At 49.1% G+C, this 132878-nt stretch overlaps 9 protein-coding genes and 2 non-coding genes across 34 annotated transcripts; 6 read left to right on the top strand and 5 right to left on the bottom strand.

Moving 5' to 3' along the window:
* Positions 1-12890: 12890 nt before the first annotated feature.
* On the top strand, positions 12891-34134 carry CHD4 (chromodomain helicase DNA binding protein 4). Of its 14 annotated transcripts, none has more exons than XM_056494347.1 (40): positions 12891-12996; positions 13836-13997; positions 15916-16043; positions 16220-16411; positions 16695-16813; positions 17229-17470; positions 17555-17682; positions 17798-17933; positions 18374-18555; positions 18679-18918; positions 19656-19859; positions 19942-20147; positions 20380-20511; positions 20813-20909; positions 21299-21490; positions 21578-21778; positions 22746-22883; positions 25420-25541; positions 25653-25826; positions 26137-26278; positions 26749-26880; positions 26993-27110; positions 27334-27458; positions 27749-27986; positions 28157-28329; positions 28494-28674; positions 28751-28861; positions 29027-29115; positions 29197-29330; positions 29815-29959; positions 30142-30307; positions 30669-30778; positions 31001-31136; positions 31275-31352; positions 31465-31602; positions 31697-31805; positions 32127-32259; positions 33105-33300; positions 33403-33594; positions 33694-34134. In XM_056494347.1, exons 2-40 carry the CDS (start codon positions 13901-13903, stop codon positions 33753-33755), a joined length of 5838 nt encoding a protein of 1945 aa, XP_056350322.1. In that variant the 5' UTR covers positions 12891-12996; positions 13836-13900; the 3' UTR covers positions 33756-34134. The 14 variants fall into 14 exon arrangements, with proteins under 14 accessions (XP_056350322.1, XP_056345259.1, XP_056340289.1 ...); XM_056489284.1 differs by having other exon boundaries at positions 12899-12996; positions 28775-28861; positions 29030-29115; positions 31004-31136; positions 33403-33578; XM_056484314.1 differs by having other exon boundaries at positions 12899-12996; positions 28775-28861; positions 29030-29115; positions 31004-31136.
* On the top strand, positions 30335-30473 carry LOC130260935 (small Cajal body-specific RNA 11). Its single transcript, XR_008841883.1, has one exon. It is a non-coding gene; the product is annotated as a small Cajal body-specific RNA 11 (non-coding RNA).
* Positions 34135-34844: 710 nt separating the features above from the next.
* On the top strand, positions 34845-40846 carry NOP2 (NOP2 nucleolar protein). Its single transcript, XM_056499031.1, has 16 exons — positions 34845-35022; positions 35099-35144; positions 35218-35306; positions 36377-36648; positions 36935-36978; positions 37098-37270; positions 38027-38226; positions 38329-38418; positions 38498-38585; positions 38681-38821; positions 38994-39133; positions 39389-39478; positions 39750-39872; positions 39959-40056; positions 40155-40285; positions 40394-40846. Exons 1-16 carry the CDS (start codon positions 34917-34919, stop codon positions 40651-40653), a joined length of 2091 nt encoding a protein of 696 aa, XP_056355006.1. The 5' UTR covers positions 34845-34916; the 3' UTR covers positions 40654-40846.
* A 6741-nt stretch (positions 40847-47587) lies between these two features.
* Positions 47588-57973, top strand: IFFO1 (intermediate filament family orphan 1). Of its 6 annotated transcripts, none has more exons than XM_056508635.1 (9): positions 47588-48404; positions 53210-53270; positions 53355-53450; positions 53689-53829; positions 54759-54919; positions 55389-55509; positions 56195-56287; positions 56482-56612; positions 57208-57973. In XM_056508635.1, exons 1-9 carry the CDS (start codon positions 47710-47712, stop codon positions 57308-57310), a joined length of 1602 nt encoding a protein of 533 aa, XP_056364610.1. In that variant the 5' UTR covers positions 47588-47709; the 3' UTR covers positions 57311-57973. The 6 variants fall into 6 exon arrangements, with proteins under 6 accessions (XP_056364610.1, XP_056362928.1, XP_056362130.1 ...); XM_056506953.1 differs by having other exon boundaries at positions 54735-54919; positions 55389-55497; XM_056506155.1 differs by having other exon boundaries at positions 54735-54919; positions 55389-55497; positions 56192-56287.
* A 12175-nt stretch (positions 57974-70148) lies between these two features.
* GAPDH (glyceraldehyde-3-phosphate dehydrogenase) lies at positions 70149-75709 on the bottom strand. Of its 2 annotated transcripts, XM_056481778.1 has the most exons (13): positions 75429-75709; positions 73811-74358; positions 73254-73297; positions 72599-72698; positions 72359-72465; positions 72183-72273; positions 71941-72056; positions 71743-71824; positions 71459-71610; positions 71282-71360; positions 70968-71051; positions 70720-70817; positions 70149-70452 (listed from the first exon to the last, which is right to left on the bottom strand). In XM_056481778.1, exons 1-13 carry the CDS (start codon positions 75448-75450, stop codon positions 70383-70385), a joined length of 1593 nt encoding a protein of 530 aa, XP_056337753.1. In that variant the 5' UTR covers positions 75451-75709; the 3' UTR covers positions 70149-70382. The 2 variants fall into 2 exon arrangements, with proteins under 2 accessions (XP_056337753.1, XP_056337837.1); XM_056481862.1 differs by lacking the exons at positions 73811-74358; positions 75429-75709 and adding an exon at positions 73622-73796.
* A 93-nt stretch (positions 75710-75802) lies between these two features.
* Positions 75803-78111, bottom strand: LOC130249641 (C-type natriuretic peptide-like). Its single transcript, XM_056484644.1, has 3 exons — positions 78013-78111; positions 76356-76646; positions 75803-76109 (listed from the first exon to the last, which is right to left on the bottom strand). The coding sequence occupies exons 1-2, from the start codon at positions 78109-78111 to the stop codon at positions 76374-76376; spliced, it is 372 nt and encodes a 123-aa protein (XP_056340619.1). The 3' UTR covers positions 75803-76109; positions 76356-76373.
* Positions 78112-83171: 5060 nt separating this feature from the next.
* Positions 83172-107861, bottom strand: NCAPD2 (non-SMC condensin I complex subunit D2). 3 transcript variants are annotated; one of them, XM_056490566.1, is made up of 31 exons: positions 107704-107861; positions 107534-107609; positions 107399-107457; positions 106759-106940; positions 106085-106224; positions 105737-105864; positions 105529-105652; positions 105300-105447; positions 103569-103766; positions 102923-103057; positions 102285-102369; positions 101503-101680; positions 101180-101301; positions 100064-100273; positions 97960-98134; positions 96371-96455; positions 96102-96235; positions 94977-95109; positions 93339-93423; positions 93073-93234; positions 92622-92836; positions 90873-90984; positions 90445-90568; positions 90067-90222; positions 89683-89860; positions 88518-88612; positions 86410-86490; positions 84125-84311; positions 83763-83889; positions 83473-83631; positions 83172-83308 (listed from the first exon to the last, which is right to left on the bottom strand). In XM_056490566.1, exons 1-31 carry the CDS (start codon positions 107825-107827, stop codon positions 83226-83228), a joined length of 4200 nt encoding a protein of 1399 aa, XP_056346541.1. In that variant the 5' UTR covers positions 107828-107861; the 3' UTR covers positions 83172-83225. The 3 variants fall into 3 exon arrangements, with proteins under 3 accessions (XP_056346541.1, XP_056347392.1, XP_056348224.1); XM_056491417.1 differs by having other exon boundaries at positions 101503-101677; positions 107704-107827; XM_056492249.1 differs by lacking the exons at positions 107399-107457; positions 107534-107609; positions 107704-107861 and adding an exon at positions 107047-107322.
* On the bottom strand, positions 107016-107338 carry LOC130260950 (small nucleolar RNA U85). Its single transcript, XR_008841887.1, has one exon. It is a non-coding gene; the product is annotated as a small nucleolar RNA U85 (small nucleolar RNA).
* Positions 107826-108836, top strand: MRPL51 (mitochondrial ribosomal protein L51). Its single transcript, XM_056483923.1, has 2 exons — positions 107826-108375; positions 108558-108836. Exons 1-2 carry the CDS (start codon positions 107826-107828, stop codon positions 108752-108754), a joined length of 747 nt encoding a protein of 248 aa, XP_056339898.1. The 3' UTR covers positions 108755-108836.
* A 2264-nt stretch (positions 108837-111100) lies between these two features.
* Positions 111101-121224, top strand: VAMP1 (vesicle associated membrane protein 1). Of its 2 annotated transcripts, XM_056482522.1 has the most exons (5): positions 111101-111171; positions 111893-112052; positions 112935-113093; positions 113339-113390; positions 113779-121224. In XM_056482522.1, coding segments are annotated over exons 1-5 (390 nt in total). In that variant the 5' UTR covers positions 111101-111169; the 3' UTR covers positions 113796-121224. The 2 variants fall into 2 exon arrangements, with proteins under 2 accessions (XP_056338497.1, XP_056338489.1); XM_056482514.1 differs by having other exon boundaries at positions 113339-121224.
* Positions 117736-128945, bottom strand: SCNN1A (sodium channel epithelial 1 subunit alpha). 2 transcript variants are annotated; one of them, XM_056482500.1, is made up of 13 exons: positions 128771-128945; positions 127815-128191; positions 127152-127407; positions 126133-126317; positions 125267-125367; positions 124416-124579; positions 124013-124111; positions 123726-123843; positions 123403-123481; positions 123019-123076; positions 122836-122891; positions 122225-122300; positions 117736-122003 (listed from the first exon to the last, which is right to left on the bottom strand). In XM_056482500.1, exons 2-13 carry the CDS (start codon positions 128165-128167, stop codon positions 121677-121679), a joined length of 1872 nt encoding a protein of 623 aa, XP_056338475.1. In that variant the 5' UTR covers positions 128168-128191; positions 128771-128945; the 3' UTR covers positions 117736-121676. The 2 variants fall into 2 exon arrangements, with proteins under 2 accessions (XP_056338475.1, XP_056338467.1); XM_056482492.1 differs by lacking the exon at positions 128771-128945 and adding an exon at positions 128426-128606.
* Positions 128946-132878: the final 3933 nt, after the last annotated feature.

Genomic DNA, 132878 nt, shown 5'->3' with positions numbered 1-132878 from the left:
CCACAGTGATGGATGCTTTTGGAAGCTGATGAGGCCTTGCTTGTATCTAAACCTGCAGCCATTTGGAGCTTACAGCCTGCTGATCTTGTGTAGCTCCTGAGTGCAGCTGATACTCCTTGTCCTGCACCAAGCCTGCATCAAATCCATCTCAAGTTCTTTTATCAGATAGATTAGGTAATTATTTCCAGAGTATAATTTTGAAGAGAAAGCTGGTCAAGGCAAGTCAGCATCTCTTATGTTTTGTTGCTCCCACAACTTCTCCAGGGGGAGAGGAGGTGGGGGAGAGGGGAGTGGCAGGGAAAGGGGAAGAAAAAAGCTTGAGCATCCATAAAAGGGATCAAATTACATAAAGAGAGATTCCACTTGCCTGTACATGCAACTACGGCAGGGTAAACTGGAACTTTGTTGGTAAGGTGCAATGTCCTTGTTTTGGGTATCTGGTGGAGTATATTTGGCTGTTGATTAAACAATTGTTTTTTAAAATATGGTAACACAAGGCTTGAAGACCAACAGCTGGCAATGTTCCTGTGTGCTGCCCTGGGAAGTTTTTTAATGTCATTCTTGTTTCTGCTTCAAGTCTAGGTGACTGCATCTGCCAGCAAACACACCAGGTGTTGTAGAGACAGACAAACATCTAGGAATGGCACACATCATAGGGCTCAGTCACTCTCAGCCTGTCCAACTTCACCCTCTGTGGCTTTGCAGATTTTGGAAAAGATGGGTAAAGGAATCACACAGCCTTCAACAAATTTTGGATGGACCACATCCAGATCTGGTGCTCCTGCCTCCTGCCCATCAGCAGCTCTGGTGAAATCCCCTACAGCCTGGGTAGCAAGCAAGTGTGAAGGGCAGGTATGGAAACCTTAGGTGGAAGTAAGCAGAGCACATAGGAATTAGGAAGAGGTAGAGCACAGATATTGGGAGCACCTTATCCCTTTCATATATAAAGAGCTTATAAAGGTATGCTTATTCAACTCCTCCAAAAAAGGGAAAAAGAAAAAATAAACAAACAAAAACCCAAACAAACAAACAAACGACAGAATTTGTTAGCCACAGACTTGAAAATAGACAGTCCTCATTCATTTGGTCCAGTCTCTGTGACATTACCAAGGAGTCTAGAAAGGGATGAGGATGTAGGGACCAGGAGGGATGCTCTTTTGTCCCTAAGATGGTCTCAGGATGTCATGTATGAGCTGGTGAAGGAATCAGATCTTTTTTAGGACTAACTGATTCGTGGCTTTTTTCATGTGGAGAATTACAGCTCAGAAGCTGTTGTAGAATCACCTCTGTCTTACTTTTTATTCTTTTTCTTTCTCTCCTTTAAGAAAGAAGTGCTGCCAACCCCAATCATGGTTCCTGGATCATGACTCAACAATGATGAGATGCAGAAATCTAAAGGTTTGCTTTTGCCCCTAGAACAAGACAGACACTGGTGCTTGCCTGGCCAGCTCCTTGCCCACCCTCTTGCCTCAAGTCTCCTTGCTTGGTTATCTGAATGCTCTTCCTGCTCTTTGATTCCTTAATGAGTCTAGCACAGCTTGTTCTTTCCTATCTCCACATCCAGTGCTGTTACACCCCTCCTACCACTCTTAGCTCCTCTTTTGCTCCTCATTTCACTGGCCCCAACAGTACTTCTCTCTCCATAGCTCCCAAGACTAGCGGCTTGCTTTTTCAAATACTCCTCCCTCTCTCTAGGCCTTGCTTCCACTACAGCAGTCACTCTTGACTTTTACAATCCCATGTACTCTGATTTTCCATCTAGCCACATTACACAGCCAGGCAAGTTTCTTTTCTCCCACTTCCATCCCTTTGTTTTCCAGTAACTCCTTCTGCCTTCATCCTCACAACAGATTCAGTATCATAAAGTTCCTGGCCCTCATCTATTCTCCATGTTTCCCTTTCCCAAGGGACTTTTCTCCTTTCACTCAGCTGCTCCTCCTTCCTCCTGCCTGGCCCAGAGCAGCCACCAGCGGTTGGGTCCTTACAGAAGATGGCTGGTGTTCACACAACCTTATCCCACCTTTGTCAGACTGTGTTAACAGTGCATCTTGGAAGAACTACATAGGGAAAACTTCAAATGTCCCTACAGAGCATATGTGAAATGGCTTTTTTTTTTTTTTTAATCAAAATTTGGCATGGATTTTTATGGGGATAATGAGTAGTGTAGCTCTGATACAAGGACAGCTCTCTTCCATAGGCTTCAGCTTCCTCCTCCAAAGCAGTTGGGCAAAAGATTGTTCTTTTTAACATACACTTTAACACTCAAAACCAAAATGTTTTGCTCTGCCTTTTTTTTTTCTCTGTGTAGATTTAATGTACAGGCTGAAACCATATTTAAAAAGAAAACAAAAATTATAAAAAAATCAGATGTAGGCAGAGAGCCAGAATGGAAAATTTCATCTCCAATCATAAAAATTACAAGCAACTGAATGGTTTACAGTGGGAATGCCCAGTCAGTCAAATTCCATCTCTGCTGGTAAATTTCTCCTTGCAAAAACCTGCAGTTTGAACTTGCCACTCTAGGATCAATCACATTGCTGCCCCTAGCAGCTTTAGAATAAGGCAGGAATACTGGACTTGCTTTGCCACAGATCAGGGCTTCTCAGAAGCTTTGTCTGAATTGTGAGGCAGATGGGGAAATGAAGCCTGATAGCTGGAAACAAATTCACACACAAAGCCTACAATATTTCTGTGGAAAGAGAGAAGGTCAAACTCAAAAGCTGGAGCTTTTCATAACGTGGTTGGTCTGTTAGCAATGTCACCAGTGTAAATCAATCCATTTAAAAACAGTCTTGTCACACCTCTATAAACAGCTAAGGTGGACATGTTCAAAGCCTCACCTAAGACAGAACATCTTGAAGTGGTATAATTAAATCTGGTGTATTCTTAAAGGATGAGGCACCTGTTCACTGAGTGCAATCAAACTAAGAGCCTGCAGGCTGGCATGGCTCACTGCCCAGGACGCTAATGTCGTTCCTGTGCCTGCTTGCAGCTCACAGACGCTGGGTGGCAACTCTCACTCCTGCAGAAATATGGCTCCTGCTCCCTGGGGCAGCAGCCTGGCTGCAGCAGTCACCCTGCTCGCCTGTGAGAGGTGCAAGGCAAGAAAGGCTGCACGCTACAGGACCTGACATGGTGGCTGAGGAGAGCAGGAGGAGAGGAGGAAATGGATGCTGGCAGGGCAGGCAGGCCCTGATGAGGGATGCTCCAGCAGGGTCTGTACACAGTCACTGCAGTCAGACAGCTCTCGTAGCTCAGCCCTCCTCCTGCAGCTGTTGTGCCATGAAAAGCTGGACTTCCCACTGGAGCAGGCACTGAGCAGGCACATCTGCTCTGTTGCCAGAGCCAAGAGAGAAGCAACATCTACTGCAGAGGTCAGTAGTAAACAGCCAGGGGACAGGAGCACCCAAACTATGACAGATTTCCACTAAGCAAGCGTGTGCCCAAACCACAGATTTATCCAATTAAAGCCAGACTTGGAGCAGTTTAAGTTCGTCCTCTGCATTAGGCATTCTTGATGTTTTACTAAACAGATGTAACGTTGCTTTAAACACATTGCATGCAAGGTATGGTATGGTATGGTATGGTATGGTATGGTATGGTATGGTATGGTATGGTATGGTATGGTATGGTATGGTATGGTATATACATTGCAAACTAGTATTTAGCTCAAACTGGCACGACCTCGCTTGGCCCTTCAGCTACTCTCTAGATAAAAGAAGAAAAAGACAGGTATCTTCTCAAGGAGGCAGGCTGGAGACCGACTTAGTAGGTGCCCAAGTGCACAGAAACCTTAAAATCAGCAAGTGGGAAGAATTGTCAGAAGGACTCAGGGCTTCCATTCTCTGAGTCCAGAGCTCCCTCTCCAAGACAGCAGAGTGCTGCATGTGTTTGCTCGCTTGTTTCTCACTGATGTCAGAGGATCATCTGCAAACAAAACGTATGACAGGCAGAATTAAACAGGTAGCAATTTGCAGACTCCATCGTTGATCGCCTCATGCTCCCCTGCAGACGCTTTCCCTGTAAAACAGATCTGCCACAGGGGGACTCCCTGTAAAACACAGAGTTTGCAAAGGGGGCTCCTGCGTTTGCTGCCGGGAAGCCAACAGACAAAGGGACCACACCTCACCAGTGCTGCCGGCGCCGGCGGCCACTGCTGGGGCTGCCGGTGGGCACACAGCCGCGGGCATGCTCCTGGCAGACCCCTTCTCCTGTTTCACCAGGGTGAGGCCCAATGGACAGCCTTCCCCACCAGAAGTAGCAGCAGCCGTGGGTTTCCTCACAGGGAAAAAGAGAATACTTCCCGCCTTTCCTTGCAGCAGTATCCGAACTTGCTGCTGCTGCTCTAAAACCTCATCCCTTTAAATGTTCTGCCAGGATCTGACTGAACGGATGCAGGCATCTTTACTGCATCTCATCCAACAAAGAAATACCTCACCCTCTTGTCACTGTGTATTACTATTTCCCAGCCCACCTTTTAATCCACAAAGTCTATGGTTTTGAAGCTTCCATTCAGAGTAGATGGAATTACAGTTTTTTGGTTCTTTTCTGCGTATCAGCCTTTTACACGTCATTATTTCGGCTTCTGGGGCTTACACTTCCTATTCCTCTCTTAGCTATCAGGACACATTTGCTGGCTTTAACAAGAAGTAAATGTTGCAAGTGCTGAGCTGTACTTTTAACGGAAGGTAGTGAAAGAACCCAGGAAAACAACGGAGCAGCTCAGAAACACTCCCTGCAGCCCTTAACACTAAATCCAGTTGGGGCACAAAAGCAAGGATGGGGATGAAAGTAAAACCCAAAGACAGTGGTAAAAACGGCCTTCAGAAGTAAAATAAATATGCTCAATATGAGTGGATGACAAGAAGTGGAGTTATCTTCCACACCAGATGCATGACAACGCGGATGTGAGTGGATAGCGAGCCGACCCCAAAGCGGCACACAGCGGCCGTGGGCAAGGAGCAGGAGGTCTTTCCAATGGCAGCACAGCACCTGGCAAACTAGGTCACGGCTCAGTGGTCACAAAGGCCATGCCAGCGCGGCCGCGGGCACCCTGCAGCAGGGGCTCGGTCCGAACCAGACACGCACCCATGGTGTCATGGGCGTCACGGCACGGCCCTCGCTGCAGCTTTATGCTTTTCTGCTGACCATGGTGGCCGGGCAGTGCCCGGGCTGGGGGTGGACGCTGAGGCTGAGCGGTGACGGCACCAGGGCGAGGGGCCCAGCACGGGCTGCGGGCACCCAGGAAAAGGCTCCAGGAAGGTGCGCGGCCACGGCGGCAGCTGGTGCAGCAGCGCAGCTGGGCTGCCAGGTGAGGGTGAAGCCGAAGCGGAGCTCACGGCGCGGCTGGGGCGAGGCAGCCCGGTGGCGGCAGGGGAACACACGAGGGGAGCTGCAGGGGCGCGGGGGCCGGGCCGGGCCGGGCCGGGCCGGGCCGAGCTGGGCAGGGAAGTCCGGCCCTCGGGTCAGGCCTCAGCCGCGGCGGCACGGCATGGCGAGCGGCGACTATTATGGGATGGCGAGCCCTTCTGCGGGGGGGAAGGGCGAGCCGCGACTATTATGGGATAGCGAGGCCTCCCGCGACCGGAGGGGGGCAGGTGGGTGGCAGGGCATATTATGGGATGGCGGGCGCTCGTGCCGCCAGGGGGAGTATTATGGGATGAGGAGGATGCCCCACAAGGAGCGGGGGGGGGAGGGGGAAGCGGGCGGCTATTATGGGATGGCAGGGCCCGCCGCAGCCGGCGTGGGGCGAGAGTATTATGGGATGGCACCATTCCCAGCGCGGTGTGACCCGGCCACTATTATGGGATGGCTGTACCTTACAGCGGGGCTGCCTGCCTGGGAAGTATTATTGGATGCAGCAGGAAGGAGGAGGGGGTGCTGCGGGATGCCGGGGGGAGGCTGCAGCCCCAGCCAGGCTTCCTGGCGGTGCCCGCCGGGACCCCCCCCGCGGTGCCCCCGTCCGGCCCCGGCCCCCCCTGCCCTCCCCAGTCGGGACCAATAAAGCCGGCAGGGTATTATGGGATGGCGCGGGGGTGGGGTGGGGGGGTGGTTGCCATGGTGTGTTTCCCGTGGGTGGTTATTATGGGATGGAGTCGCCTTTGTGAACTATTATGGGATGCGGGGTGGTGCCGCGCGGGCCCCGCCGCCCCCCGGGGCAGAGCGGCGGGAGGATGGGAGCGGGGATGCGCCCGGCACGGGGCACCAGTCGGGGCGGTCTCCTGGCCGCCAACTGCACGTGGGCTCCAGAGGAACCCTCGGCCACGTCCCCGGCATGGCGGGGCTGCGCGGTCCTGCCTGCCCTCGCAAGCAAATTCTGACCCCAGCGTAGCTGAGATAGGGAAAAAACTCGCCGCCATTCAGACTGGGGCTGTGGAGCATCTCAGCATCTCACCTGTACACTAGTCCCAAGCGTATCGTTCTTAGGAATAAACTTGCCGTCTAAGTCTAAGTGTCACAAAGCTCTGACTTTTAAGTTCAAGAAACATGCACAAGGATGGCACAAAGCAAGACATGTCCCTGCGCGGTCCATTCCAGAGCTGAGTCTGATATGGGATCCTTGCATTCTGCGCCGGGGCCACAGCCCCAAGGCACCTGGCCTGGTTCTTGCCCGAGATGAGAGAAAACCTCCTCCTGACTTGTGTGGCTGTGGCAGCTCTGCAAACCCCTGCCCAGATTTGAGCCCATGGTGACTTAGTAGGTATCACCATCGAGATTTGACTCTCCTCTCCAGCCAACCCGAGTCCATCAGCTCTGCTCAGCAGCAGTGGCGTTCTCACCCAGCCAAATGGGGAATGCAACCTCCGGGCTCATTAGCACTGTTCCCTGGAGCATAGTTGTTGCTGGGTGCAGCGCTGGAAACACCTCTCCCAGATCCAGCTGGAGGTAGGAGATGAAGGAGAGCTCTGTCCCAGCCTGTTTTTTCAGTATTTCTGCTAAGTGAGCTCAAGAGATGTGTGTCGGTGTTAGTGATTTTTGCCAGCATGCACCAGCTTTGACACCAGGGGTAAAAATAGGTATGGCAGAACGGCAGTCCAGGCAGCTCAAACCAGTGGGTTGTTGTTGCAGCCCCTTTTGGGGGCTCCTTCTCTGGATCTCAGGATCACTGGCTCCTTCTCTGGCTGGATCCAACTATTTGTTTCATGAGGAGGGGATCAGGGCATCTCTAAGGCACTTTAGGGAAATGGGAACCTAAAAATGGTAACTAATGAGGATTCTTAACTTTCATGTATTGCTTGCAGCTTTTGTTATTCGTTATATACATAATTCTATGTTAAAAGACTGGTGTCAAAGTCAAATTTTTATAATTGCAAAATAGCATTTGTTTTTTACGCCTTACTAAGTGCCTCCATCTTCAGAAAGAAAAGTGAAAATAAACATGGAAAATTCGAATCTGACTATCTGATGTCTAGCAAAGTTCTGAGTAACTGAAAACAGACTTGTGATGGAAAATATCGAGTAACCTTAGCTATAGGTGTCAGTACCAAGTATGTGATGTTTTTTAAAGCAAACAAACCAGCGAAGCACGCAGAGATAGAGATCAGCCGTTCTGATTTCCAGGGGGCTGAGCAACCCCCAATCTTCTCTATCTCTCCCCCACCTCAGTTCTGTGCCGCCAGCACTGCCTTCTGCACCGTGCACGTCTGGCTGACACGGTGCAGCTCCGGCTGCACGGCCACGCCGCTCTCCCTGCCCCCTCCTTCTCCTGCAAAACAGGAGACGAGGCTCATGACGAGTGCTGAGCGAAGTCTGAAATGCTCTTCCCCTAACGGGAAGTAGATGCAGAGTCACGCTGGCATATGGGCAGCCCTCACCTAGGTGGCTGTTAGAGAGAGACTCGATCCTCCATTGACAGTAGAATGTTCTCAAAAAAGAAGCACACGTGGTCTCGTGAGTGATTCTTGACCTTATTCTGGTTGTACGCTCCAAAATCCTCTGTGTGCAAGTCTCTTTCTGCCTCTTGTTCCAGGGGCATTTTTTTGCTGCAGGAGCAGCTTCTTGGACATGACAGGAGGGGCTCTTGTCTTTTCTCCATAAGACAAGGAGACTTTCCTGCGTCATTTTCTGCCATGTCTGACACCAAAGTAAAGATACTTCCATTTGGCTAAACGAATAAGCTCATGCTTTTCTTTGAAAAAAAGAAAAAAAAAACCAAAACCAAACAAAACAAAAAACAAAAAACAAAAAAAAAAAAAAAAAAAAAAAAAAAAAACAAAAAAAAAAAAAAAAAACAAAACACAACAAACAAACAAAAAAAACTAAACAAAAACAAAAAAGCACTCAAACTAAATAAGGAAAATAAGTAGAAGGGGGTGCACATGATGAAGAAAACAACAATGAAAATTGGTCATTTAGATTTCCTTAGCTTGCCATGGAGACTTTATAGAGAGCTGGGAGTGGTGTAACCTGGGCAGAGGAAAAATCTCTGGTGTTGAGGGAGACTTGCAGAATCCAGAACAGTTACTTTAGCTAGTGCTGGGGACACAGGATTCTCACAAGATAGTTTAAAATAGGGGCAGGGGAACTTGGGTGTTGAAGAGAGACAGACTCTGGGACAATAACCAGATATTGAGTAAAAGTTTGAACCATTTTCTTGCTAATTCCAAAGTAAATATTACCTATCTCAGAATTTGATACCCCCTCTCTGCTCAAAAAATGATCTAAGGCAAAATTCTCTGCTTTACCAAAGAAAAAACAAAAGGGCAGGGCTTCTCAGAAATCCTGGGATTTTCAGTGTTCCTTGGCAGAAGTGGTAAAACCTTAGTTCACTCATGGCAAGCATCAGTATGATCTGGAGAGCCTACAGGGCTGCTGAATGGCAAACACGAGGAGTAAGTCCATTGCATTAGTTACGAACGGTCAGAACCAGGTTAAAGGAAGAGGTAAAGCGTAGCTGCAGCCTTTGCAGAACAGCATCACATTCAGGGATACATCAGGAGCTGCCAGTTTTAGGCGGATACTGAAAGATATTTTTCATGTTACCCGTTGTATGTAACCTGACAGAACAAATATTGCAGACTGGCTGGAGCAATCCTCAGTCCGGGAAACAGCAAAAATGAGGAGAACATGAGAAGAAGTATGGCTGTGTCCCAGCACACAAATGAAGCAATACAGTGGCAGCATTGCAGTGCCCAGCGTCTAAACCCATCAGCCTCTCTGTATCATTACAGAATGCAAGAGGAGCTGACAAAAAATAGCCTGAAAGACCATAAACCAATCTTTCAGATCACATTGTCTGCAGCACCAGCATGTCAAGCCTGTAGTCTGTTATCTCTGCCCCACATATGAACGGTTCATGCTAGGCTGGAGAGTCTCCCCTCTTTCCAAAATGCTCTGGGGTTCCTTCCTCCCACCCTTGCCTCCCACACTGGGCAGCGCTGAAACACACAGGATGGAGGTTTCCAGTCCACGACCCTGAGGTCCAGGGTGAAACAATGTTAAAACAATGTTAAAAGCTTCGTTCTTCTTGTTACCTTGGGAAAATATGTTAAAAAGTGAACATAAATTAGAAGTGAAAGTGAGAAAGGGCTGTGGGCCTGAGAAAAGCCCGGACAGAGGCAGCTGCCCTCGAGGCAGCAGAAGCTGGGGCAGGACTCTCCTGAGTCCCACGCAGGGACCCGAACCCTGGCTAACTAAGACCATGCACAGAACTACAGAAGTTATTTAGAGGTCACCCCAGCTTGCAGAGCCCATTTCACCCAGTTGTTCTTGGAAGCAGAGCTGAGCCAGGGTGTATGGAAGGTCCTCTGGCCAGTTTGGATTTCCCAACGCGGGCGCAGCACCAAAGCAAGATGTTGCAGGCGTTTTCCCCATGGGTGCTGTGGGGTTGTTCACAGTGTTGACACCCATCAGCACAGGTAGGGAAGACTGTATTACACAGATCTTGCTGTAATTGTTTCCAAGCCAAGTGCTATAAACTCAAAAGATTAAATTAAACTGGGTAAGTAATTGAACCACATCTTCCAAGTTTAAAGCACCCAAATAACTGGAAATCTATTTCATGGAAATCTATCCTTTCCTCATCAAAGGAAAATATTTAGCTGCTTTTTTTTTTTTTTTTTTAAATCCATTTAATCTACTTGGCCCTCACAAACAGAAAAAACACCTTAATCATAATCACATATGAAGTTTTTGTTTTGAGGGAAAACTAAGATTTCTGCTGACTAAGAAACTTCAAGTTACAAAGGAAAAAATTAGTTGGAGCTGAGGTGGGGAATCTTGGGCACATTCATGATAAAAACTGTATTCAGTTCTCATGCAGAGAAAAATTTCAGGGAGGTGGTGGCTCATTGGGAAACTTTAGCATCGGAGGCACTGTGGCACACATTGCCTAACCTGAACCAAACAGGTGTCTTCAGACCATAACCATGCTGACAGGAGTGCTGGGAATCTCCTGCAGAGAGAGTCCCAGCACCTAACTCCCTTTCAGGATCTTCATCTGCATCTGCATCGCACCTCTCTCTGTGTGGCCAGGCCACTGGGGGAAAGAGGCAAACATGAAGTTGGCGGGCACTGGTTGGGGCTGGGCTGCTCAGCTCAGGAATTTGGTGTGGCTGCCTGCCTGACTTCTATTAAGAGGGGATTGCAGCTGTCAGCACACAAAAGAAGGAATGAGAAATCTTGCAGAGGTCCACGTAAGTTTGGTGGTGGCATCATCCACCACATGTTTCTGTGGTGCTTTCCTGCCACTTTTCCTGCATGGAGCTGAGATAAGTGAGAGCTTCAACATCGTGTGGGCAAAGGTATGTACAGGGATAGTACAGAGTTCATGCTGCTGATGGCTGGAGAGGTAGGTGGGATTTTTGTATGTGCAGGAACATGGATAACACAACAGCCTGTTGGGATGTATCGGTCTAGTCTTTGCTGGCAAGGCAGGAACGAGGGCACAGGAGACAACTCATGCTGCGGAGTGGTTGCACGTGCATTGCACTTTGTGGAACTCTGCGGGAGCACGCGATGGAGGTGGACACACGATGTGGTGGAGCCTGGTGGAATCTCAGCAGAGGTGCCAGTGCAAGGAGGCGGTCAGAGCCAGCACGCGCAGGTAAGGGAGATTTGCCATCAGCCAGAGCCACTTCGGCACACGGCCGAGGTGAAGGGATGGCACTATGGAACACCTGCGTGGCCACTGAGTGCGTGCACGTGTTTTTGGTGAGCTTTGGCAGACGGAGCCCGGCTTGTGTTACAGGATCTGTAAACGACTTGTTGCAGTCTGTAAACAGCCAATCCCCCACCTGTGTTGCGGCGCGTTTCACTATGGTGGGATGAAACGTGCACGTGCACCAGCAGGCATGGGACAGGGGAGGCAGGGAGCGCAGCTGGTGACACCCATACGTTTACTGGGAGACACGGACAGGACTGCGCCTCTTGGTTGAGATTAATAGCGTTATGAAAATGCTCAGCAGAGGATAAGGCAGCATTATGGGATGTGATTTTGTTTAATGGGAAATTAATGATACAGTTGCATGTGCATAATTGGAGTATACTTATACCTGCGGACCGTTCCCGTCTGTGTAAATCAATGTTGAGTTTCCTGGTGGAGGCTGTAGCAGGGTGCTGGGTGACAGGGAGGAATGGACTGGGTGGACACAGAATCACAGAATCAGCTAGGTTGGAAAAGACGTCTGAGATCATCAAGCCCAACCTTTGACCGAACACCACCATGGCAACTAGACCACGGCACCGAGTGCCACATCCAGCCTTTCCTTAAACAGCTCCGGGGATGGTGACTCCACCATTTCCCTGTCAGTCCATTCCAATGTTTGATCACACTTTCCATGAAGGAATTTCTCCTGATGTCCAACCCAAGTCTCCCTTGGCACTGCTTGAGACTGTCCTGTCGCTAGTTGCCTGGGAGAATGTGTATCCTGGGGTAGGTAGTTCTGCAGGTACCAGCAGCCAGGAAGCCTCGAGGTGCGGGGGAGGCACCGAAGTCACTGCGGGCTCCCCACGCACAGGCCGTCAGTGGCAGTGACCGCGACGGGCGTGGGCAGCCTTGGAGGGGTCCTGCGGCCCCGCGGGCGGAGCGGGCGGGATGGGGTACGGCAGGACGGGCAGGGAAGCGAGCGGGGCGCTCAGCCCCGAGGTGGCGGGCGGTCGGCGGTGGGAGGGCGGTGCCCGGAGCCTGTGCCCGGGGTCGGTGCCAGCGCGCAGGAGGGCGGGAGGTGCGCGGCGGCCGCTGCGGGCCGGAGCGGTACGGGCCCCGCGCCCCCGGGCAGGGCGGGCGGGGGCGGCGGCCAAACCCCGCGGGTGCGGGTGCGGGGCGGGCGGCCGCGAGTATTATGGGATGCCGGGCTGGCCGGTGGCTCCCGGCGACTATTATGGGATGCCTGCCTGGGCGCGAGGGGGGGTGGGGAGGTGTGACTATTATGGGATGTGCGCGCTCGGGGTGTGACTATTATGGGATGTTCCGGGGGGGGGGGTCCTCACAGTGCGCCCTCCCCCGCCCCACCGCGCTCTCCCCGCGGGAGAGGGACGTGCATATTATGGGATGGCAGCCCAGGGAGGCGCGGGGGGACGCCCTGCCCCGGCGCGCGGGGTCCCGCGCGGGGCGCGAGGAGGGGGGGGGGGGGCAGTATTATGGGATGTTTCTTGGTGGGGGTCAGTATTATGGGATGCCGGAGCGAAGGGGTGCGAGCGTGAGGGAGTATTATGGGATGTTTCTCGAGGTGAAGGTGCGGGGGGAGACAGTATTATGGGATGTTACCGGCGGGAGGGGTGGTTATTATTATGGGATGCCGGGCCGGGCAGTGAGTGGGAAGTTCTGAGGGGAGGGTGAGTATTATGGGATGTCGGGGGGGGGAAGGGGGTGTGTGCTTGCCGGGGAGATGGGGGCGGGGCCTGTTGCCGGGGTCCCGGGGTATATTATGGGATGTAGGCGGGAGGGGGCGGGGCCTAGCCGGGTTTTTTTTCCCCTTTAAGAGGCGGTGCCGCCACCGGAGCCATTTTCCCTTCAGCGGCGGCAGCGGCGAGAGAGGAGCTGGGGTCCGGAGCCGGGTGAGGAGCCGGGAGGGAACGAGGGCGGGCAAGGCCATCTGCCGCCTACCCGGGGCGTCGGGGCCAGCAGACGCGTCTCTCCGCCGGATGCCCTGTCGGCTCCGGCCGCCGCTCCTCCGGGGACGCGCCGTCCCCCTGTCCGGGCGGCCGCAGGACGGGTCCGGCCCCTCCTCCCCCGCCCCGCAACCGCCTCGCCGGTGCCCGCAGCCCGGGCCTGCGCCGGCCCCCGGGGAGCGGCGGCCCCTCGCCGCACGCCCGCCGGACTTCCCCGGCCCCGCCCCGCGCCCCCGCCCGGGAGACGGTGCCCCCCGCCCCCGCCCTGCGCCGCGCAGCCCCGCTCCGGGCGGGGGCGGCTGAGCGGGGCTGCCGAGCCGCCCGGCCTTTTGTGTGCGGCCGGGCAGGGGCAGGGCCGGCGCTGCAGTGCCAGCCCGGGGCGGGCTGGGGCTGCTGGCCAGGGCACCGTGCTGACAGCCGCCCGCTGGCCCCAGGGCTCCCTTGGAGCCCGGCTGCCTTGCTTGTCCCGCTGCCTTCTCCCGGCCCAAGGCAGAAATTACCGAGGGCACCCGGCTGCAGAGGACGAGAGAGTTTTCCTTTAGGACAGCTGTTTTGGCTTCCTCGGTAGAGATGAGTTGCTGACTCGGTTTAATATCTGGAGTCTTGGAAGCTTATTTTATCACAACTCTAAACTGATACTTGCTGCCAGTGTTTCTATTATCCAGAGGCTCCAAAGCCAGTAAAGTTGCTGTCTAAGCTTTCTCGCGGATCCTCTTAGTAGCACTATTGCTTGGGAGAACGAAGTTCAGGTCTGCTGTAACTTTCCCTTTTTCTTTTCATTGAAGTACTGGCCAGACTGGCAAGAAGGCGACAAGCTGTGTAAGCCCAGGCCTCCCCCAGTGTGGAGGACATGGCTTCGGGCATTGGGTCTCCATCACCATGCTCAGGAGGCAGTGATGATGATGAGATGGAGATCCTGTTGAATAACGCTATCCCCCAGCATCCAGGTATGCCGAGCCTGCAGGGCATGCATGTGAAGTGGGGATAACGTTGGACTCAAGCTGAATATGTGAAATGCATGATGTATTGAGGAATGTAATATTTATTTTTTTTTCTGTGCTGCAAGTCATGCGTGTGTTTTTGATATCTGAGTCCCAGGGTTGTTTTGAAGTGAGAGGCTCACAGCTTTGTGTCAGGTGGAGCTGACTTTGTTCCAAGCCACTGCAGGTTGTCAGGGCCTCTGCTTGGAGGAGGTGTGGAGGGTGGAGGCAGAGTGTCCAATTCTGACAGGTTACCGAAATTGTGAGTTTCAATTTTCCTGAAAATGAATGAACGGGGAAGGGGAAGAGGGGATAGTATGCGAAAGGACAGGTTGCTTGCTTTCATCTGGGAACTCAGACCGGCTGACGTCCAGAGAAAACTGCCCTGGGCTGTTGCGTGACCCACTTTCCTTCATCACCACACCCAATTATTGAGGTTTCTTGTGGTTCTTGCTCTGTGCTGCTTGCTCACCTTTGCTTTTTTTTTTAGTCCTTTTATCTTGCTTCTTGCCTTGTATTTGCATCCTCATCATCAACATGAGGCTTGAGTTAGAGCCCTGGGAATTCTTCTGGTGTCCTTTTTTTGTTGCTGCTGCTGTTGTTGACCTGCTCTGTGGACATGTATCTGGATTCTTCACTTCCTTGTGAAAAAGGAGTGATGTATATAGACAAGTGCAGGGTTTCCTATTAACTCGTGCTGGAGTGTTGTAGTGTCATATAGGAGAAATGTAACTGGAGAAGGGAAGATGGTGTTGTGGTGTTTTGGATTTTCATTTGTTTGGCATTTTTTCCTTAAGGCTTGTCTCTGGAGTTTTCTGGCACCTCTGAGATCTTGGGCAGAATGGGATTATCAGTAACAAATTTTTATGAAAAAACCTGGTAAAATCACTGCAAAATGGAGAGGTTTAGGCGATACCTTGAAAAGGGTGGGTTATTAGAAACTCTAAATCAGAACTTGGGGGAGAAGATGCATGGTGTTGCAGAACCACAGGAGCATTGGTTTTGGAATATGGCAAGGGCCAGGCATGGGACTCCAGGTTCTGAGACCTCTGTCTCTGCTGTTTCAGCCCCGGCTGCGGTAGCTCCTCTGACCTGTGGCTTCCTCCATCCTGCCCAGCTCGGGTGGTCAGGAGGCCATTTTCCCTTGGAGGGAGAAGGAGTGACTCTGGCTGCGTGCAGTGGGCGGGGCGGCAGGGGAGGGCGGGTGGCCGCGCTGCTCCCGCAGCCTGCCACAAAGAGAAGGAAGGGCTGTCTGGCTGCCCCTGCCCCTGGGGCCAAGGGCAGACAGGGAACCGGGGCACACTGATGGAAGTGTGCACTGGCGCTGGGGAACTCGTGTGTGTTCTGGCCAGGCAGTCAGCTTGCTAGCTGCTGGGGCTGGGGGAAGGTTCTGTCTAATCTGGATCAGAATAGAGTTGCTGAGTAACAACTTTCCTATGGAGGAGGAAAAGTAGCAGCTTACTGGCCTGTATTTTGCATGCAGCTGTAGGATGTTTTCAATACTGCTGAAGAGGCTAGATGTTTTTTTTCCTGGAGATCCATGGACTGAAACAGTATCCTGCACAGGTTCTCAAATGCATTCGCTGTTTTGCCCCCTTTAGATGCAGCCATCTGTTCTATGCTCTTTCCTCTTCTTGTTGGGTTATGGCAAGCTTCTTGCCCCCAAGTTCTGAGTGCAATTCTGCTTGGAGAAGCAAGATTGTGGAAATTGGTGTTGGGAGGGGGTAAACCATGTTTCATTGTATCTGTTGTGAACCATAATAGTTGTAACCGCTCTGTTTGTAAGTGTGTAGCAAGAAGCAGACAAGTTGATCTCTGTGAAGGGGGGCTATACTGTTGTGCACAGGTGGGGCTTGAATGAGACATGTCACCTCTTCATATCCAGAACCTGAAGAAGAGCCAGAAGAAGAGCTTCTCTCAGAGGCTGACACTCCCAAAATCAAGAAGAAGAAGAAGCCCAAGAAACTGAAGGAACCCAAAGTGCCCAAGCTCAGCAAACGTCAGAAGAAGGAGGTAAGAATAAGGATGCCTAAGGTCACACTCCAAAATATGGTTATGTAGGATGAGAGTGCTTACTGTTGTTAATGGCTGATATCAGCAATCTTTAGAATGAGTCCTGTAGAGCTTGGGGAGAGTGCAGTGTTTATCCAGGGTATTTTCTTATGCCTCATCTCTCCCTCTCTTCCCAGCTGGGGGACAGCTCTGGTGAAGGGAATGAGTTTGTGGAGGAAGAAGAAGAGGTTCTGCGCTCTGATAGTGAGGGCAGTGATTACACCCCTGGGAAGAAAAAAAAGAAGAAATTAGGACCCAAGAAGGAAAAGAAAAACAAAGCCAAGCGCAAAGAGGAGGAGGAAGAGGAGGAAGAAGATGATGACTCAAAGGTACCCTCCTGACTACTTGCTTCTGATTCCCATGTATCTGATTTGAGGGATCATTGTGCTCTCTTTTTGTGATTGCACAGGGAGTTGGGACTGTGTAGTCTCATCACTCTTGACTTACCCTCTCTACTGCTTTAAGCACACATGATATTTATATTGAATCCAAATACTTTTGCCTTTTCCACTGATCTGCTATTGCAGCTGTGTCCTGTGGTAGTGATAAGTGGATGTGGGGAAAAAAATTCTCTGGGTTCTGCTCAGAGTTGCCATGATTCTCTTTTCATAGGAACCAAAGTCATCTGCTCAGCTCCTGGAAGATTGGGGCATGGAGGATATTGATCACATTTTCACAGAGGAGGATTACCGCACACTCACCAACTACAAGGCTTTCAGCCAGTTTGTCAGGTGAGCTGCAAGTCTGCACTTGAAATTACTTGGAAACAAGAAAAGAGGTTGGACAAAAACTAGATTCCTTGATTTTGGAACCTCAATGCACTTGTGTAGTACCTAGAGTGAAAATTGAAGCAACAGTAAAATAATTGATTTCCAGCTTTTTTGTTTTCAGTCACTGAGATGATGCAAGTTCTCCCAGTCCCATTTCTTCCCTGTTCTGCTAAATTCTGTTTCTTTTTTCCAAGCCCCTGAATATTTCCATGTTTCACATAGAGTGAAGGATGAGAATGGGGAGATTCATTGGCTGTTGAGATCAGAAAGGAATGTAGTTTGAGATAGAGGTGCTGATAGGGGTGGCAGTGGGGAGGAATAATCTAGATTTCAGTGTGGTTCAGTAACCTTTCCTTCCTTTCTTAACTATGCACAGGCCACTTATTGCAGCCAAGAACCCTAAAATAGCAGTGTCGAAGATGATGATGGTTCTGGGAGCCAAATGGAGGGAGTTTAGCACAAACAACCCCTTCAAGGGAAGTTCAGGTGCATCTGTGGCAGCTGCTGCAGCTGCAGCTGTTGCAGTAGTCGAGAGTATGGTGACAAACGTGGATGCTGTCCTGCCGCAGCCGCCCGTAGATGTGCCACTCAGGAAAGCCAAGACAAAGGAGGGCAAAGGTGAGATGAAGAGTCTTGCAGGAGGATAGAACGTGAGTGGTGTCAAGGCAGTTGCCCTTCTGACTCTGCCTCCTGTGTTCCCAGGACCCAATGCCAGGCGGAAGCCAAAGGCCAGTCCTCGTATCCCTGATATCAAGAAACCTAAAACAAAGAAGGTGGCACCACTGAAAATCAAACTAGGAGGATTTGGTTCCAAACGTAAAAGATCATCAGTAAGTGTTGCTCCTTACTTGACCTTGTGAGGAGGAAGTCATGATATGATAGTAATGCTGGGATGTGTGTCTGCTGCTCAGCATGTGTTTGAGCCTTTTCTCTTACCTACCTCAGAGTGAAGATGATGATCTGGATGTGGAGTCAGACTTTGATGATGCCAGCATCAACAGCTACTCTGTTTCAGATGGATCTACAAGCCGTAGTAGCCGCAGTCGCAAAAAACTCAAGGCTGGGAAGAAGAAAAAGAAAGGTATAGATACTTGCCAGCAGCTGGAGACGAGCAGAACTAAGTATATAGAAAGATTAGAGAGATGTTTGTGTGGAGTTTTGATGTTTCATAGCATACTTAAGGGACAATTAATTGTGAAGGAAGAACCTGATATTATTTTGAGTGAGGAAAAGGTTCTCAGAAGTTCTTTCAGGAGTTCTTTGTTAGGGAAATAAGTGCAGTGCTGAGTTTTCCTGGCCTTAACTGTACCTTCTCTTTCATGGGTGGAAGGGGGCACAAAGGGACTTGTTTTGCTCCTGTTTCCAGATCTTCCTTCTCGCCCTGTTTCCTTATATAGAGTAAGAGTTTTGTATTCTGGATCTCTGGATGGCTATGGAAGCTGTTGGGAGAATACCCTCCCTGGCTGACAGAAACCTGTGTCTATGGCTTGTACTACAGTAACTCTTCATCACCCTCTGCAGGTGAGGAGGACTCCACAGTGGCTGTGGATGGCTATGAGACTGATCATCAGGACTACTGTGAGGTGTGCCAGCAGGGAGGAGAAATTATATTGTGTGATACCTGCCCTCGTGCCTACCACATGGTTTGCCTGGACCCAGATATGGAGAAAGCTCCAGAGGGCAAATGGAGCTGCCCACACTGTGTGAGTATTGGATTCCCCAAATGGTGCAAAAGATCATGTATGAGGGGTCATATCAAGTGACTTGGGGCTGTTTCTGTAGTAATGAAATAATAATTTTGTTTTTCCAATTTCCCTCTCCCATAGGAAAAAGAGGGCATTCAGTGGGAAGCAAAGGAGGATAACTCTGAAGGTGAGGAAATCCTGGAGGATGTAGTGGGGGATGCTGAGGAAGAGGATGACCACCATATGGAGTTCTGTAGAGTCTGCAAGGATGGAGGAGAGCTGCTGTGCTGTGATGCCTGTCCTTCATCCTATCACATCCACTGTCTGAATCCCCCACTGCCTGAGATTCCCAATGGAGAATGGCTGTGTCCTCGGTGCACTGTGAGTTTCTGCTCTACCACTGTACTATTGCTGCAAGAGGTGATTGATCTAATCCCTTTGGATCGTCATATTTCTATGGAAGTACATGCTTCTTTGAAGACTGTCTCCTCATACACTTTTGTCATAAAGTTTAAAGGCCTGACTTTTTGTAGTTGTATTGTGCCTTGATTGATTGCTTTCTCCAGACAGTGGGAAGCACCAGGCTGCAGCCTTTGGGTCTTATGAGACTTGTCTACATACAGGGTAGTTGGGCAGTTTTTGGTCTAGCATGCTGAGGAGCACTTTTTTGGGTTCCTCTATGTAGATGCAGGAGAACAAGCAAGCTAATTCAATGCTTAAAGTAATTTAAACTGATGCTGAGGTAAACTGATTTTGCACTGTTGTAAGCTTTGTAATACTAAGACCTTTCTTAGTAGATGGTTAGAAGAAATGCCATGCTTTTCCAGAAAGTTCTTGAAATAGGTAGTATAAATGGTGTTAATTGCTTTCATTAGGTGATAAAAACCTAAAGGTGATGGACAAAAAAAGCTGCTTATGTTGGACCCTTAATTCTACAGCAAAATATTTTCTGCACAAACTTTCAATGGAGTTGTAGTTGGGCAGACTACTGGGCTTGTCAAGCCTAGCTAATTCTGTCTGTGTAGCGAAACCATGAAGGTGACTCTGTTTCTGCTCCTCAGTACTTCCTTGTTAGAGTACATACACTGTGATGCATCAAGCTCTGTTTAACTTCCCAGTGCCCAGCTTTGAAAGGAAAGGTGCAGAAGATCTTGATCTGGAAATGGGGTCAGCCTCCAGTTGGGCCCGCACCACCACGTCCACCTGATGCGGACCCTAATGCTCCACCCCCAAAGCCTCTGGAGGGTCGGCCTGAAAGGCAGTTCTTTGTCAAATGGCAGGGCATGTCCTACTGGCACTGCTCCTGGGTGTCAGAGTTGCAGGTGAGTGGAGGAAGCTAACTATGGCCTAAGGATGGACAGTTGAGGCTAAAACACCTACTGACTGCTTGTGTCCTGACTGCAGCTGGAGTTGCACTGCCAGGTGATGTTTCGTAACTACCAACGCAAAAATGATATGGACGAGCCACCCTCGGGAGACTTTGGAGGGGAAGAGGAGAAAAGCCGAAAGAGAAAAAACAAGGACCCCAAATATGCTGAGATGGAGGAGCGTTTCTATCGATATGGGATCAAGCCAGAGTGGATGATGATCCATAGGATCCTTAATCATAGGTAGGGGGTGTAACAAAGAGGATTTTCAACAAAGACCTTAAGCAGGGCTAAGGGAGAGGGGCTGAGCTAAACTGCAGTATGACTGGGAGAAATAGTGGGAGTTCTTTGTTGGTATGACAGACATTGTTGTTCTGTTTCTGCTGCTTCACTAAGAGTCCTTCCCATCCATTTGAATGGATTGGGGGAATACTGCTATCTCACTGTGCTTGAGGCTTACTGGTTTCTTCTGCAGTGTGGATAAGAAGGGGAATGTCCACTATTTGATTAAATGGAGAGACCTACCCTATGACCAGGCATCCTGGGAAAGTGAAGATGTGGATATTCAAGATTATGACCTCTACAAACAAGCCTACTGGAATCACAGGTAGGAGAAGTATATAGAGGTTGTTTGCCTTTACATTCCCTCAAAAAAAAGTACTGCAGTATGTCAGCCTCTAGCATTGGCTGGATTAATAGATGGAAATGGACAAGAAGCATCTTCTTGTTGCTGACTCCTTATGCCTTTGGGCAGGGACCTTGTGCCTCTCTAGCACTTCATGAAGGTTCCAGCCCTATTTTCTTGTGTCTGAGTTGGGTGATTGCCCTCCTATCCTCTGCAATAGTTTTCTCTCAATCTGTTAATAAAAAGCCATTAAACTTATGTACTTGGGACCGTGTCTACATAGGGAGCTGATGCGAGGTGAAGAGGGCAGGCCTGGTAAGAAGTTAAAGAAAGTGAAGATGCGGAAACTGGAAAGACCACCTGAGACTCCCACAGTGGATGTAAGTTACTTTTTTTTGTTTTGGAGCCATCTGATAGAGGTGCTTATTTTGGGGTGCCTGTAGGTAGATAGCAAACTGAAGAGTGACCACTGTATGGTTTAGAGCTCTCTCATAGCCCAAATAATAAATGGCATTAGATCAGACAAGTGTCCACTGTGTCCATTGGGTCAGACTCCCTACCTCCTGGTGAAAGGATTTCGCAAAAAAAAAAAAAAAAAAAAGGGCTTCTTGTTCAATGCCTTTGGCTATTTGGAAATTGAGTTTGGTGCTCATTGTCATCTGTGAAGCCTCATCTGTACTTGTGAATATAAGGGTGGTTAAGAAAGGACTCTTGTCAGTTATCTCTAGGTGAGTAAAAGGATTCCAACTCTCCCTCCTTTCCTCTATAGCCAACAGTGAAGTATGACCGGCAGCCAGAGTACCTCGATGTAACAGGAGGGACCTTGCATCCCTACCAACTGGAAGGGCTGAATTGGCTGCGCTTCTCTTGGGCCCAGGGCACAGATACAATCTTGGCTGATGAAATGGGTCTGGGAAAGACTGTGCAGACAGCAGTGTTCCTGTATTCCTTATACAAAGAGGTGAGAGCTGGGAGGTAGCTTCCTGGGGAGATTCTGCCTGTATTAGTGATTGCAGTCATCTGATGCTCTTACTGACCCTATTTGTAGGGCCACTCAAAGGGTCCCTTCTTGGTGAGTGCACCACTGTCCACGATCATCAACTGGGAACGAGAATTTGAGATGTGGGCCCCAGATATGTATGTAGTGACGTACGTCGGGGACAAGGACAGCCGGGCCATCATCCGTGAGAATGAGTTCACTTTTGAGGATAATGCCATACGTGGAGGCAAAAAAGCATCCAGAATGAAGGTACAGAACTCTGCTGTGACACAAGCCTGAATTGAGATGCACTCGATTGACTTTCAGGAGCTGAGATTCAGATACTCTGCTGTCCCTGGGAACTGATTATGCTTGTAGTTTCCAAGGGGAAATAAGTGCAAATTGATGACAAGTGAGCGTTTAGACTCTTGCTGTACACTGTTTAAATACTCCTGCTAATCTGAAGTCTTTCAGTACTGGAGAAAGATAGTTGACTAAGGTCAAACTTGACTCTAGGCAAGTCCCTCTGTCTTCCCAGCTTAACCTGTGAAGTTGTGCTAACCTGTGAAGTTCTGTGTTTCTACAGATCTAAGTTAATGTCTGAATTGCCACTGTGTGTAAAAGACAAATATACAAAAAAAGTATGAACTTTTTTTATCCTGAGGAATTGGCTGACAGGCTGTACCCAGACATGTCAGAAATTGCATTTTGTGCCCAGACAGGAAGGAAGAGCCTGACCTAGGTGGCAGCTTTTTGTAGAACATAAGTCTTCCTAGTAAAACTGAGATGGAAGCTAAAGCATTTTCAGTGGCAGAGACAGATTAATTTCCTTTAATTGAAATGGGACAGTCTTAAATACTAAGTAGTACTAGTAATTCAAAATTCCATGGTAAACTATTTATCTCTTGAAGTCTTAGCTTTCTGATGAGCAACTCTTCTCCACATGTCAAAACCTCAATTCTCTAATTGAGTGAGTCTCTACTCACTACATACTTGTTAAACTCTGTTAAAGTATTTGGCATCATGTCCAAATGTAGCAGGTATTGAGGGGGTTGAGGAGACTTACATGTGTTGGGAGCAATAGGGAATTAAAAGGCTAAAATGGTTTGGGCAGCATTTCAAATCTTGTGACAGGAGAAAGTTTTTGATGTGCTGTTGACCAGGGCTTATCAGGATAACTTGATGGAGGAACACTGCATCCTCTATCCCATTACATGTTCATCCTTTTCCTTTGCAGAAGGAGGCTGCTGTCAAGTTCCATGTGCTTCTCACTTCCTATGAATTGATCACAATTGATATGGCCATACTAGGCTCTATTGACTGGGCCTGTCTCATTGTGGATGAAGCTCACAGACTGAAGAACAATCAGTCTAAGGTACAGAGAAGCATAGGTGGTTCATGGACATGGCATATGTTGCAGGGGAGAGAGAGACAGCTCTTAGTCATTTGTTCAGTAGTAAATATGATGTGTTATTAAAAAGAAAAATCAACAGCCTGCATTTGGAGATCAGTCATCATGGGAAACAGCTAATACAGATCACTGATACTAAAACAGCTTTCTTTCCAGGTTGTCTTGGTTTGAAAGACAACCTGGTCTGCTAAGGCAGGAGCCCCTCGAAATAGAAAATGTAAACGCCCTCCCTCCAAATTATTACAATTTTGAAATTAAGGGGCTCTGAGGCAAAGATATGGAAATAGGATGAACAGTTCTTTATTAGGAAAAATTAAAATAAAAGTACAGTAATACAAAAGAAAACAAACCCAAAACACTGACACAGAGTCAGAAATACACCCTGACCCTGTCAGCCAGGGTGTTGTTAGCAGTCCGATTAAATGGTGGCTGCAGTCCTCCTGGAGTGACAGATGTGGTTCAGTTGAAGCAGTGGTCCTGTAGAAGGGTGTAGTTTTCCTCAGAAGGTCCAGTGATTATGTGGAAAGGTTTGGTTTTCCTCTGGAATCCAGTAGAAAAAGGCTGCCCTGATGTTCCAAATCTCAGTTTTTATCTAGGTAGGAAATGTTTGGCTCCTCCCCCTGAGTGGAGCATCTCAAAATGGGATGATGTAATTTTATCAGTCATGCTATCAGCAGGACTCAGTGGCCCATTACCAGAAGATACCTCCCTGGAGGAAGGATTGGTTGTGGAAAAGATAAAGAACACTGCCCCACCTGGTTTTAACAGATGGTGATGTCAAGACACAGGTGAATAGGCAATTGGTGTACACTGAAAAACAGAAAAACCTGGAAGTGGTTGTTGCTCTCAAATACAAAGTGACTTCTCTGAAAGCAGATCACATACCTGCACCACCTCCATTCTGAAAAGGTTTACCATGCTGAGCATAAAACATGCTCCATGAGCAGAATTACCCTGCTTCCAGAGTAGGCTTGCTCTCTGCATTTGTCTGGTTTTGTAGCAGAACTAATTAGGTGTTAGAGAAATTGAAGGTGGGCAGAGGTGTTCAAAAATGCCTAGGAAGGTGCTGAAAGCCCTATAGCTGCTTTATTATAAGGCTGCACCTTAACTATGCTTGTCTGAATTGAGTAGACTTGACTGTACTTTCTTAATCCAGCCCTTCCCTAGACGTTGTGCCTTAATTCTGGTATTGATTTGTCTGTCTTCAGCTGGACTCCAGTGCTCAGTACACAAAAAACAATTATTATTGGAAAGCTGATTTTAGAGGTTCTTGGAGACTAAAATTGCTGCTTGAATTCTTTTTCCATTTGTTTTGTTTAAATGGCTTTAGTGTTTTGGATCTTGGCATGAGGCATCTTCCTGAGACATCACAGCTGTGCTTGCAGTTCAGTTTCTAGATCTTATTTTATTGTAGGCACTAAGACTGGATGCCATTCTATGCTTAGCGCTGAAACCATCTGAAGTAGGAATGAATGCTTACTATTAATATTCATTAATTGAAAGAGGATGTAAAGGCTCAACGTTACACTATGACACTATGCAGAGCCATTAATTCTTTTTTTACAGCAGTTTCCTATCCTATAAGAACAGCTTATAGGTATTTGGCTGCAAGATGGATAGGTCAGATGCTTCTTAACAGATTTGGATTACTCCTAAAGTTTTGCAAATATAATTAGTAACTTCCACATTTGATTCCAAAATAGTATTTTTAACTATATAGCAAGATAAATCCCTGTGGAGGCCACTAGAAGTACTCTTCTGGTGCAATAACCAAAACATAAGTGTTTTGTTTTTTGTTTGCCATCTAGTACAGCTGCTTTCATTAAGTTTGACCTTGTATCATGCTAAGTGTAAGATAAGCAAAGAAATGGCCAAGTTCATAAATTACTGCTTTACTATCAATTTGTGCAGGTGAACATGTTATATTTGTGCTTTCCAGTGCAGTACTTTAAGTGTTCCATACATCTGTCTGGAATTACTTCATTGTTGTGAAAACCACTGCAAATTACCTTAAAGACACATTGGCAAACCCTTAGCTCTTTTTCTCCTTGCTTGTTCAGAGCTCTGGAGCACTGCCAGGAGTGATATGAATAGGAAGAGTGACTTAGTTCTCAAAGCAGAGTCGAAGGAATGTGGAACACTAATATAGCAAGAAAAAATACATAGTAAAGCAGTCTAGAAATGATTAGTGGTCTGAAAGAGATTGTAACTTATAGGAGCAAAGGAAATGTATTAGCACATGATGGCTCAGAGGATTTGCTGCAGTCACAGTGCAGCTATGCAGAACAATGACCCAAATAAGATCAGTATAGTAACCCTGATTGGAATGTGAACTACTTGGAACTCCTGTCCAAACAGCTGATGTGATCTAAATTGAACCATGGATTACTGTCAACTTTTTATCTAGAATTTTTTTTTTGTAAGCCTATGACTTAATAAGCATTTGTTGTTGTGTGTGTTTTGGTTTATTTTCCCACTTTCCCTGTTCTCTCCTTTCTAGTTCTTCCGTGTGCTGAATGGTTACTCCCTCCAGCACAAGCTGCTGCTTACAGGAACACCCCTGCAGAACAATCTGGAAGAACTGTTCCACCTGCTGAACTTCCTGACACCCGAGAGATTCCAGTATGTCTTGCAGTGCAAGTCAGCCTTGTCTGTCTTGTCATTCTTTTCCCCTCATTTGCTCTTTTGCTCTTTTTCCTTTGTGCCGTTTGCTGAGTGTCTGTTTCCCCGCAGTAACTTGGAGGGCTTCCTAGAAGAGTTTGCAGATATTGCCAAGGAAGATCAGATCAAGAAACTGCACGACATGCTGGGCCCACATATGCTGAGGCGTCTCAAGGCTGATGTTTTCAAGAATATGCCATCTAAGACTGAACTCATTGTCAGAGTGGAGCTCAGTCCCATGCAGAAGTGAGTGTGGGGACGAAGAGAGCACTTGCTGTTGAGCTGCTGTTTCTCTGCTCTGCAGTTTCAAAGAGGATGTGCTGCAACAGCCTTATCCTTACTCTACAGGGTTTTCTGTACGGTGGGCTGCACTAGAGCAGAGGAAAGACTAATCCTGTGCTATGGTTTAAGGGATAAAGAGACAGTGAATGCCACTGGCAGAGCTTAGGTAGCTGGCAGGTAATGCCAGGAGCTGTGCACAGTTTAGCAAGAGAAGATAGGTTAGTCATTCTCATGACAACTGCCTGAATTGTTTCATTTTCTTTTTTGTTTTCAGGAAATATTACAAATACATTTTGACAAGAAACTTCGAAGCACTGAATGCACGGGGTGGTGGTAACCAAGTCTCGTTGCTCAATGTTGTCATGGATCTGAAGAAGTGCTGTAACCACCCCTACCTCTTTCCTGTGGCTGCTATGGTATGTCCAGTCACTTACTCTATATAAGCAAATTCTGTGCTGGCTGTTATCAGGAAGCCACTTAGTTCCCTAGGTGAGGCATGGAGGGGTTCCCATTTCTCTCTTTTGGCTTCTTTGTGGTTTTTTCACTGCCTTTATTTAGACCAAACATGCTGGAAGGCCATTTCTTTTCCAGCACATTTATATGACATGAGCTATCTTTTGACTTATGTGGGGTGGTGAAAACTGTAAGAGTAAGATCTAAGTAAGAAAAGAGGAGGGTATGTAGGAGTGAAATTGCAAGACAACAGGCACAGGGTAGCACTCATGTTTCATACAGGCAGTGTATGGAACAACCACAACCTTGTGGTTGTGCCAAGCTAAGTGACCAGGTATGAGCCAACATCAACTAGGGATGAAGACCAAGTTACATTCCTTCAAGCTGGTTTTGCCCCTTGCCCCTTATTAGCTCTTTCTCATTTTCTTTTTAGGAAGCTCCAAAAATGCCAAATGGCATGTATGATGGTAGTGCACTTATTCGAGCCTCTGGAAAGCTGTTGCTGCTGCAGAAGATGTTGAAGAACCTGAAGGAAGGAGGTCACAGAGTGCTCATATTCTCTCAGGTATATGGAGAAAAACCTTTAGGCCTGGAATACTTTTTCTGAGAAAGAAGTCTGTTGATCTGGTATCCACTTGTCCCTCACTCTTCCGTGGTGGTATTCCTCTGATATGCAGATGACCAAAATGTTGGACCTTCTGGAAGATTTTCTGGAACATGAAGGGTACAAATATGAGCGGATTGATGGAGGAATCACAGGGAACATGCGTCAGGAGGCTATTGATCGCTTCAACGGTATATAGTCTCCTACTTTTCCTGTAAAATGAAAGCTTGCCTTGTTTGCTTAATGCTCATCATGGGATTGTTGTGTCCCATGTCTTCTATTGCTTTCCCGGAATCTTAAATTAGTAGCAATGTCAGGTGATGTGGGTCAGTTATAAATCCTTCTTTGAGTACAGCACACTCCCTTGATTATTTTTGGTTTTGTTTTTTTTTTTTTTTTTTTTTTTAATCTAAGCTCCTGGAGCTCAGCAGTTCTGCTTTCTGCTTTCAACTCGAGCTGGGGGTCTTGGTATTAACTTGGCCACAGCAGATACTGTGATTATCTACGATTCAGACTGGAACCCCCACAACGATATCCAGGTGAGCCTGAACGATATCACTCATTATGGAGTAATCCTGAGGAAGAGGAGAAATTAAATCATCACAAGGAGTGAAGGAGTGTAAGGCTTCCCCTCTAGAAATATGCAAAATTAGAGAAGTGTGGATGGGTAGAGATGGGAAGTGAAATAGTGGAGGGATCTTCTAGGGCACAGCCTTCACTAATGCTAAGAGCCAACATGAAGGCAGGTGGGAAGCTTGTGAGGTAGGTGGGGTATATCAGAGTACTGCTCATGCAGCTCTAGATTGTTCTGAGCACATCTCTTTTCTAGGCCTTCAGCCGTGCACACAGAATTGGACAGAACAAGAAAGTGATGATATACCGCTTTGTGACAAGGGCCTCAGTGGAGGAGCGTATCACTCAGGTGGCCAAGAAGAAGATGATGCTAACTCATCTGGTAGTGAGACCAGGGTTGGGCTCCAAGACAGGCTCCATGTCCAAACAGGAACTTGATGACATTCTCAAATTTGGCACTGAAGAGCTCTTCAAGGATGAGGCTACTGAGGGGGGTGAGTGCCTGAGAGTAGAACTGAAGGGGGTGGGTAGATCTGGCTCCTTATTTAGTGAGAGACTGCAGACACAGTGCTGATTATAGCTCTACAAAGAGGGTCTAGAGTGGCATTCCCTTTTGTGGTCCATTGAGATCCATACAGCAACGGTGCCTGTACTCTTCCTTCAGGGGATAACAAAGAAGGTGAGGACAGTAGTGTCATCCACTATGATGACAAAGCAATTGAGCGTCTGTTGGATCGGAACCAGGATGAAACAGAAGATACAGAACTTCAGGGCATGAATGAATATCTCAGTTCCTTCAAGGTGGCCCAGTATGTGGTTCGTGAGGAGGAGATGGGGGTGAGTATGAGGTGGATGTCAGCTAATATGTTCTCCTGAGTGATGGAGGATCAATTAAGTTAATTGAGCTCTGAAGCTTTTAAGGCCAAGCAATCAAGCATATATCTGCTATGACAGGCTGGGACTTGGAGCATAGGGCCCTAAATTTGTTACTTCTCTGGCAGGAGGAAGAGGAGGTTGAACGGGAAATTATTAAGCAGGAGGAATCGGTGGATCCTGATTACTGGGAGAAACTGCTCCGTCACCATTATGAGCAGCAACAGGAGGATCTGGCCAGGAATCTGGGCAAGGGCAAACGTATTCGCAAGCAAGTTAACTACAACGATGGCTCGCAGGAGGATAGAGGTACAAATCCACAGAGCCCTGAGGGAAAAACGGGTGCACGTATATGTTGCTGGGAAGTAATGGAGTAGCGTCTCAGGCTCACGTGCTGTTTTTCTTTCAGACTGGCAGGATGACCAGTCAGACAATCAGTCAGACTATTCAGTTGCTTCTGAAGAAGGAGATGAGGACTTTGATGAGAGGTCTGAAGGTAAGTTCTGCTGGAGCCAGAGTTGCTGGGTTACTTTGAGTGTGGAAAGAGTTGAAACTTGATTTGAGCGATTCATAGGTCTTGTGGTGCTCTCCTGCTGGGGCAATATTCACTCAACAATGTGCTCTGCATTGTTTCTTTACTTAGCTGCATTTCTTTCTTCAGCAGCTCGTCGGCCTAGCCGCAAGGGCCTGAGAAATGATAAGGATAAGCCTCTGCCTCCCTTACTGGCCCGTGTGGGAGGGAACATTGAGGTAAGTTGTACCAGGGAAGGCGTTTGCATCCCAGCTGCTTCTGTATTCCTCTTGCCATACTGGTCTGTTCCTTCGTTCTAGGTGCTGGGTTTCAACGCTCGCCAGCGGAAAGCCTTCCTCAATGCAATCATGCGCTATGGAATGCCGCCTCAGGATGCCTTCACCACTCAGTGGCTTGTTCGGGACCTCCGTGGCAAGTCAGAGAAAGAGTTCAAGTGAGTCTGCATTAGGCAGGAATGGAAGACTGACAGCAACTAGTCTTTGGGGGAAGAATGAGAATTGGGCCTTTTCTTGGAGACTACATTTCCTTAGTGTGTTGGTTGATTCTTTATGAGAGAATGAAGTATAAGCTGGAATTGTTGTTAACTTTCTTACTTGGACCTGACTCTTTGGTCACCAAAGGCAAATGCTTTTATAGGAATAGCATGGCCCTGCAAGCATGTAATGAATACTCTCCCAGAGTCTTTCTTGGGTTTATGATTGTTTCTGACTCAAGGCTCTTGCATTAGCTGTGAGTCCTCTATGTACCAAGTGATTCTGTTAGGAAATTCTCCCTTGAAGGAGCCTGGAGTCCCAAAACTTGTTACTATGGCTTAAGAGTCTTGGGGTAATTTCCCTGATGTGCTGAAAGGGGTCTACAATGCGTGTCTTCAGATAGTGCAATTTATGGACTAATTGCTTGTCTCTCAATCGCTGCAGGGCCTATGTCTCGCTGTTCATGCGCCATTTATGTGAACCTGGAGCTGATGGTGCAGAGACCTTTGCAGATGGGGTCCCACGGGAAGGTCTTTCTCGACAGCACGTCCTTACTCGCATTGGGGTCATGTCACTTATACGCAAAAAAGTAGGTGCCTAGCAGAGCAGTGTGGCCTTTGCTGGCCATACAACTGTAGTCACTGGGGTCTTGAGTTAGAGAGTTACCTCTCCTTTCACACCTACTTTTGCTTGGTGGTCTGCCTCTGCAGGTGTAAGGATGAGCATTGTATGACTCCTCCAGTGATACGTCTTTCTCTCCTTCTTGTGCAGGTGCAGGAATTTGAGCATGTGAACGGCCGTTGGAGTATGCCAGAACTGGCAGAGATAGAGGAGAACAAGAAACTTTCACAGCCCAGCTCACCCTCTCCCAAAACTCCAACTCCTTCAACACCAGGGGATACACAGCCAAATACACCTGCCCCTGTTCCTCCACCTGGTGAGGGCTCCCTTCTTGTACAACCTTGCGTCCTGACTGTACCCTGGCTGTTCCCCTCACCAGAATTGTGGTGGTGGGGTCTGGGGGTGGACGCAGATCAGCTTACTCTCATGTTAGGAGGGCTGCCAAAGACATGTGCAAGCCCTTAAAGGCAAGAGAGGACACTGGCTTTCCTGGGATGAACTGACATCATTGAGAAGCCCAGCATTTGTAGTGGGCAGGAAAAGGGGGGTCAAGTTAGTTCCATTTTGATGGGCCTGATCTCTGAGAGCAAAGGAAAAGTGGGCTTGATAACAGGGAAGACCTTACTGATTTGCTTCTCTTCTGTCTGCTGTGCTGCTCTGGCATGGGGAATACACAGAAGATGGAGTAAAATTAGAAGAAGGAGCTAGTGCTAAGGAGCAAGGAGAGCCATCTGAACCAGAAAAGGAGCTCAGTGCCTCTGCTACTGAAACAGAGGCCCCTATGGAGGTGAGTTTTGGCTTTTTTGCCTTGTAATTTCTCTTGTGAATTTCTCTATTTCTGCCCCCTCTTCAGCTGAGGCAGAGATGAGTTTTGATACTTGAAGACAACTCTCTGGTCTTCAAAATTGGCCTCACAAAAAAGTTTTATGTCTTTGCTTTTCAAATGACCGTGACTGTGCTGTTGTCATGCACTGCTATACTTTGTGTCTCATCTGATCGCTGTCCTCAGCAGTGTGCTCAGCCTGTGGAGACACTGCCCCAGGAAGCAAAATCCCCAGTGAACTCCACAGAAGCAGATGAAAAAAAAGCAGAGGAAACTGAAGTGAAGGAAAGACCAGATGAACCAATGGAAGTAGAAAGCAAAGGTACATCCTAAAGAAATAAGCTTGGATGTAGAAAATCAGTGGGAAGTTACAGAATAGTATTGGGTTTCACTGGTTGAAGAACAAAACTGTGGACTTGCTATGTTCTTGTGCATCTCATGTTCCCTTTCTTTCCTGCAGCTGATGTGGAGAAAGTTGAAGACAGAGCAGCTCCTGAAAATCCCTCTGACCCTCCTGTAATCACTCTGGATGAGAAAGGTGAGGCATGATGACTCCCTTCTTTTCCTTAACCCTTCTTCTGTAAGGATTCCTTGTGGGTCCAACTTGTGGTATCTGCCACGTTTGTTTTAATCATTTCCTGTGTGTACAGATGAGAAAAAGGACGATGATAAGAGAGATGTAGTGATGCTGCAGAACGGAGAGATGCTGAAGGAGTCAGTAGATGAAAGGCACAAGAAGGCAGTAAAGCAGCGCTTCATGTTCAACATAGCAGATGGTGGTTTCACTGGTATGAGATCTTTATCTGCTTGAACTTGTTTATCAGCTTCTGCTTATGTTTGTGAAATAACTTCCAACTGTTCTGGTGTCTCTTGCCTTTCCAGAACTACACTCCCTCTGGCAGAATGAAGAGCGGGCTGCGACTGTCACCAAGAAGACCTACGAGATCTGGCATCGACGTCATGACTACTGGCTCCTAGCTGGGATTATCAAGTATCCTTGCCGTGACAGATGCATTCTCCCACCTTGTACATAATTTGTCACAGTGAAAGTGACCATTCTGGATCTGACTGCAGTAGGTTAAGTGAGCAAGTGCTTTATCCTCTTCACAAGAGTGGAAGTGATGGTGGGAGGGGGAGCTTCCTGCAGCATAGTTAAGACTTAGCAGGATATAGTTCTCATTCCTCTTCCTTGGCTCCTGTTTGTCCCCTCTCTGTACCTCCTTTCCCCACTCCCTCTGGAGAACAGTACTGCCTGGACTGTGTATTCCCTTGTTTTCACTGCCTTTGTTTGCCTGAGCTCATCCCATCTCAGTCATGGCTATGCCCGTTGGCAGGATATTCAGAATGATCCACGTTACGCCATCCTCAATGAACCCTTCAAGGGTGAGATGAACAGGGGTAACTTCCTTGAAATAAAGAATAAGTTCTTGGCAAGGAGATTTAAGGTAAGGATTTCTCTTTAGTCTGATAACTGCCTGGATCTCTTAAGAAAAAGTTCTTGCAGTTCTGAGTTTCCACCAACAAAGTGCTGTGCTTGTTGTTTTAGGAGTAATTAAAAAAACACTATATCTCAGGATCATGCAGTTGCTCCATGATAGGAGCTCCCTTTTCTCTGGAAATAGTATTGGGGAGCTTGGTTCAGTGCTCTCTATCCAAATGTTTATTGAAAACTGGAAAGCAAGAGGCTTAAAGTTCAAATGGCTGTTTTCATCACAGCTTCTGCTTGGTCTGCTACAATCCACTCCATGTGCCTGAACAGAACTCTGGGTTGCTGAAAGTGCTGCCTTCAGTCTCATCCTCTTTAGGAGTAAACATAGTTTAGTTGTGGGAGTGCTTTAAGATTAAGTAAAAGCCTTGTAGGTCTCAGTGAATGATTGTATTGAATGACTATAGACTGAATGATCAGTTCTGCACTGACAGGATTCTCCAAATGCTTACAAGATTTTATGCTCTATCTATAAATAGGATGGAATACTTTTCCCTTGGGTTCAAAGAGTAATCTTCGTCCCGTTTGTCTCATGTAAAAAGAAACAGGAGGAATGAAAATACTAGAGGAGTTGTAGTAGTCCTATCAAATGCAGTGTACCCTGGTTTTCTTGTGTATCTGACTTTGTTTCATGAAGCCCTTACTGTTTTGGGCTATTCAGTAAAATCAGCTTGTGAAAGGAGATTCAGCTATGCAATCTCATTTTATGAGATGGTGGGGAATTGGATTGGGAGAGACTGGGTGTGCAAGCAAGGCTTCTTCTCAGGCAGCTGCTGAAAGACTCATTCCTGCCCCATCTTGCAGCTTCTGGAGCAAGCGCTGGTGATCGAGGAACAGTTGCGGCGAGCTGCCTATCTGAACATGTCTGAAGACCCGTCTCACCCATCCATGGCTCTGAACACTCGTTTTGCAGAGGTGGAATGTCTGGCTGAGAGCCACCAGCACCTATCCAAGGAGTCAATGGCTGGGAATAAACCAGCCAATGCCGTGCTGCACAAAGGTAATGCGGTGTGTTAAACAGGGGTGGGATAGACGTTCAGCAGTGCTGTCCCCTCTGGGGGTGTCCCTCTCCCCTCCGAACAGATGTCCCTTTCTCTTGTAGTTCTGAAGCAGCTGGAGGAGCTTTTGAGTGACATGAAGGCAGATGTGACTCGTCTGCCTGCCACAATTGCCCGCATCCCACCCGTGGCAGTGCGCCTTCAGATGTCGGAGCGCAACATCCTGAGCCGCCTGGCCAACCGCAGCAGTGAGCCCCCGCCGCCGCCCCCTCCCCAGCAAGTACGTACCCTCTCCGGTCAGTAAGGGAGTTTCGGGGGGAGGGGGGCCTCCGTGGGCCAGTCTGGACTCTGGTGACCAGCCCGTGAGTCTCAGGTCCTCCTCTCTCGCCCTACAGGTGGCCCAGCAGCAATGAATTCCTGGCCCAGTGCTGTTGACCTTTCGGCCAAGCTGAAGTGACCCCCTTAGCTCACCCCTTCACACTTCTACCCCTCTGCCTGACATTCCTGACTGGGTGCTGTTTCCCTCCATGGAAGCTGCTGCTCAGGTCTCTGGAAGGAGAAGAAACTCCTTCCTCTGCAGCCAGCCCGTTGGAGCAAGGAGTGTGTTTAGGAGAGAGGGGGATGGATATATGATGGACTCTGTATATAGTGACTGGAGGCCCCAGCGCCATGTCTGTTACATGGAGAACCTGGCTGCATTGCTCATTGCCTCCGCCTGGAATTCCAGTTTTCGTTCTTAATTTTATTTTGAGTTTGTTTACTGAGACAAGTGTGCAGGCAAGACCAAGCAAAAGCCAGGACAGAGACAAAGCTACCTCCATCAAAAAAAAATAAAATCCTTTTTAATACAAAAACTGACCGGACTTGTCAAGTAATAAGCAGCTTGAAGACAAGAGCAAACAACAATGAAAAAAAAAAACAACAAAAAAGAGAGCAAACCTTGACAAAAATGAAAAATAAAATTTCCTTGTATTTTATTTGTTGTCTCTATCATGAGTGTATTGGGGTAAGTATGTGGTCTCAGCAGTGCAAGAGCTATTCATGTCTTTTTGCTGTGCCAGAGCAGCTTTTGAGGTATCCTACACCTCCGAGAAGAGCAGTAGATGCTCCAACCCTGCTTGTGTTTAAGGCTTTGAGGAATGCGGTCTCAGGAGCGGTTTCCCTACCCCTGGCATGGATGTTGGACTAGATAATCTTCACCCCCACTTGACAATCTCTTGGTTCTGTAACTCCTTTTTCCCCCTCGCCTTGGCACCGCGCCTTTCTCTGCTGCCTGCCTTGGGCTGTTTACCCCCTGCCCCAGCTGTAGAACCCCCGCCTGTACCTGTGGCAGGAGCTCCGCTCCCGGGGCTGTCGTGGCCGGCACGGGCCCTCCCGGTGCTGCCGGCGCGGAGGAGCCGCGGCCGCCGTTCCCGCGGCCGGGCGGGCCCAGGCCCCACGCGGCCCGGGGGCGGGCGGCACGAGCCGCTGACGTCGCCTACCGTCACTGGGCAGGACCAATCAGCGGTCATGGTCGGTGGCGCCGGCCAATGGGAGGGGCGGGCCTGCGGCGGGCGCGTGCGCGCGGCGGGGAGCGCGGCACGCGTGGCGGAGGCGCGCGGGGTCTCGCGGCACGGCCATGGGGCGGAAGCTCGACCCCACCAGGAAGGAGAAGCGCGGCCCCGGGCGCAAGGCCCGCAAGCAGCGCGGCGCCGAGGTGGAGCTGGCCCGCTTCCTGCCGCCAGGTAAGTGCGGCCTGCACCGGCCCGCGCCCGCCCCGCGGTGCCCGCCGCCGTCTGACCGCCGCGTGTCTTCCCGCAGAGCCCGAGACCGGCAGGAAGAAGCTCTCCAGTCACGGCAGGAAGAGGTGAGGGGCGGTTCGGCGGGCCGGGGGGTGCGGGCCGTGCCGGGGCTGATCGCCGCTCCCCCTCCCGATGCAGGGCTGCGAAGAGGCGGCTGGCAGCGAGCGGCGGCCCGGCGGGGAGGAGGCCGCTCGGAAAGAAAGGAGAAGGAGAGCGGGAGCCGACAGGTGAGTGAGCGCGAGTGGGTCCGAACCGGGCCCCGGCCTGCTTCCCCCCGGGCCCTGCCGCCGCCGTCCTGCTCTGGCGCCGCTTTTAAGGGAAGGGACGTCTCATTATTTTAAATCAAAGATTTCTAGAGTTTCCTGAGTCGGAAGGGACGCACGAGGGTAATTGAGTCCAGTTCCTGATTCCGTCCAGGACACCCCAAGAGTCACACCATGTGCCTGGAGGTGTTATCCAAAAGCTTCTTGAACTCAGACGGACTTGGTGCTGCAACCACTTCCTTGGGCACTTGTGCCCAGCCGCCCCCTGGGTGGAGAATCTTTTCCTAATATCCAGCCTAAACCTCCTCTAACAGAGTTTTGATTGGTGTTCCCTCAGATCCTGAGGCTGGTCACCACAGAGAACAGAGCAGTGCCTGCCCCTCCTCTTCCCCTCAGGGGGAAGCTGCAGCCTGCAGTGAGGTCTCCCCTCAGCCTCCTCTTCTCTAGAACAGACCCAAGTGTTCTCAGCTGCTCCTCACAAGACTTCCCCTCCAGACCCTTCATCATCTTGGCCCTCTTTTGGGGTCTCTCTAATAGATAATAACAATGAATTCTATCTGATTTCTGGTGGATGCCACGCCAGGAGGCAATGTTGTCTGAAGAGCTAGTCAAAGGTCTCTCTTCTATATGTTAAATCCATTTTTTACTTGTCCTTCATTCACAGCAAGGTTGTTGTAGGCTGCTTTTATAGCTGAAGCTTTTAAATCTTTGTGTTACATCTTGTGTAGCCCCACAAGCTCTTGAAGTAGAAGGAATGAAGGATAGACAAGGATTCAGAGCAGAGAGTATTCTAATATGTCAGAGCAAATACCATAAGAATTTTGTGGCAGTGTTTTAATTTGGTAATTCTAGTTAGATCTCCTGAAAGATCTGCTGGGGGAGAGGGGAGGATATGCCCAGAACCTTAGAGAGCAAGCATTCCCTCCTTCTAGGCAGCTCAGGACTCGTACTAAGGCCTTTTCATGTAACAACTGGAAAAGCAGAGCAGCTGATTTTGGAAATAATGCCTGACTTTTAACTACTTCTGCCTCCAGTTGAAGGGCAGCTGTCCCCACAGAAGGAGAAACGTGCTGTAAAGGCAACAGGACAAGCTGCCCGTGGCCGGTCTGGCTTCAGCGATAGCAATTCCAAGTGGCTGGCTCCAGCCAAAGCCAAGAAAACCCAACCTAAAGGAAACCACGTGGAATTATCCAGTGATGGTGAGGTGGAAGAGGGCAGCTGGGAGATGGAGGAGGAAGAGGAGGAGGATGGGAGCAGTGAGGAGATGGTGGATGATTATGGTGCCTCATCATCAGAGGAAGAAGAGGTAGGAACTTCTTACTCTTAATAACACAAGTAATACTTGGTGTTGTTGGCTGAAAGAACCCCTTGGGCCTGGGGGGGAAGGATGGCTGTAGTGGTAGGGGGTGGTGAGATGGTGGAGAACTTTCCCTTTGCTCCACAAGAACAATTTAAAGTTAGCAGCTGATTCCAGCATAACATTCAGTGTTTTTGTTTGTTGTCCCTTTTAAGTAGAGCAAGTAAATTTCAGATGATGGGAAATAAGGGAACAACTGTGGATGTTTTTTGATTAATTTTTTGTCTCTGTTTAGCTGCTGCCTATTGAAAAAGCTGCCCTGAAGCAGAAGCCTGACAGGTGAGTTTGTAGAGCCTTTCCTGGGCAAATGAGGAGCCTGTGTTCTTATTATGGTCATTTCTGCTATTTAAGAAATGGTAGTTGAGAAGTATCTATGTGATCCTGTTCTTTGTCCTTAGGGAATGCCTCAGTGAAGATGACAGCGAGGAGGAAGATGAGGAGGAAGAGGAAGATGAGGAGGCAAGCAAGCAGAAAATGGGACAGAAGGAAGAAGAGGGCACAGATCTGCAGCTCAACCTGGATATAGATGAACAATTTAAACTGCCAACTAATGAAGAGATTGAGAAGGAGGATATCCTTTTATCTGTGACATCCATAAGCCATGTGCATGGTGCAGCACAGGGCCTGGATACAATCAAAGAGCTTCACTTGGACTTTATCATGCATTTGCTAAGAAAAAGTGTCTGTGCATGACAAGGTATTTTTAGCTGAGCTGTCCTAATAGATAGTGTATAATGCTATGCTTCTGTATAGCACAGTTAGGAAATCTGTGACGCCCTGTATGGGGCTTGGAACCTGCCCTAATTTCCTTTCTAGTCCTAAATACATATGGATGTTTCATTATATGGTTTGTTCCTCTCTACCTTGGTTTTATACAACTGGTGGGTGTGTAAGCCATTCCCAGTGTTTCTGGTGACAGCAGTTCTAGCATCCAAAGTGCTTGCTGCTGGACTTTGGTAATTTTAATTTCCTGTCTCCTTTCTTACTCTCCTCTGTACTCCTTGGTTGCCCTTGGGGAGCTTCTAGTCTCTTTTCTGCTGCAGATAATGCTTTCAGTATTAAAGCACTTTTACTGGTTTCTTTTTTCCTGGTTTTCTCTGTTTATCTAAAGTTATTCTTTTAAACACCCTCTAGTTCTGCCTTGTGAACTTTTTTATCCAGGTTCATTCTTTGAATCCTGCATCTGCTGAGCTCTGATGGAAGCAGTGTTCCGGCAGAGCCTTTCTGGCGCGGGCACTGTTGTGAGTCCAGCACAGCTGATTGCACTTGCAGAGAGCCCCCTGTGCGAGTTCCTTGGCTGTTGGTGATTCCTTGACAGTGTTCCCACCTACCCAGCCACCCGACCTGCACGTCATTCACCAGCGCATCCAGGGCAACATGGAGGTGCTGCAGGACTTTGGGGTGAAGCGGGAGGAGGGGCGCTCCCGGCAGGAATACCTGGCGCTGCTGCGCCGGGACATGGCCGCCTATTACTCCTACAGCGACTTCCTGCTCACCAAGCTCATGGACATCTTCCCGCTCCCTGAGGTGGGATCCTGCCCTGCCCGTAGCTGTGCAGACTGACGGGGGTTCAGCTGTCTCCCTGAGAATTCATTTTTGTCTCTGTTCTCTGTCCCTTCTTCCATCCAGCTGATAAACTTCCTGGAGGCTAACGAGGTTCCCCGTCCCGTCACCATTCGCACCAACACGCTGAAGACACGGCGGCGGGACCTGGCCCAGGTGAGCAGGAGCCAGTGGCTGTGTCCTGAGCTGCCTGTCTCACAGAGCTGTGTCTCAGTGCCTTCTCCTTGCCTTGCAGGCTCTAATCAACCGTGGTGTGAATCTTGACCCCTTGGGGAAGTGGTCGAAAACAGGACTTGTTATTTATGACTCCACTGTGCCCATCGGTGAGATCACCTTCACCCTACAGGGCTGAGCTCACCTGCTTCTGCTTCCCTTTCTTTCATGTGTCATCTTCTTCTGTTCTGCCTTCCCTGCCCAGGTGCCACCCCAGAGTATCTGGCTGGACATTACATGCTTCAAGGAGCCTCCAGTCTTCTCCCTGTCATGGCGCTGGCTCCACAGGAGAATGAGCACATCCTGGATATGTGCTGTGCCCCAGGAGGCAAGACCAGCTACATAGGTACTGCCCTGGAGCCTTGGGAGGAATGCTCTGTCAAGTGAGGGGTTTCCACTGGTCTGCACAGAAAGGGGGAATAGAGAGGAAACCTGAGGAAAGGAGGGGGTGGCTGTCACTGGAGACAGAGGCACAAGAGGTTTTCAGCCCCTTGCTGGTGTGTTTTGCCCTCTGGCAGCTCAGCTTATGAAGAATACAGGGATGATCCTGGCTAATGACAGCAGTGCCGAGCGGCTGCGTAGCGTGGTAGGGAACTTGCACCGCCTGGGAGTCACCAATGCTGTCGTGAGCAACTGTGATGGACGCCAGTTCCCCAAGGTATGTTCCTGTGAACAGTGCATACCCAGAGCTGCTGGGCTGTCCCTTTAGTGAAGCTGTGCCCTCCAAAGTCACCTGTCAAAGGAGGATGAGCAGAGCTGCTGGGAGTGTGTTTGTTATCTGATACAGAGGCAGGAAGGTGGACAGGGAGGAGGGAAAATTAGTATTTCCCAGTCTTCTGGTTCCCCTTCTAGTCTTGGCCTTGTTTTGACTCTCCACCTGTGGGTGTAATTCCAAATCCACATCTGCCTGTAGGTTCTTGGAGGGTTCGACCGTGTCTTGCTTGATGCTCCATGTAGTGGAACAGGCGTCATTTCCAAGGATCCTGCTGTCAAAACCAACAAGGTGGGTGACCAGTGCAGTCTCAAGTGTGAGTCATGAGAAGAAGGCCTTTGGGGCAGCTTTATTCTTGAGAGAGATACCTACAATACATTTTTCCTTTTCTTTCTTATTCTGTGTGTTGTACTACAGCTAGTTTTTTGAGATTACTTTTGCAGAAGATTCCAGACTCCTGTATATTATATGTGCTTTGCTCTCCTGTCATTCCCTCATCCACAGCAGAGGCCTGGGGTGCTTCCCTGTGCCTGTGGCATCCTAACCTACCTTTCTCTCTCAGGATGAAAAGGATATCCTGCGTTGTGCCCACCTGCAGAAGGAGCTGATTCTTAGCGCCATAGATTCAGTCAATGCTGCCTCAGAGACGGGGGGCTACATTGTGTACTGCACTTGCTCCATCATGGTAAGTGCCTTTTCTCATCATCTGCTGTGGTCACCTCCTCCCCAGGAGATGGTGAGTTTTGGATCCTAATGCTTAGCCTTTGGCAGGTGGAGGAGAACGAGTGGGTTGTGGATTATGCCCTGAAGAAGCGCAATGTCCGTTTGGTGGCCACAGGCCTGGACTTTGGCAAGGAAGGCTTCACCAGGTGCGTGGCAGGTCACAAAGCTGCACGTGCGACTGCTCCTTGGAGGCCAGGTTTGAGCAGAGGTGTTCTATCGCTGCTCACCCCACTTCCTCCTCCAGGTTCAAGGACCGTCGCTTCCACCCGTCCCTCAAGTCTACGCGGCGTTTCTACCCCCACACGCACAATATGGATGGGTTCTTCATCGCCAAGTTCAAGAAGTTCTCCAATGCCATCCCACAGACACAGAAAGGTAACGTGGTGCTGCAGCTCAGCTGGGCTGGCTGGGGCTGCCCTCGCAGGCTGCTGGCCCTGCAGAAGCCAGGCGGGTTCTTCTCACAGCGCCTTTGTTTCGTTCCAGATGAAGAGCCTGCTGTGGAAGCGGCAGCTCCGCCCGCTGTCCCCGACACCATCATCACAGAGCCTCTGCCAAAAAAGAAGAAGCTTGAGGGATCAAAAGATGATGAAGAGCAGAAGCTGCCCCAGCCTGCTTTGAAGAAGAAACGTTCATTGCAAGCACAGAGGAGACCCTTGAAGGCTGTCCGGCGTTCTTCCAAAATGATGCAACCTAAAGTCCTTGCCAGGAAGAAGAAGCATAGAGTGAAAGCGAATGGACAGTGAGAGGAACTGCTTTTCCACGTGTTGGTCCCTTGGAGAGCAAAGGCTGCTGCAGCTCTGTGTGTAAGCCCACTTTGCTGCTCTGTGCAGATAATCTCTGCAGCTCTGAGCACCTGGGACAATGAAAGCCCCCTTTGCTCCTTTCCCTTTGCATCAAGGACTGATGCACTGACCCATTAAAAATTTTATACTCTTGCTCAAGTCTTGTTCTTTATCCTTGGAATATGAAATACAGAATTCTGCCGTGTCCTCTTATTTCTTTGCAGCAAAATCCCCTTTTACTTCCAGCTGATGCTCTGGCATTTCTGATGTTTGTCCTTATTCCCTACAACAGGGATGTTTGTGAAGAAGCAGTGGGAACTGAAATTCTTGCTGCCTGTATGAAGTCTGTTGTGTGGAGCTGTCAGCTGAGTGCTTTGGGCAAGGCTGTATCCCAGTGGTTCCCTAGTTCCCTGTTGTCACTTAGTTCACACTTGTGACTTGTTCCCATTTCACCATTATTCTGTTCCCAGCAGTCTCGTTACAAGGGGTTGTTGGTTGGAGACAAAGGACAGAACTCTCAGAAATCCTATTGACAAACAGCGACTGTTTATTATGGCAGCCTTATATAGGGGATTTAAAACTCCTGGGCTAGACAGCTGATTGATCTGGTCTTAACACCGCCCCAGCTCCTTAGTGCTATGTCTGCATTCTAGAATGAACATGACTGGGTGAGGTCTCTGTTTAAGTTCAAATCTAACCTATGATTGCTTACCCAGGGGCTTGTTTTACTTTTCTGGACAGCCAAATTGAGTTTTATGTTACAGCCAGTTTTACCTTGTCCAGCTGCAGACCAGCTGTGCTGTGGCAGTCTCAGTTCTTGGCCTCCAAGACTTGAGCAGGGATTGCTTTTGGTTTGTGGAGCTGCACAATGAAGTTCTTTTTGCCTTTATGTTCACCCAGATGCAGCTGCTTCTCTTTAAGACATAGCAAGCAGTGGTCTGGGCTGTTTATATTTAAATGTCCTGGTCTGCTACGTGTGAGGCTGCAGCTTTCCCACTCACTATTGATACCACCAGGCACAAGTGATCAGCAGAAACCAAGGGAACCTGCTGGGATGGGTGCCCAGGGAAACACAAAACAGCACTTACAAAACATCAACAATCCTGTTCTTGTTCCCTGGCCCATCAGACCTGGACTATGCTGGTGGATTGTCTGTGCACACTTTGGTGGGTCACTGGCAGCTCAGGCTTGTGGTCTGTCTGCTGCCTGGCTCCCAGACCTCCTTTCCTGCTTGCAGGCTAGCCCAGCTTGCAGTTAGCTAAGGACAGCAGGGTGCAATTGTGCAGGGAAAACGGCAGGGATTAGCTTAAAGTGAGGCCAGGACAGATGGTAGTAATTGGGAGCAGGGCTCAGCCACGCAGGCACACTGACCAGCAGCCAGTCTCTGGCTCCTATTTATTCCTCTCTGCATTTCCCATGCTCAATTCTCCCTGATTTAGTTTGATGCCTCCCTTTTGCCTCCTTCAATCTTTCCCGTCAACATCCCATGGTAAATTTTGCTCCCATAATCTTCCTTAAAACAGTGCACAATAAACTCTACATGGTCCTGCAGTTACCCTCAAACATCACAGATCTGCTCTTTGCCACAAAGCCCATGATGATGATGATTTTTATCAGTTGTGAAACTTCTGGCTGAAGCTCTTTAAGGTTGCACTTGAGTGGTTTCTGTAATGATTCAGTGTCTCAGGAGTCCTGGTCTTTGTTACCGACCTTGTTATCTTCTGCTTTTTAGAGCTTATCTATCTGTATGTTTTATTTACTATAACACTGTTCGCAGAAGGGGGCAGGAGGGTGGGCTGACTTTATCATTTTGTGTTGGATAGCCATTAAACAAATATCTTCATAGCTGAAAATTAACTTTTTTCCATGCTTTCCCAGTGAATTAGGTCAGGGAGGAGCCTCTGAATGCAACTGTCTCACTTTGGGCTTCTGTGGTGAGGTACGGAGGACCCCAGGGAAGATTTTCGGTGTCTTTCAAAATAATTAAATATATACTAGGTGCAATAACACCCAGGGAAAGGAATCATTGCTTCAATACTGCATTTCTAGTACTCCCATCTGCATAAGGACTGTAAAACTGGGAAATGTGCAGAGGGGATACATGCATCCTGAGTTTTGGTGAGAGAAGCAGCAAGAGCCTCTTAAAGGCCTGGGCCTGTCCTTCTGGGAGCGATGCTGATCTGTCCTGTGTTGTTGCTGCTGCCTGCTGAGGTAACCACTCATGTGCTGCCTCAGCCTGTGAACCAGTTTATCCTGATAACCCCAGCAGCAGGGATAGAATTTTCCTGATTGGGATCCCAAGGTAACTGTCTGTTTTCCAGCAATGTCCAAATTATGATGGAATTTCAGCCCTGAAATGCAGGAATAGCTGCTGCTTTAACTGTGTCCATCAAACCTCTCTCTTGCTGAGCATTGTTCCAATTGCTTGGCATGCCTGCAAACCTCTTGTTATAGCTGGGAAGAGACAGGAAAAATTTTCATCTCTCTTTGGTGGTTTGATCTCCTGCTCTTGATTTCAGCCATTGCAGTTATCACTGCTCAAAGAGGTAATGTTGAGCACGACACTGAAATGCTGCCATCGAGCTTCAGAGGCAGTACTGGGCATGCAGCAGCTGGGGACAAAGCTTGGTGGTTTCCTCTGCATTCTGGTGCAAGGCTGTGGTCACATTAGGCTTGTGCTTGCAGCTGCCTTCTTACTCTGGGAATCTTTTGTTACCTGAAAGCTGAGATTTCTGGAAAATGTGACTGCTGGATCATCTTTCAGTACCTTCCTTTAATGTGTTTTAATATCTGAAAGCTGCTGATAACGTGGCTTGCGAGAGCTGAGACAGAGCAAAGCAAGAACTGAGGCAGAGCAAGGATTGAAAGCAGATCTGAGGAGTAAAAATGCTGTCACAGATGAAAAGCTTGTTGAGAGAAGTCGTGATATCTGTTCCACTGTGCTGCATGCAGTCCTTCTCCCCAAACTGAGAGTCTGCTGGAGCAGCCTTATCAGGGCACAGTGAAGACAGCAGCTGGCAGCTCCCCTCTGCACAGCACTGCTGCATCCTTGGGGTGGTGCAGGGAGGAAAATTAGGATTTCTAGGGACAAGAGTGCATAATGGAAAGAGCAGAGACTCCAGTAGCCACGGGGGTCGGTCACTGACTCCAGTGATGTCATGTGCTGTAATGTCTGTTCTGGGCCGGGTGTGCTGCCTCTGGTTGCATTGCCTCATGTCTGGCTGTATCCTGAGGAAGGGGCTGAAATCCTGCACAGCACATTTCAGAGACTTGAGTATGAAATTTGGATCTTATTGCACTGCACATAGCACCCAGAGATACAGACACTTTTGTAGGGGCTGAATCCACGAATGGCCCAAGTCCCATCAGTGGGTCTTGCTCCCTCAGGCTGTCCATCCTTGGACAGCTCCTGAGGAGGATGTCTGCAATTCCCACCTGCCTGATGGAGGCAGTGGGGAACTGCTGAGAAGGTAAAGTCAGTTAGGTCCCAGACTCTAAGAGTGCCTAGAACTGCCTTCCAATGAAGACCTGGCTCCAAAACTCCCTCCTGGACTGGTGCTTGTGTATTTTTAGAAGAAAATCCATTCCCTCCTTTGCTGTTAGACAGGAACATTTCTGGGTGTTGTTAAGTGTGGCAATCACCCAGCCACTGGTGGCAGCTGCTCCTCTGCACCAATTTCTCCTCATTTGCACCCAAATCCAGGCAGCTGACTGGGCTGATGACTTTGCTAGGCCCAAAAGTTGTGCGTTCGTTGCAACACCTCCCTCTGGTTGTGGACAGAAGCAACTTTATGGGTCAGTTTGAGTGAGGAGTCTTGGAAGTTGGAAGACTTGGAGAGTTTACACAGAAATATTTCAGCAGTATTGTGCAAGGGAGAAGGTACTTGGAAGGAAAGGGGAGCAGGGAGATGGGTACAGGCACACTGAGGAGACCTGTGCCTTACAAAAAGAGGCTCTGTGAAATCTGTGGAGCTGATTTGGACAGGTTTCACCTATGAAGAAGGATGTGTTAGCTACCAAGAGCTTCTGAGATCTGGGAGATGAGAAGCACCTCAGCCTGGTAATGGACATTACAGCTGGGCAAATGCAAAGGAGACAGGTGGTTTTAATAGGGCATTACCACCTGGGAACCTACCTCGATTTTCCCATGGAGGATAGTGGTAGAGGCTTAATCTCTTTTTACTGTGAATTTGCTCTATCTGTTTTGCACAGGGTCAGAAAAAGCAGTGCTTCTTTCCTGGCCTTAAAAATCTGTGGAAGTAAGATAAATACCACCATGTTTGCAAAGAAGTGGTTTTTTTCACACTGGCTACAGGTATGATTTTAAGAGCTGTAATGAGCAGCTCTGCATGCCAGCAGCTGCAGTCCATCAGTGCCACTGCTGACCCTGAGCTGATGAACTGGGGGCAGGAGCAGCCAGAGAAGTGCCAGGTGTTAGGTGAACCAAGAGGGGAAGATGAGGAGAAGGAGCTGTCGTGCTGCAGTGAGACTGAGGCCCAGAGGAGGAGTGCTGTGGTCCCCTAGGTAGCAGGATTGTCTCTAGTTTCTGGGTTTCTGCAGGAATAATGAGAATAAGTTGGCCCTTTGCCTCAGTCATCTTCTGCATCAGTAGGAATCCTTTACCCCAGCAAGTATCCTAAGCAAAGGAAGTTAGAGAAAAAAGGAGACACCACACTTCTGTCCAGGAGACAGCCAGAATGTTGGTGGGAAGAGGTGCTGGAAGAGGTTAGTAGCTCAGTCCCTGCTGGAAGCAGAGCTGTCCCAGCACTAGGTCACATCACTGGATTTGCATAGCTGAGCCCTGAGAACCACCATGGACAGAGATCCCACACCTGCTCCAGTGCTGTGCTGGCCTCCTGGTAAAAACAGCTTTTCCTGATGGATGGCAATGCCTTCCTCCACCGGCATTCCATTAATCAGCTCCACTTGCTGGGCTTCCCCAGCTGGACAGGAGCAGGTCAAGCAGAGCTTGGGAAAGCACCTGCTGCAGTTTGTGGCATTGCTCTTGCCTGTGCTCTTCACTGGCTGCATGCATGCCCCCAGTCTGACCTTGCTCACCCACGTGCAAGGGTGTGGAGGGGTAAAACCAGGAGTATGTGAGTGGGGAGGATACTGCAGAAAGCACAAGCTGCCAAGCACGCAGGAAGGCTGTGGCAGCAGGACAGAGGGAGCCAGTGGTGGCTGAAGGTCACATGCTGGGAGGTTTCTGAGCTGGAGCTGTCACTGCTGCTTCAAAACAAGCTTCTTGACTGGGATCCCTCTTGTCCATTTGTCCTTCTCTTTTCCCTAGCTGTTCATTTGGCAGCATTGCTGATAGGCACATTGCTTCCTGCCAGCTGCTGTTGCAGCACTAGCTTTTGGAAGATGGGGATCTCTTCTGCCTGTCCATGAGGAAAGCCTTCCTGCCCTCCTCTCCCTGGACAACAGCACTGCTTGCCACTGCTCAGCCTCTCTAGTCAGAGGCAGAGCAAAGAAATATCTGCTTGAGAAGAGGAAAAGCGTTAAAAAGGAGGTGACAGAAGAGGAAAGTTCACTTCTTTCCCAACCTAATCCCATCTCAAAGGGACTGTAATCCAATTGAGTTCCAGGGGTCATGGGTGTCCCAGGGAGGATGCAGATGGTTACTGGTGGGAGAGGAAGTATGACAAATGCAGTTGGGAGCTGCTATGGGGAGCCCTGAGTCGTGGGCAGGACAGGGGAGATAGGCAGGCCACAGGACATAACTGATGCTGGACACAGCAAGGCAGGAGAGGGGAACAAATTTGACTTGGCCTGCTCCCAGGCCAGGATGGCAGAAGGCTAATGGAGGGATGGAGGAGATCTGTAGCCTTGTAGGAGAAGCAGCAGGGAACATGCAATAGGCAGACTCTCAGTCAAGACTCACAAAGCTGGCCATCCTCAGTGGAGCTGGGAAGTTCCTGGCAATGTGGAGCAAGCTATATCTTTGATCCCAAGGGAAGGGCTGTAGCACACTGCCCAACTGCAGCATGCCCAGCTCCTTCCACAGAGCACAGGGTAGTGTGGCGCTGGCCATCTCCTTAAATCCAAACCCACTGCTCGCTCACCCCTTGCTGACAGCTCAGCTGAGACATCAGAGGCTGCTTTGCACAAGTACCACACTCGGCTCAGCTCCTCAGTGGAAGTCCTGGGGGAACAGGCCGGGAGCACGCAGACAGCAAGGGAACACAGGTGTCCACATCCATAAAATATTTATGTAGCGATCGATTTGTGCGCAGTCTCCTCCCACCGGATAATGGGGCCAGGGGCGACGCCAGCGCTGTTTGCAAAATTCACCTGGGGTCGGAACCGGGGGTAAGAGGGAATGACCTAAAATATGGGACATGAAACAAGCCCTGAGGCTGCTTTGTGAACAAGGAAGGAGGAAGCCAGTTGCAAGCCAAGCACGGTGTCTGAGAGGCTCCTCCACAGCCTCCTCTGCCCGCTGGCTCGCCTTTGTCCAGCGGCAGCTCCCCGTGGGCGGCTGCTGGCACAGCAGGGGCAGGGCTGCCCTGGGGGCTCCAGAGAGGAGAACGAGAGGCTTTGGGGCGCAGAGACAAAGTTATGCCCTCTTCAAGGGGCGCAGCTCTGGGAAAGCACTAAATTCTATGAAAAAACAAAAGAATAAAATATTCAAAAGGAGGCAGAGGCACACTGTGCTGCGGCTGGGTAGTTACGGAAATCGGTACCAGGCGGGGCTTCAGCTAGCGGTGCCGGAGAGGGAGCTCCCTGCGGGGAATCCTGCCGGACCGGCCGCGTCCCTTCGCCCCGGGGCGCCCCGAACCCTGCGGGGAGGCCGAGCCGCCCCTCGGCGGGGGGGAGAGACAGGCCGGCAGAGGGAAGGGAGGCTCTGCCGCGGCCCCTCTACTGCTCGCTCCGCCCGGGCCGGGGGGGGAGCGGGGGCGGCTCTCGGATCCCGCCGCCGCCGCATCCCCGCCGCAGCGGAAGCCGCGCCCCCGCCGCCGGGGCCGGCCGGGCGCATCCCCCCGCCGGCGCTCCCCGCCCCGTCCCGCCGCCGCCATGAACCCGCTCTTCGGCCCCAACCTCTTCCTCCTGCCGCAGGAGCAGCAGGGGCTGGCGGGCCCCGAGCTGCCGCCGCCGCCCGCCGCCGAGCCGCTGGCCGGGGAGCCGCCCGCCGGCCCCTTCCCCGCGCCGCCCGCCGCCATGGCCCTCCGCAACGACCTGGGCTCCAACATCAGCGTCCTCAAGACGCTCAACCTGCGGTTCCGCTGCTTCCTGGCCAAGGTCCACGAGCTCGAGCGGCGCAACCGGCAGCTGGAGAAGCAGCTGCAGCAGGCGCTGGAGGAGGGGGCGGGCGGCCGCGGCCGCGGGCCCCCGCGCCGGGACCAGGCGGTGCAGACCGGCTTCGTGGGTCCCATCCGCACGCTGGGGCTGGGGCTGGGCCCGGGGCTGGGGCTGGGGCTGGGGCTGGGCCCGGCCCGGGCGCTGGGCTCCCCCGGCTCCCGCCCCGGCGGTCCCGGCCAGCCCTCCGCCTTCTCCGCCGGCTCCCGCTTCATGCCCGGCACCATCTGGTCCTTCTCGCAAGCCCGGCGGCTCGGCCCGGGGCCCGAGACCACCCTGGTGCAGGGACCCGGCGTCTCCTGGGTCCATCCCGACGGCGTGGGCGTGCAGATCGACACCATCACCCCCGAGATCCGAGCCCTCTACAACGTGCTGGCCAAGGTGAAGAGGGAGCGCGACGAGTACAAGCGCAGGTGAGGAGGGCGGTGGGAGCCGGGGGCACCAGCGGCATTCCCGGGGGACCGGAGCTGTCGCCGGGGAGGCTGCAGGGCTCTGCCCGGTGGGCGCTGTGCGGGAGGAGCGGGAGGGAAGGCATCAGTCCTGGCCAGATTCTGTGGAGCGCGGGCAGCGTGAGGAAAAACGTGGAGCCCTGAAAGCGTTTGTTGTGCCTGGGTCTCCTCCCTTGCCGCCTGGTGCGCGAACCCTCTCGGGATGTTTGTTGAGTCTTTTTCCATCTTACCAGCCCGGCATGAGGGACTAGAAATGCTTTTCCAAGCAGGGAAGGAATAACTCCAGGAATGGCTCCAGGGACTGTGTTTTAAAGCCGAGGGGATCTGGAAATGCTGAGGAAGGAGGAAGAGTCTGAAAGTAGGTGAGGAAGGTGGGCATGCAGCAGGATTGGAGAGGGTCGGTGGGAAGAGTTCTCTGGATGTGTCGGAAGGTGTCGAGAAGCCCCTCAGCAGGGTGGCTGGCCTCTCCTGGGCCCTTTCCCTCGCCAGCGCTCTCCAGCTGGCCCCTCAGCAGAGAGAGCCGAGGCAGGACACCGCACTCCTCGGGGGCTTTCCTGCCGACCCAAAATAGCTGTGGCTTGGCATGTGCATTGGAGAAGGGAGAAGCAGAATGCAAAGCTAATCTCTCGGCCGGTTCTTCCCCGTGCAGTGTGCTCTCGCCTCTTGCCGGCAGTGCTTTTGTGCCAGGCCAGTTCCCGAGGCCGCTCCCGGATCCGCACGTAGGATGAGATCAGGCTGGGTCAGAGTGCGGGGCGGGCGAGACCGTCACTGGGGACTGACACCACCCTAGCCACTGGTTTGGGGTTTTTGCACAAGTCACATTTCGATGCTTTAGAAGAAGTTGGAAAGTTTGTGATTCCACACCCAACTCCCCATGGGAGCCGTGCACTGGCCGGTTCTGGACGGCCATGGGCACCAGTGCCAAGATCAAGGCTGGGGTCCAAGATAAGACCTTATGCTTGTGGCTTTATAAGGCTTAGGCTGAGCAAACTTGCCTGTCAGATGCTCCGAAGGCACTGAGCAGGGCACATGGAAAAGAGGAGTTGGCATCTTTTTTTTTTTTCTACCAAACTGCTGCATGTACCTAAGGCCTTTTATTACTAAGCCAGTGGTCAGGCTCCTTCTCCAGAGGGGATCAGAACTCCTTGCATTGCATTTTCAGATCAGAGAGTGGGAATCTGGAACCCGTTTTTTTGGCCAGGAGAGTTTAAGCTTCAAAGTGGGTCGGCCAGAGAGGACCAAGTTGGGTTTGTTGGTGCTGCTGAAACTTTGGGAGAATGGAGAGCTTTTCCGGGTTGTCCTGCTCTGGCAAGTGAGCTTCAGGGAAGGCTGCAGAGGGGGTGACAGAGGGACTGCTGAGGGTGAGATGGGGGGGCACCACAAGCTGCTATGAGCCAGTGTTGTTGGTGGGATCTATTTTTGGAGTGTGTTACCAGGAGCTGGGGGAAAGCAGACCCCACCCCCAGACCCTGTCCAGCACTGGGAACTTTCTGACGGCTACAGCCAGGTTCCAAACAGGGGAGTGGGACAGAAGGATCCCGTTTCCACACCCTTCTCCATGCTGGGGGCTGACACCAACATCCCTTGGGAGCTGAGAGTTCCCTGCTGTGGTGGGCTGTGGTCTGCTATGGGGACGGTGCAGCTGGTGTCATGCCTTTGCCACCTGCCTGCAGACAGATGGAAGAGGCCATATTAACACAGGACTTCCCAGATCTCTTACCCATGGCTTGGGTGCTGGAACTTGTGCTTTTTTCAGGACAGCATTGCTGCCGTGCGCCCCATAGCACTTGGAGCAGTACAGCAGAAGCTTCTTTTTGGATACACAGGGCCTGAAATTCAAGTCATGCATCCAGGAGAGCTGTGGGGGCTATAGGAAGGGATGAAAATAGTTGCAGCAGCAGGAAAGAGGCTCACAGGAGCTGCACTTGGGAGGAGCAGACTGAAATTAGGTGGCCTGGATAGGGGCAAAGGGTGCCTGTGAGTATCATATAGACCTGCTAAGTGCTGGGGGTCTGGGAGTCTCATCAGGTTGTGCTGCCTGCTACACCTACTACTTGTATTCACCAGTTGTTCTTACCTTGGATTGCAAGGACATGCTGGAGGTGTGGAGTGAGTAGCACTACAACACGGTTTGGTAGGGTCACAGAATGGTTTGGGTTGGAGAAGACCTTTAGGGGTTACCTAGTCCGGTCTTCCTGCTGTGAGGTTTCACTACATCAGCTTGCTGACCTTGAACATTTCCAGTGATAGACCATCCACAACTTCTCTGGGCAACCTGCTCCAGTGCTCTGGGCAACTTGCACCACCATCATAAAAAATTGTTCCTTATGTCCAATCTAAACCCTTTGCCTCTTTGCCTGCCTTTTGCAGGCGAAAGGTCTGGTACAAAGTCTCTCCATCATTCTTATTAGCCCCCTTGTATATTGAAATGCTTCAAGAAGGTCTTTTGTTGTTGTAATTGCCCTCTGAGGAGCTGTCCAGGCTGCAGGGCCCTCCCCATTAAGGTAAGCTGAAACATAGTCCAGTTGTGGCAAGAGGGGGGATAAGTGGAGCTTCAGGTCCTGAGCAGCCCAAAGCCCCGGTGTGCACTGACCCTGCAGGATGCAGTAAAGCACCCCAGTGCCTGTTGCAGGGAGTAGGATTTTTAAAGATGGGGGAATTGTTGATTTTTCTAAGTGAACTTGTTGAAGGTACACACCTGGCAGGGACAGCACTGCATCTTTTCACATCCCTGACTTTGGGAGAGTTGTCCCATGGCTGGCAAGGAGATGGTCAGGTCTGCGTGCGGCTGGGACCCTCCTGCCCTCGCTGTCTGCCTTTGGGCAGGTTGTTGCTTTGCAGCAGTACAGGAAGGACCTCTCCTCTCCCTTTGGCACCTTGGTGGCCCTGGGGCAGCCTTGCTTCCAGCTGGCAGCGACCTGGCAGCGGCCGTGCGGGGCTGCGGGCGCAGTGCTGCAGGCAGGTTATTATTAGGAGTGGTGCATTGCAGGAGGGAGCAGGGGAGAAGAAGCCAGGCAGGAGATGAGCAGAAGAGAGGTTTGCAATGGATGGGTGCACGGATTTGTCCCTAGAGGGGTGAATCGCTGTTTTCTCCTGCCTTCCAAGCCGGTGTGTGTGTGACCTGCACTCGTCTTCTGTAGCATTGGTGTGAAATGAACTCTTAGCAGGATTTGCAGCTGTGCTTTACGTCCCCAGTGAGTCTGGGCTATATAGAGACCCAGAAGGAGGCGGGGACCAAAAAAGAGGCAGTGCCACACCGAGAAAGATGCTGAAATTTTTTTCTTATGGTGGAAGGCGTTTTTGTCCCTGGGGAGGGAGGCTTTGTTTGAGCGGTTCCCATATAAGGGCAATTCTACCTTTTAACTTTCTCCTTTCTTTTCCCTTCATCTCTCTCTTTCCCCAAAGGGATGGGAACATTCTTTGATTCCCCTTCTGGAGCTGTGGTATGGATCGAGCACCAACATGAGGAATGCACACTTTTGTCCTTGTTTGAGTAAGGAGCAGCGTTGCTAGCTTTAAGAGCTTAGAAACTCACAAGCCAGGGCTCTCCCATGTCATCAGATTGTCCAGATACCCCGAGATAACAAATCTAAAGGCTTTTTATATGCTTTCTGGCCTCCTAGACCTTAGGATTTATTGTTCAAACTTGGTGTGGGTAAGTGAGAGATTTTTCACATCCTTGTGCAGAGTCACAGTGTCTGTGTTGGTGCTTGCAGGCATTAAATAGAAAACAGACCTCAGAGAACCAGGAAGGGCCCAGCTCTGGTTGCTATCCCAGAGTGATATCGCTTTCTCGAAAAAATCTGGCTCTCCCAGAAGGGCCAGGAGCTGGGTAAGAATGCAGCAGCCCTGCCCCATGCCGCACCGCAGCACATGCCAGCCCTCCTGCTCTATGGGATCATCATTTAGCCAAGAGCAGTATGGCTTGATGGCCTCCCAACAGACCATGGGCTGGGCCAACACTCCAGCGTGACCCAAGAGGTTGATGTCACACAGTGAAATATAATATAATAATTGCTAGGGGATGTGTCTTTGCACAGCACGGCTGGGCGTCTTGCAGCTCTGCTTTTTGCAAAGCTGCAGAGCCCAATACCCAGTGGACAGCCTGGCATAAAGTAGCACAATCCATCCTGCTTCCTTGTGGGATGAAACAGTGTTCTTTAATCCAAGCTGTAATGCAGCGGTGGAGCCAAGGAGTCTTGTGCCCCTGCCCAGGGCAGCCCTCTGCATTGGGACAGGCAGAAGAGCAGCCCTTCACACTCATCGTGGTCACTCACACTGCGAGGTGGTTTGGTCAAGGTCAGGGTTTGTGCTTCTGGACAGCCTGAACTGCAACACTGCAGACACACAAATGTGGTCGCAGGAAAGATGAAGACGGGGGCAGCTCTACAGTTCATCTGCAGACCTGTTGCTGAGTGTTGGAGCTGCTGTGACCCAGGGCTGTGGGGCTCGGGGGCAGATGGAGAGGCTGTGGGCCAGCGCTGGTGTGGCAGGGCACGCAGCCCAGCTGCCGTGCAGAGCCTGCCCCCATGTCCCCAGCTTCCCCCATCGCAGGGCAGGGTTTGTGGCCGGGGGGGCCGATGGGCTTGGCAGCTGCCATCGCCTGAAAACAAGAGGCCATGCATTCCTGGGCACGTTCTCCTTCCCGCCCCGGTGCTGCCATCCCCCCTCTTGGATAGCTGTGGGGTGAGCAGCTGCCGCTCCATCCTCTCCCTTTGGCGGCCAGCGAGGCGAGGCCGACGGGATCTGAGCAGCGTTTGTCTCCCTAGATGGGAAGAGGAGTACACGGTGCGTGTCCAGCTTCAGGACCGGGTGACTGAGCTGCAGGAGGTGAGCACTGCTGTTCCCCCTTCCCCTGCACCCTGGCTGCCCCACACTGGCGCTGATTTGCACATCTCTCTCTCCCTGGCGCAGGAAGCCCAGGAGGCTGAAGCTTGCCAGGAGGAGCTGGCCATGAAGGTGGAGCAGCTCAAGGCAGAGCTTGTTGTCTTCAAGGGACTGATGAGCAATGTGAGTCCCTAATCGCTCTCTAACCCCACAGCAGTGTCCTACCCAAGTGGTGTGGCTGTGTAGAAAAGCAGTTCCTTGGTGGGGCCCATCCAGCACTGGCAGGGTTGATCCTGGGCGCAGTAGGCAAAGCAAGGAAGTGGGAGCAGTGCCGTGTGGGGAGGGAAAGAGGGAGCACCGATTGCCATCTGTCTTGCCTAATATTCCTCCTTTGCCCCTTCCTGCGGTGCCGTGGGTTCAGAACATCACGGAGCTGGACACCAAGATCCAGGAGAAGGCCATGAAGGTGGACATGGACATCTGCCGTCGCATCGACATCACTGCCAAGCTGTGTGATGTGGCACAGCAGCGGAACTGCGAGGACATGATCAAGATGTTTCAGGTGAGAAGCGCCTGCTGCTGCTCCAGACTCAGCCACCAGCTCTGGGGAGGAGAGATCCCAAAGGAGGTAGAGGAGACAAGACTAGCCCCCTGCCAGGGGAGACGCTTGGTCCCCCTTGCCCTTGCTCCCTGTGGTCCCTTGATTTCTGCCGCTCTTGGGAGGACCAGGCAAAAGGGCACAGAGTGGAGGTGGAAAGCTCCAGATGTTGCTTTGGACATCAAGAGTCCCCTCAACCTCTTGCTGACCTGTTGTGTTGGGCCTGGGGTGCTAGGGGAACAGCTGCAGGAGGGAGACAAGTTGCTTGAGCGTCTGTCTCTAACTCCATCTCTCTCCTTTCCCTTCCCCTCTCCGTCATCTTCTCTCTGTCTCTCTTCTCTGTCTCTGTCTCTTTTCTCTTTCTGGATGTTGCTGCCTTTCTGTCTCGCTCTTTGTCCCTACAGAAGCAACTGGTTAGTTCCATTCAGTTGAGAAATTTTGCAAATTTAAACTTTATTTAAAAAAGGTCGGACTATAAATACTGACATATTTCACCTTTTTCAGACTGTCCCTTTTTTCCTGTTTCTGTCACTGTTTTTCCCTGTCTTTGGACTGGGGTGGTGGGTGATTTGAGTTTTTCAGCGTAAAGTCACATTGTTTTTTCTCATCAGATTCATAGATTTCATCTTTAGTTGCTTAGTTTTAATTTTAGAAAATGCTAAAACCACGTTTTATCCATTGCACCCATCTTAAACCTGATCATAATGAGCCCATCTCTCTCTCTCTCTCTCTCTCTATCTCTCTCTCTTTCTTCTCTTCCTTTCTTTCTGCCTTTCTCTCTTTCCTGCCTTTCTGTCCCTCCACCATTCCTCTCCCCTCCGTCTCCCACCTGCCTGCTCCTGACCTCGGACCCGGCCTCGTTTCTGTAGTCTCTGCACTTGTCTCCCGTTAAGGTCCCAGCCTCGGCGGGGCGGAAGCGGGAGCGCAAGCAGGTCAGCGATGAGGACACCTCGCTGTCAGAGAGCGATGCCTCCCGGAAGCCTGACGAGGAGGAGGAGGACGAGACCACGGCCATGAGTATCAATGAGGAAATGCAGAGGATGCTGAACCAGCTGTGAGTGCAGCTGCTGTGTGCTTCTGCCCATGGTGTCGAGCCAGAATCCCTGCTGGTCCCGGGATGGGGAGGGCAGAGGTGGTCTGTGGCTTCCCTCCCCAGGTGAGGGCAATATGGGAGGTGCTGCTGTTCAGAAGGTTCATCCTGTGCTCTGTGGCACAGTGGGACTGACCTCTTGGGAGACCTGAGCCCACCTGTGCCAAGAGTGGGAGCTGGTCCAACTCCCCTCCTCTTGCCCCTCTTCCTGCCTTTTGGCAATCTGTTCCTGAACTTGCTGGGGCTCCTGAGCATAAAGCCAGCCCCTTCCCCATCAGCTCTTGGGCTTGGACACACCTGAGATCACACCTGGCTAGATCCCCAAGGGGTGCAGCCCTGCCTGTGAGCAGTTGCAAGGCTTTGGCAGCAGCACAGTCCCCTGCCTGCTGTGGCTCTCCTGCTGGGTGCTGACATGCTGTTCCCTTGTGCCCAGGAGGGAATATGACTTTGAGGATGACTGTGACAGCCTCACGTGGGAGGAGACAGAAGAAACGCTGCTGCTCTGGGAGGACTTCTCCGGATACGCCATTGCAGCCGCAGAGGTGCAGGGGGAGGTAACGGTGGTGTCAGGGCCTGAGGTCTCGTTGGGTTGGGACACCTGGTCCTTCCTGAGCCTGGGAAGATGCTCTCTCAGAGAACCAGATTTCAGCCCTTTTTCCTTTGCAGGCTGGTACAAGATGCTTTCCTGCCTTTTCTGCATGAACACATTACAGCATCCCTGTTGAGGTCTCCTTCAGAGACATGCCAGGGACCTGTAGCCTGAGGGGTGTGCACACATGGGGAGAGCCACAGACCATCCAGAAGAGAAGTCTTCCTCTGCCTGGACTGGTCTGTGGTGATCCTTGCTCAAGTTCTCCAGCCCACCTACCCACTGTGCAGCAAAACTGGCCAAAGAAAGGCCTTGGTGTCTGGCCAAAGCCCTTGTCATCCCAAATCTTTTGCCCTTGGCAGTCCCCAGGCAATGTGTCATGCTTAGGAACGGTCTGTGCTCTCCAAATCTTCAGTGCAATGCTGAGCTTGTTCGGGTTTATGTGGTCACTGCCCAGTGTGGCAAATCCTGAGTCTCTCAAGTCCATGTTGTCAGGACTGACTCCTGTCTTATTTGTACTACACTGTATATATTTCTTCCTCTTTTCCCAGTGCTACCAGCTCTTTCTCTGATTTGTCTCTCTTTTGCCTTTGGTTCCTCATGTTGGACGCTTCCCTGCCTCTAAACCTGCTGTCTGCTCTCCTCAGCAGCAGGATGACAGCCTGGAAAAGGTGATCAAGGACACGGAGTCGCTATTCAAGAGCCGTGAGAAGGAGTACCAGGAAACCATCGACCAAATAGAGGTGGGAGAAGGAGGAAATAGGGAGGCTGTGGCACAGAAGGGTGTGAAACGGGAGAGTGGGTCCCTGGGGGAGGGAGACACAATGCTGGAGCAGGTCCCCGGTTATGTGGGTGACAGCCCTCAGTCTGGCCTTGCCCACTGCAAGGCCCTGCACCACATCCCCTGCATCACTTCCTCACTGTTTCCCTTGAGCAGCTGGAACTGGCCACAGCCAAGAATGACATGAACCGGCACCTCCACGAGTACATGGAAATGTGCAGCATGAAGCGAGGCTTGGACGTGCAGATGGAGACTTGTCGGCGGCTCATCACCCAGTCTGGGGACAGGTGAGCTGCAGCAGGAGAGCCAGGACATCCATGCTCTTGGTCTGAAGCCAGGGTGGTGAGAGGGGGCTGAAGGACTGGGTAATACTCCTGCCCTGCCCTCACATGGTGTGGAGAGAGGGCAGTTCCCAAAGGCTGTTGGACTCCTGGCTGGCCTCCACACAGATCATGGTACCACCTCTGCAGTAGGTAGGAGACACACAGGAGGCACTTTTGACACATGAAGCCAGACCCCCCCGATGGAGAGAGGAGGTGCCATTGGGCAGGGACATCATGTAGGTCCCTAAAGGCCTATGGAGCCAGGGTGTCTCCAGGCTGGGGACCCCTGTGGTCACAGACCTCTAGTCTTACATGCCTTGTCAGGGTCCTGCTCTGGGCAGGCCCCTCTAGCATCTTCCCCAGCTCTGCTTCATGATCTTGATTGGTGTCCTCTGGAACACCCTCCCGGCACCCAGGGATTGCTGCAGACCCACACATGCCCAAAGGGGCATTTCAGTTTCTCTCCTGCTTGCTCTGGTGACCCCTGCCCACACCAAACTGGGTCCTTTCCTTCTCCCTGGGCAATGCTAAGACTGCTGCCCTTTACTGTTCTCTGCAGAAAGTCTCCTGCCTTCACCCCGACCTCCAACAGCGAGTCAGCCCCAAATGAGGAGAGCGAGGAATCTGACCGTGATCCCCCCAGCGATGCTTCCATCAGATAATGAGGGGAGGCCCGGCTCCCTTGGACCCCCTTCCTGGCACGGGGTTGCCTGAATCACACCTGGGAGATACTGTCAGGGACGTGGAACTGCTGGTAAACGTCTGTCACCCAAGCTCACTCCCGTTTTGGGGTGCTTGACAGATCCCACACACTCCCTCACCGGATACCTTGCAAATGGGAATAGCTAGATAGACCTGAGGGCCCTTGCCCGGGCTGCTCTGCCTTCAGCCCCTTCTCTATTCCCTTTCCCTGCTTTGGTTAAACTGTGGTTCGGCAGGGAGGCTCCAAACCTGCCACGGTGGCGTTCTGCAGGAGCTGTTCCCAGGCGCCCCAAGCCCCACCTCCTCTGGCCTCCGTCCTGGTACACTTGACCTGCCCCTGCCATCCCTGCGCTGCACGGAGCCGAACGAGAGCCGTACCTCCCTGCAAACTGGACCTGACACTGGTGCCAACTGGACCGAGCCGGGGCTCTCCCTGTCCTTGCTGCTGGCCGGGCGCCTGGCTGGTCCTGACGCTGTGCCAGGCACCCCGAGCCCCCCACGCCTTCTCCAGGGCGGGGCCGAGTCCCACTCACTGTGCACTTTGCTTTGCCGCCCGTCGGCCACGCGCTCACGTCTGTGTTACGGGGGCAAGGTCATTAAATGGGACAGTTTCCTTTTCTACAGCTTGGCTGGGTGTGGGCTCTCCCTGTGCTGCCGTGGGTGACGCCTGGCTTGAGGCAGCGCTGTCATCCGTACACCCCCAGCCCACATCAGTGGGTCTCCCCACGGGACAGTCCCATCCCTTGGGCATGCCAGGTGGGACTGGCATATGGGACAGTGGTGACATCCCTGTTCTGAGAGCCACTGGCCCTCAGCAGGCACTGGTGCTGCACGGGCTGCCTTGTTTTAACCTGGAGCATAATCAGTGCAGAGGCTGAGGGATTGAAAATGAAATTGATCCTGGCTTGTGACTTGTGAACCTTCTTCTTCCCATTTCCTGGCCTCCTCTGCAGCACCAGGGCATCCCAGTGCACCTTCCTTCCTGCCCTCAGTCCCACATCCCACCTCAGTGTAACTGCAGTGGGGGATCCCCTGTCCCAGGATCTCTTGTAGCATTTTCCTAGCTGGCTGCAGCACCTGCTCCTCTGATGATGATGATGACAGGAGGCTGGGGCCTGGCTGGGTGTCAGGAGGGAGCAAGCAGCCTCCTGAGAGGCAGTGTGATCACCAAGAAGTGGACACAGCCTGCACAGCCAAGGCAGGTGAAGCTCTGGAGAAAAAATGCTTCCCACTTAAGGTACTGAAGGGAAGAGAAAGTATGTGGAAAAGTACGTAGAGTTTTTGGGTCATCACTGAGATGGGCATGGAAGATAAAATAGAGGCTGAGGCATGCAAGAGTTTCTCTCTGCAGATACGGCCTATGTGGCTGATGCTGCTGGAAGCACTGTGGCATCCATGCACCCCAGCACAGTGTCTGTGTTTGGGCAGGGTGAGGTGCTCTGCCCGTGCCCGCACGATGTGTTAAGGCATGTGTTGGTATTTCAGCAGGGGCTGAGCTGGCTGGTTAGAGCTGGCAGGGAGGCGAGGCCCTGCAAATGGCAGAAGAATTGAGCTGGAAACAGGACATCAGGGCATAGTGGAGCACTGCTGGGCTGGGGAATGGCAGTTCCTCAGTCTGTGGGCTGAGGATGGGCAGCTGCAGCTGGGCTGTGACTCCTGACTGCCCTCTTCACTTCCTGCAGGAGGTTGGGAAGGTGTTCCATGGGAGCAGCAGGGTGCTGGGAAGCACAGGAGCCCTGGCTGTGTAGTTGTACAGGTAGATGGGAGGTGCATGCCTCAGTGCCTGCCATGGCACTCGCCTCCATGCCACTTTGTTCAACTGTTTCCATTTCTTTCCCTCTTCCCTCTATTTTTCTACCTAAAAGAGATAAAGTGAGAGGAAATATTTTACTATTTCAGTTTTATACTTTCAAGTGATGATGCCTCACCCACAGTAGATCAGGAATCACTTCCTATCCTGCCTGGAGGCTTTCCTGTTTCATGCAAATCTCCTTTCCTGTAGGTGTCTGCAGTGTTTTCTGCTCTTTCTCTCCTGTGGAGAGTTCTGTGAGTGGCTGACAACTTCTGGCTTCCTCCTGGGTGTGCATACCTTTGCCTTGATACTGCTTAAGAAACAAGACTGCAGAGTACATACCCAGAGAGATTTCAGGCATGAAGCACAGGAGGACTGACATCTCTGCCTTGAGCAGTCATTGCCCAGAGGAGCAGCAAGTGCTGCTAGACACGCATGTCCCAGGACACGTGGTGACCTGGTGCCACACTGCCTGCCAGGACTCCATTTGCAGTGAAACTGAAATCTCTGCCACCCACCCGTGCAAGATGCTGTTCCCTGGTGAATTGTATCAGCAGTAAGAGGCTTTGTTCCCCCATCAGTCTCAGAGCCTCCACGATCTCTGACAGGATATGCGACTTGGATCCTTTGCCACAGCAGTTTCTCAGTGTGGGAAGCACAGGCCAAGGCCTCTGGTGTTAGCTGGGCTACCTGCCTCTCCAGCAGTGGTGACCTGACATCTTTGATGCTGAAATGAGATGTGGTCCCTCCATCCGTTGAGTTCTCTCTGGGCTCCTTTTCATTCTTTGTGGCTTTTCTCCACCACACACCCTGCTGGGAACTGTGATGTCTAGGAACTACTCAGTGCTGTGTTGCTTCTTGAGTCCCTAATGTCACCTCTTTTCCAGGATGCCTCTCGGCAGTGCCTGCTCAGGAAACTCAAGTCCTGTCTAGCTCAGTGTCAGTGCTTTAATGTGAATGTTTAATGCCCAAAAACATTCCAAGCACAGACTGAATAGGGTTCCATGGCAGGATGCATCTGGGCAGTCCCTCTGTCAGCATTCAGCTCAGGACTGTAGCTGCTGAGTGCTGACCTCTTGAACATTTGTCCAAGACCATTCTTTCAGGATTGTATCTCTGGACTGGCAATAAGGTCTTCCCATTGAATATTTAGGCAGACTGGTTCATCAACTTCTTAATCCTCAGAAGTCCATGGTGGCAGAGACTGACTTGGGCAATCTGGAAAGGTGCTGGTGATTGCTCTGCCTTCTCCCACCCCAGATTTTGGGCTATTGTGCCCAGATAAGGACAGGCACAACTTTTACTGTCAGCCACAGTAGTGGCACAAAACCCCTCCTCTGAGGCAAGAGCTGTCTCTGGATTGGGACAGACCCACCTGAGAGCATGAGGTGCTCTGTGAGGAACTGGGGGACACGATCACCCTTTGAGCTAGGTTGAGACATGCTATGGCAGCTGCACTCCATGCTCCCCATGCTGAGATCAGCCTCTTGGGAAAGGACTTCAGCAGGCAGTGCCAAGCATGTTCCAGAGGTGAGTCCTGGCTCCCCACTGAATGCATTTCTGATCCTGTGGCATGCAGTCACCTCTTCTACCCCTTCCCTGGTGATGCTCCCTAGGATTCCTCTGAAGGGTGAGCTCTCATCCTCGGAGACCCTGTCATCAACATGGCTTTGAGCTAACTTTAGCCTCTTCAGGGACCCCCTTGGAAGAATCCCATGGGAAGAGGCCATGCCAGCAAGAGGATTCCAAGAGTCAGTATTCAAGCTCCACTTCCTCTAGGCTCAAGAATGGTGGATCTCCATGAGCAAGAAATCAAGCGAAGTGGGCAGGAGAATTCTGTGGATCAAGGAGAACTCTGTGGATCAACAAGGAACTGTCAAACACAAGCAGGAGATACACAGGAGGTAGAATCCAGGCTACTTGGAAAAAACACAGGGATTTCGTCAGAGTTAGGCCCATCTGGAATTCAGTCTGGCCAAGGAGATGTCAAGGACAGCAAGAAGGGGTCTTTCAAATGTATAACAACAAAAGAAAAACTAAAGAAAATATGGGCCTGCTACTAAATAGAGCAGGGACCCTGGTGACAGAGGACACAAAAAAGGCACATGTACTGAATGCCTCCTTTGTCTCCACTGACAAGACCAGCCCTCAAGAATCTCTGATCCAGAAGATTAGGGAAAAGAATTGTTGGAAGAAAGATTCTCCCTTGGGCAGGGAGAATTGGGTTAGAGATCACCTAGGGAAATGGGATATCCACAAATCCATGGTCCTTGTAGGGATGCATCCACAAGTGCTGAGGAGCTGGTGGACACCATAGTGGTCATCTTTAAAAGGTCTGGTGATCAGGAGAGGGGCCTGGGCCTGGAAGAAAGCAAATGTCATTCCACTCTTCAAAGAGGGCAAGAAGGAGGACCCAGGAAACCAGTCAGCCAGTCAGCCTCACCTCAATCCCAACAAGGTGATGGAACACCTCATTCTGGAGTTATCTCTAAGCATATGGAACACAAGAAGGTGAGCAGGAGAGTCAGCTTGAATTTGCTAAAGGCAAATTATGCTTGACCAACGTGATTGCCTTCTACCAGGAGACAGCTACCTGAATGCATGAGGGCAGAGCAGTGGATATTGTCCACCTAGACTTCAGCAAGGCTTTCAATACTGTCTCTCACAAGATCCTCATAGGCAAACTTAGGAAGTGTGGGCTGGATGAGTGGACAGTGAGGTGGACTGAGAACTGGCTGAACAGCTGATCCCAGAGGGTCATAGTCAGTGGCACAGGATCTAGCTGAAGGCCTGTCACTAGTGGTGTCCCACAAGGTTCAGTACCAGGCCCATCCTTGTTTAACTTTCTCAGTCTTTGATGAAGGATAGATGCTTCCTCATCAAGTTCATTGATGACACCAAGCTGGGAGGAGTGGCCAGTACCCAGAAGGGCTGTGCAGCCCTTCAGAGGGACAGGTTGGAGAAATGGGCAGAGAGGAGCTTTTTGAAATTCACCAAAGGCAAATGCAGGGCCTTCTGGGAAGCAGCAGAGAAGGACCTGGGGGTCCTGGTGGACAAGAAGCTCCCCATGAGCCAGCAGTGTGTCCTGTTGGCCAAGAGGGCAGTGCTGTCCTGGGGTGCATTAGGAAGAGCATGGCCAGCATGGTGAGGGACATGAGGCTCCACTCAGTCTTGGGGAGGCAAATCTGCAGTGCTGTGTCCAGTTCTGGGCTCCTCCAAGAGAGACATGGTGCTCCTGGAGCAGGTCTAGCAAAGGGGGATGAAGATCAATCAGGTGAGGAAGTGCCTCATAAGGAAAGGCTGAGGGAGCTGAGCCTGTTTAGCCTTGAGGATATGTCTGAGAGGGAGCTCATCAATGTCTCTAAGTATCTGCAGGCTGAGTGTCAGAGGAAGGAGCCAGGCTCTTCTTCTTGATGCCAAGAAGACATGAGACAATGGGCAAAAACTGGAACACAGGACTTTCCACCTCAACAAAGGAAGAACTTCTTTACTGTGCAGGTGTCTGAGCACTGGGACAGATTGCCCAGAGAGGCTGTGGAGTCTCCCTCACTGCAGATCATCTGGAGGCAATCCTGTACCATGTGCTCTGGGATGACCATGCTCGAGGAAAGGGGTTGAGACCAGATTACTCCAGTGGTAGTGCCTTCCAACCTTACCCATTCTGGAATTCTGACCAGGCCCACTGAATTTCTTGATAAATACTAGCAGATACTAGCAGAGAGGGTGGGGCGCATCACTTTCCTTGCACCTGACCACATGAGTGTGGGGTGGTGCTTTCTCGCTTCAGAGGGTGAAGGAAACCTAACCACTAAGTAGCCCACGTCTTCTTCCTTGTGTTAAGTGAACCTGCACCCTCCCTTCACTCATTCCTGGATCCCATCTCTTTTAGATCATATCACTGAAAGAGGCTGACTTGTCTGTCGAGTCAGTCAAGGTCCTGTATTTTCCACCCAGCACCCTTCTGCTGGAGGCGCTTTGTCACTCATCCCACATGACTTGTGATTGTGTGAGTTAGATTTCCCCATATCAGGATTCCTTGGATGGACCTAAATGTGATGCTGACAGCCTTCACTAGAAGACCTTTGGATTCCTGCTAACCTTTTTTATTATTTTATTTATCATGTTTCTTAGACAAGCGTTAGGAGAGGACAAAGCTGCATAGAAAGTTGTTCATGTTACTCTGAGCTTGACTTTGCTAAACCTTTTACCTTTGGCCATACTCTTTATACACTTATGGTTGTTGTGTCTCAGATACCTGTGACACAGGGTGTCCCAGAACTCATATGAGATGATCAAGTAGGTCAGGTACTCTGGCTACAGGAAAGAAACCTCCTTTCAAGAGGAAAGGTTGGAATTAATGCAGAACACAGTGGAGTGCTGTCTCGTTGTAAATGCACCTGGATGATGCATGGACAGGCTCCTGAAAACATCTGGCAAGCCACTGCACATGCTTAATCCTAGGAGTGATGGTGAAGCCACCATGATCAAGCTGGAGACATGTCACAACAGATGGGAAGAGGCAGCATTTTCAGCTTTGAGAGCAGACTGCATCTGGGCAAAGTGCAAGAGGAAATAGACATCATCAGGGTAGGAAGAAATGTAGCTAACTGCTATTTTTAAGAGTCACCACAGCCATATGGTAAAACTAGATCAGTCTAACCTGTTATATAAAGGAATAGTAAGAGCCATTGTGAATTTGGTTTACCAGCTATGTTAAAAGTCATATTCACTCTAGAGCTGATAGCCAAACATGCTCTGACACACAATTTCATCAAGGCATTGAAGGGTCTTTTATATATTCCTGAATCCCCCCAAAAATATTTATTTTGTATCTCCCTGCTCTGCTTGACAAGGAAAATTGTGTTGTCAGTGGGAGACTTTGGCTTGGGCTACCAAAGAATATGCTGTGCCAGGGGGAATTTCTCATCAATTTACAAGTGATGGCATGCCCAAGTAAGGCAATGATTTTAGATGTCCTTATGACAGATTAAGATTGGGTTAAGACTGATGGTCGCCTAAGGACAAGGGATCAACTGAGAAACAAATTGAGACATCAGCCAGGACAAAATATCACAGCTGAGAACTGTGTGGTGTTCTGTAGCTTTTCCTTAGAGTGAAATAAGTGAACTTGCAGATCATGGAAAGGAAATTATTCCAGTTTTTCAAAAAGCTGTGATTTAGTAACATAACTTTCAGTGAATGAACTTCCTTGAGTAGGAGGCCATGTGACAAAAGTACTTAGACATAAGAATAACTAATAGAAATAATAATAAAGATTGACATTTATTAATGAAAATAATCCTTGTAACAACTCCAGCAACTATGGTTAGGAGAAAAGGAATAGATGTACAACAGGATAATTCAGCTGTATGAAAAAAGGTCTTCAGCTGCTCATATCACCTCTGAGAAAAATAACAATACTTGAATATCTAAAGAACTAGACATTCTGTTCTAGTTATATTTAAAGAAAAATTAATCCTAACAGTAATATTTTCATTTTATTGGCTGAAATTGGGAAAATAATCAAGACAAGGAAAAAGAGAAGTACTCACCAGATAAGTCTGTTCTGTATATGGAAAATGCAGAATGTGGTCAGAAGAGAATGATGAAGCACTTTCCAGGCAATTAGCAATAAGGAGGATCCTTGACAGGATCTCCAGCTGAGCACTGTTGCAGTTCCAGGCACAGATGACCTTGATCACATAATGTGTGGGGTGCATGGGGTGCTGTAGGGATGAACAAACCCCCACACAAAGCCTGAGGCTGTGTGGGGAGGTGGAGTGAGCAATGCTGAAAGTAAAGCACAGCGCTGTAGCTGCATTCCTGCAAACAGTGTTTTGTGAAGCACAGTAACCTCCACACTGAGAAAAAGGCACTGGCTGCTGAAATCCATGGTTTGCTGAGGTCAGTTCTTAAAAGCAGCAGGGAAGACATTTAAAGAAAAGCCTGGGTGGATGGGCAAGCAAATGACGTCAGTGCTTAGTCTGACAGGGCATGGACAAAAGCCAATGAGAAACGAGTGGAGAGGGGAGGAGGGGAGAAGTCGTGAAGGAATGGAAAAAATCTGCAGTTTAAATAATATTTATAGGACAAGGAATTGACAGACAGAACTGATACCGTTTTTGATACATAGAAATGATAGAGACTCTCAAAAGGGCTAAATGTCTTAGTCAAAAGTGCCAAGAGGCATTACAGAATATTTCTGAATAGGGTCAAAAGAAAGGTTCTGTTGCCATATATAGGTGTGTGTGTATATACATACATATATATATATATATATATATATACATATATATATATAGTCTAGAGCCATGCATAGATGCATTCAAGAGCAAGAAATAGTGACCAACCTTGCCTGGGAGAACAGAAAGGTAGGAAAGACCTTTGGAGCAGAGTGCATGTGCAATCATGTGCAAGTTCTCAGCCAGACACTGAACATTTCTTTAAACATCTTTTATCCACATGTGATATTGGTGTCCTTTGTCCTGCTTTGCATCAGAAATTGGAATAGATGGACCAAAGACTTCTAACCATGATTCCGGGCTGGAATTTTTTTTTTTTTTTTAAAGTAAGAACTTTAGTTACTTTGCTTTTAAAAAGAAAGACAAGTGAGCATTTTTGCGCAGTCACTTCATGGTGTTGGTCTAGATGGTAGCTTAGTCAGGCTGATAAAGGCATATAAGGATTCTCTGAGGAGATGGGGAAGCTGGAGGCCATGTGAGATTTGGTACTTGGTGCCCAGTGCCTGAATCAGTATCCAACCTGGCAGCTAAAAAACTAGAGATTGCAAAGGTTAAAAACCACCTTTTTCCCCCCCCTTTCTGTTGCAGGACTCAGACCAAGGTCAACAAAAGTTTCTCACTTGTTTGTTAGAAGTTTGGGCAATGTCAAAAGAGGGCTTTGAGGCCTGCAATGTCAGAGCTGTGTCCCGTACTACATGTAGTATTTCTCACTTAGCAACCTTGAATTTAATCCAGCATCTTAATAACCCAGTTACTTGGTAACAAGATCCTTCCGCACCTTTCCACAGGCTCATTCAGGGCTGAATGTTTTGGGTCATTTTGCTTAATCAACACACCTTGGCATCCCATGCTCCAAATTGTTCTGAAGGTGTTGACTGGTGGGGCAGATGGCCTCAGATGCTAGTCATTCACATCTCTCAGTTGCCACCAGCCTTGCCATAAGTTTTCAGCCTGGAGAGGGTGGTCTTCCCTATCCTCAGGCAGTTCTTTGAAAGGTTTTGCCAGCCTGTTTTTACTGAATTCCATTGCTTTTCATCACAGGGGTGTCGAAGTGAGCGGTGAACAGTTACCCGTTCATCCATTTCATGCTGGAGACCACCAGTGTCTTGCATATGGTTTGCTGCCCTTCATGTCACAGACATTCTCAAGTCCTGCTGCTTCAGTTTTAAGCAGCAGATTCATCTCATTGCTGCCGAGGAAAATCTCCTGTCTGGCAACGCCCCAAAGCTCCTCTGATGGCAAAACATCAATTTTACTTTTCATTCATGGACTTAAGCTTCCCTAATCACTCCCGCGCCATCTTAGGGCTTTTTAGCAGCTTTCTTATCTCCAAGATGAAAGAGGTTTTCAGCCTTCCTTTTCTATTTGTCACAAAAATGACTTTTTTTTTTTTCTTTCCCTTTAGGTTACTAAGTTTCATTTACTAGTATTTATGAGTTTCTTTTATTTTAATTTGATTATAGCTTCTACTTTTTGACAGCTGCCTTTTCAAATCTTCTGCTGTGAAGTATAACCCAGCACTACTGTTCCTTCTAGGGAACACTTAAATTTAACTCCCTCAAGAAGATGATACTTCTGTAGTAAGGTAATATATGGAGGTAAGTCAGTTGTCCTAGAGTAAGAGATCACACTCAGTTCAGAAGAGTAAGTAATAAATTATTTGTTTTTTCAGCATGTACACACTGTGATTGCCCAAAAGTAGGCAGCTTGGTTTTGATGAAATGTGAGCACTGCTGAGGCCTGCAAGGGTATTTGCATATCCTAAGTCATGAACCTGCATTTTGTGAATGGCATCAGTTATGAAGGAGGTTGAAGCATTATCCTTTAAGATGTTTGTGTTTTGCAACTGTGTTGTAAGTTTTTCAGAGACCTGTATCTCCTCTTCCTTGCCCTGGTCTTGTCAATTGCTTTGCTCAAAGACTGAGTTGGATGTTTGAAATGTCCAAGACCTTTCTTCACTGTGCTTACACAGTCAGCATTTTGTTATGTTTTAGTGATTTTTCAAGTGAACTTCATTATTTTCCACATCTGCTCAAGCTGGTTTTCACCACATGGCATCCTCCTTAATGCTGAAGTTTCATGCTGACCTCTCAACTTGAAGGTGGTCTGAGGACCTTTCTTGGGGAAGCAATGCATGTGTACTAGTCTGTGCAAATGCCAAGGAAGTATAAAATAACTTCTCTAACTGTTCAAAGCTACCATAAAACCAAATTTCTCTGTAACACCACTGCTAATAACCCTTAGCTGTGTTTGGAAAAGGAGAATAAAACATAGAGCTTACCACCCCTAGAAATGGTTGGCTGCCCATCAGAGAAGCTGTCTCTTGGGTCAGCCAGAGAGCTTTCCCAGGTGCATCTCTCTCCTACAATGGCACTGCACACTGAGTCCTGGTGCCTGGCCAGCCAAAGAAGGTGGAGTCAACCCTTTAGCCAGGAGTGTCTTTCTGTACCTTCCCCTTGCAAGGTGCTCATAAACCAGGATGGATTCTGGCTTGTAGTGGCTGCTCTTATCCCAGCAAAGTGGCACAATCGCATTTCACTCCCTTGCTGAACGAGAGGCTCTTTATGTCTGCCTGAGCACCTGCCTTGCCTGACCAAGCATTTCTATCTGCTTTCCTTAGAAACACTGTCAGAACTCCCCTATTTGGGGGAAAACTCCTCTCCAGAGACAGAAGCAGCTGCCACAGGAGATTGCCCATCTTTATCTCAATGCCATCCACAGCCATCTATGTCAATTTTGCAAACCGATGAAAAAAAAAAAAAAGAATTGCATGGGGTTTTTTTTAGGACAGAGTTGCAGTTCTCAGACAGCTGGCCCCTGAGCTAATTTTTCCATCTGTCTAGAGGGGCCTTGCTGTGGTGCCATCTGCAGGCACAGTGTCTGGATGCAAAATAAGTATTTGGAAGAGCTGTGCATTTTAGGGAGGTTATATTAGAGAGTAAACCAAGCCCTCCAGGCAGTCCAAAAGCTGCATGACTAGTTTGCCACACTCACTCTCTCCCTGTTTCCATACAGGACCAACCATGTTTTAAAGGCCTGGCTTTCCTTGCCTCAGTACCATATAACTTTTTCTAGGAGAGATGAGATTGTAAACGAGTTGAAATAGCATTTTAAAGCAGAGTGGACCTTTATTTAGGACATTCTCAGCAGCTGTTGGTCTGAGAGCACATATTCTTCCTCCACCCTGAGATTGTATGACTTTGCTCATTCTCAGAACAATTTGATCTCAGGTTGGATAGGGCTCACGCTCGTTAAATAACAAGATTTCGTTGCTCTACTGATTTTCAGGTAGCCTTATCTCACTTAGGAAACATAGTTTTTTCTCCTAAAAAGCCTTGACTCGTAGAAATGTTCCAGCTTTTAACCCAGTTCAAAGTATGTTTTACATAGGAAAACAGGACATCCATCATTTAACCCCTCGAGGTGTTTCCATAGCCTCTGCACTTCCACATTATCAAGTGAGGCGCTGACTGGCGTGCACACAATATGCAGGCAGCAGCACACAGCACAGCCATTCAGAGCACCCAGGCACAGCAATTAAGGGCAGGATGGGACCAACCCAAAACTCATTTGTAATCTTGACAGGTCTCCAGGCTACACAGCCCCCCCCAGCAGAAACCCAGCTCCGTGGGAGGGCTGCCTCCAGCGAACTCCAGCACCAGGCAGCTCCCACTTGACGCCAGTTACCTAAAGCTCCAATGACGGGGCTATTTGTGGTGTAATCCAAGTATTTCTGCTGTCCCAGGGCTAACAAGCTGCTCACAATCCCAGCTCCTACCCAGAGGCAGTTTATTCAACCTCCTTCTCTTTGCAATATAACTTTGAGTCATTGCCCTCTAGTCCAGCAAACATTTAATTCTTACACAGCCCAACTGCTGGAGATAAGCGACTCTGGGAAACCATGTCCAGCATACCTTGATCCTGAGAGTTTAAATCCTCCAGCTTATATCCTTGCAGCATGCAGATCAGGATCTAAAGTTGGGGTCCAAACAGCTCCAACCGTGCCTGCCAGGGAGAGAACACATCAGCCATGAGATGCTAAATTAAGCTGCTAAAAATGGAGGGCCACGTGATTTTGTGCAGTGCATCGCTTATCTGTCCTAGTGCTCACAGGTCATGGAAGGCTCCGTCCCTGCCCAGCAGCATTCGTGCTTCCAGGACTAATGCAGGGAGGCAGAGGGCTGACACTCACCTTACAGAGATTTGCTGCTCAGCAGCTTAACTGCAACTGCCCCTCCTTACGCACAGAATTAAGCCAGAATTAAGACTGACCACCACCATGCTGACGATGGCCTCTGACACGTCCCTAGGCAGCCATTTCCTCTGGGGCAAAGCCAATTCAATTTAAAGGTAAAAGCAAGTGAAATACCCTCCTTGTAACACCAGAAGTATCTTCCTTGTCCCTCACTGAGGGAAGGGAAAGAGAATTTGTTTCTTGTGTCCCTTTAGCAAACAAATGCAAGAGTCATCTGCTCAATACTTTTATTCTGCATACATCCATCAGACAAGCAAATCCAAAGTTAGGTGGATGGAGCCACAGAGCTGCTTTCCATCCTACCACACAGGAGTCCTGCTGTGGACTGCACCACACTGTTTTGGCTCACAGGCTGAAGTGTGGGCTCTCCCATGTGGAACAAGCAGCTCAGCAGGCTGGACTCCCCAGCTCCTCACTGCAGCTGGCAGAGACTGTGCCACAGGCACTTGCAGCTGCTCATTACATACATGCGCCCCGCCACCCATCTGCCCCGGACAGACACATGAGGCTTTTCAGATGGTGATCACTTTTATTGATGTAAGGTGGTACACAAACAGATCAGTTTCTATCAGCCTCTCCACCTCCCCCAGGTTCGGGGAGAAGTTGGAGGAGTGGGGGAGACAAGGGAACAGAACTGGCCTCTCACTGCAGGATGCAGAGCTAAGCGGTGGTGAACAAGGGCAGGGGCTCCAACAAAGGAGAGTCCTGCTTCCCTAGGCAGCAGGGGGGGCTGTGTGCTCAGCTTACTCCTTGGATGCCATGTGGACCATCAAGTCCACAACACGGTTGCTGTATCCATATTCATTATCATACCTGCGGACAGAAAACAAGTGCTGTCAGGGCTGACCCATTTCTTGCACCCTTCTTCCATGCCTCCTTCTCCTCTGCCCCATCCCACACAACTGAACTCCCATCTACCCTCCAGGAGAAAGAAGGCAACTAAAGTAATTTTGGGCAAGAAGCAATCTCACTCCACAGTTGAGACTGGAGGTCTGTGCATCCACCAATGATAACCAAGAGGACACCCAAGTCTGTAACCTGTCTGTGCCAACCCCCCGAGGCTCCCATGGCTGCACCTACCAGGAAACCAGCTTGACAAAATGGTCGTTCAGTGCAATGCCAGCACCTGCATCAAAGGTGGAGGAATGGCTGTCACCATTGAAGTCACAGGAGACAACCTGAAATGGAAGAAATTGTAATGCATATGGCTGCTCACAGTCTGTATGCCAAGTGCCCAAACTAGGATCCTGGCAAAGCTGCCTCAAGTCATTTAGAGAAATGAGGCAAGTGCCAATAACCACAGGCCAAGAGAGCCGGCGTTCCCTTACCTGGTCCTCTGTGTATGCCAGGATGCCCTTCAGGGGCCCATCAGCAGCAGCCTTCACTACCCTCTTGATGTCATCGTACTTGGCCTGAGGAGAGACACATCCAAGATGCTCAGATCCCAACTCACACAGTGTTCATCAGCAACAACAGGAGAGGGAGAAGACACATGGGAACACCCCAAGAGGTGGCTCTTTTCACAAAGATCACATCTTCAGGGCACAATAGATGCAGAAAGGGCAATTCCAGGTGCAATACAGAGCTTAGAAAAAGCAGGGGAACACCTGGAAGCTGTTAGGATCTCATCCACAATACTTACTGGTTTTTCCAGACGGCAGGTCAGGTCCACAACAGAGACATTAGGGGTTGGCACACGGAAAGCCATTCCAGTAAGTTTCCTGGAAGAGATGCGAGTCAGCAAGGAACATCTGGCACTCCTCTGCCAGCCTAGGAATGTTCTGCCTTCTCCTGACACCTGAGAAGCGGCAACACTCACCCATTGAGCTCAGGAATGACTTTTCCCACAGCCTTAGCAGCTCCAGTAGACGCTGGGATAATGTTCTGAGCGGCACCTCTGCCATCCCTCCAGAGCTTCCCAGAGGGTCCATCCACTGTCTTCTGTGTGGCTGTGATGGCATGGACAGTGGTCTGAAGAAAGAGGACGGGAGTATGAACACAGACAATACTCTCCAGAAAGAGCATCCCATGGGGAGTACAGATGCTTTCCCTCTCACACAAGAGATCTAGGTCACCGTCCTCAGCACTAAACTGCAGACCTACCATGAGACCCTCCACGATGCCGAAGTTGTCATGGATGACCTTGGCCAAGGGTGCCAGGCAGTTAGTAGTGCAGGAAGCATTGCTGGGGTAGAGAGATAAAAGTGCATCAGCCAGAGGCAACACTTCCACTGAGGTGAAGTGAGACCCCTGGCAACTGGTGACAGCTCCAGGCCAGAAAGCATGTTCCTCTCTCTTTACCTGACAATTTTCAGAGACTTGTCATACTTCTCATGGTTGACACCCATCACGAACATGGGAGCATCAGCAGAGGGGGCAGAGATGATCACACGCTTGGCACCACCCTTCAGGTGAGCCTGAAGAGAGAGGTAAGAGATTACATAACTCAGGATCCTTACAAGCTTGCTTCTTCAGATCTCTTCTTCGCAGCCCCGTACACGGTGATGTGCCCCTTTTCTTCTATGCCTCTGTGGCATACTCACCCCAGCCTTCTCCATGGTGGTGAAGACACCAGTGGACTCCACAACATATTCAGCACCAGCATCTGCCCACTTGATATTGCTGGGATCACGCCTAAGGAGGGACAAAATTTTAATAGCTGCTCCATGAGACAGCTGCTTTCAATCTCCAGAGGGGCAATAGGGAAAAAGATACTTACTCCTGGAAGATGGTGATAGCATTCCCATTAATCACAAGTTTCCCATTCTCAGCCTTCACAGTGCCCCGGAAGTGGCCATGAGTAGAGTCATATTTGAACATGTAAACCTAATAAAGAGAGTGTAAGGTCAGGCAGGCACCCAGGCTGCCATCATCCTCCAACACCCTGGGAAGCTACTAGAACAAATCCAGAGGAGCCCTACTCAGAAAGGCCCAGAGGGGGCACTGCAAAGCAACTCACCATGTAGTTCAGATCAATGAAGGGATCGTTGATGGCCACCACTTGGACTTTGCCAGAAAGGACAGCAGCCCGGGTGACCAGGCGGCCGATGCGGCCAAATCTGGAGAGAGAAACGCATGGGTGAGGAGGCACAAGAGGGAACCAGCCCAGCTGGGCATGGGAGGCAGTCCTTGGCAGCCTTCCCTCAGGATCATCCACTGCTCCCTGCCCGGTGGGTGGGAGGGAGCCCTGCAGCTCGTCCAAAGGCCAAGGCACCCCGGTTAAAGATTAAGAGCGACCCCCGCCCCGGAAAGGTCAATCGCTAAATTTACTGAGAGCCCCGGGGATCCGGTTACTCCTCAGCCCCGCACGAGAAGGTCACATCCCCGGGTCCGCCATCGACATACGATCCACCTGGAGACCTTTTGGTGGGGGGCTGCAGGGATCCCCGGGAATGAGGAGGGAAACTGGGGCAGCCGGGCAACGGCAGCCCCTTCCGGAGTGAATCACCGCGAATCCGAAGAGAAATGAGTCAGCAGCACCGCTCTGCCCCGGAGCGCCGGCGGAGCGGGACCGGCGGGATTCAACCTCTCCCTCCCCCCAAATCTTCCCCCGCGCCCTTGAGGCGACCTTGTCCTCCTTTCCTCCCCCGAATTCCCGCCGGCCCCGCACTCACCCATTGACTCCGACTTTCACCATCTTTGCCGCTTCGGGATGTTCCTGCGGGCAGAAACCACCGGTAGGGGCATGAGGGGAACCGGCTACAACCGCCCCCGCCCCCGTTAACGTCTCGCCCGCGCCGAGGGGGGGACGGCTATTGGGGGGGGGGGGGGGGGGGAGGGCGCGGGCGGGTGGTGGTGAAGGGGGGCGCGGAGATCGGGCGAAGGAGGGGGGCGCGCACGGTCCGAGCTTGCCCCACCCTCCCCGGCGATCACTCCCCCGCCCCAGGCGACTAACCCGCCTTCCCCCCCGCGACAACTATCCGCCCCCTCCTCCTCCTCCGGCGACCATCCCCCCTCAGACCCCCATCCCTCCTCGCCTCACCACCCCCGCCATTTTGCGCCGCGCCGCCTTTGTGCCCGTGGGCCCCGCCGCCACGCGGCCCCGCTCCGCCCGGGGGCTGCCGCACCCCCTGCCGGTGGGCGGTGTGCTTGTGTGGGGAGAGGGTTCTCACATGCCCACCACCCGCCGCCTCTCTCTCCCCCCGCACATCTCCCGCGCCCCGCCCGTTACCTGCTGCCTCCGAACCGCCCGGCGCGCAGTGAGAAGGTGGCGCAGCGCCTCTCCGCCGCCCTTTATAGCCGCGTGAGGGTAGGGCGGGGGCCCGCCCCGCCGCGTCGCCGTCGAATGGCAGCGCGGGGGCCGGACCGGGCTACGTGCGCCCGTGTTGCGGGTGCGGCAGACGAAGACCCCCCCTGTTTCCCCCGCCCCGCCGCCCCCCGTTAACAAAGGCCCCGCGCCGGGAACGGAGGGTCCGTAGCGATCCCCCTCCCGTCGAGCCACCCCAAGGGGATTGGTGGTGCCGGTGGCGGTGGTGAAAGGTGCACCGGTCCTTGTGGGGAGCTGTCCCCAGGGCGGGGATGGGCGGCTGCGCCCCTGCCCGAGGAGGCGGGGAGGGGCCCCCGGGTGATAGCCGGTCAGGGGCTGCTCCCGCCGGCCTCGCTGCTTCTCCGGAGGATGGTATGCGCTGCTTTCATCTGGTAACAAAGGGCAGGTGGCCGCCCGCCCCGGCTGCAGCTTATGCCCCTTTGAATGGAGTAGTATCCAGTATCCGAAGGGACCTACAGGGAAGCCGGAGAGGGACTCTTCGTCAGGAACTGTAGTGATGGGACAAGGAGTAATGGATACAAATTGAAAGGGGGGAAATTTAGGATGGGTATTAGGAAGAAGCTCTTTACTGTGAGGGTGATGAGGCACAGTGCAGGTTGCCCAGGGAGGCTGTGGATGCCCCAACCATGGCAGTGTTCCAAGCCAGCTGAATAAGGCCTTTAGCAACCTGCTCTAGTGGGAGGCGTCCGTGCACGTGGCAAGGAGGTTGGAACTGGATAATCTTTAAGGTCTATTCCAACACCTTAACATTCCATGAGCCTAAGGCTGCAAGGGTAAAGGGGACTGCAGGGATGCTGGGGTCATCCCAAGGGAGCAGCGGGCTTCCAGGCGTCCCCCATTCCCCCGGCACGGGAGTTACTAACTGAGAGTACTCCCTCCTCCAGGCTGGGACCCCTCTCTGGGTGGGTTTATCCAGGCGTGCTCTGGACAGGGCCCCTGGCCGGGCCCTGCCCCGGCAGGCCGCGGGCGGCAGCGTGAGCACCATCTTAATGAGGCACTGCGGCACTGCTGCCGCTGCCCGCGGGACGTGACGGCGGAAATCCTGCTCGTCTGCCGCCTCGGCCCGCCTTCCCTGGCTGCCTGCGAGGAGGAAGCGCTCCTGGCATGGCCGCTGCCCGGCTCCCTGCCCCCCATGCTCGCCGAGCCCTGCCGCCTCCATCCCCGGGCTCCGTGCGGGGCAGGTGCGGCGGGACAAGCCCGCCTTAGGTACAACGCCCAGAGCACGCACAAATCCCAAATCTCCCATCCCTGAGGAAGGTGTGGGAACAGAGGAGATGCAAATCTGGACTGACAGAGCGGGTGGGGTGGTGGGAGATGGAATGTCCCTCTGGCTATTCGGCTGAGCAGGGCTTTGAGGATAAGGGAGGGGTTGGGCAGGCTCGGGGAACCACGCAGGTACTGGGATGGGAGACCAGAAAGGGGTCATGCCGCTCAAACGTAACCCTACTCTCCTTATACAACTGCTATTCCCGGTGCTGCTGAGGGGCTGGTGGCTAAGTTTAGACCCAGCTGAGGTTACAACCTTTTCTTAAAGGCCAGGACATGGTGATGGCTCGCGGGGCACAGCAGCAGGGTTACGAACTCGTGCCGGGGTCGGTGGTGCCCCAGCCGCAGCCCACCGAGGCGGGCTCTCGGGGGAAGCTGCAGCGCAAACAGGAGGCCCCAGTGTTTGCTCTTGCGGGGGCAGAGTGCGGCCGGGGTGAGCCAGCGCGGCCCTTGTGCCCCGTGCCCGGTCGATACCTCACCCGTGTCCGCCCCCCCGGCCGCACCGCGCCGCAGCCGCGCGTGCCGCACGCCCCACGCGGAATGGCGGCGGCGGCGGCAGGGCCCGGCACGGCCCCGCGCGTGGGGCCGGGGGCGCCGGGCGGGCTCTGCCACCGCCTCCCGCCCGCCCCGCGGCCGGGAGCAGCCACCGCCGAGCGCGGACGCGGCAGACTAGTACAGATTGTTTAATGAGCGAGTCCTCATTACGGGCACGGGGAGCGGGGGGGGCGAGCTGCCGGCGGAGAGGGGCTTCCGCGGCCGCGGGGGCAGCTGCGGAGCCGGGCAGTTCCTTCTCGTAGCGCCGCGCCGCTCCCTCGCTGCCGCAGCCTCCCTGTTTCGGGGCGGGAGCCTCAGAGCTTCGCGCAGCGGTGCGTCGTGCTGGTTCCCGGGTCGGTGCCGGTCCCGAGCCGTGCCGGTTCCCGAGGCTGCATGCCTCCGGCTGCGGAGAAGCGGGCCTGGTGAGCCGCCCAGCGGCGTCCCGCCCGCCTGCTCTCGCCCCGGCCCGGCCCCAGCACCGCGCTGGCAGCACGGGCCGTCCCCGGTCCCGGCCTTTGCCCCGGCAGCTGGCAGGCGGGGGCCCCACACCCTGCCCCACTGCCCCATCCCCTCGCTGTTTGTGCACTCAACTCTGCCCTGAACTGCTTCCCTTCCCGTTTGCTCGAGCCCACAGTCTTGGCCCTCTCACCTCGGAGACCCTCCAAAGCTAACACCCCAAACCACTGAAGGTCCCGATTCGGTCCAGTTTCAGCCCAAAGCAACCCCTGGGCACGGCCTTCCAGGCCCAATCTCCAGGCAGTGCCCACTTGCGACTGGCGAGGTTCTTGCGCCAGAGGGATGGACGGACAGCTCTAGCCCCAGATGGGATGAAGGGGAGAGTGGAGGAGAGCAGCTGAGGACCAAAGCTGGACCCCTCCTTCGTGTCCTCTTCAGTCAGCGTGGACTCGGGCTCCAGGGGCAGCAGTCGTGAAAGGAGCATCTGAGATAAATGGAGGAGAGTGGCGTGATGCCTGTGCTTCTGGAGATAAGCCTTGTACCCCATAGTACCCACTGCCCATTCCCTCCTGAGGGCTCAGGCAGGACATTAAAGTGCTCACAGCACTGTGCTGGTGACATTGCAGAAGGAAGGGCTTGACCAGCAGCTCCCACTGTCTGAAATGACTTTGCTGTCCAAAACAGCAGGCAGACAGCTGCTGTGAGCTCTGCCTGCAGGCAGATTGCCCTGCTCTTGTAAAACCATACACACATCCTGCCCTGCCCCAGATCTGCAAGGGTACTCTTCAGTCCTTGCTCCTTTTGTGGATGCTGAGAACCTTTGCGTGCTCAGGCTGCTATATTCCTTTCATTTTTTCTAGAGGACTGCTGGGAAGGATGGTCCTGCCTCAAATACCTACTGAAAAAAATGAGGGAGTGGCAGGAGCAAAGCAGATGTGAAGAAGAGGTACTCCCCATCTCTTGGAAATCCTCTAGGCTAGCTGTACTGACTGTAAACCCTCAGCCCTGCTGGGAGACAAGGGTTGGGGGCTGTGTTTGGTGCAATGGAGGCATGGGATTGCTGCCCAGACAACCACCCTGTGGGAGCCGTTCCACATCTGTCTCTCACATGGATGCTGAGCTAAGGCCGAGGATGCCTTTGTGCAGCTCTTTGTGGAAGCAAGTTAACTGAAGCGGACACAGGCATCCTCAGCGAGGAGTGAAAGTGGTGAGTCATAGCAGGATCAGTCTTGTGATTTTAGTTCATGTCCTGACTATTTCCCTGTGGCTTTTCCAGGGTAATGTAAAGGCAAGGTGCTGGGGCTCAGGTTAGGGTTTGGGTAAGAGGGAGCTGGCTAGATTTGAAAGCCAAAAATATTATTGCTGTAGTTGCTGAGGATAAAAGATTTACTCAGGCGAAGAAGCCCTTAGCTGGCATCCTGACAGGCCTCTTGGCCTTAAAGAGGGTCTTTAAGGGGGCGTAGTACTGAGCTTAGGAGCAAAACTCCTGACCTAATAGGATGCATCTTCCCTCTGAAACATCAGATCATTATGAGAGATATGACTGTAATATCTGGTGGCTGCTGACACAGAGTGGGCTTAGGAAAGGCCAGGCTCTTCACTGTTAAAAGCTTTTGCAGAGCACTAAAAAGCTTTTGTCTGTTTCCTGACTTGAAATGCTGGTGCTCCTTAGGGTCTGGGTTATAAAGCCACCCTAGAGCTAAGACTGTTGAAGGGGACAGTGCCACAAGGACCAACAACAGCCTCCTTGTAGTTGGAATTGGAACCACCTCTCATTCGAGGTTCAAACACAACCTCCCGTCCTCCTCCCCTCCTGAAATCAACCTCAGCTCTCTTCCACTCCCTCGTACCTGTAGCCTCTGTCTTGGTAAGGACACAGTCTGAACGCTGGCAGAGAGCAGAACCAAGAAGAGTAGAAATGAGCAAGGCCATGACTGAAGCCCCAGCATCTTCTTTTTAGTCCAGGGCTGGTGGAAGGCAAGGCAGGACTCACAGCATCCGTGTTGGATGTGGTCCCTAGCCCCTTTCTGCCTTTATAGCTTTCATTCTGGCAGGCAACTGGCCCCAGCTCCCTGATGAACCACCCCCTAGAGCTCCTTAACCTTTCAGCCCTTTTGTCCAGGGTGATATATTTCAGGGTGAGCTCAGCAAGACCCCTTCCTCTAAAGAAAAAGGACACAAAGGTGTTTACTGAGTGTCTGGGAAGACAAATGTGAGTAGAGCTGCTGCTGGCCAGGACCTGGAGGTGTCTTTCAGAGTTAGGGATGGGGTGACACTTTGAAACACATCCTAAAAGGAGGATATTGAAGGCTGCATTGTGTAGGAGTATTGAACATAGTCCTCATAGGCAGATTGCTGTTAATGCTATTTCTCTAATCAGTGTGAGCATGAACTGCAGCTGTTAGAGGTAGGCACACTGCTGGCTGTGCAGAGTGGACACAAATTCAGCTCCGTGACAACACAGGCATTTGTTTTTAATATTTATATCTTGGTGAGACAGTTGGACTGGGAATGAAGAGCTCCTGCTGCAGAAGGTGGGTGAATTCCAGTACTATACAGAATTTGTAGCAGTGACAGGAGCGTGGGTCTAGTACTATTTGGCATATAATTTGCAGGTTGTCTGTCCCAAGTCACCATCTGGAGGAATGGGCTGAGTTTCCAGAGGAACCGTCACAGAAAAGAGCTTGTCGAGACTCAGCTTGCACTTTCTCAAGCTCAGGCACACAATGGGAGCAGGATAGCAAGGAGCAGATTCCTACCTCCTAAATCTTCTGGCCATTAGTTCCCCCCACTTTGTTTACCCCTTTCATTTTACTGTAGTTTCTCACCAGCTGAACAAGGCAATGAGGTCAGTGTCTGGAGATCAGGGTGCAGAAGTCAGCCTGGATGTGAAGACAGAAACTAATCTGCAAAGCTTGTCAGGGGAGAGGAATGGAGGAACTGTACCCCATACAGGATTAGCAGTGGATGTGCTGGGAGAGTTTAACAACACGCTGAACTTCCCTTTGTTCACTACTGTTGCACAAAACAGTCGGGTCACAACTTGACAGGATGTGTTCTGCTGCCTGCTTTTGTTTACTTTTTTTAAAAGAAAGAAGAAAATTAGAAAAAAGTCTTCTCCAGATATAACAAAAATCACAGTTCAGATATTTGTTCTGACTTTCTTTCCCTCCTTCCCTCCCTTTCTTCCTTCCAGGCATTTTGCACTTGCAGATGCAGGTTTGTGGGTCCATTTCTTCTCTGCCCAAAGAGACAGAAAGTTTTATGAGCATTTTGCATCCAGTTCTTGAGAAGTGAGTATGGGCCTTCAGTCTGGAGCACTGATGCTGGAAGCAGTGCTTTACACAGCTGTGAACATCCAATTTTGTTGGCTTCAGCTGATGGCTGCAACCCATGGCTGGTGCTGTGTCCAGAGCAATGTGATTCTCTAGTGATCCTGTCTGGTATTCCTGTTGCCAGCACATGGAGGTGCTCCCAAGGCCCCTCGGAGACATTTTGTGGGAAACATGATTACTTTCATACCAGCCTTTGAATCTACAAAGCACAGGGGACTGACAGCTGGACAGTCATGGGACACACACCCACGTGGGCATTCAGATGGGGTGGGCACAAACTGGGTATGGGATGTGTGTGCACAGCCAGCCCCTCCTTGTGCTGGATGCAGTAATGTAAAGAGCCATGTGGTGTGAAAGTGTCAGAGGGATGGAAAAGAAAGGAAGGACAGGAAGTAAGCACATGTTCATGCTGCATGCAAGGTGTCCCAGAGGATGCTGTTCTGTACTCCCCAGTCACATGTGGCCATCCAGAAAGAGCTGAGTCAGTGTGCTCGAGCACTCCTGCTGCCGGCAGGAGCAGCTCCGCTGGAACACACCAGTTACACGAGTCAGAACCAGTCCTTTCCTGAATGAAAAGCAAGTGTGAAAGCAACAACGCTTTGCTTTTGATATGAAATGTAGCAACTGTTTTGATCTGGCATCCCTTGAATGGGGTGGCCCCCATATTGCAAGAAAAATGCCAGAAATGTGTTTGCAACTGCTCCAAAATTCCAGTTCACTTGCACAAAGACTGAGCCCTGCAGGGGTGGACAGGCTCTGAGAACTCAAATGACAAGTGCTCTCCTTGGGTTCAGCAAGAGCTGGGGCAGGCAAGAGGGAAAGAGCCATCATTCTCCCATAACAAGCAAGAAGCTTCAGAGAAGGCAGAAAGTTTGCAAATTTTCTTGCAGATTCTTCTAAGTTCTTGCAAATCCTCCAAAGCCTGGATAAAATGCAGGTGCTCAGTGACTCAGGTGCTGTTGTTGCTTCTCTGTGTCCCAGATCCTTGCTGTGACTGCAGTAGAATTGAATAGTTACTGTGACATGTCCTGGCAATGACTGTGAAGTGAAAAGGCTTTGGCAGACAAGTCCTCGATTGCCCCAGTTTTCTCAGACTCAAATAGGTTATTGTCTTTTTTTCCTCTCTCATGCTAACAAGTTTCCTTTATAAAAACCCTTCCCCTTTGGATGCTGAGGCACTGACTCTAGAGTTTGCAAGACCAGAAAAGTGGTCTCTTCCTGAATCATAATCAGCCTTCTACAAACAGTTGCTTATATAGGAAAGGGGCAGGACAACTAGAGACTGGGAAATCTGGGAACTGAGCAAAGTACCCTGAGGGAACACCCCTTGGCCCAAGGTGATAGAAAGGAATGATGGTTACTGCAGGCTCTAGAAAGTGTACCATATTCACATTATTCCACTGGTACCATTTGTAGGAGTTCAGAGCAACCATGGTCAGGAATCCCTAGGGAATGGAAACACCATTGATCTTGGCACTGAGTAATCCCACTGCCTCAGGAGCAAGGGAGTGGCATTATTCCTTCAGCAGTGATTTATGGTCATTGTGGCAGCCACCAAATTATGTTTGTGAGGAATAGAAGGGCAGCAAGTATCTACTTAAGGTAGTAGCCGCTGTGTAGCTGCCCAAACCCCTCTTGGGCTTTGCCTCATCTTTCTTCAGGACTTCCTTTGCCCATGACACAGGACTACTAATTTTTCCTCTATCAGGAGAGGACAGTAAGGAGGATGCTCCACCTGAACAACCTGCAGAAAGGGACCAATCAGAGCTCTCATGCACTGACTTTTCACACTCATTTGCCCAGGCAGTACAGTGTCTGAGACTGAGCAAAGAACTGACTGCAAAGCAGCAAAGGAGACAGCGTGTCAGTCCAGTCACTGATTGCCAAACCCTCCTTCCAGAAAGGTGACTGTGTGGATCTCCTGAAGGAAAAAGTTCAACCACTTTTAGTGGAAAACTATGGCTGAAAGGTGAGCCAATGCTTAAGTTTTATGGCCACTTCCTCTATCCACCCATTCATATCTCCCCTACTGCAGTACTGGCAACATATTATCTCACATCTACAAGATTTATTGCTTGTAAAACCTTGAGCCTGGGCAGACATCCATATATGCTGTCCTTTCCTTTTTTTATCCCATATGTGAGTGTCATACCCTGTGGGTGGTGACGGAATCACGTATGGTGTGCATGGCTCTGTTGTATTTACCATCAATGCTGCAGCTGCTACCTTTGCCTCCTGAGTATTTTATCAGAAAGGAAGGGAGAGGGACAATATCGCTGTAGCTTTCTGATCTTTGTATTTCACCTGATTGTCCTGTGGTTACTGGCGTGCTCTGGAGTTGGAGCATACCTATATTGGTATTTGGCTATTAGGCTGGTGGCAAGTGGGCAGGTATTTTCACTGAGTCATGGGACTCAAGTGCGTGTCTATAAATACACCTGACACCCCATCATTCCCCCCTCTACTTGTTTCTGGAAGCATTTAACACGATTATATCCATTCAGGTATCAGCATGAAAAACCATAGGCTCAGGTTAGTCCAAAGCTATGCCCTCCTTAATGATTATTTTTTCAGTAGGGATCAAAATAAGCTACAGCAGCTACTTGTGCAGCCAGAGCAGAAGGGAACTGAGCAGCATGCTCTGCTTGCTGGGTGAACCCAGGTGACCACAACTGCAGGAAGGTGGTAGAGCCTCAGAGACAGAGACTGCAGATCTGTGGGAACCAGGGAGAGGACCACCCTTCCCATTCCTGCCCAGCCACTGACTAGTCTGCTTTCTAGGCAGCTGACAATGTAAGAGGAAATAATTCCATAGTAAGAGCTCTGGGACAAATGCCAACTTGCCTCTAGACAGAAGGTTAAAGGTTATTTATGTGATTAACACAAAATCTAATATAGGGCACTTCATGTTCACAGGGCAATTCAAGGAGTGCCAGGACTGACTGGAAAACTGATGTGGCATTTGTGAAAGGAAAAAAGTGCCGATTTTACTTGAAACATAATTGGATTTGCAGCAAATACATTCCAGAAAGCAGTAAGACAATAAAGGGTATCAGTATACTTACTAACTTATCAAATTAGCATTATTACACGTTACTTCTAAAGTTTAAGTGGTGGATTGGTTTTGTTTTCTTAGCTTTTAAAATACATCTTTTTTTCTATGGACTACTGTTTATTGAAGTGCTCTAGTCTAAGTTAGCTCTAAGTTAGAGTTATCTCTCTTTCTCCACTCCACTCCCTGAACATATCTTTGATGAGATATGCACAAGAAAAAGATGGAGGTACCTTCCCCTCAAAACCCTGCTTGGCTATACAGGACAATAGAATCAAAAAGGATGAAATATAAAAGGGCCTAAACCCAGCACAACTGCCTTGGTCTTGTGTTAAAAGCTGAATAGTGCAGTGTAAAGCACATACAAAATGAGAAAGGGATGAGAGTTTTGTACTCTGTAGGTAGCTGGACTCTTAGAACGACTTTCTTCCAAAGATGATTATTCTCATCTGCAAAGCCAGGGCAAAATCAGTCCAAGTGGCAACTATGTTCATCATCACTGCCTCTCTTTGTGGAGAAATCAGAAGAAAGGGTTGGAATTGCTTGAGCCTGGTGTTAACTTCCATTTTGCCCTCATTTAAAGCACTGTTGTATTATGGGGTAGTTCAGACAAGAAAAGGCAACTGTTGCACACAAGCAGTTTTATTTTTCGTTAAAGTTGTGGCAGATGGTTCCCTCAGCGCAGCCGTCGGGCTGAAGATCTGGTGATGGGAGTTGTTTTGGTGGGGGTTTCTTCCTCTCTTAATTCTGCTGATAGCTCTAAAGAGAGTAAAACGTGTCAATAATGAGCACTCCACAGCCTTGAGCAGAGAAATCTACAGGCAACCTCCACAGTGGTCTGAAGCCCATGATCAAAGGGACATCTCTGTTGGGCCAAACCTGCAGTCCTTGCCCCCTCTGAGCACACATGTGCAGTGCCTTACCATCCTCAGAGTCGTTCTCCTCATCGCTGGAGAAGGTAATGATGGCTTTTTTGCGTGGAGGGCGCTTTTGGGTGCGTTTCTGATTTCGGAGGCTGCGGGATGGGGGTGTGATAAATTCGTCATCTGTGTTGGCTGGGCTCAGGGGCTGGCGGCGTGAACCTGTCAAAAAAAAGGGAAAAAACAGAGAAAGGCAGCAAACTTCTGTCTGTAAGGGTGAGGAAAAGTCCTTAGGTGTTTCTGCTGGACTGCAGGATCAGGAGAAGGCTGGAATCTCACAAAAAGGAACATACTTCTTATTGGTTTCTGCTTGGCTGGCCTTGGCATTGGAGTCTGACTGCCATCCTGGCATGTCTCTGTTGAATCCAGTCCTCGGTTATGGGTGGCAGACAGCTTCTGCTCCAGCTCTTCAGCTAGGGCCTGATGGAGGTGTAAAACAGAGGTGGAGGGGGAAAAAAAATAAAAAAAGAAGGTGAGGGGAAATAAGTACTACATCCATAGCAGAATTGCTATCAAGTTAAATAAATAAATTGATAAATTGTTAGGGATAAGGAATAATCTGCTTGAAATGAAAAACTGACATCTCAGTCACTGTATGTAAAAAGCAAAAAAAGCAATTGTTTTTCTGTCCTGGACCCTTGTCCCACCTCCTTACTTTAGTCTCAGGTTTGATGCCTGCTCTGCGGAATCGAGCCAGCACAGTTTGGAAACAATTGTAGACAGCTGGATCTTGGAGCTTGTCTGCAAAGCAGTCATAGTTGTCCTGCAGCTTGTGAAGGCCCCGATCTGAGACTGGAAGCAGAGCAAGGCAGTGGGAGAGATCCCGATACTGACGCTCAGTCCTGGGAAAGACAAAGATCACCATTAGCTCCTACAAAAAGGGGTGTGTGAGGATGAGCACATCTCACCCAGAACCAGCAGCATTTCCTGCAGGTGCTTCTGCCCTGCAGAACATGAGAGTCAGGTTGTTCTGTTACAGGTCAGTGACAGGATGCTGTACCGTATCACACATAACCACCACTGTATTCCATGACAATGACTTAGTGCCTGTCGGAAAAATATGGCTAAAGAACACAGTCAATTTTTTGAAAAGTGTCAAAAGTTATTGCTGACTGGAGGAAAAGACTCAGTGAGGTCAGGACTCCTCTTGAAGGGCTTTTTTTCAGCCACATTACAAACCCCCCCAGCTGTTCAGTTTTGCATGCTTGAGATGATCTCAAGCAGAAGCTGTATTTGATGTTCTTTCTCCCTTTCCTGGTTAGTTACATAAAGAAGTTCATATTAATTTAGTTATAAAGTCAACAAATAACAAATGTATCAGAGAAGGACTACATTCAAATTCCAGCAAAAGTTACTGGAATAAAACCAAAGGGAAAGAAAAACAAAAGCACAAACTAACATCCCTGATGTAGATCACCATGATAGAATGGGAGGGGAAAAAGCAAGGCCAAAGCCCCTATTATTAATATACATAAATCAAGGGCCTCAAGTCTGTCCAGCATGTGCTGTCTCAAGATCCTCTGCTCAAACCCAGATAGATGGAGAACAAAGTTGCAGCATGCAGGCGTTTCCACCTTTAAGTCTGAATGACACCTGGCAAGTTGGTATGTTTAGAACTCCAGAAGGGCTGAGGAAGAGTGATGATGGCTGCAAAATCTTTTCTGAAAAGCTCCTTTTTTAGCCTGGAGTGAGAGTCTTGCTCTAGCAGTACCACTAGTGCACACCAAGTTGATCACCTTTGTGGTACAGAAATACAGGACATTCTACTAAAGGCGAGACACAACTTACACACAGATAGTTATTTACAAATGTGGTGTGATGAGCTCACTAGTGCTCCTGGGAGGCAACTTTGGAGAGAGGGACCACTATCCACTCTTGCTCAGGAAACAAAATCCAAATATTTTGGGAAATATGCAACTCCCTGAGGCAGCTGAGCAGGTCACATGCCCAGGCACTGTGCACAAATGGCCAAGATAAGCAGACAGCTTAAATCTCAAGGGCAAAGCCACAAAGGAGAAGGAAAACCATGGGAATGGAGGAAAGCAGAGTACACCAAATCCAGTAGAAGCTAAAACGAAGATCTCTCACTGGAAGTACATGACAATGAAGAAGATAAATTTCCATTATTCTTGGAAGGAAACAGAAAGTGTATGCCTGGATCAGTGTATGCCTGGATCAGCTTGGAGAGCGGGGGAAAAGCAGCAAAAAAACCCCCAAGCCCAGAAAGCAAAATTATATACCAGAATCACAGTATGGGTCCTACATTCTATACTCTGTAATCAGCAATGCAGAAGCAAGGCATGCAGGTCTTGGAGATGGAGATGAGCAAAAGCCAAAGTTTTCAGTGGCACAAGCCCTTAGGTAAAATAATAATAATGATGATAATGATGATAATGATAACAACAACAACAACAATAGTAATAAACCAAAACAGAGTCCCAGGCATAGACCTGGTACTGAGCAGCCCACAAAACAAGGACAGGACTATATCAGCTTGATAGCCGAGATCACCGCAGACAGAACTGCTGGAGAGATCCCAACTTCTCAGCTGAACAGCTGAATTTCCCAGCTGAGCTGCAAGGGAATAGCCCGTGGATAAGGATCATAAAGGTATGTAAAATCCACATGTGGGATGTCTCCTTGCTCAGCTATAATGCAGGATCTACACTGTCACAAAACCTTTCCCTAAAAAAATGGAAGGAAGAGGGGGTCAGTCACTGCATAATAAAACCAGAAACCTTCATTTATAAGTATTCATGTATTTTTAGGAGAAGGTAGATATAAAAAAGGGGGACCTAAACCAGGTTATATTGCATTTGTCACTTTGCCACATGAAGAATATAAGGGGAACCTTTTACCGCCACCACATACAAGCTGATTTCTTCTGAAAAACCTTGAGAAACAGAAGCACTTGGCAGGAAAATTAAGATTACAACCCACCTGGCAGTCCGGAATCTCTGACAAAGTTTCTCCACCAAGCTCTCTGTTTGTTTGTCTTTTGTAATATACGAGAACAGATGTCTGCAAGAGGAAAAAAACCCCAAAAGATTAGAGCCCACAGAGGAATCCTCATTTCAAGTGAGGGGTGCTGAAAAAGCAGCAGTGCTGACTTCTTATCTGCTCCTTCCATCCAGTTTTAAGAGCATGCAGCACCTCCAGACAATCTCCTCACTTCACAAGTTGCACTGACTGACTAGTTAGTCTGGCAAGCAAACCTTGAGTGGAGCCGTATGGCATGCAGTGTTTTCCCCCCTCAAAACCATGCTTGTGACTTTCTCACTACAAATTTGCTGGAAGTGTATTGTTGCATTTGGATCAATGCAAAAGTGAGCACTACTTTGCACTAAAGTGGGAACAAAGCTTAACAGAACTTAAATGCTAACCTAATCAATTTTTCCTTAGCTTCTTGAGGAATAGAGACACCTGGACTTTAGCACAGTTAAGTATTTGTGCATTTTGTACTATGTCCTCTTAGAAATCATTGAGTAACTTCTATTTATTAAGAAGGCTCTGCTGCTCTCTGTTTTTCTTGTACCAACATTTCTTAACTTTAGCTCACTCAGGTTGCCACTGGCCTTGATATAATTGTTCTAAAGCACTCTCTAGTTCAGTCTTTGTTATGTCTACAACCACCACACCAAGCTGCTTTTCTCAGACACATAACAGAAACAGCATTCTCAAGAGCCCTCCCTTTGCATCAATTCATCTTTAACTACTAATTCCCTTTTCTGTTTAAAGGATATGTGGTGTGTTAATTGATCAGGTCTTTAAAATTAATTTTTTTACGCTAATTTGATACCTGTCTACATTATTAAATCAATACTACCTCTTCTCTTATTTGCCAGACACCTCCTGTTCTCTCCATGTATGTTGCTGGAAGTCAGAAGTCCATCTTACACCTGTCTTAACCCCACCAATCACACTTCAGTGCAATTGCTCACTTACTCTATGTCTGTGGTAATACCTCCAGTTTGATACTAATTAAAAACAGTACTGAAAATTGTAAAATTATTTAGAATTTTTCTACATGCTGCCTCTTGTCTCCCTGTGATGGTTTGCTTCACTTCAGACATTTAACGTCCACTTCTACGTGTGCTGTCAGGAACCACAAGCTATAATTCCCAGTATTTCACATTACCCTCTTTAATTAAGTTGAAGCAAAATATCCATCTACTTTTGTCACCATCAATTAATTTTAGTCTCAATTACACCCTCACTAATGGACCTTTTCTGTGTCTTGCAATTCCTATCTGTCCAAAATCCCATACCTCTTCCTAAATGCATTGGATTCTCATAGATAGAAAGTTGAAAAATCACAGGAGATTTTATTGTTCTTCTCTTCAGCAAGAGCAATACTTTTGTCTAACACCCCCCTTTATAATCCATAGGGATTCAAGTTACTCAGAAAAACCCTCAGTAAGTTATGTTTCAGAAATGAGAGGAAAATGCCTGTACTTTACCAATAAAGACATTATTAATGCTGTCTATGAGTAACCAATAACCTCAGATTGAAATATTCCAATATCTCTGTACCCCAGAGTCAGGCTTTCTTGAAAAAGAAACTGAAACCAAATAACAAAAAAACAACCAACCCAACCCCAAAAATCCCACACAAACCAAACCATCAGAAAGCCACCCCAGACCCAAACCTGTTACTGTCACTGCAGCGTTACTAAAACTGCTTACAAAACTCCAGTAGCCACCAAAACAACAAAGGCAGCAGTCTTTAAAACCTGTTGTGTTTTCCTAATGTGGAATATCCATATTCCCATGCGTAAAAACAACTATTTTCCTTTTCTGGAGGAAAAGTAATTTTGAGTTAGTGGTCACTCTTTGTAGCGTCTCTCCTCACCCCTAACTGTGTGGCTTTAAAATCAATTACCCTCTGCATGACTCCATTTCCAGTACAGACTGAAAAAGTCAGATCAAAAGAGAACAACTGAAAAAGCATTTTGTACATGTCAGTGTAGTTTTTCTTCCCTTGATATGGCACCCCCTTTGCATAAACAGAGTCCTGGCAATAAGAGATTTATTTAACCTCAGAATACCTCATAATAGTGTGGAAGGATTCCTCCTCTATGCCACTGTTAGGATCCGAGAGATGACTGATGATGTCTGGAAGCAGGTTATAGACAGCATTACCCTGTACAGAACACAAGTTTCTACAGGTTATAGACAGCATTACCCTGTACAGAACACAAGTTTCTACATGAGATACAGAATAAAGGATAATTTTAGTCAAGCCAAATAAGCTGCCTCCTTAAAACGACCTCCTGTCTCTCCATCCCAAATCTACCGACTGAAAGCATTGGCTTTTTGAAACAAGCTGTACACAGCCAGCCAAAGCTATGCAAGACTATTTGGCTGGGGGGGAAAAACTCAGCCAACCAACAAGCTAAACACTGCACCCCAGCTCTGCTCTTTGGCAGACTTGGATGCAGTTTCTTTGTCTTCCAACCTTGCTACAACCCAACAAAAAAGCTTCCTGATAAAAGAAACAGCCCTTCAGTTCATGGAACTGCTTCCTATCTTGCCTGAAAAAGTCCAATCCATATTGTCTTTCCCTCTGCTTTTATATAGCTTTGTCATACACGCTGCAGAGGCAGGAAGTCAGTGCAGGTGGCCAGCTCTGCTTTAACAAAGCAAACTAAGACAGAAAAGCCCCACTGTCACTGCAGCCTCTCAGGCAGTAAATCTCAAACTCTGAAGGAAGGGCCCATGTGAGGCTGCACACAAAATGAACAGTGTACTGGGGGTAATGCTGCTCCTGTTCTTACTTGCTGGGGAAGAAACTGCTACAATTTAAGTATCTCAGTGTCCCACAGCCAAGAACAACTTTGGAAGGTTTCAGAGAAGGTGCACTGCCTGAGCCATAAAGTCAGGGAACTCTGCTGGTAAGGCCTAAAGGTGAGCTACAGAAAACTGCTCCTAACCCTGAGCAGGGCATACGCAAGAAAGCAAAGGGAAAAGGCAGTGGTTTGGAGCCTGCCTTCCGGTGTGAATGGATGAGGTCAAATTCAGCAACATCAGGCAGGGATGAAGCAAAACTTGTATTGCAAAATTTCTTTTAACTACCCTTTTATTTAGTCCACAGAGAGACAGACCAATGGCTCTACACCATTAAAACACCTTCTCCAGGACTCATGTAATTGATCCAGCCTCCAACAGCCCTTTCTTGCCCTTGTGAAATAAGGTCCCTGAGCATACACTTGCCTTGTTGGCGAGTTCACCGAAGAAGTTCTGAGCCACTCCCACAATCGCCTCCTCTGGGTCTATGAGCAGAGTTGCCATTTCACTCACTTGTCCCTTCACCTTTACCATGTCTTTGAGGATGAGGTGAGTCATCACCAGCCCAGCCGTCTGCCTCACACTCGGGCAGGGGTCCCGCAACCTGACAGGAGCGAACAGTTACTGCAGAAAGCAGCAAGGGAGTGTCTCTGAGTTACTGGTGCTTGTGACAGCCCAAAGCTCTGGTGTCTCTGCACCAGCATCTTCAAATTTGCTTTCTTGGGTCATTCTCACCTTCTGGAGGCCCAGTGTCACCCTTCCACAGTTCTTTCATCACGTGTCCTCTCCCAGCAATGAGTGTAGCATTACCTGGCATAGAGATGTGATGTCCAAGGCTCCACCAGGTTGGGGAAGCGGATGGCTAGATCTCCTGCTGCAATAATGAGGTTGGATCTCACACCAGGCAGGGTGGACTTCTCCATCATTGTGAACAGCAGACGCAAGTGGGAGTCACAGAAATCAGAGCTAACAAGACAGGGTACAGGAAAGAAGGGGTGGGTAGCAAAATTCCATCTCTCAGAGAGCAGAGAAAAAACCAATTAAATAGAACAATTAAAAAACAAATAATTAAAAAAAGCGATCTGCGAACACTCTTCTGTATTTGTTATTTTCTTGGGAAAGGAATTGCAACATTTGCTTTAGTACTAGGAAGGCTGGGAAAAGAACTCTAGCATGGCTCAGCAGTACCTGATCATGCAGAGTTTGCCAAGAGTGAGGGCTGCAGCAGCTGACAGCGCCGAGTCACTGTAGAGCCCAGGGTTGTTGCAGATCTTCAGCACCAGTGGAACAAAGGCAGAGAACAGGTGCTTCCCTAGAGAGTGGGGATAAAGACAGTGAGCATGAGAGCACTGTTGGTGCATTCTGCTTTAAGAACAATTACTCCATTTATTCCAGAGCTGCTGTAAACTACAGTTGCTGGTTGACTCACTATCACCACTGAACAACCACCTCCAGAAAGGCAGAGCCAAGAAACAAACAGCCTACATGGAAACTGACACCATGGAAAATGACAGTGCTTCCTTCCAAAGGAAATAGCCTTCTGCCTTCAGGACCCACTGTACCTGCTCTTTCACACAGGCAGACAGCCAGTACTCCTTGGTGGCAGGCACACTTACCATCTAGAAGTTCTGTCTCACAAATGCTGCGGATGAGCTCGGCCTCGGTGTCATCAGCTGTGGCTCCCACAAGGCCCAGCTCCTCCTCCATAGTGGTCTCGCTCTCTGTGCTCTGTGCAGAGAGGAGACTGTAAGAAAGACCTCAGGCAACAATAACCTCTTTCTTAACAGGGTTCTCTTCTCTGAGGTGTGAGGTACATGCAAGTTACCAGCTGCACAACTAGAGTGGAGAACAGACTGACACAGAATGTAATAACCCACTTTTCCCCAAGAACTGAAGGAAGCTGTGAAGTCTGGGCTTTGCTGGTCTACATGCTACAGAACACCAATCACAGGATCACATAGTTAGATTGGAAGGGACCACAGTGGGTCATCAGGTCCAGCCTTCTCGCTTCAGCAGAGTCTTCATGTGTTCCTGGAAACCTTCCACATTGCACAGGATTGTGTCCAGATGGTTCTTGAGTACCTCAAGTGAGGGAGACTCTACAACCTCTTTGGGCAACCTGTTCTAGTGTTTGGTCACCCTCACAGGATAGAAGTTCATCCTTATATTCAGGTGGAACTTCCTGTGCATCATTTTCTGCCCATTGCCTCATGTCCTAGCACCTGGCACCAACAAGAGCAATCTGGCTGCATCCTCTTGGCACCCCTTCTTCAAATATTTACAGACATTGATGAGGTCCCCTTTCAGTCTTGAGGCTTATAAGAGGCCCAGCTCTCTCAGCCTTTACTTCAAGAGAGATACTCCAGTCCCTTAATCATCTTTATTGCCCTCCACTGGACCTGCTCCAGCAGCTCCATGTCTCTCTTGTAATGAGGGGCCCAGAATATAAAGAAAGCCTAAACTACTAACACTACTAAGATAAAACAGACCTAGGAGACATCCAGCATCAGTGTGTGAGTCCTGCATAAATTAAGGGACATTCAAATAGTAAAAGCAAGAAACTTAAAGCAGCCTTTGAATTGCTGGCTTTGTGAGCAAGATTTTGGGAAACCTTATAGCAAGTAAAAAGCAACACAAGAGGAGAAAGGAGACGTGGGCATTGCAATGGGGACCAAATCTGTATACAACTGCTACTTCTTTGAAAATCTCATAATAACCTCCTCCTGTGTAGAAAATGGTAATGACACTGGAGTGGATGAGGAAATGAACTAAAGTTCTCTGTAGACTTAGCAGTATAAGCATCTAAAAGAGACTGGATACCTAGATGGACACATTTTTCTTTATTCCTACCCAGCCTCATTATAATCTGGAAAACATTCCAAGGTAGGCCTAACCAAACAGGACATTTGTAGCATCCAAATCACATTAGAAAGACTACTGTTAAAACTTCATCATTACTACCTAATAGAGGATAGCACTCCCAAATCTTCTGGACTGGGGTTCTAGGAAGCCTTTTTCCAGGGCATAAATGGATGCTCTTCACCATTACTGCATCAGTTGCAAAAGACTGCACTAGTAAGAAAGAAGGTGATGAGTGAAAGGAGGAAGCAGGAGGATAAACATGGCCAGGACATCATCCTTCACTCCCTCCCCTCTGCCTCTTCAAAACTCAGGACCAATGTGGGAGTTTCAGTGGACAGGGTCATTCAAGGACCTCAGCTCTCCCTCTCAATATGTGTCTGTTTCTATTCCTGAAGCACACATTGCTCTGTACCTCATGCAACCTCAGGACAGCATTCTCCAGAAGTTTGCTGTAGCTGGGACACTAGAAGAGCTGCTCATAGGAAAAAACCCTTGGTTCTCACCTGGGGTCTCTGCTTCTTTGTGCTGGTGTCAGTTTGCTTCTTGGTCTTCTCCTCTTTGAGGATGCGGCGTCTGCGTAGCTCTGCACTCACGGACACTTCCAAATATGCTACCTGCTGTAGTGCCACCTGTCCCACAAGGGACACCAGGTGCAGCAGCAGGAATGTTGGGAGACTGCCAGCACCATCAGAGACTCTGTGTGGAGAATCCCCTGCATCTAAAGGAGAAAAATGACCACAGTTCAGTGTTGATCTAGACCACTTCCCCATTAGTTAGTGCCAAGTCTCACCATAACCCATCTCCAGTCCACAGATTCCTTCACAGCACTCACACCCTCCCATGCCAACACTTACACCAGCCCCTCAGCTCTATTCTCCTGCAGTTACTCAAGGCCACCCAAAGCAGCACTGGAAACCATAGGTACAGATCTCCTTTATCAGCTTTTTTCCTCACCAGCTTTCTGCTCATCAGCCTCCTGCAGCTTCTCCAGAGCTTGCTGACTGCACATGTGCAGGATGTCAGCACAGATCTCCTCTGCCCCTTCTGCCAGTTGGTAGATGAGTGTTACAGCTGCCTCCATGAAGGGGATCCAGTGACTGCTTGGCTGGGCAAAGCCTGATGAGAAGAGGGAGCAATGCACACACACACACCAATGATAACACAGGTGGTCTTGCAGCCCAACCCCATCTCCTCCAAACCTCCTGCCAACCTGGGCTCACCTTTACTCACAGTCTCACTCAGGCAACGAAAAAGCATGTGGTTCTGTAGCAGTCGAAAAGGGGCACTGTTCTTCTCCAGTGCTGGCTGCAGAGACAACAGGTGAGTTACTCCCATGGGAGCAGCACATCAGACTCCCCCATGCCCTTCCCAGTACTTAACCTTTCTGTGTGCACAATGTTAATCAAACCCATGCCAGGGACATCCAGTATTGCTCTGCAGCTAAACATGCAGCAGGAACATTACTGTCACTTGTGACAGCATGGTGATTACACTGGGTGGATTTAAAGCTTGGCAATTGATGATCCCAGGCCAATCCAGACAGTTCCACCATCTCATCTTAAATCAAAACAACTCTTTTGAAATGTTAAAAGGATTCATTTAAAATCTGATATTATTTACTCACTCTCTGCAATGAATGAAGAAGGAAACCTCTGGATCTTAAGAGTCATCAACAGTAAGTCAACTATCCTTGGGGTACCCCAGAACCCTTTGTGTTTGTTTAAAAGCAAAATAACATCAGTGGAAACAACACAGAACAGGTCTGGATCCAAGACCACCTCACAGTTAGGTTGTTGCATATATTCTCTATCAGTCACTCTACCTTTTAGGTTGGGAGTAAGATAACCTAGAGAACTACTAAACCAAGTATGACAATACCTGAGGTGTCACAGCACACCTGTGTCTGCCTGATGAATATATGCTAGAACAAAACAGAATTTACTTGAGAATTTACCAGCTTTCAGTAGCTTGAAACAAAAACTCCTGATTCACCACAATCCTGTCCTCTGTACTGAATTTCTGATTGGGAAGATGGGTGGGGGAAGAAGAGCTACTGTCAGTCAGTCAGTCAGTCAAATATTTTCAGTTCAGTCCCTTTTCACATACAGACTTAAGAACTTAAGAAAGAACTACAGACTTAAGTCAATCAAAAATTGAATTACAGCCATCTTTAGAACATTTAAGAATGTTGTGATAGATGTTAACTCATGAAGTTCATGCAGCAACATCCCCAGTGGAAGGGGTTGTCACAGAATGACGCTGCTCTGTGAAGGAGAGCTGCTTTTGTGATAGAACTCCTGAACCAAAATGCCCCTATTGACTGAGTCAAAAAAACAGATTTTTTTTCCAAGTGCATTAAAAAAAAAAAAAGTGCATCTTTTTTCCCAGGGAAAGAAGCCATCAACCATCATGTTGTTCTAAGTACAACGTGGACAGGTTTGAAAACCTTTCATGTTTTGTATTCTGCTGTACAGCTGACAACTCCTGCATATCAATTAGTAGGGAGGGCAAAAGAATCACACCACCAGAAAATATCAGTAGAGGAAAGGGCTTCATGGTTGAGAAAACACAAATCAGTTTAGAATTGGGAATTTGAAGAAAAGAATTGAAAGGAAAACATATTTTCTTGTGCACTGAACTCTTTACTAATTGAATTCAGCCTGTTGCCTAATGAAAATTCTTTTATTACATGTTCACTGATGTGTGCTAAGCTTTCCAGACAGTGCTGCTGAATGGTCTCAACCTACTTAATTTCAAAATCTGTAAAAATTTAATTACCTCTCTCTCTTCTTCCATATAAACAATTTTTCCCCTTTCTTTGTTTCTGGATGACCTCAAGAATAAACCCTGAACCTTACCTTGGGGTTACTGGCAAGCTTGGAAATAACATTGCATACTTCTTGAGGCAGCCTATAGTCTTCACATGCCTTCGCAGACAGCCCCGTGGTCACCAAGATTTCCAGGTTGCTACCTATGATCTCTGGCTTTCCTCTGTGAATAAAGGGTATGGGGACATCACATGAGGTGCTGCTGAAAGTTTACATAAGTATGGATAACCAAGATAAATACTCCTTGTGTCTTGTGGAAGGAGTGGTTTGAATAAGCGGGGAAAAAATGAAACCCATCCAAACAACTCAAGATACAGCTAGAGGAGCAGCAGATTCCACAGAATCCAGTGTAATCCACTCTCCACTAGAAGATGAGTTACTCCAAAGTGATCAACAGTGGGCACAACCTCTTTGTTAAAGGAAGATTCTTGACTCTACTTTCCTATCAGAAAGGACCAAAACTTAGAGAGGTAAGAAAAACAAAAATGTTGGAAAGTAGGAGAGAGTCCAGGAGCTCAGGACTTGTGACATATACCATTCCTTCCCCTACTGTGGGAAACAAACCAAATCAAACCAACATTATCCAAAAAAAGCCAATCCCAAATCCATACTCACTTGTTCCCCTTTCTGCCTGTGAAAGAATTTTAGGATCATCATTATGCAGGCCTGTTTCTGACTAATGAAGGACTGAGGTAAGAACAGCAAGAAGAGCAGGTAAGTTGAATGCCAAAGGGTTATTGGACTGGGAAACTGAGGAAATTAAAATCTTTTAGTGTATTTGCTTTTTTTTTTTGCCCCCAGAAACTGAAACAGATGCATTTTTCTTCATGCTAAAGGCTCCAGACATCTCTACTCAGCAGCTTTTCACGTTCTTATCCAAACACAGACAAAGCTGCAGAGTTGTGACACTGTAAACTCTGGGAAGGGATGGACATTCACATAAGGAAAATAATCTCATCAAAATCATTCAAAGGCCATGCTGGTGGGATCCAGCACAACTATGTTCATTTCCAGGCTTCATTACCCCATGATAAGGTTACTATTTTTGAAGCTAGAGCCAAAGAGTCAGCTGATGCAGAGGCCACAGTTCTTCAATAAAAATTGACTCCCTGTGCACCCTTCCAGTCACAGGCTTCGACCTGGCCCCAGGCTCACCGTGCCATCATCCCCAGCAGCATGACAGCAGCGCGGCGTTCCAGTGACGAGCATGGAGATTTTTCCGTGAATCGCTCCCAAAGCAGCTGGGTCACAGCAGGCTTTATTTCATCTTTCTGCACAAACTCTGAGATCTGCAAAAGGAATGGAATTAAAAAATTAGAGAGAGGCAAAGGAGAATGAACTTCCAAGTAGAGATGTAATCTGCAATGACTACCATTTTAATAAAACAGATACACAGTCCAAACCCAGGCAAGGCAAATACTCACTATTTCCTCTAAGCACTGTATCGTTCCCAGTGATGCATCCACCATGATGAGAGAGAGAGAATGCACCAGGGCCTGTGCTTTGGCCCTTTGAAATGGAAAAGATAACAATAAAAAATTAAAAGGTAAAGAAAAAGCAACTGTCACAATTACTGCCCTACTGAAAGAGCTGAAAACATCTGTTGGATAACAGAGATGATTCACAAGATCAGGAAAACTCCCACAACAAACTTGAGTTCTCAAAGTCACCCAACTCATGTGCCAATTACCATGATGTAGCCTTAAAAGTCCATTGCCTTGTGGACTGGTGCTTCTTCTGGTGCTCAAAGATCCAATCAGAGGCACTAAGCAGCCACTTCCCAGTTTATTCTCAACCATAGGTCAAAGTACAATTCCCTAGAAACTGAAAATCTCTCTATGAACAAATGAGGACAGAGCACAAACTGTAGAAGTGTTGTCTCCAGGCAATATTATCAGGAAGAAATAAGAATCAGCAAGTGCTCATTATTGCCCTGATGGTACAAATGAGGATGAGTTATGGTGCATCTCACCAGGGATCACACTTACCTTATTGCACAAGTATCCAACAGGATTTACAAGTGGGTAAGCACTAAAAAAGGGCAAGTGCCACATCAGAGAGGAGACACAGCTCTTCTCTAGTATGGAAGAAGCAGACTTGCAAGTGGTAGCCAGCTCCCACCACCAAATCCTCATGAAGGATAAGCAACAAAGACCCTTTAACATCCTCCCATCTAAGACATGTAGAAATTGTTAGAAAAAGATTTAAGATTGGTCTGACTGAAATACAAGCAGAAACACATGTGAAAGCACCCAAATAAGAATTAACCTTGTAGAGTGTGAAGGATAAAGAAATGGGAATGCGTTGTGCACATCAGAAGCAGAATGCCTACACGTGACCAAGGCCACAGCATGTATGACTTGTCAGCAAAAAAACCTGAGCCTTGGTAAGAGAAATATAGTTTCAACTTTAGACCACACTGTTCCTCTTATTATTCCAGCAGGATGAGCAACTACAGTTATAAAAAACTCAAAATGGGACAACTGACATTGGCTAATAACTTTGACCACAGAGATTGAAGTATGTAAGACTCCTGGACATGGGATGACTCCATATAGACAGTTGACTCCTAACATGCTGAAATTCACTGTTGCCAGTCAAGAACCCTGCTGGCAAGGGAAATATTCATAACACTTCTGTTCCCTATCAGATAGGGACCCTACCCAGACTATTTAGGCAATGCTTTGCATGAAAGTGAAATTTATGAGAACAATAAATATTAGTGCCTGACAAGAGTTTAACTTCAAGTAATTCTCAGCATGTGCTTCGCAGGGTCTCACAGAGTTTTGCCGCGTGAATTTCCTACACATGAACTCTATGACAAACCAAGAACAGAAGCTCAGCATAGGTCCTAAGGAGGTCTGGGTTACCCAGGTAATAACCTTATGTTTCAGCTCAGCAGGAAGCATGGCAACTCTCAGTTCTGTTCCTGTCCATGCACCATTCCCAACAGCAGAAAGGGGATGGGGGGAGGAAAAGGAAAAAAAAAAAATCTGATTAGGAAGATCCATACCTCTCTGAATCCTCACTGGGGCTCAGATAGAGCTGTCTGTAGGCATTCAGCACGGCCTCCTTAATTCCAGGCTCCTTTGACCATACGAGGGGCAGCATCCTGCGGACTCCAAGCAGTGCCTGGGGCACACCAAACTGTGAGACTGTCACGAAGAACTCAATGGCTTCCTGCACCACTGCAGAGAGAACAGTTGTGATACTGCAGCTCTTTCCCAGTTCCCATTAGAGAGGCCATTAAAACAAATTCATAGGAGCACTGGTCTTACAGCAAGCTCTACAAGCATCTAGAGATCACTGCTACTGTCTGCAGAGGGCTTGAGTCAGAATGGGATCACTAGTACAAAAATGTAGATGTCCCAGAAAAGAAACACAAATTAACAATATTACAGCTAAATCAAATGTGATATGGTTAGGAAAAGAGCACAGAGACTAACTTTGAGAAAAAACAAAATTCTCTTTTGGGAAACAGTAACTTTGGGAAAAAACATCTCTCAGTCACAGCAGACAGCTGATTATAAGCCCCAGTGCAATGATATAACTAGAGGAACTAAGCTATTTGATATACAAATGGGGTAAGGAATACTGTGTTTGGTTTCAGCTTGACTACTCCTGAAACAGACTGCCCAGTGCTCTAATAAGACAAAAAAAACCCCCATAAAGTTAGACAGCATCACAAGATATCAACAGCAATGATCAGAGGAGTTGTACAACTAAAAATTCATAGAGTCTGATCTCTGGTTAAGTAAGAGTTTTTACCAGTATAAACCCTTACAAATCAGAATTAAGAACATCTAACAGGTGAGCTGGTGTGCTTTCCCTGCCCTCAGTCACACCACAATGCATAAATTTGCAACAGAAAAAAATTTACATCTTCAAATATTAAATCTTTTATTAAAAAATGCTAAATCTGAGCACAGACATCCCTTAGCACCAGTCCCTTACCCAGCAGCATACTCTCTCCAAATGAAGACAATATCTCAAAACACCCTTGCTGTTCAGACACTGGATTTGCCTACCTTATACTACAGTGCAGGACAACAGGGAGATGAAAAAAGTTATTAAAATTTGTGCATCCATTAAAAAACACCCCCACAATCAAACCCCAGGTGTTTCAGTACCAGGCAGGGCAATTTCTTGGCCCTGAGCTTCAAAGGTTCAGTGTAAAGACACTGAACCCAGGAGTTCATTTTCATGCATGCAAATAGCCAATGACACCAAACTTTGTTGGGGAAGCCCACGTGCTTATAGCAATTAACACGAGCCCTCAACACAGATGAAGCCTCAGAAGTCTTTGCAGCATCCACACCCATCCATTCCCCATATCTGTGCAAGTGGATGTGCTGGAGAGCATGGGAGAGGGAGTTGTGCCCCTCATCCCTTGGAAATGCCAATTTCTGATAAACACTACAAAAAATCTAAGTGATTATATTAGTTCTAATATTAAATATGAACAGCTGAATTAACTCAAAGGCCTTCTGATCACCACCTTTCTCTACAGCACTGAAGAGGACCAGGCCACAGAACCTATTGATCAAGCTCATGTTTAACTAGAGAATAAAGTTTAAGGAAAGGTGAGTTAGATGAGACCAACTGCTTAGTTCCCCTCTTGTGGCCAGCATAACAGCTGAAGCTGTGTCAGGGCACTGAGCACATAACCAAATCCAGCTCTACTGGCCAGGCTTACTTTGGGAGAACCTCAGCTGAGATGATGAACACCATTCCTCCCCACAGGAGGCAGGGTAGTTTCCCAGGTGAACTCACTTTGGTCACCTGGCTGGTTTTTTTAACTTCAAAAAGTTTAAATACATTTTATTTCATATGTTTTTAAAACATTAAAATAAACTTTTTCAACCATGGTATTTAAAAAAATGGATTCCTAAAAAGCCTGCTCATGCCCTATTCAACCTCTTCATGACACTCATTTAGATGGTGCTTGCTTTTCCAATACCTTGGAAGTGTTTATGACATCTGCTCAATGAAGAGCAGCTCCTTCAATCTTTTCTCCTTCTCCTGGAGCTCTACTACTCCAACATCTTCTCTCAAGGAAGGAAAGATCTAGAAATGCTGAATGGGAAAAAAAAGGGCCCCATGGTTATGTCACATACCTGAGACAGAGTTTTCATACATCATCTTGCTGATCAGGTTCAGAGCTTCTGTGATTTTCACTGAGAAGTTGTAAGCATCTTGCAGGTACTGCACCAACATCTCCTGTTTGACTAGCTCTGTTTGAGGCTGCTCTTCCTCCACAACTTCTTCAATCTCATCACTGCTGTTGTCATGTGGAAGATCCTCACTGTTCTCACCTGGGCATGAACCTACACAGCACACTTGTTTGTGAGCAGTACTGAAGAGAGAAACAGGCACGGTTCAGGGCATTTTAACCCTCCTCTCCCCATGCCACAGTGACACCTTCCAAGAGCCAGAATACAAAAATTCAAATTCTGCCATCAGACCTAGCTATAAAATCTAAGGATGCTGTGGAGCAAGTTCCTATACTACAGTGTGATGCTCCAGAGACATGCCAGCTTAGTACAAAGGCATTTGTGGTAAACTCCATTAAAATGCTGATGGGGGTTAATCTGAATCTGCTAATTCCCCAAAGATAGATGAGGGCCCTAAAAGGGAACCAGGGAGAAGGCAAACACTAGTACTCCCAAACAAAGTTTGTGCAAGTGTGGAGAGTTCACAAAGCTAAGATTTTTAGACAATAGATTTCCAACAGAAATATGCTGAACATGATTGGCTAACCAACCTTATGCTGAAACAAACACCAAACATAAAGTATGTCAAGTCTTGAAAGAACAACCAGAGGCTCAGGCCCCAAATAACCAAGACTTTGCTTGAACCATATACTTGGTCAAGGCTGCTAAGGGTAAGCATTATGTGCTACCAGAATTCCTGACAAATTAAGACAAGGAAGAAGGGTGGGAGTGGCAACACTGGCTTCACTCCCCTCAGATATTACGTGAGTTAAAGCACCAGAAATACTTTTACTGGGACCATGGAACTGTTCCAACCAGAAATTAAGATCAATATGATCTAGCTAAAATGCCAATGTACTAGATGAACAAATAATGCAGAGATGCTGCAGCTCTGGGAGCTGCCAAGTACACACAGACTGAGCCCCACAGGCCAGAAAGAGAGACAGAGCATACCAGCGGGTTCTAGTCTGGCTCTGGCATTACCTTGAACTTAGGGAACAGACAGAGGGATACAGTTACCTGTGTAAAGTCTCTTCAGAACACCCAGGATTGTTGCCTCCTCGTTTTCCTCCCCAGGGCCAATGAAAGGTTCCTTTCCCCGGAATTGACACAGGGCCTTCTGCGTAAGGCGGGCCGCGCTCCTGGACAATGACATTGCCCAAGAGAGTATCAGCAACACATCAGAGCAGAACAGAAGGGAAAACACCCAACTTTGCCCTGAACACCCGAAAAAGCAGCTCCTACCAGCATCTTGTGCTGGGTCCCCATGTCAGTCCTTCCTACAGAGTAACATGGAAATCACCCCTTGGGATAAACAATGTCAAACTGCTGACCCTTCTTACTTGTAATTCAGCTTCTTCAACAGCCCAGTGATTTGCTCCACTGTCTTCTCCACCGTTTCTTCAATTTCCAGCACCTCCTCTTCCCCTTCCTCCAGTGGCTGAAAGAGCTGCTGTGTGGCAGCCCTAACTTCTGGCAGCATCGCTTCCCACTCTTCCTCTGGGGCAATCACTGGAGCTGCTTAAAAATCAGAGGGAATGAACAACACAGACTCAGTTGACACCTTTAACAGGATGTAAAAACTCATCCGGAATTTAGGAATTCTATTTCTCCTACCCTCTCCCCAGTCAAGCACTATTTCCATTGCTGATCCCACTCAGACTACAGTGAGAATAAGACAAAAACTCTGACTAAAAAAACAAAACCACTGAGAAAAGAAAAAAAAGACAGGTAAGAGAAACCATAATTTCTTTCGCTTTGGACTTTGGTGCTACCAACAAATCAAGTTTAAATAATATCTGACCAAAATCATGACTCAAGCAGTCCTTGAGTGGTAGAGAAGAGAAACCTGGGAGGGTGTTCATAGACATTTTCAGTTCTTACCCTGAAAATAGAATATATAGCTATGAGGACTGTTGATTTAGACATGGATATTAATATGATCCTTTTATAAACACCACCATAAGGAAAATTGTTTTGAGTTTAATCCCAGTTGTCTGGTCTCACCATCTTACACAGGTAAGATCTGAGACAAAAGCTGTCACAACCTGGGAGCTAATTTAATATGAGGAAAAGTAAATTCTGGACTGTCCTAGAAAGTGGAAAGAAGAAGAAAGGAAATTACCTGCTGTAGGTCTGCTACGATCCCTCATTTCTTTCAGTTTCTGTACTTCTTTCTTCAGTGGCTCATCCAAGTCAGCAAAGCTTAGCTTAAGATGTCAGGAAGATAAGAAATATGTTAGTTATCCTCCTTTTCCTGAAATGCCAGAATTCTCTCTCTCTTCCATTCCCTGCTTTCGTTGTCAATCCCCATAGATAAACTCTGCTTTGGGAAACTGGAAGAGTAGACTCTGGCCCTGATCCTAGAATAAGAACTAGTCTAAGTTGTCAGTCTAAGACTCAGAAACTCAGGGAAGATGCAGCTAAACACAAAGAGCTGCAGATCCATGAAGAGTATTCTAAAAAACTAATTTTGATCTCAAGGAGAGAAACCTCACAGTGGGCTCAAAACTGCTTCAGGTTTTTACCTCAATCACATCCCTCCTGGCCTTCAGCATAGCTATGAATTTCACCAAGAGACAGATGAGCCCAAGAGCTCAAAATCTGGACATGGGAAGACCAGAAAGCTGCCACCTGTAGAGTCAAAGGCTACATTGTTCCTCCCACAAGACACAAAAACGCTACTGCCCTGGCTATAGCACTCTGCAGATATCTACCCTGCAAACAGATATCTAACATATTTAGCATATTAATGGCTATTACCTTGCTAGAGAAGGGATTGTTGGACAAAAACGCAGCCAGGAGCTGGATGGCATTTTTAACCACTATGACAGATTTGTCTTTGAGCCGCCCAACAGCCAGCGACACCACAGACTGAAACTGAGTCAAAGGCAGGGCCTACAACACAAGAGCACAGATAGTTATCAAGAAGGCTCAGAGACTTGGGAATAGTTTACTGCAGACGTATTTATGTACTAAAAAGCACAGATTATAGATTTATGGAAAAAGTCTAGGGCTCAAAAGACCTCTGGATATATTCTGGTCCAGCCTCCACTGAAAACAAGGATTTAGGTTATCCAGGATTCTGCTGAGCTGAGTTTTAGTGTATCTGGTAATTGTAATGTTCTCCTGTACCAGTGTGTGAAAAGAGGCGGTGTGGTATGTTCTTTCTTCTAGTTTGTCCTGGTAACCAATAGCAGCATTTAATTTCCACCCCACAGCTCCCCCACCCCTGGGATCTTTGGTCTCTTGGAAGAAACTGCAGACACCACAGTACACAGGGATAGCACCTTCCTCTGTTAAAACTTCAATCTCTGCAAACAAAAAGCAGGGCGGCAGAAATTCCCTCAGAACATACAAGATGGGAAGAGATGACCAAAGCACCACCACGTGCCCAGCGCAAACTTGCCTTGCACTGAACGATGCGGGTGAAGAGCTGCAGCACACGGCTGCGAACGAAGCTATGGATGTCACACACGTGGGTCTGCAGAATATCCAGGAACTTGTCCCGAGTACCGCGGGCAGCCTCCTCCAGCTGGTCACCATTCAGCACCTGCACCAGCACTTCTGCCATAGCTGCCAGAACGGCATTTCGCATCATGTAATTCTGCCAAGACAGGAGTTGTTGAACTAGGTGCAGACCAAAAGGCGTTATTTGATATGTGTCACATCTTGAGGTGTCTCCTTAGACCTGAGATCACCTCTGGAGGACATGCAGGTGGTTTGGAACCTAGCTCTTTCCAATGCCCATCAATGAGAGACTGCAGGAGGCTGTTCTTAGAGGTTTTCATGGTTGTTTTTCTTCCTTATCTCAGGAATGCTTTGTCCAGCGAACAGCGATCTGCTCGCTAGACGTCCAGGGCAGAATCTGCCTGAGAAAGGCAGGACTTATCTTTTATAGTCTAAATTACGTACTAGGTATTTACAAATGACCCCCAATACAATACAATCTTGTTACATGGTCCAGCTTTGTCCTCATCCAATCTAAAAGTGCCAGCATGTCACTCAGCATGGATGACACGGAGAAGGAGGAAGAGGTATCCACACCCCCAATTCTCCATGTTGGCCACATGTCCCTTATCACAAACATTCTAGAAATCTGCTAATTCTACATTCTAACAGTCTAATTTACACTCTATTTATTTTTGCGGCTTGCATTTCTTCTCTCAATGTGGGTAAATTGTTCCAAGGAGCTAAATCCAGCCTTTGAGACACCTGGGTCTCATTTGAGGATCTTTGGGGACCCCGCCAGGGGGGGTCTTAAACCTTCCAGGGAAGCCAGAGGAATACTCTGGACTTCCACAGATATGCCCAGAGTTTGGGCCATCCAAATCCCAGGCTCCAGCCCTAAGTGAATTTTTTTTCAGTACGGATATTGTATTAAGCTTGGGTGAACATAGCTGTGTCTGGAAAACAGAGTAATCTCTGCTATGAAGACAGGCTGAGAGTTGGTCTTGCCTGCAGAAGAGAAGGCTCTGGGGAGGCACCTTCCAGTACCTAAAGGGGGCTATGAGAGAGCTGGAGAGGGAGTTTTAACCAGGGCATTCAGTGATGGGGCAAGAGAGAATGGCCTCAAAGTGAAGGTAGGTTTAGATTTGATATTAGGAAGAAATTCTTTACTGTGAGTGTGATGAGACACTTGAACAGGTTGTCCAGAGAACCTGTGGATGCCCCATCCCTAGAACTGCTCAAGGCCAGGTTGGATAGGGCTTTGAGCAACCTGGTCTGTGGAGGGTGTCCCTAGCCATGGCAGAGGTGTTAAGGCGCCTTCCATTCCAAACCCTGCTATCCAGGTAGGTTCATATAAGCCAAGAACTGACATAAGAAACACTTACAGCAGGTAAAGGAATGGTAACACAGTGACAAACTCATTAAGTGCTGAAGAACAAGGGACAACAGCAGGGACCTCACACCAGTAGGCAGTATCCTGTTCTCTGACATCTGATAGTGATAACCAGACAGTGACAACCAGACAGGAGATGTCATAGTTTCTGTTCCCTTTGCATCCTTTAGATAAGGGCAGAACCTATTCCAATAGAGCAGGTTTTGGATACTTGAGCTTTGTGAAAGACAGAAAAACTGGATAGCAGCATCTCTACCATCTGACTTTTCTGGACAGGTGATTTTGCATAAAATGTACCTCCTCATCCAAGTGAGGCAGGAGAACACTCATGTTGGAGAGCACCAGAGCTGGAATCTGTTCAGCCAGTTCACTTATAAAAGTAGCATAACCCTTGACTCCAGAAGCCTCACGAGTCAAATCCTGGAGACATTTCTGTCCAATTTCCCTGTACAGAAAGATGAAACAAGGAATGAGGTGCCTCAAGTTGCTTGGGACAGCAGAACAAGCCTCCAGGTATTTCTCTCACCTTAGCAGTTCACCCACCAGGCTTTTCAGACCATACTCTTTAGCCCAGAGGCTCACAGCCCGTGCAAACACCGGGGCTACATGTTCGAAGTGCTGCAGCATCTGTGTGATCTTCAGAGTGGCACCTTGCACATGTGAGAAGGAAGAAAGAGGTCAGGGAAAGTAACTGGGAATGGCTTCAGGAAGAAGGCAGAAGAGCAGGAACTCACTGAACATGTGGTCACAGTGAACCAGAGCTACAGCAAGCAGATGTGTCACAGCCTCCCGTGTGACCCGGTACCTCTGAAGGCCGATACTTGGATTCTCCAGGATACGGTAGCAGCTTCCTGTCATTAAGCTAAACCCAGACAAGACAGACAGCAAACCTCACTATCACAACTTGCACAAACTTCTGTTTGAGAGATTCTCCAGCATCCTCTAAAAATCAGCAAACATTTGAAATTTTTGTGGACTACTTGAGGAGAGGAAGTGTTTCCTATACACATGGCTTTTGCCTTGAGTTGTTCCCTCAGTTTCCCAATGATCTGCACCCCACAGAGGACTGCTCCAACTCATACCTGACAAACTCTTCTTCCACTTTTAAACCACCCCAAAGCTGTGAAAGATCCAGCTGCAGTAGCTGTGTAAGCAGACGAAGAAGTGGCTCCCTCTCTTCTTCCCACAAGGATCCAGAAGTTTTGGCATGGTTCTTCCTGTTCTAGAAGAGATTAAACAGTGAGACACATCAGCAGTTTCACAACAGACAAAACCCCATCACTACTTCCTTCAAAATATAAGAAGTCTGTTAAATTCTACTGCATTAAGAAAGACACAGTGAGATATGTGAGATCACAGGGGGCTTTTTTTCCCCCAATTCTTCTTTCTCAGTTCAGGCCAACATCAGTATCTCTTGTGGTTTAAGGATTATACCTGCATCCACTGCCCCATCTCTACCCACAGAAAGGAAATCTTGATAAAATACTGGGACACTAAGTTCCAGCCAGAAACTGAAGAATGAAATAGAAAGGCCTGAGCATCCAAGTCCCTGCTGATGTTCAGACATATGATTGTCCCTTTGACTGTTTTCCAGGCACAGTTTCAGAGAAGCAGCAGTGCTTCACATTACGCACTGCTTTTGCGGGCATCATGTTTATATAAACTCTGATATAAAATCTGATAGATACTTCAGAGTTCAACAAGCTTAAAATTTTATTTTGACTCTTATCATCTTTCCCCCAGTCCCCTCACCTACCTTCCTACCAGGATCTACCTCCAAACAACTGTTCTTGCAGGTTTCCATTTCAAAGGCATCCATCAGGCCAGTCAGCAAATAGCAGTTCATCTTAAGAGCATTCAGGTGAGCAGCTCGGTCTGCATAGCTCAGCCCAGAGTCACTCAAGATAGCAGGAAGTTCATTGGAATGATGGGACACCACTGAGGAGAAGCAGAAAAGTCATGAGCACTCCTTGCCAGGTCCCTCAGCCATCCTCTCTTGGGAAGGCTTACAGCAGTCATCAGATTACCAAAGATGTGTGCTCACATCTCACCAGCTGTAACATGGGCTGCCCCCTGCAACCCAGACCTTGGGCATGCTGTCTTGTCCTATCCCCACTGCCCTCCATCAGCTCAGAGAAAAACTCACTCTGAGCTGATACATCCCACAGATGTATTTTCCAGGGACACGGGCACGAGGATTTTCTGTCGGTCTGCCCTTACAGCGAACATGCACAGCTCAGCATCGTCCACCAAGATTACAGACCCGTATGACAGGAGTGGGCTGAGGGTGCAGCCCAGCTGGTCGAGTCACATTAGCCTTTGTATCATCATTGAGCTGCCAAGGGAAAACAACCTCTCCGTTAGTCCCGTGTCGGTCGGAAACAGCGAGTACCCACCGCGCACCATCAGCTCCAGGGCGTCCTCCTTGACAGCCGCGCCCACGGCTCGGAAGTGGCTGCGGGACAAACACAGGGCGTAAGGAGGTGAGCAAAGAGCGGCCGCCCCTCCGCCCGTCCCTGCCCCGTACTCACTGCAGCACGCTGTACACGCAGTCGAAGTGCTGCAGCACGGCCAGCGCGCCCCGCGCCCGGAAGGCGGCCCGGAAATCTGCGGCAAAACACGGAGAGAGGCGGGGGATGCATGGCCGTGAGCCGGCGGCAGCGCCGGGCCCAACGAGGAAGGGGGTGTGGGGACACCTTACCTGCGAGTGCGGGCGGCAGCTCGCGGGCGGGCAGCACCTCCTGCACCACGTAGCGCCCGGGGCCGCCATCCCGCAGCAGGTCGGCGGGAGCGAGGGGCAGATGGAACTCCGGGGCCGCCGCCATGGCCGTCACAGCCCCGCACGGCCCCGGGCGCTCGAAACAGCGCGCGCGGACCACGCTCGCCCCGCCCCTTCCCGCCACGGGCCTATCAGCGCCCGGCGGCTGCGCCGAGCGCCGGCCTCTCGCCCAATCGCCGGCTCTCCTGCCCTCCCGACCGTTAGCGCTACGTCACCCGCGCGCCCTGCGCTCCCCGGCGGAAGGGGCGGCCCGGCGGCAGCGCCGCTCTTCCCTTCCCGTCCCGTCCCGACCCTTCCCGGGGTCACCGGGCACCGGGGGTCATCCCATGGCAGCGGCAGCACTGCTGCTGCGAGCGGCGGGCCGGGCGCTGCTGGGCCGTGCCGCTCCCCTGCCCCTCGCCGAGCGGGGCATTAGTGACTGCAGAGGGGCGCTCTGGGCTCCCGTGCGGCCCGGCCTCCCCGTGCCGCTGTCCTCGCCCCTGGCAGGGCTCTCCCGGGCCATCCGCATCAAGGAGCCGCCCAAGCGCAAGCCGGTAGATCGGTGGACGAAGAAGCGGGCCTTGTTCGGGGTGTACGATAACGTGGGGATCCTGGGTAAGACGCCCCGCCCGCACCTCCCCTGCGCCGTGGCCCCGGGGCAGGAGGGGAGGGAGGCTGGGCCCACCTGCGGGCTGGCACCTCTGCCGGCAGCGACAGGGCGGGGAGGGTGTGGGCCGGCCGCCCTGGGAATAGCCTCCGGTGCCCGCCTTCATCCCTCTCTGCTCTCCTGCTCTCAGGTGGCTTCCAGATCCACCCGAAGAATCTCATCATGGGGCCCACGTGGTTGCGAGGCTGGCGGGGGAACGAGCTGCAGAGGTGCATCCGCAAGAAGCAGATGGTGGGTGATCGGATGTTTGTAGAGGACTATCACAAACTCAACAAGAGGATTCGGTACTTGTACAAGCGCTTCAATCGCACCGGAAAGCACCGCTAAGGAACAGCAGTGGCTTCAGCTTTGTGAATGCCACAGTTCTGTAGCATTGCAGTCAGAATAAAGCCAGCTGTCACACAACTGAGTTCCAGTGCTTTCTACAACCCTTGCTGCATATTTCTACCCTGGTCCCAAGGTCCTGCTGCTGCTCCAAGCCTGAGCTCCTCTGTGCCTCCTCAGTAATTTCTGACATATTTATTGCAGGCATCTGTTCCAACCTGCGTCCCTGAACTTGACCCTCTGGTCCTCTGTTTTTTTTTTTTTTGCCAGGCCTCTAGCATCCTTTCAGTCTCTGAGCCCTAGTTTCATACATCTAACATGACAATTCCAGTATTCTTCAGCTTAGGTTTTTCCTCATAGCCAAATTTTTCAAGTTAGTGGCACGAGGTACTGCTAAGACGTCTTCCTGCTCATGGCTTTCCCCCTTGCCCTGACTCATCTCTGGTTAAGTGTGAATGATCCAAATGTTAGTTGAAATGCATCAAAACTTGTCTTAAGAATAGGATTTGTCTCATTGCATGCTCATGATGACTTGATCTCCTGCTAATGATACTGAATGACCAAATGGCCTTTTGTTTATAAATTAGGCAGGATTTGCAAAAGTAATTCAGGCATTCAAATGTTTTTTTTTTAAATTCTAGCTTCTAGTTTTCCATAACTATTGCCAGTTCCTTTAGAGGAGAAGTTACGGTGAGTCAGCTGGCATCCCTCTAGTCCAACATCACACCATTAGATAAGCAGGCATTTGCGTACCAATTCTGCCTTGGTCCTTCATGCAGCTACTAAGTAACTGGGGAGTTATCTGCTGACAGGATGTATCGTGCTACAGAGCACCGCTGCTCTGTCTCCAAAAGCATTTGGTTGGAAGCAGCAGGGAAGTAATGGAAAGAACTTTCTTTTGGCCTAAGCCTGAGGAAAGTGAAGGCAAACTCGCTGTTTAAACAGCTCAAGTCCACATTCTCAGGAGCAGGGTTACAAACCTGTGGGACTTGACAAAAGGTGCTGTGGATTCAGGAAACTTGTACAGGTCCAAATGGAGAGTGAGCAGGTATAGCAAATCCTTGACTGAAAATATATCAGAAGCTGGAAAAGTATCAGAGTAAGTATCTTGTAACCTTTGTCATCTCTTAATCCTTAAGCACCACCTGGCAAGGGCTCTGTGGCCACTAATTCCATAAGCTCAAACTTATTTGCAGTGGTTATTGGAATGGTCCTCACACTGCAGTGGAAAGGCTGCCAGGCTACAGCAGCTTCTTCCTCAGATCGTCCCTTCCATCTGAAAGCAGAGTGTAAAAATCTGGAGTTCTGAGGTCAGTTGTAGTCTGCTGCCATCTGCAAATCCCTTGCCTCTAGTCACAATGCTACATTATTCTTCACCTTGTAACCACGATCTTCTGGTTACCATGCTGTAATGTGTAACATATCTGTCTTGTGTATCTAATAATCTGTGAGACCTGACACTAAAAACTGACGTGAACCTGCATCACCTTATGGCAGGAAAAGGTAGTGTAGGTGTGAGCCCATGCTTGTCACTCTTTACTCACCACACAGAATTCTGTACGAAGAGTCTTCTTTTTCTAGTACGCTCCTGCCCCTGTTTTTGTCCTGAATCGGAGAATCTCCCCTTCTGATTCAGCAGGCTTCTCCAGATATTTAGACGGAAAAACGCCAAACACATTGTTGCTCTTGGGGCTGCTGTGGGAGCCTCATTGCTTCCAGCAGGCTGCAGAAGCTCGACTGGGACGCGTTCAGCTTTGCTTTCTGACTTGCCGTATAGTGAAAGCGGGCCAGCGACACCATCTCTTAATTGCAAGGACAGCGGCTTAGCCAGAGCCAACAGACACACTGCGGAGGTTGGATTGCGGGAGCGCTCCGCAGCTCCCATCACAACGGCGCCAGCCGGGCTGGGCTCCAAGAGGAACACGGAACGGGGCACGATCAGGCACTGCGGGACCTACGCGGAGCGCGGCGGACCCGCTGAAGGCTGTCGGGCCGGCGGCTCCAGCGGTAGGCTGTGGATCGGGAGCAGGGCAGTGCGAGCCTCGGCCCCGTGCGGCGGAGGGAGCGCCGGGCAGACGCGGCCCGGGCACCCCGGGGCCTCCGCAGGGACGGGGCGGGGCGGGGCGAGAGAGCAGAGCGCTGCGCCCATTGGACAGCCGCAAGGCGGGGCGGGGCCAGGCCCTCGGAGGTCTGGGGGCGGGGCTAACATTGTGGCCGTTTACGCAGGGAGCGGAGCGCTGATTGGCTGAGGAGGAACCTAGGGGCGGTGCCTAGCTGCCGCTCCTGTCGAGACAACTTTTGATTGGCTGCTTGCTCCGTGGGCGGGGCCCGCTTGTTATAAGTGCGGGTCCCGGGGCTTGGGGGGCTGTTGGTGCGAGGCTCGGTGCCGGTCGTATCGCGGTTCTCTCCGGCGCGGCCATGTGAGTGTTCCCCGACCGGCCGTGGGCGCGCTGCGGTGGGCGGGGCGCGGAGGTGGTGGCTAGAACGTGAGGGAGGGGGGTCAGTTCAGATCTCGCGTCCTGGCCGGCGGCGGTGGGGTCGGGTGGCGCATTGCAGCAGCCGCAGGCAGGGCTGCCCGCACCGCCCCCGGGCGGTCCTGCTCCCCCGCCGACTGCGTGGGTGACTGGGTGCGTGGGCCGTGCCCCGGTGACGGTGTGCAGTTCCCCAGCTGGAGACAGCCTGGCCGGCAGCCCCCACGGCGCCCAGCCCGGTGGCTGCCTGGTCCCCTCACGGTGCCCCCGCTCTGCTTCCCTGTCCCTCTTCCCCACCTTCCTTCCTCGTCTCCTGGTCACGTCCGTGTGGCCGGGTCGCTATTCCCCCCCACCCCGGGAGGCCGCAGTGCGTGGAGCGACCGCACCCGCCAGCTCCTTCGGTGAGGGTCTGGTTCCACTCCCGCTGCCCGCCTGGTTCCATTCCCGCTGCCCGCCTGGTTCCAGTCCCCTGGGCTTGCCCCTGCTTTAGGCTCTCCCACGAGCCCGCCTGTTCCCGGTCCGGCGGGATCCAGCGAGGCTGCAGGCTCCTGAGGCTGCTGCCAGCGCTGCTGCAGCCTGGGGACACTGGGGTTCGTGTGGATTTGGGAGCGGGGTTCTCTCCTCAGCGGCTGAGTTTTCTCTTCGCTCATGTGTGTGTTACACCCCTTAGGTCTGACCCAGCGCAGCAGCCTGCTCCCGGCGCTCCCGAAGGAGGGGCTCCCGAAGGAGGAGCTCCCGAAGGGGCAGCCCCCGGCGGGGGTCCCCCCGGGGCTCCCCCCAACCTGACCAGCAATCGCCGCCTGCAGCAGACGCAGGCCCAAGTGCAGGAGGTCGGTGGCGCTGCCAGCCCTGGGGGGTGCCTGACTCTGCTCCCGCCGCGCTGCAGCAGCGATGTTCTTCGCCGCTGTCTGTCGCTGAGGGGGCGGCTCCTTTTGTCATGCCAAAGCCACAGTTGGTTAATGCTCAATACTCAAAAATAGGGTGGCAAACCTATTAAAGAGGCTGGAGGAGAGATTGCTTTATGTTTAAAGGCCACTTAATTCCAGATATTACTTCCAAGGAACAGACTTGCTAGATTTTTTTGGCACCTCGTTCTCATGCATTTCTTATGAAAATAAAGCTGTACAGCATCCAGGACAGCTCGTAATCCCTGCGGGCTGCTTCACGGGAGCCCTGTGTGCAGTGATGTGGGGGAACCCTTGCGTGGCTTCCCGGGATCGATGTCAGCGGCTTGGCTGCTGACGCGCAGTAGCGCCTTTGTGCCTCGCCGGGGCAGCAACGTGAAGCTTGTAAAGTAGTGTTGCACCTCTCGGAGAGAGAGCTGAGCTCCACTCCTCTCGTAAGGAGTGTGGCTTTGGCTTGCTGCTGGAGCGGAGAGCTCTTAAAACAGATGAGGGTGTGAGGCTGAGGACCTGATTGAAGTGTACTTGAACGGATGTTTTAACAGTGAGTCTCTGTTTTTGTTTTTTTTTGTTATTTTTTTTTCTTAAATTTGATGTTTTTGTTTGTTTAATTTGGGGGTTTTTGTTTTGTTTTTTTCATTTCAAAGTAGGCACTGATTTGAAATTACTTCTTTCTTGCCCTGATCTTCCCCCTTCCATGTGATTTTTATTTGTTAGTATTACAACATCAGTTATTGGCTAAGCTACTCCTCTTAACTTTTTCAGCTGTCTTCGCCAATATAACTGTTCCTACTCTTCTTCCTTCTGCAGGTGGTTGATATAATGTGTGTGAATGTAGACAAGGTGCTGCAACGAGACGAGAAGCTGTCAGAGCTGGATGACCGTGCAGATGCACTTCAGGCTGGCGCCTCGGTGTTTGAAAGTAGTGCAGCAAAACTCAAAAGGAAGTACTGGTGGAAGAACTGCAAGGTGAGTTTCCTAGTGCCATGATCATCTTGGTCAGGAGGGAACTGGGCTATTCCTCTGCAGGGCTTTGCAAGTATAGCTGGGGTTTCCTAGCAATTTCAGATGCTTAAGATTCTTTCACTGTGGGAAGGCTTTGAGGCCTTGGCTGTCATGCCTTCAGGACCTGGCTTAGGTTCTCTGCCTGTCAGGAAGAATGGGAACTTGTCAATCTGTTCTGAATATTGCTCTTGGACAATCTTTTTCTTTAGATGATGATCATAATGGGAGTGATTGGTGCCCTTGTGGTGGTGGTGATTGCACGTGAGTATCAAAAACCTCAGGCTCAAAGGTGAGGAAGTGCCAGCTCTAGAGTACTTCAAGCTTTTCCTTTTTGTTTTGAGATCTTGAGGGTCTTAGTTGTGTAAGTGTCAACTCCAGTCTTTGGGAAAGGGAGATAGTAGTGCTGGAACTCCCTCGTTTAGTGTGGAAATGATATGCTTTATCTAGTAATATGAGTAATGGGGGATGCCATCATTCTAGAAATGGGAAACAGATCAGATAAACCTGTAAGTATGAGGGACATTTACCCTGGAATGGGTGGGTTGGCAGGTTCCTTCCCTGGTGGGTGATTTGGAGTTCTGAGGGACCTTTGGTGTAACTTGCCCTTTTGTTCTTTCCTTTTTTCTTTTTCCTATTGCTTTTTCTCCAGTCTACTTTTTTACTTAAATGTAGCTCCTTCAGTCTGCAGCCTCCTGTCCCCTGTTATCTTGCCTGTCTCTTCTTGCCTCTGAATTTTTCCTTTCCTTCCCTTTCACCTAGCTTCTTCATTGATTTCTTTATTGGTTTGAATTTATCTCCTGTATAGGACTCTGAGCCACTTACTAAACATAGGTAGACTTTTCAATAGCTGCTGCAGCTTTAGGGAGTATCCTCTAAGCTTAGAGGAAAGGGAAGCTGAGGAAAAGTGGGTAGCTATTTGCTCCTGCACCTATGCAGGGAATTTTTTGTGTTTATTTTTGGGTGTAAGCTTGTCAAATAGTGCCTGTGTGAACTCTAGCAAAATAAGAATGCCTTAACACAGTGCCTTTTGGGATGAAGGACTTCAGCACGTGAGAGTCTTTAGTGTTCTGCCTAAAAAGAGTGGCAGCATGACTTGAGCTTTTCATTGAGCTGCTGAAATAAAAGCTAGTTTTGTGTTGGCCAGTGGCTGAGCCATCTAAGCTGCACGTAGTGATGTAGATTTCTCTAGCCATGGAGAGGTGAGCACTTGAAGAACTGATTTATTCTGCCTGTCCTTATTTCCAGATGACTTGCTGCCTGAACATGGCCATTTCAGATTTTATAAAGCAGGGCCTACATGATTACCTCAGTCAAGTGCAACAGGCTAAACACAGTTAAGTGAAAGGAGCATTGCTACTATCTAAAAGGCATGTGTGGGAGTAAAGTCTCTCTCCACAAGGAACAAATGAACAACAGTTAGTCCAGTGGGGAGTGTCAAATCTGCTTTTCATCTATGCACACCCAAGCCAGGACCCTGTAGCTTCCTACTGTCTTGTACCTTTCCAGAAAGAAGACTTTGGAGTAGTGGCAGAATTGGTGTTTTGCTTTTGTGTGACTGGGTTGAATGTCAAGGAAACTCAGTACCATAGCATATAGAAGTGAAGGGGATTGGAGGTATTCCAGATGAGACTGAATGAGCTGCACAGCTTTCTGATTAAGACTATCTGCTCTGTTTCTGCTGCCACAAAGCCCTAACTTTCAGCAGCAGCTAGAAAACACTTGAAATGGTTAGCTGGGGATTCAAAGGGAAATGGTGCTCTGAGCGTGGATATTGCAAAGTGACATGAGATGTCCCAGTTTGGCAACTTACGTATGAGAGATCTTGCTGATCAAACTGAATCCTACTACTTGCTATGGGTTCTCTTGAATTTAGGTCCAGGGTGATTTCTGATGGAAGTAAACTTGTGGCTGTGGCTTTCTGTGAGCTATTCCTTGTTCTTGTCTATTGAAAGTAACGAGAGCTGTGAATTGTTTGAATGTGTTGTTAGACATGGGTTAAATGAGCTGCCCTGTTTCTGTAGTCTTCTGAGGAATGTGTATCTGACTTTTAACTTTTTTTTAACAAGCTGACCTGTAGCCTGTAATCGAGACTGGAAAGAGGGTACTCCTTTAATTTAGAAAGTTCTGCCTCTATTCTAGAATACACTGGGATCTCTTTAGGCTTAAGAGGAGGCAGGGAGGACATCACTGGAGTTCCCAGATAGGAGCGAATTACAAAAGATGGGAGGAGCAGATGCATTTTGTTTCTTTGGATGTGCTAGGGAAGTCCCTTCCTGCCTCCCAGGGCACCTGGCAAGGGGCTAAGTTTTGCATGCTCACTTCCATGCCCCAGCATTTCATTTGAGTTCATCTCCCTGCAATTCCATTCCTCTCCACCTCGGGGGAGGGCAGAGACGAAGATGTGGAGTGAAGCAGCCCTCGTCCCCTGAGCACTTCCCTAATTCCCTGTGGAACTGAGATGGGATGGACGGTCAGAAGTGCATCTACTGAAGAGGAGCCAGGGCCTGCTTGTGCTACTTACTGCTCTCATTTTAGGGGGTAGGCTTACAAGCTTGAGGCCCCCAGACCAGCAATTGTCTTGAACTCTTCTAAACAAGCCTTTGGTGACCCATTCCTCCTGTCTCTCTGGCAGCTGAGGTCCCCCTAGGCTGTCTCTTTAATTTCTTTCCCTTAGATGTGTGCTGCCTCCTCCTGTTCTCCCTTTCCCTTCATTTGTGTCTCTGTGCAAAACAAATCACCAAGGCCCTCTTAGTAAAAGCAAGGGATTATGCTGCCCATGGCACCACAGCCACCCATGCACGTGCAGTTTATTTACCTCCTCTATAAACACAACTGTAATCTCCTCTGGCATGTTCTGAAAATCAGCTCATGTACTTTTAATGGTCTCTAAGAAACACAGTTCACCACCTTACTGCGTCTGTCTGGTCTGTCAGTGAGTGGGAAGGGGTTGGGATGCCAAACTCCCAGATTTTTTTTTTTTGTGACTTCTGTAGTATACACACACCTGAAGTTCTGTCCCTCAAAGCAGTGGCTGGTTTTCCATTGTAAAATGATAGCAGTTCCAGTTATGCTAGACTGACTCTGGTAAGTCTGTAACAAGATGTGAGAACCAGCAGCTCTGGGATAAGAGACTGCCCAAGCCAAAGTCTACTTTCAGCCACCAATTCCAGCCACTATCCTGTTCAGGGGACTGCCTTCTGTGCATTAGATTTAGATTTCAATAACCTCAGATCCTTAAACTCAGAACAATTCTTCATTGGTGTTGGAATATAAGTTCAGGACCCAAATGAAGACCTCCAAGAGTAGGATGCTGATCACAACATATCTTGGAGCATGACTGGAATAAAGGTTGGTGCCCCTTTATTTACTTCACTGTACATTTGAAACTCATTAAAAGGAAATGACAGAGCTTTGTCCAGTGCAGACTTCTTTTAAAATTAGGTAATTTTGTCCTTATCTGCCCTTACTGCTACAAAAGCTGAGTTGTGAGTCTTCCCTGTGGCTTCTGGTTCCCTTATGATCAATCACTGTCTGGCCTTCAACATCACCAAAATCACACCAGAGCAGTGAACACACCAGAACAACTCTCAAGGGTGAATTTGGAGCAAGGTAGCTAGACTAATTCTTCAAAGATGGAAGCCTTCCTGGGAAAGGAGGGTGTCTGGACTGGCTGGTGGATTAAAGCAGCATGTACATTCTGAAATTCCACACAGTTCAGGCCTGCGCAACCTGAACGAACGAGTTGTGCTACAATTGCTGCCAAGTTTTGTGTTGCCTTCCTGTCAGTTCTCAGCCTCATTCATGTAGGGGGATAGGGAAGATGTTTTCTTAGGACAGATGACTCTTTAGACTGTTGATGATAGTGTCCAAGTCCCTAGCCAAAGCTGGGGATTCAATGCTCATTTTCCAAAGCTGACAGCTGCCCTGGAGCACAAAGCTGGGGGTGAACATACTGCTGAGAGTTGCCCCAGGGTTGAGCCCAGTTCATGAGTAATGTGCATGTTTGCAAAGACTTGCATGTCTAGCCATAAATCCTCTGGCAGGCATTGAAAATACCATGTTCTACTGGAAGCTCTTCCGAGGTGCCATCCTTTACTGCATCAGCATTACTGCTGCTCCTGCACTCTTTTATCCCACAGGGTTTAAAATGTGCTCCAAAAGCAAGGCCAAGGCTTTGGGAGAATAGTTCTCTATATGTCCAATTAAAAATTCAAGCTCTGCCTTCAAACACAGGACTTTGAACTGGAGCAGATTGCCCAGAGAAGCTGTGGGTGCCCCATCTCTGGAAGTGTTCCAAGCTGGATTGGATGGGGCTTTGAGCAGCCTGGCCTAGTGGTAGGTGTCCCTGTCTGTGGCAGGGAGTGGGAGCTAAGTCTTTAAGGTCACTTCCAACCCAAACCGGTCTGTGCAACATGCAGCTCCCATATCAACTGCTTCATCCTGATGTCTTCAGATGTGGTGGAAGAAAACCCTCAACTGTACTGCTCCTAAATGGGTATACCCTAAACCTTCGTGTTTCTAGATGCTTGAGGCATTGCTCTAGCCTTTCCTGAGGTGTCTCTGCTGGTCAAAGCCAGGTGCAGGTTCTCATCAGTGGTGTGGTTTGTTGTCTCAGCTGGAGAATAACCAAATGATGGGGGGAAGACAGACTTTTTTTTTTTTTTTTTTTTTTTTTTTTCCTTCAGAGCTGGAATGCAGCATCAACACTTTTTTTAATGAAGCTGGCTTCCTTAGGAAGTGACAGAGGTCCCTGCTCTGATGTATCCACAGGGACTGGAAGCCTTAACTTCGTGAAGAGAAGTAATAAAGGGGAGGTTTTATCTTTGTTCGGACCTCTAAACAAGTAATTGCTCTGAGAGACATAACAGATAAAGATACAGGTTTTACAAATAGGCAACTCAGCCATGTCTGTTGGATACCTGAGCCTCCATATTCCTGATAATCTTTCACTTATTTTTGGCCTCAGAGTGCAACACTTACTCAGAACACCCTTACTTGCTCCCCAGACTTCAGATATGAACAGCCTCATAACATCCTTCACATCAGTGTACAGATCCACTAAATGATTGCTGCAGAAGACAAAATGACATCTTTCCTCAGAGGCTTCTTTTCCAAAAGCTTTTGTACTATTTTTTTAAAACAAAATTTGCCATAAATTTATGAAAAAAAAAATAATAAAGATGATATGCTCTTAGTTCCTTGCTTTTAAGCATGCACTTGGAAATTGAAGGCACTTTCCCCTCTTGTGCTTACAAGCAGCCTTTAAATATTACATGTTTTTAAATACAAAGAACTGTGACTAAATGTGGCTGTGCCTCTGGTATGTTCCTGATCTCTGTGGTTCTCTGTGTCCTTTCACCAGCAGCAATACCGCCCTTTTCATTTCTTGATGTAGCCTGTAACCTCTTAGGTTTTATTCAACCTTCCCCAAGAGCTTGGAAAAACTATTGTTTTGGCATCTGTTCCTAGTCCAAAAAGACACAACCTTCAGCTGTTCCCTGCATGTTTTACATGTCCTCAAACTAACTCAGCTATGCCTCTAATACACCTATGACTACTGAACATTTACATCCCCTCAGCTTCCCCCTCTTGTACAAATTCACCCCAGCTCAGACCTTTAATTTGCCTTTTGCTGACCTGCAGATCCCCATATATGCACACTTTATCCTTTCTACAATTTTTCACATTCTCAGTGAAACACTCCCATTTTTGTGCTCTTACTCCAGCACTGCTGGCCATGCCTTTTGTTTTCAGCCAGACCAAGCTCACTGTACATCTGCTAAGCTTACTCATTTGTGGTCTTGCCATCCTACAAGAAATGTAGGGATTATTTCTGGAGCAAGCACCTGATTTCTCCCACAATGGCAGTTTTTGCACTGATTCACAGGACAGGGAGTGCTAACCTATTTACCAACCTGTCAACTACTGCTTCATGTTTGTACAGGCTTTTAACTGTGGATTTACAGCTATCCTGAATGGTGCCATTACTTGGAGTTCATCAGTCAAAACCCTTTTTTTTTTTTTTTTTTTTTTTTTTTTCTGGCATTTTATCACTTCTATGGAACAGATAGAATATGGTTCAAGCTTCCCCCAGGGAATACATCACCACCTTCTGCAGCTGTATTTCTTTATGATGAAGAGAACTTACTGTTTCAAGTAGTTATGCCTCTGATTAATCTTGCCTTAATCACCCACTTAACTATGTGTGATGCAGCAGGTCTCATCAATTTTATGGTTATTACAAGGTTATTTATGGTTCTGTGATGTGAAGAATCGTGTCTTACTCTCTGGATATTGAGGAAAGATCATGCTTACTGTATGAATCACTGTATGTTTATGGTATACAAAGACTGTTTTAGGTGTTGCACCTGCTCTTTCTCCTTTCTTGATTTGAAGGTGGCTTTGTGAAGCAAACAGCTTTGTGTCCAGTGTCAGGTTTTTACTCATTCATGTGCTGGAAAACACCCAAGGCATCAGTCTGCAGTACTGAATTTGTGACCAAGAACTTGGTGCAACATCCTAGCTCCTCTGCCTGTCCTTTGTATTTTGATTGTGGCAAAAGTTACTTTCAGCAACTAAACCTAGCTTTTAGCTCTGCCTCTTGGGCAGTGTTTTTACAGAACATGAAAGTACCTTCACAGAAGCAATTTTGAGATTTCATTCATTGCTCGCTCTTTTTTACTTCATTTAAAATCACACAGAAAATGGATTTTTTCATGTTTGCAGAAGCTCTGATTTTTTTCTAATGGGGGCCCCCAAGGAGGAATACAAGTTCCCACACCCCTAAGTGCTTGTTGCAGGCTTCTCCCTCCTGCTGGTCTGCACCCTTGCTGAAGGACACCCTCTGAGTTACTCACTTCTATTCCTAGCAGAGAGACATTACCTTCACTTTCAAACAAGTGTTATCAGCTGAGCACTGGGATCAATTTGGTAAAACCAGGAATATTTGTGCAATAGAGAACGTAGCATTTATAAGTGTATTTGAAGAAGAATAAAATTACTCTCTGCTGGGAATTGAAAAGTGCATTTAGGTAATCGAGGCAAGAGAAGTACAACCAGTATGTGTTTAGCATCTCAAAAGGAAAAATCAGGCAACGGTTTAGGTGCTGCAGTAAACTCCTCTGACTTCCCAAGGATAGTGCATCTACCTTAATTTTTAAAACAGCTTCAGTTTTTGTTATGATTAACTAGTTTTTAAATTCAAAAGTGGTTGTTTGCAGTGATTGGTTACAGGCTTCCACAGGTCTTTGCCTAAACTGCTTAAATTTGGTATCTCTGTTTGTTCTGTGAAGTGGATAATCCTGTTTTCTAAGGACATCACCCTTGCTCTCTTGATACCTCATAAAGTGCAGAGCAAACACCATTGCAGCAGAAGTCTGAGTATTTGTAAGAAAAGAGTATGGCAAGCTCACTGCAAGAAACATATTCTCTTATGCAAAGGTCCCCAAGTTAGTTCCTGAGAAGAGGACCATTTTTGCCCATGTCATCCAATCAAATAGGCTAAGGCTTTCCTTGGAAGCACTTCTGATTAAAGCCTGCAGTATTTCCTGTGCTTCCCTGAGGAAAAAGAGGCTCAGCAGAGTTTTTGTGGGTGGACCAGATGAGGGCTGGGAGGAGCAAAACAGGCACTGCATGACCTGTGCTGCTTCAATCCTCTTGCAGGATCCCATGGAAGCAGAAGTTTGGGATTTTTGGAGGGTGTGCATAATCCTGCCAAACTCTCTTTGTTTCCTTCAGGAAGAAAGCAGGGAGGGTCAAGCAAATGTAGAGATCGATTTGTCCCAGAGCTGCTGGCAAACAATCAAATAGCTGGATGTACACATGTATGGTGTATCCCAAGGAAGAGGGGACACCAAAGATCTACCAATGCCACAAAGGGAGCTTGAAAAGGGAGCCTTTACTTTGCCAGGGGTGTTTTGTCCCAGACCTGGGAGTGGCAGCAATCTTTGAGCACCTCTCCAGAGCATTGTGCGTAATACAGATTGAGATCATGCCAGTGGCTCTTGTGTCAAGTAGCCTCTCCTTGGGGGGAGGAGAGGGTACGTGACACACTCTTGGGATCAGAGCTAGACATGAAGAATGAGGAAAGAGCAAATAGTTTAGGGAAAGCTTAACAAAGCACAGTCTATATGTGAGACTCCATTCGCCTTCCTTGTCATACCACAGAGGAGGCCAGTCACACCTGCCAAACCTCTTTAATTAATGACAGACCAGAACTGTGGCAGCATCCTTGTTGGAGGGAAAAGAAAGCATGCATGCACGTGTAGGTGTGCACATGCACAGAGCATAAGGAAATAGAGAGCACATCTCCCCCATACATACACAGATCAACTCTCATCCCTGGTGATCCCACAGCAATAGTATTTTATAAGACTGAAGAATTTGTCTATGGAAGTGAAAGCAATGAGCCCAGGCCAACCACGGAGCAGTCTTTTGCTATGGTCCATGTGCAGCACCCCAGAAAGAAGGAAATGCAGGCCCTGCAGACAAAGTGTGCAGCCTTTGCTCCAGCTGCCACCCATCTGAAGAGTGGAAGAAGTTGCTGCCTCACTCGTGTCCCACCTCACCATCCCTGCTCGGCCCACGTGGTTCCAGGCTGTTGTAGGACGGCAGCGTGGTCACTACAGCCTCAACAGTGAAGCGATGTGGAGCACTGAGAGCTGGTGCCTCATCTTGGAAGGCAGCGTTATCCTGGCTGTTCAGAGAGGGTCCCGGTGCAGACTCCTTCTGCCGAGTGCGGAACCAGCGGAATGCCAGAATAACGGTGATGGCAATGAAATCCAGAACCAGCTCTGCAAGCTCCATCACAGACAGGACAGAGGATCCAAACCAGAGACTCCACTGGTTCCCAAGCTGGGACAGCAGAGTCACTACCTGCAGGAGATGGAGAAAGACCAGTGATGACAGCCCTCATCTGCGACTTTGCCTCCCTGCCTGTTCCCTCTTCCCGGTGGTGCTGGAGGGGATTCCCCTCACCCTGCCCAAGGAAAAGAGACTCAGTATCCAGCAGTGCTGCTGGAACAAAACCTTGCCACAGTGGAGGGACATTGTGGGGGAATGGGTGGCCAGAGAAGACAGAGTAGGAGAATGTGTACCGGGAAGGCTGGAGTCTCCCCATTGGTCTTGTAGTTCCACTCCTCAAAAAAGATATTCACTTTGGCAACTCCATTCCTGTGAAGGAAAGATGACCCTCAGTAACCCCAACTTCTCAATCTCTGCATTTCTTCACCAAGCCTTATTGTCTCTGTCCCCTTCTGTCCCCTGTCCTTCTCCCACACATACCACCCAGAGATTTCCTCCCATCCCTGCAGATCTCTCATTCTGTACTAAATACAGTCTTAGGTACTTAGAGTGCACTTCTGACACTGTACTGTAAAACCCAATGTTTTTGGCAAAAGCTCCTGCACAGCTCTCCTTCCCACTCTTCCATGAGCACTTACTGTGACTCCAGAACACCTAGCAAGTGTTGGGGTTTACTATTTTCATATCAGCATCTGACCCCTTTCAAAATTATTCACTTGGGTCCCCAGCTTTGCTGAAATCCCAGTATATATCTACTCTGACTCAAATCCACTGCCCTTTTCCACAGGTCCCATGCCTGATCCCTTCCCATCAGTGATTTCATCTTAACTCTAACATTTCCAACACAGACATTCCACTGGGATGGTTTCTGGTTTGGACACAGTCTCTGTTTAGGGGCACTCACCTCTTGGATGTGATATTGTATTTGTTCTGTTGTGAAAGCATGTAGAAAACCCAGTCCTGAAATGAAAGCGCAGTAAACTGTGTTACATAATCACAGTCACTTCCTGTAGGTTTAGTGCCAGTTCAGGAAGGACTAAGTGGGAGGTGAGAGCAGTGCTGGGAAGCCAGGACACCCTCTCCTTACCTCTGAGACAGCAGAAGGCCAGCGGGAGTATCCAGCTGACAGCTGGTATTCTGTCATTCTGCAAGGCAAGAGGAGGCTGTGTGAGCTGTTGGAGCTGTTGGAGCTGTTGGAGCTGTTGGAGCCACAGGGCCAGGTCTCCCCATCCCCAGGCACACCTGGAGATTCCCTCCCGTGCTGAAGTTCTACCCACTTCCCACCATGTGGAATGCACAGTCCTTGGGAGCTCACCCGTAAGCCAACCCTGATGCTCCTCTGCCATTTCGGCTTCCTGATGGGATAAATGCCTTTTTAGGTTGGGGCTCAGCTTTTGCCCGGTCAGTGAATGCTTCCCAACACTTCTAGGAATACTTTCCAATCTTCCTGCCTGACTGATGGTCAACTTACTTGCAAGGTTTTCGACACTTGTGGAAACAGCCCAGCACGTCAGCTTTGAATTCAGCCAGGAGTTTGTAATAGCAGTAGCCTGGGCAGCAAAGAAAGTAAATCCAGGTAAGCTCACAGTACCTTCAGACAAAAGGTGGTGTGTGACAGTGAGCGGAACTCAGAAGAGGTTTCCTACCACAAGAGGCTAATCATCCAAGGCAAGACTGTCTTTTGGATGTCTCACACCAGGAAGCTCATTGAAGACAATGAGACATGCTGGGATGTGGGCTGGACCAAACAGGTTCAGGTGGGCATGAGCTTTTCTGTCCCTGTTGTCCACTTACCCCAGGCTTTGTGCTTTGTGTAGTCACAGTACTCTGCTCCATCAGGCAAGGGATAGAAGTAATATGCACAGCCACAGCGTTCTACCATGTTGAGCTGAAAGCAGGAGCGTATGCAGACCTGGAAGGCACATAAGGTGGGAAAGGCTGATCAAGAGAACATACCCACTGCTCCCTGTATTGCATCACACTATTAACAGAGCCAAAGGAAAGGCACGGCCATTAGGGGGCTGAAGCATGTCAGGAAAGTGGAGGAACAAGGTGGCCCAGGAGGGGTGAGGGTGAGATACCTGCTCGGTGTAGCGGGATGAGTACAGGTTTTGCACTGGCACATCACTGCCATCCTCTGTGCAATCGCTGTAACTGCCCCCAAGGCGCATGGTCATCTCCTGCAACAGCAAACTCACTGCACACAACAACTTCACTTTGCTGTCCTCTCCCCACTCTCCCATGCCACACACTGCTCAGCCATCAGTATCTGCTCTTTATCTTTCCCTGGGATGCCAGCTCCCCCTGCTTGCCTCCATTTCATTGTTCACGGATAAACTGTAGCCAAATGCCTCTCATCTAGTCCAGCAAGCTGTTCCTCCTCTCCCTTCACTCCATGTGATTAGTCCCTCCCTTAAACACACACTGTAGGTCCAACCAAGTTAAACCTCCCATCCACAGCTCTCACCCCTTCTGCTTGCTCACCTTTCTCATGCTGATGGAGGTCTCTATGCCAGGACGAACATTGAAACCCCCATCATCCATGAAGGCTGGCTCATTCTGATCATGGACCATGACCCTGGCTCCTGTCACCGTGGACAGCAGAGGGATGAAATCATTCTGCTCAGTGCGCACCACCAGAGAGAGACCTGAGGGAATATCAGAGAGTGAGGGAGGTCATGGCCAGCTGTGGTGCAGCAGAGAAGTGAGAGCAGGATGGTTAGAAGGGAATCTGAAAGAGATAAAGGAAAAGACAGACATCAAACAGAGCTGCATCAAACTTTGGCAGCAATAGGGGGTGGCTGGAAGGAGGCCAGAGGAAAAGCTGGAGGCTCCAGAAGAGGCCAGAGAAAACTGGATTTTATCACTGTAGCTTAGAAAAAACAGAACTGGGAATTGAGGGAGATTCCATAGAGAAACTTGGAGCTAGATGGAGGAAAAGCCTGAAGATTTGGTCTGGAGAAGTTTCAGGGGGTTTAGGAACACAAACAGGTCAGTTTCTTGAAAGAGGAGAATGGGAAAGGAGAAGGTGAAGACCAGGAGCACAAGCACTATGACTCAGCAGAGGACCTCAGGAAGGGCCAGCCCAAGTCCAGAGGATGGAAAGAGCATAAGGATCAGGCACTGATGAGGGAGAGAGAGTTCAGTGGGCATTGGTGAGGAGCAGTCATGCCCATGAGACAGCTGTCTCCAGATAGGTGAAAACAGCTTGGGCAAGATAGAGCAGGGCTGCAATCTACCACCACCAGTACTAAGCACAGCAGGATGCCCATAGCTCCTAGGAAAAGCAGAGCTAAGCTCTTCTCCTTACTCACCAAAGAGTGCCTCTCACCCACCATTATTGATCCCAGGCAGCGAGGATGTCCACACACTGCTGCTGTTGTCATTAAAGGTATAGCAGTTCCCATACAAGGGATGGTGGAAGTGGGTATAGTTCCTGAGAGGGGAAGAGAAACGTTCTGACAGTGAGAAGGGCTGTGAAACCAAGGGGAAAGCTTTCTGAAAGCAGTAACTGTTTTCCATCAGCATGGAGAGGGGCTTGCAGCAGATGGGCAGTATTTGTTATGTAAACTCGCACAAACAGGGAAAAGCAATTAAAACGTGCTGTAAAAAATGTCCTGGAGCTGAACAGGATTCTACACAAGGCTTTTCATGCTGCTTTTCAGAGCCCAAATGGGTTTTAGCAGTGCTAACAATTACTGTATTATCTTCCTAATACTGGTGAAACTCTTAGCTTTTCCTACCATTTTTCCTCCCTTGCAGATCGTTTTCATTCCACTACCTTCTTGGGCTTTTTGACCATTAATGGCACGAGAAAAGTGGGATATGTTTTTACTGTCTTTTTGTATCAACTTTCTCTTCTTCCTTTATGTGGACTGATATGTACCACTTTGCCACTGTGGAGGGTAGAATAAAAATACTTCTATGCTGTACATCTGTGCCCACTCTGGTGTTTGTATCATGTAATTATTTCATTTGCGTGAAACCCAGAAAAAGGCAAAATCATCCTTCGAGGTTCATGGTTCCAGGCCACAGGACCTGGAACCCACAGGAAAGAATCAAGAAAGATCATTTAATCTTTCAAATGGGAGCTGAACAAGGAATGATCCCACCTTGGAAAAGCAGTTCTCTAATATGGGTTCCTTGATTCCCTCGAACCCAGGCACAAAAATGTGTTTTCAGGGGTACTTCCACTACTTACGCCTTGTCACACGTTGCCTCGTTGAAGCGGCAAGCGTAGATGAAGTTCTCAAAGTCAGACTCGTCCAGGTCTTTTGCATCAGGCACCTGTGCCAGGATATTGATGTAGTGAAAGCTGTACCATTCCCGCACCGCATCCACCCCCGAGGAGTACGCCTGGTGGAAACAGTCGTTGTTTTCACTGCACTGTTAAGAAGGAGAAAAGCCGTGTCAGAAAAGTCTTCTTGTCCGGGAAACAAGGCTCTGCCCGTGGATAAACTGTGCTCCCTCAGCACAGGAAGATGACCAAGGAAATGAAGGACTCCTGTGTGTGACCAACAGGTGATCAGCAGGATATGGAAAGAACCCAGTGCAGCTCCTAGGTGGAAGGGCAATGCCAGGTGAATAAGCAAGGCTGAGTAAAACCTAGGAGGCAGCAAGGTGTCTGCACATAAATTCTACCTGGTATAAAACCAGGACCTTTAAATTCTTGCGTGGGGAGCCCTTCCTTAAGGGTGTGTCCGCAACGTTCGAGATTCCGTGGAAACTCCAGTTAACTGCTGAGCCATTAGCTTCAGTCCTTCAGTGCCTTTTTAAATGCAAACGCAGATACCCTAGGGCGAGGATGCTGCTACCTAGGAGCAATTGCGACCATTATCACATTTCAGGTGGCCCAGGATCATCAAATACTTTCTCCTTTACTGTCATTGAGCAATGCAGCAGCTGATGCTGATAAACTGATCGCAAAAGCAACTGCAAGGCTGATGTACCCTCAGGAAGGGCAAGGTTTTCCTGCTCTTGGGAAGAGATGTACACTGACATGGACATGTCCCCTAAGGCCTGCATGAACATGACCAGAATTTGGGGACCAGGACTGTATGGAGAAAAGGATTCAACTCTACCTTTATCTGTCATTAGCAAAAGCCAGTGGAGATTAATCAGACTTATACGTAAGGAAAGGCATGGCCAAAGGTCTAACAAGACAAAAGTAGCCAGGCAGAGACTGGAGTGGGTAGGGCACGGGGTATCTAGGGATCTCACCAGAACAAAGCCAATTTTCCAGTCATTCTTGTCCACTGAGGGACTGTTCTCTGGCAAGTTGACCAAGTTATCCCGCTTCTGTCTCTGCAAAGGATGGCGCTGGACATGATGGAGCAGGCTCCTTGTGCTACGCCTTTGCGTGGACGATGTGGACCAATCTCTTTGTGGCAGAGACATGTTGTAGTCATAGAGGTCTAGCAGTGTCTGGTGAGTGATTTGGTCCAGCTTATCCAGCTGCTTCCGGATGGCACTGTATCTGTATAGGGGGGAGAGAAGACCAGCAGGCTTGGGCTGGATGCATACAAACAGCCCTGAATAAGTCATGCAGCAAAGTTTGCTGGGGTGATTCCGGGCATTCCTGCCACCAGCTGTAAATCTAACCCCTTGCTGGAGGCTGTCTTGCAGGAGAGAAGTAAATCTGCTCTAGCCCTGTGGCAGTTTACATCGCAGGCTGCTAAATAACGCCACCAAGACGAGCTGCCTAAGCTCACACGCCTCACTGTGAGTGCCCTGCAGCAGCAAAGGCCTCTGAAAAGTGTTCTTTCCGCCGGCACCGCTACAACAGCGGGCAGTCCAGGATCAGGAGGAGAACCAGAGTATGTGCCTTCACCCTGCACCCATCAAAGTCAAGGCAGTCAACATCTGTGCAAGTCTGTCTCTTACCTGTACGGATTGAGGGTGCACAGCGTCACGGCCGGGAAAGTCAGCCTGTCAGAGTTCAGGTTGAGGTTGAGGTTGACAGGGTAGCTGAAGTATTCCCTGTAGAGGATCCCGAACTGCCAGTACATTAAGCCAAAGGTGAGAAAGAAGAGAACGGACCAGAAGGCTGTTTTCATCTTATTCTTTTTGGAGCACACCAGGCGGATAGCCCCGTGGATGGTTGTGTTGCTGCAGAAGAACTGGAATAGCTCCTGGTAGGAACTGTAGAATTCGATGAGACCTTCCCGCTCCTCTTCTTTCTGCTGCTGCTGCTCCTCTTCTTGTTTACATTGTCTCATTTTCTCTCCTTCTGGCATCTTCCCTGCCTTCACAGACCCACTCTACAGCACAAACTCAGAATTAGTCGCCCAGCAATTGTGGCTCCGGGAAGCCATGCCCGCTGCACAAACTGGTTGTGCATCACCCTCTTCCCCAAGCCCCGCTGCTTTCCCCCTCTCCTCCCTGACCCCACCCAGGCTGCAGGTCGCCCTGCGAGCCCTCCCGTCCCGCATGGTGACACGGGTCCGTCCTCCCCGCAGAGCCCCCGTCCCTCCCGCCGGGGCCGCGGCACTGACGGGGGGCGCGGTGCCCATGGCGGGCGCGGTGCTCGGGCCGGCACCGGGGCCGGGGCCGGTGTGCTCTGCCCAGCGCCGCCGGCTCTCCAGCAGCCTCTCCGGCTGGGCTGGGACCGGTTCCTTTCCAGTTGGAGCCAGCACCCCGCCCGGCTCCTGCCCTGCCAGCCTCTCCCCGCCCCTCCCGCCTGTCCCTCCTGCCTGCCCCCTCCTGCCCCTGCCCCTTCCCCTTCCCGCAGGCGCCGCTCCCGGGGAAGAAAAGCCTCTTTAGACGCTCGAGTGTCGGCGGCGGGACGGCGGCGGGAGGGCGGCGGGGGCGGGGGTGCGGGGACCCGTCGGGGCGGTGACCTTGGCGGGGTCAAGGCGCTCCCGGGGCCCCCCGAGGGGAGCCCGGCCCCGGCCAGGTACAGCCGCCGAGCAGCTGAGCCTCCTCCTCCTGCCAGCCCCTCCGGCGGGACGCGGCGTGCCGGCGAGCCCAGGCGATGCAGACGCAGCTGGCAGCGCTGGTTTCCGAGCAGCGCCGGCCGGGAACCCCCCGGACCTTGCCCTGCCACCGGCGGCGGTGAGCGCCTGGCTTTGTCGCCAAACTCTGCTTTCCACGGGCGAAGCCGCGAGTTTCGGGTGCGACCTGCCAGAGCGATGGAGCTGGGACAGAGAAGGCTGGGGGCGAGTCGCTGATACACACCTCAGTTACCGCATCGCCTTTGCTGGTGCCTTAACTAAAGAAATCTTTTGTGTCCACAACTGCCTGGCCCAACCATGAGTGGGAACTTGTTTTGCTGAGCTGTGCCTGGGGAATCAAGGCCTCCCGGCATTACCCAAAGCCTTCCAGTGTTTCCTTGGACCACGTAAATGAACACCCTTAGCAAAATGTGACTGAAACTCCCAAGCACTCTCCTGTCATTATAACCGTGAAAATCCTTTACCAATCTTTTCTCCCAATGATTTTCTTTCAAACTAGGTCTTACTGAAGTTTTCACTTATTTCTTCCCTTTCTGGTTACCTCCTTCAGATAAGTCCTTGTTCAGAGTCTTTGGTTACTGAATTTTGATCCTTGTTGAGTTAACTGTGGTTTGGTTAGTGACTCAAAATGCTCAGCCACTTTCACCGCTTCACATTGCAAAATCCCATGCTTGAAAATGGCAAGCAGTACACTTTTGAGGCCAGCAGTTAAGTGTCAGCATGCCAGGAACAGCCTTGTGACAGGTGCTTGTTACAAACCTACAGCCACAACTTAGAGTGTTCTGCTAGCTCCATCCCCTGACAAAAAGCAGTGCAAAGCAAAAGCACCGCTTCCCCTGCAGTTCTAAACTTAATTTATCTCCAGTAAATTATTTTTGAACTTGCATCAGGGATAAAAGTTGCAAAAAGTGGGTGACATGAGGTGCATGGACTAATATTGTATCAAAGGCTTATTAAAATGCATCTTCTTCAGAGCATTACTGGGTCAGCTTCTGGGGCCCCCAGCTTCGGAAGGACATGGTCCTTTTGGATGGAGTCCAGAGGAGGCCACGAAGGTGATCAGAAGGCTGGAGCACCTCTCCTGTGAAGGCAGGCTTGGAGGACAGATTTGGGGCTGTTCAGCTTAGAGAAGTGAGGCCAGCAGGGAAACCTTATTGCAGCCTTCCAGTATCTGACAGGGCTACAAGAGACCTGGAAGGGACTTTCATCGGGACATGCAGCGCTAGGACAAGGCGAAATGGCTTCAGACTGAAAGAGGGTAGATTTAGATTAGATATCAGGGAGAAGTTTTGCACAGTGAGATTGGTGAGGCACTGGAACAGGTTTCCCAGAGAAGCTGTAGGTGCCACGTGCCTGGAAGTGTTCAAGGCTGAGTTGGACGGGGCTTTGAGCAACCTGATCTAGTGGAAGGTGTCCCTGTCCATGGCAGGGGGCTGGAACTGGATGACCTTTAAGGTCCCTCCCAACCCGAGCCATTCCATGATTAGAAATATCCTGGGTTGGGTAGACAGTCTGTGCAGTTCCATACCCCATCTTGGGCAGTGCCAGTAGGAAATGCCATTTAGCGGAGGAATGTGAGCTCTTCTGACTTGTGCCACTTGCAAGTTTCATGCACTCAGATAGACCTGGAGACTGGGAATTAGGCAGCATTGGTGCTTACAATTACCAGTGGAACCTGTGGAGCTCTAATCCAGTCGCTTCACAGAAAGAAACTTGTGTGACTTACATTATCACAATTTTCTGAAATTACTGTTACAGTAATGGACTAATCCTCCAGGACCATCTCTCTCTTACTGGAATTGTGACTCTATCTTACTGCAGTTACAAAAAGTTATTTTGCCCCTGAAAATATCCCTTTTATACTCATTTAAGTTAACAGCACCCACTAAGCAACTACAGCCAAACTTGGTAACCTGTAGGCATTCTCTGATTTCCACAGTATGTAAAAGAATTTAAAATTCTCTTCAACTGATCTTTGCAAGTGATTTCACAAACATGGTCCTCTTTGTTGGTGTGAGATAAAGGTAATTTATATTTTTTGTTTTCATTTGACTTGAGGAATAATTAAAATCTCAAATGTCTGGACTGATTTGCTGTATCCAAATGACAGTCTGAAGCAAATTTCTCAGCATTTTGTCATAGCTGACAATTTCCATCACCATGTTGTTTGGGAGAACTTTTGGCCTTTGACCAAGTTTGGACAAGAATAGCAGATAATGATAATACGCATGTATCTGTGTATCTCTCTCTATACACATATACATCTAAATTTATTTTTCAGATGACTTTATCCATGTGTTGTTTGGGGCTTTTTTTTTAAGAATTGAAAAGCCATTTACTGGTGCTTTGACCATTTCTGTTGGCCGTGGCAGCTGTGCTCTGAGCAATTCCCCTTTCCCTCTCTCTCCCCCTGGCGTGCTGCTCAGGCTGCCGTGCGTTATCTGCTGCTGTGGCACACCTCGGAGCACACATCAGCCCTGAGGTGACTTCCAGTAAAAGTGCCTATGTCCCCATGGTCACACAAGTGTGCTGCAGATAGACTGCCAATGCACAAAGGAACAAAAAAATTGTTTTTAACATTGCTACCAACACAATTACCACTTGATTCCTCAAATACTTTACGGACAATGCAAACAAGTCTCCTGTTGCCAGCTCAGCTGCCAGTCTCAATTTCCATCAGAAAAAGATCAGAATTTGCTAACTCTTCGGGCTTGGTTTTTAAAATTATTGCTTGCATCTTCCCTGTGCTTTTTTTTTTTTTTTTTTTTTTTTTTTGCTAGTGTGTACATGAAGTAGATCACTGAAGTGACCATTTTCTGACCCAGGTTGTCAGTCATAAATGGTACCATTTTCCTTGGGCACACTGCACTGTAATAGAAAAGAGTGATAATGAGCTATGGGTGCAGTTTGTAAAAGCAGCTCCTGTTGATCATTTGGGTGATTAGGTTCACTCCTCTCTCAAGCTTTCCTCATACAAGAGTCTTCTGTGCATTTTGCCCATCCACGGCTTTCTGGATATTTCCATTGACCTATCAAGGTGAGTCACACCTGATGGAACTGGTTTTGACACTGATGGTTATTAACCTCATTGCCATTCAGGCTCGGCAATTATGGGATAATTTGTCTTCTGAAATCCCAAGTCTTGCAATAGAATGAATGATCTTCCATCAAGCACTACAAATCCTCTTTGGAAGTTTTGGTTCATCTTATTTATTCCACTTCTAAAAACATTTTAAATCCAAGGAGCTTTATGCTGAAAAGATCCTTGTCACTAGTTCCTTCTCTTGTGAAATGGGAAGCACCCTGTTGTTCTGGGCAGTGCTTCTGTATATTACATCTTCACAAGCTCTGAATGCATGATTGCTTTTTATTGCTACTGAACAACCTTTGAGTAAACATGAATCACTCTTTATGGCACTAAATTTGAAATGTTTCCTTACCAGCTACGTTGATTATCTGCCCAGGTAGGAATTTGATAATGATCTGTTGTATGCACAAGATTTTAAAATAGAACAAACTTCTTTTCTACACACTGCTACTGTCCCTATTGTCATGGGAAAGAAAAGAAAAGAAAAGAAAAGAAAAGAAAAGAAAAGAAAAGAAAAGAAAAGAAAAGAAAAGAAAAGAAAAGAAAAGAAAAGAAAAGAAAAGAAAAGAAAAGAAAAGAAAAGAAAAGAAAAGAAAAGAAAAGAAAAGAAAAGAGAAAAGAGAAGAAAAGAAAAGAAAAAAAGAAAAGAAAAGAAAAGAAAAGAAAAGAAAAGAAAAAAAAGAAAAGAAAAGAAAAGAAAAGAAAAGAAAAGAAAAGAAAAGAAAAGAAAAGAAAAGAAAAGAAAAAAGAAAAGAAAAATCTCTCCCTGTCTGGTATGAATTCCAAGTGTAAGAAATTACACATATTTTTGAACTACATGTACGACCTTCGATCCATTTAGTTCTTTTGTATATCTGTGAATGCAATTGTACTTTCCTTCTGCTACAAAGCAAAAACAAGTGATTA

Source organism: Oenanthe melanoleuca, chromosome 1 (genome assembly GCF_029582105.1).
Source record: "Oenanthe melanoleuca isolate GR-GAL-2019-014 chromosome 1, OMel1.0, whole genome shotgun sequence".
NCBI lineage: Eukaryota > Metazoa > Chordata > Aves > Passeriformes > Muscicapidae > Oenanthe > Oenanthe melanoleuca.
The sequence above is the reverse complement of the archived record's forward strand: the minus strand, read 5'-3'. Positions and strand labels throughout refer to the sequence as shown.

Coding starts and splice junctions, on each gene's coding strand:
- CHD4 (XM_056494347.1), top strand. CDS start 13,901: ATGGCTTCGGGCATTGGGTCTCCATCACCATGCTCAGGAGGCAGTGAT. Junction 17,471..17,554: donor CAAGACAAAGGAGGGCAAAG/GTGAGATGAAGA, acceptor CTGTGTTCCCAG/GACCCAATGCCAGGCGGAAG. Junction 20,512..20,812: donor CAAGCCTACTGGAATCACAG/GTAGGAGAAGTA, acceptor GTGTCTACATAG/GGAGCTGATGCGAGGTGAAG.
- NOP2 (XM_056499031.1), top strand. CDS start 34,917: ATGGGGCGGAAGCTCGACCCCACCAGGAAGGAGAAGCGCGGCCCCGGG. Junction 36,979..37,097: donor CTGAAGCAGAAGCCTGACAG/GTGAGTTTGTAG, acceptor CTTTGTCCTTAG/GGAATGCCTCAGTGAAGATG. Junction 38,227..38,328: donor ACATCTTCCCGCTCCCTGAG/GTGGGATCCTGC, acceptor TCTTCCATCCAG/CTGATAAACTTCCTGGAGGC.
- IFFO1 (XM_056504433.1), top strand. CDS start 47,710: ATGAACCCGCTCTTCGGCCCCAACCTCTTCCTCCTGCCGCAGGAGCAG. Junction 53,451..53,688: donor TCAAGGGACTGATGAGCAAT/GTGAGTCCCTAA, acceptor CCGTGGGTTCAG/AACATCACGGAGCTGGACAC. Junction 56,613..57,207: donor ATCACCCAGTCTGGGGACAG/GTGAGCTGCAGC, acceptor TGTTCTCTGCAG/AAAGTCTCCTGCCTTCACCC.
- GAPDH (XM_056481778.1), bottom strand. CDS start 75,450: ATGTCCTGGCCTTTAAGAAAAG. Junction 74,359..75,428: donor GTCCTGGCCTTTAAGAAAAG/GTTGTAACCTCA, acceptor GCTTCCCTGTAG/GTCCCTTCGGATACTGGATA. Junction 72,699..73,253: donor GTGAAAGTCGGAGTCAATGG/GTGAGTGCGGGG, acceptor TTCTCTCTCCAG/ATTTGGCCGCATCGGCCGCC.
- LOC130249641 (XM_056484644.1), bottom strand. CDS start 78,111: ATGCTGGGGCTTCAGTCATGGCCTTGCTCATTTCTACTCTTCTTGGTT. Junction 76,647..78,012: donor TACCAAGACAGAGGCTACAG/GTACGAGGGAGT, acceptor CATTTATCTCAG/ATGCTCCTTTCACGACTGCT.
- MRPL51 (XM_056483923.1), top strand. CDS start 107,826: ATGGCCGTCACAGCCCCGCACGGCCCCGGGCGCTCGAAACAGCGCGCG. Junction 108,376..108,557: donor CGATAACGTGGGGATCCTGG/GTAAGACGCCCC, acceptor TCCTGCTCTCAG/GTGGCTTCCAGATCCACCCG.
- NCAPD2 (XM_056490566.1), bottom strand. CDS start 107,827: ATGGCGGCGGCCCCGGAGTTCCATCTGCCCCTCGCTCCCGCCGACCTG. Junction 103,058..103,568: donor CCCGCATCGTTCAGTGCAAG/GCAAGTTTGCGC, acceptor CTTGTGTTGTAG/GCCCTGCCTTTGACTCAGTT. Junction 101,302..101,502: donor TTGAAGAAGCTGAATTACAA/GTAAGAAGGGTC, acceptor GTCATTGTCCAG/GAGCGCGGCCCGCCTTACGC.
- VAMP1 (XM_056482514.1), top strand. Junction 112,053..112,934: donor CGCAGGCCCAAGTGCAGGAG/GTCGGTGGCGCT, acceptor TTCCTTCTGCAG/GTGGTTGATATAATGTGTGT. Junction 113,094..113,338: donor ACTGGTGGAAGAACTGCAAG/GTGAGTTTCCTA, acceptor CTTTTTCTTTAG/ATGATGATCATAATGGGAGT.
- SCNN1A (XM_056482492.1), bottom strand. Junction 124,112..124,415: donor CCTCCATCAGCATGAGAAAG/GTGAGCAAGCAG, acceptor TTGCTGTTGCAG/GAGATGACCATGCGCCTTGG. Junction 122,004..122,224: donor GGGAGACTCCAGCCTTCCCG/GTACACATTCTC, acceptor CATCTCCTGCAG/GTAGTGACTCTGCTGTCCCA.